The sequence below is a fragment of the Lutjanus erythropterus genome, chromosome 3, assembly GCF_056507025.1.
Source record: "Lutjanus erythropterus isolate fLutEry1 chromosome 3, fLutEry1.hap2, whole genome shotgun sequence".
Taxonomy (NCBI): Eukaryota; Metazoa; Chordata; class Actinopteri; order Lutjaniformes; family Lutjanidae; genus Lutjanus; species Lutjanus erythropterus.
This window is the reverse complement of record NC_139319.1, coordinates 19,103,823-19,248,001: the sequence shown is the minus strand read 5'-3', so window position 1 is coordinate 19,248,001 and position 144,179 is coordinate 19,103,823. Positions and strand designations below refer to the sequence as shown.

The 144,179-nt window shown below is 38.2% G+C and overlaps 4 protein-coding genes across 6 annotated transcripts; 1 reads left to right on the top strand and 3 right to left on the bottom strand.

The window, feature by feature from the left end:
• Positions 1-46,583: 46,583 nt before the first annotated feature.
• On the bottom strand, positions 46,584-78,015 carry suclg1 (succinate-CoA ligase GDP/ADP-forming subunit alph). Its single transcript, XM_084715314.1, has 9 exons — positions 77,869-78,015; positions 74,406-74,506; positions 70,655-70,771; positions 70,264-70,476; positions 68,352-68,409; positions 67,673-67,756; positions 62,521-62,672; positions 56,546-56,734; positions 46,584-47,021 (listed from the first exon to the last, which is right to left on the bottom strand). Exons 1-9 carry the CDS (start codon positions 77,900-77,902, stop codon positions 46,995-46,997), a joined length of 975 nt encoding a protein of 324 aa, XP_084571440.1. The 5' UTR covers positions 77,903-78,015; the 3' UTR covers positions 46,584-46,994.
• A 2,457-nt stretch (positions 78,016-80,472) lies between these two features.
• On the top strand, positions 80,473-84,943 carry cisd2 (CDGSH iron sulfur domain 2). Its single transcript, XM_084715313.1, has 3 exons — positions 80,473-80,777; positions 84,129-84,343; positions 84,757-84,943. The coding sequence occupies exons 1-3, from the start codon at positions 80,675-80,677 to the stop codon at positions 84,844-84,846; spliced, it is 408 nt and encodes a 135-aa protein (XP_084571439.1). The 5' UTR covers positions 80,473-80,674; the 3' UTR covers positions 84,847-84,943.
• Positions 84,944-87,876: 2,933 nt separating this feature from the next.
• On the bottom strand, positions 87,877-105,677 carry LOC146329932 (sodium/hydrogen exchanger 9B2). 2 transcript variants are annotated; one of them, XM_084715311.1, is made up of 12 exons: positions 104,328-105,677; positions 102,214-102,415; positions 101,510-101,680; positions 99,404-99,546; positions 98,419-98,546; positions 95,422-95,597; positions 94,919-95,025; positions 93,286-93,435; positions 92,928-93,036; positions 90,096-90,232; positions 89,569-89,791; positions 87,877-88,943 (listed from the first exon to the last, which is right to left on the bottom strand). In XM_084715311.1, exons 1-12 carry the CDS (start codon positions 104,478-104,480, stop codon positions 88,882-88,884), a joined length of 1,761 nt encoding a protein of 586 aa, XP_084571437.1. In that variant the 5' UTR covers positions 104,481-105,677; the 3' UTR covers positions 87,877-88,881. The 2 variants fall into 2 exon arrangements, with proteins under 2 accessions (XP_084571437.1, XP_084571438.1); XM_084715312.1 differs by having other exon boundaries at positions 89,608-89,791.
• A 649-nt stretch (positions 105,678-106,326) lies between these two features.
• Positions 106,327-117,699, bottom strand: bdh2 (3-hydroxybutyrate dehydrogenase, type 2). Of its 2 annotated transcripts, none has more exons than XM_084715310.1 (10): positions 117,635-117,699; positions 113,435-113,522; positions 112,355-112,433; positions 110,094-110,190; positions 109,389-109,497; positions 108,981-109,041; positions 108,676-108,789; positions 107,831-107,889; positions 107,552-107,644; positions 106,327-106,471 (listed from the first exon to the last, which is right to left on the bottom strand). In XM_084715310.1, exons 2-10 carry the CDS (start codon positions 113,504-113,506, stop codon positions 106,418-106,420), a joined length of 738 nt encoding a protein of 245 aa, XP_084571436.1. In that variant the 5' UTR covers positions 113,507-113,522; positions 117,635-117,699; the 3' UTR covers positions 106,327-106,417. The 2 variants fall into 2 exon arrangements, with proteins under 2 accessions (XP_084571436.1, XP_084571435.1); XM_084715309.1 differs by having other exon boundaries at positions 113,435-113,525; positions 117,635-117,694.
• Positions 117,700-144,179: the final 26,480 nt, after the last annotated feature.

Below are 144,179 nucleotides of genomic sequence, written 5' to 3'. Positions count from 1 at the left end.
GGCGTTGTTTCTGTACCTCCACAGACATGTCTGGAAAGAACATGACTTGGTGCTCCCGATACATCACTTTTCCTTTTTTACGAGCTGCTCTCATAACCCGGACTTTGTCTTGATAGTTGAGGAATTTCATGATGAGAGTGCGCGGGGGTCCGTTCGGATCTTGTCGGCCGGGCAGCCGGTGGGCACGTTCAATAACAATGGGGTCCGGAAACGTGTTCGATCCGAAGATTTCGGGCAGCCAGGTTTGAAGAAATGCGATCGCATCTCCCCCTTCAGTTTTTTCGGGCAAGCCAACCAGCCGTAGGTTCGATCTTCGGTGCCTGTTTTCGAGATCGTCAAGTTTTAGTGTAAGTTCTTGTACTTTCCTTTGAAGGGACTTTTCCTTGCCAGTTAGCTCTGAGATGTCGTCTTCAGCTTTGCTAATGCGGGATTCTGCTGCGATTAGCCTCTCTAAGAAAGTACCAATTGTTTCTTTTATCTCTTGGTTAGAAGAGACGACTTCGCGCAGTTGAGTAGAAAAGTCAGCTCTCATTAGACGAATGGCAGCTAAAATATTAGCACCGTCGTCTTGAGCCCCATTAGCTTCCTCCAAATCCACCTCGTCGTCCACGGAGGCTTGGTCCATGCTAGCGTCGTCGTCAACGTCGCCGTCCGTTGCCGTTTTAGTCTGGTTAATTAGTTTCTTTCTTGGCATTTTTTTGCTCAAAATGTCAACCAAAAGCTACCTGGGTTAGTTAAGGGTCGATTTTGCAAAATGGAAGTGCAAAAAAGGCACACGGGATCGGAGCTCAGAAACCTGCTACTGCTCAGGCAGATGTCATAACCGAAGTCCCAACACACTATAATATTAGTAATTAAACCAGATATGAGAAACTCTAAATTAACGCTATTCAGAACTGGGTGCACGCGTGTGCACCATCCCAGTCAAAAACATCTGGACATGCTCTGACTCTGGGGTTGACTTTCACAGTGTTGGCAAACACTGAAATTGTGGAATGTCACCAGATGGATGTATTGAGCACATTCTCCACGATCTAATCTTTCTTTTCTCTTTTTTGAAGTAAAGTTATTTGAATATACACATATGAATACGCATACTTAAAACCAAAATAATAATTACATTACAGGGAATGCTATGAGCAAAAGAGCAGACCCACAAATTCTTAGAGTTCTCACTCCGGCTAACATTTGTTCATATTACATTTATTTTTTAAAGTGTGCAGGAAAGGTGCTGCAATATTTGAGAATCACTCGAGCAGCAAAGTCATATTTTGATACATTTCTCAATTCTTTTTGGTCCCCATTAGGCATAGTCCTTATGACCAAATCTGTCTTCAAACCAATATTTCAATACCATCTCGTCCACCTTGGAGAGACCTTTAGCTGCGGAAGTGTAGTGAGAGCAACTGACTACCAGACAGCATTATAGAAAAGTAAACTACAGAGAACACTGGCCTATGTAATTTGAAAAGACTTTTCACTTTCCTAGTTTGTAAGTAGAGACATGTTTTTAAATGCTAACTGGTTCATGGCTAGACCAGCTGTTGTTTTATTGTTTTATTGTTTATTGTTTATTGTTTATTGTGTTCAGCTGTGTAATAATGTTTCTGCCCAATTCTCTGGCAGCTCATCAGAATGAAATGTAACCAACATGCACAAGGAATTGCAAAGTGGTTTTGATTTTTGGTAATGCAAAAATACTTTCACAAGTTACTTTTCTCAGTCGCAGTAATCTTTTAATATAAAAAGTTACTTTTAAATGTAATGCCTAACACTGGTCTTTACTAAAGCATTTACTTAAAGGTCTGCTTTGTTCTCTTATAAACAAACATGTTATGTTTAAATTCAGTGTTCCTCCCAAAATTAAATGTGTCAAATGCATTTCCTTTCTCAAAAAAACAAAACAAAACAAAACATTTGCAAAGCCAATTTTAAAAAATAACTTAAATAATTCATAGTTTATATTCATCCAGCAGTCTTCTTCTTCTCTACCTTTGTTGGAGCATTTCTATGTTTCTGCCAACTGTGATCAGTGCAATTATGTGAAACTGGTTGTCAAAAAGTCCACAGAGCACCTTTAACACCCACAAATCTTGTTTGTGCCAACCTCCATTGGTTTAACTTCTCACCTTGCTGCAATTACATAAAAGTGTGAGTGAGTCAGTATGCTGTGACATCACTGCGGGGTGTGCGAACGACCAGAGCTGAAACAGACAAACCCAACGTTCAACAAGAGAGAGCAGTGAAATTAGTTTTTAACCTCGTTACTCATGGTAACCAGGATCTAGTCTGCATGGGAGGCAAAACTTTTAACAGGTCCCCAATTTTGTGGTAAGTAGGTGGTAATTAGCAAGTAACTTATTTGAAATTTCTAACTTCTGCCAACCAGTAAAATATTTATTTAGTTAATATAGTATTTAGCTAATATTTTTAAATAAATATTTTAGCTAATATTTTAGCAAATTACCAACTACTTACCATGGAACTGAGGAGCTGCATGGGAATAGACTAGATACATATTTATATACTGTATATACCCATTTTTATATATCAGTAACAACAAACTTTCTCCCATCACTTCTAGGTATTTACTGCGTGATACAAATACAACTAGAGACTTTGTTTGATTGAAATATCATTAAAAATCATTAAAGCGAGGCAGATCACCCTCCAGTAAGCAAGTGTATCAGGTTCACCCCTCATTGTCACTGAGATGTAGCAGCGTGGTTTTTATGTTTTCATGCCTTTCGTTTCATAATTATTTAAAAGGACTGGCAACTTCAAAGGCCCCGTTGTCGGAAGACGTTGCGTCTCCCTACTGTTGTGTCTCCTGCCCAAACACTTCTTCAACACAAATAGAATCAAATTAATTGCTAAAGAGACTGGCAGCTGGCAGGAAGTGGCTCAGGCAAGAAATGACTCCCATTAATATGGAACAGATCGTTTACACAAGAGAATTGACTATAGAGAGAGAAGTTATCAGGTAACTCAACTGCTTTACTCTAGAATTTATTGGGTTCATTTGAAAAAAAGAGTTTTCTGTGCTTTTTTTTTTTTTTTTTCTAAATCATGTTTTTTGTACACTCTAAGGAATATCTGTTAAACAGGTGTTTGGTTGTTTTGCTAAGTTATCTAAATTTTATAATGTTCATAAATCAGGTTGTTTGCAAATAAACTCCTTATGTATTCTTGTATATATGCATACATATTTCCTGGATATATGTGCTTATATATCTTCTCAGATATACACAGAATCACAAGCTTTTGAAGAGAGCTTACTTTTGCATTCAAGAAAACTTTTGTCAAGTCAGTGGGAGGGCATTCAAACTCAAAGTCTTAGGTCTTATTGAGATTTTGTGTCACACATGCCAAACAGAGTACGTAGACACACAAGAGGATGGTCCCTAAGAGGCAGAGCTGATACAGTTCAAAACATTTAATGAACAAAAGCAGAATACAAACGGCTTACGGATGGTCAGACAGGCACGGATCAAAATCAGCAAATCAGTCTGGCAAAAGCAAATGAGGAGCAGGCAAAATCCAAAGTCCATAAAACTCAAAGCAAACATACAACAAAGAATAAGCCCAGAAATAACTCAGAAACACTGGGACAAGGGCTGGAACACTTGACTATCAGACAAATAAGAACTGGCATTAAAATAGAGGAACCGACAGACTGAATATACTAAGGAGGGGAAGTTTAACAAGACCCAGGTGAAACTAGTAAGGGTGGAGCAGACAGTCAAACTGTCAAGAGAGACACAAAGACAGAAACAAGTGGAGAGGTTAGAACTTCAAAATAAAGCAGGAACTAATTAAACTAAAACCCCTAATCATGACAATTCTAATCAACACACTGTGTACAGTCCACTGTGTACTCCTGTAAGTAAGTCCTGTGTCTGTTGCTTTGACTTGATACATACATTCACACTTTCTACATTTGTCCTTTGCTTCTGACATTATCTCCCCCTACACTGCAACCTCATACACATGTACACTTTTCACACCAACATGAGGCAAAACATGACGCTCACATGGTATCCTCCGGTGCAGGGGTTCTCAAAGTGCATCCCGTGGGCCACTGGTGGCCCTCAGAAACATTTTGTTGTCCCATTCTATTTGTTTGTCCATTTCAATACTTTCACTTTCAGTAGCCTACATTCACACAGTGCTACACTAGGGCTAGGCATATTTATAGCCATATCACAAATCTCTACAGACCAAACCAAGGGCCGTTCAGCAACTTTTCATTCTTAAATAAAGAAATATGCAAAAGTTAATAACCGGTGTGGTCATGCTCACACATGTGTGCACAGTGCCTGGCATGGGGTAAATGCACTGTGCTTTTTATTCCCTTCATTTCTAATGTTGATAGACATTTAATCTGTAACTCTAGAACCAATACACAGCAGCACACATGTATATTATTGGCCTAAAAGTTATTCTGTTTAGAAATATTAACACTATGATTGTGATGATAACAAGGTCATTTAACAAGCGAACACATGGTTAACAGGCACAGGCTGAATGCATTCCACTTCGTGTTGTGGCTGCACTGTGGATATTATTACAGTATTCTTATTTCTGATGTTATTATAACCTTTTCGTCCAAAGCATTACTACCAATGTCTTGTTATTATGCATATGGGATAAATGCACTTCTTGTTGCTGCATTTTAGATGAATGGTGTTGCTATTAACTGTGGTTGCATGGGTGCTGTCCAGCACTGAAGTCTTTAACCTTTTCATGAAAGATGTTTTTGTCATTGCCTTGTGGTCACTAATATTAGGTCTATAACTATTTTGTTAAAAAAACATTTGGTAAAAAATTAATTAAAAAACCCCCAAAACATTTATACTGAATGTGGTGTTTGCTCTGCCTGACTTTTGCAAAAATGAGAACTTCCTAATTAAGTAAGTCTCTCAATGTTCTTAGCATATTGGTCAAGCCACTGCTTAGCACTGGTTGAGAAAAATCCTGGTACCGGCATGCTCATTTTTTAATACACTCCTCATTTACTGTATCAGGCTGTCCTGGCCTAACAAGCGCCTCTCAGGTTAGGAATTACAATTAAGCTAGTGGTTGCATGGCAAACAGGTGAATTTGGTACTCAAAGAACTTCATGTTAAAAGCCATTATGAGACCAAATACTACAACAAGTTCATGGTTTTCCTGCATGGCCCTCAATCATGTGCTACCTCCCTAAATTAGTCATCAAAACTGAATACCAATTTGCTCAAAGTTTTGATGATATGTGCATCACATGCTTTTGTGTGATAGTGGGCTGTTAGAATGCATGACCATCTCTGTAATTTAGCTAAATTTAACTTTAATTAAAAGGTGGGCTTGTTTTCATGCATGCATGACTCAGTCTGACTGCTGGTAATATGCACTTAGGATTCTGTTAGCATCAAATCAGATGCTCTACCCTGACCAGCAGCCATGTACCTCTGATTTGTTTTTCATGTTTCAAGTGTCTGCTGTTTTATACTCTCTGCTTGCTTGAATTAAATAGTTCCATTAACAACTCCTTGTTAATGTTATTTTGTCATTAAGTGTCAGTTGCATACACATTGTCAGAGGTTATTCACTTACATAAAATATCAGAGATTAACAATATTTTTTTTTAACTATTTTGAATCTTTTAAAGGAGCAATAAGTAAAAATGTAAAATGAGAACTGAGATCCAAATAGCAGGTTGGAGCCAAAGACAATATATTAAATAGGTTAAAATTCAGTTTAAAAGAAAAAAAGGTTGTTTTCCTCAACCCCCTCCTCCCCAGACTAAAGGAGGCTCAAGCAGGTGGCAGGAACATTGCACAAGTGCAAGATGAGAACAATATCATAATTTGAAAATAACAAGCAACCACAAGTCCTACACTGTAATTTGATCAGCTGTTTATAACTGCCATTAACATATTTCTTAATTTAACTGTTATAAACATCTGCTCTTTCTAAAAGATTATTGATTTCTTACGCCTCATAAACAGACACTTACCCATTTGGCCAACATTTGGCATTAATTAGACTTATAATTAACATGAAACAGACAAACTATAATACAAGTTATGGCCCAGAATAGAAATTTCAAAGGAGGATGCTGCGACTGTAGAGAATTCAGTCAGAAAAAAATATTTTACAATATTTTTTACTTTGTACAATAACAATATTTTAACTTAGCACGTTTCCTTAATCTCTGATTATGGTCAGTTTATGATTTATTACAGTAAATATATCACATATTTCTTTAAATATACAGCATAATGCATTACTTCTTCAGGCATCACAGACACTCCCCAAAATTTTCTTTACTCTCATATTTGATGTTAGAGTAGATAAATTCTCTTGCGATGTTGCACCACAACAAAACGATCACTGAGAGGATAAAAATAACCAGTGGCAGACAAAGTACTCAAACCCAGTCCTTGAGTCATAGTATAGATACTCCTGGTCAAATATTACTCAACTACAAGTGAAAGTTGCTCAGTCAAAATTTCACTTGAGTTAAAGTACTAGAGTACCTGGTTTTAAAAATACTTGAGTATTCAAATGTACATGTTCTTAAAAATACTTAAGTATTCAAAAGTACAAATCACAAAGTACATTTTCTAATATCAATACACACTGTATTGTTTTCATGATGCATTTACTGAACCTTGTAACTCTCTGAAACCATCTAATGATGCACTGATGCTTGTAGAACCACTCTGCTACACAAAGCCTATAGAAACACCTGTAAAAACTTCAGCATAGAAATACAATCAAAAACAAAAAGGACAGCTGTTGTCATTTTCTGATGTAACTGTATTAAAATCACATCATAAAAGCAGATTGAAGCCAAGTGAGTTCTCCAAGTCTGTTAAATAACTGAGATTTCTTTCTGTCTTCAGGGGCAGTATATACATGAATTATGCTGTATTTTTCACCCCGATAAAAACAATCCAACTTTAAAAGCTACCTGGAATAATGAATAATTATAATAACATCTTGAGTCTTAATTTTGTCTTTCTCCTGCCGTCACCATTACCGCTTTTTGTTTGAATGAAAGAGGGAGAGCTTGCTTGTGCTTGTTAGTGCGCCTGGACGTATTTCTGCTTTTACATCAGTCCCACTTGAGAGGAGCTACTGTGATTGGTTTCCTTCTGTGAGGAACACAACGTGTGACCAACTGCATTTTAGAAAAGAAAAAACAGCAACAGCTGACTTCAACGATGTGCTCAGTCAAAAAGTAACAACAACCTTCCTAGAAATGTAGTGGAGTCAAAAGTACAATATTTGTCTTTGAAATGTAGTGGAGTGAAAGTCAGAAGTTTCCAGAAAAACAAATACTCAAGTAAAGTACAGATACTCAAAAAATGTACTTAAGTACAGTATTCAAGTATATGTACTTTGTTACTGTCCACCACTAAAAGTAACATTGCAGTATAATGGAGGACAATACCACCTGTACATCTTCCTTTACTTTAACTGCAGTACTGTACAAGTACATGCAGACTGTTTCTTGCCTCAGTGTGACATAATGTCTGGACAAATGTTACATAACAACCAGCGGTCATTACATCATGTCACAGAGGTGATTTGAACATAAAACTACAGAAATTTCAATCATCGCTCTCCCTCTCTCATTCTCTCTCAGTCCGAGGAAAATTAGACTCATGGTTTTGGTCGGTCAGAGGTAAATTTGGCCAAAGTCAGAGACAAGGGCAGAGTTTAAAGTCTTTTTCTATTGTGAAAGTACCACACTCATAATCCTACAGTTCTACAAATTATTCATTATCTAAATCCGTAGTTATTTTGCCTTCATTATATTTGCTTCATTTCAGTTTATCACACTATCACATTTGGCATGGTAGTGCTATGAATTTGTGATTAATTATCTTTACCCCCTTTGCAAACTGTTAACACATTTTCACCACTCTTTACTCATTTTACTGTCACAACACGTCATGCTGATAATCCTTATATCAGCTGTCCACCCACCCACTACCACCACAGATAAATCCCTTCTTGCAAAATGCTGTTTATCTCTTCTTCTGTGGTGTTCGAAAAATACAGAAGAACTAAGATGATCACTGCTCACATATGCCTGAATCTTCTTTTTAAAAAAAAACATCCTCATAAGTGAAAACTTGTAATTAATGTCTAATTAATTTACCAGCAAAAATAAAGAAAAAATATTCGATGTGATTACAGTTTACTTAATGTTCAATACTGTTTTTTTTTAATGTGTCCACACAAATTGTTACAGTGAAACTACTGTCAGAGGAACTCTGGAGTAAAACATCACTTCATTAACTAAATTTGCTCTCCTGTCGCACATTAAATAAGAACTTAAAAGAAAGATAATATGATGCAGCAGGTGAAATGTCTCTTCAGTTTAATTATGTGGGTGAAAGTTAAGTCTAGCAATATTATGTAATTTCTTTATATTCCAAAAATAGCAGAACCAACACTGAATTTATCTCACTAACAATTATTGTCAATGTAGCTAAAAACTCAGTGTTGGGCAAGTTACTCAGGAAGTGTAATAAGTTACTTTTTACGTATTCTCTCTCAAAAATAATGATATTATTTTACTTATTGCTTGGCATCAATAATAATTCACTGATCCAGTGAACTGTGAACACCCAGAAAGATTTGTTGTTAGCTGTCCAGATGTTGGCCGTGGTGGAAACACAGTCAGCTTTTCCTGATGTTACTGCAGATTCTCTCTTGAGGAGCCACACAAACTCAAAATAATGACAGTACTTCCAGCTGTGTAAAGTACGCCTCTCTCCCTCGTCCTCCATCCTTTATGTAGCTTTTTGGCTGCAGCTGACATGGTCTGCTCTGACCTGTCATCATATACATCATCCTAATATAGTTTACCTTGGTCAAAACAGAACTCAGTACTGCCTGACACTGCCAAAGACTGATACAGCTAAACCATAAGCGTCTTCAAACTCTGTTTTGTCCAAAAAAATTATACATCAGTGGGTTGCAGGGGTAGTTGCAGGTATTTTTTTCTCAAGCCTGTAATATTACTCATACTTTAGTGTGCCTTTCACCCATACAGAGTCTGCTCACAGACTTCTGCAGATTTTCAGCAGATGCTGCTTGTGCTATCAAGCATATCACCTGTTATTTATTCATGCATCTGTTTGTATGTGTGTCGAACTGGTCATTTATGGGAGATGAATCATTCATGGTTAATGGTTGCACAAATTAATTTTGCCTGTCTCTGCTCCACTTTGAACCGTGCATTTTGGTGGCCATGACAACACATTGTGTCCCACATGTTATACCGGTCCAACAGATGTTCCCATTTTGATTTGATCACTACTGAAGTCAAAAACTTTCATCTCAATTTGGGAGGCAATAAGGCTATCCGACTGCAAACAGGCTAATGACATAGATGAAAAACAAAACAAAACAAAACAAACAAACAAACAAACAAACAACAAGAAAAGAAAACAAAAATGCTGCAGCATGCACGGGGTTGGAGAGGTAATCAGGACCACTGAGCAAAACACAGCAGGAGTTAGGAGTAATTTAGACTGATAATTTGGACCAACAAAAATTGCTTTTGATTTAACGAGTGCTATTGATAATACATTAAACAAAAATGGTGAAAAAGCAACTAGTTTTTGAGAAGAATACTTTGTCCTTTTACTTACTGTTATTTCATGACAAGTAGTTTTACAAAAAGCTGGGTAATATTTCAGTAACTTCTACTTGAGTACAGATTTCAGTTCCACTCAAGGAAGGAACATGTCACCCTGTGCTCACCAGTGGTGAGCACAGGGTGACATGTTCCTTCATTATAGTGCACAGAGACGCTGTACTTTAGTTGAGTCAATCCCACAAACACTGTTCTGCACGCAAAATATGTATTAATGTACAGATGAAAATGATCTCCAATAACTGTAGTATTTTTTACGCAGCATTATTTGTGAACGCCAAAATTTTTCATTCCCAGATCTTTAAGGAAATTACTGAGCCTCTTTGAAGCTACAGTTTATAACATTTCCACATTAAAATGTCTAAAAAAATACTTAGACCTGTATATTTTTTTGAGCTGTATACTTACATTATCTCATATTTTCCCAGCAATGGTCAAAACCAGAGAAATCTGTAATTTATTCATAGTAATGGTGTGTTTCTAGCCAGTAGTTGCTATTTGACTTCCAGAAAAACATGGGAGATGTTGCTCAAATACGCTAATAATTTAATACATTACCTCATCTGTGAAGACGATTTCTGCCACTTTAGATTTTCATGGTTATGTAACAATGAAAAAAACAACTCCCATGATCCCACGCTACTTCACAACATTATCAAAGTTGTTTTAATGTGAAATTCTATATTTGTGACTTGTTTTTAAATATTTACTGTATGGTAATGTTGCATCATTTTAAGTGAGAGGCATAAAAAGCTCTTTACCAAGAACTAAAGACTCATTAAAGACTAAAGACTTATCAGTGTGGTTTTTAAAGACCTCGGAGAGGACATCTGACAGATTGTTTTTTCTATTGTTGACCAACCATGTTCAGCTTCAGATCCGTATCCCCTGTCACTTGCAGGGGCAAATAAAACAACACAAGTGGAGACAGGATGCAGAAAGATCAAGTGGTCAGCATCACCAAAGCTGAGTCTGCTGCAAATCATAAATAAATCACCAGTTTAGTTTGCAGCGAGTCAAGTCAAATCAAATCAAGTTTAAGTATAGCCCTTGAACACATCCTCAGAGATCTTCACTGAGCCAGAATTTTAAATTGATAAATGAAGACAAACAACAAACCACCAATATTACATCATAAAAAGCACAACAACAAAAAAAAAACTAATTAGGAAACAAACATGGAAGAAAGTGCAGAAAATGTCTTACAGAGAGGGAGCCATCTTCCAGGACAGTCAGGCGTGGAGCGGGCTTAGAGAGGGGGTAAATGGAGATTAAATGCAACAGAACAACTCTGAATATATTAACAACAAACACAACAAATGGAGGAACACTGGAGTGAACATGTTGATGATTTGGGAGGCAAAAATCTGCATCACTGTCATTTTGCTGTTGGATTTTAGGATATGCTTCATCAAAATGACTTAACTGCAGTTATTAAATGACAACCCGTTGTTGGCTGCCCCTTCAACCCCACCATCATCAAGTTATTATGCTATGTCACTGGCCATTGCCGAAGTCATGCAAGCATTTTACACATTTCTCTGACTGCAAAGAGGAATTCCTTTTCCATCAGCCATTATCAGCCATATTTTGTTGGTGTCCTCAGCCTTGGATGAACCACAATAGATGCACTGATGATGTGAGGAAGGTGAAAAAGGCTGAGCAGTGACGGGTGGTGCATTAGATGCCACAGAGACATGTCTACTTGTGTCACCTAAGCAATTACAGGACTGTTCTCTGAGGACTTACTCACCTTTGATGCCCTTATATGGAAGTTCAGCATTTTTCCTCTGCTCCTCAAAGACTCTGTTAGACAACATACCGTGTAATGACACTGTTTCCTGCTCGGATGTCTCTAGGGGGTCACATTCTTGGAGACTGACTGAAGAAAGTGAAGAAAAACACAGTGAAAAACCTGCTGAAAACAAGGTTGATGAGATTGTTGAGACTGAACCAAAAGAGTAAAGAAGCCATAAAACCGAAACAATGAGCTGAAAGAGGCTAAAACATACAGAGGTTAGGGTTCAAACTCCAAAAGGAATCAGTCCACTGAAGCATTTTGAGCATGACCCATAGGAGGCACTACAAATGTTACAAATTTGCACCTGAAAACCTGAGTTCACCATGTTTGGTATGAATGCTCTGGAAACAGGTTTTAAACAAAATCTGGAAACATTCTCGTCCCAAGGTAACCTTTAGTGCCTGCATGAGATGCTGCCAGAAAGTCTTTTTAATCTATGGTTAACACTGTGAAACAATTGTAGGTTGTTTAGGTTTAGCTACAAAAACTTCTTGGTTAGGTTTAGGATGAGACCATGTTTGGAGTTTTATTAAACATGTTATATTATGTTCTTCACATGACATCAGTCAAGCGATTTGTAAGATGAATGTCACCTGACACGTGTAAAATTAGGCACATTTAAATGTATAATAACTTGGTTTGCTGAGTGAAAGTCTGGTATCCATCTGCCCCGTATACTCCTGCTCCAGACACAGACTTCTCCCTTTTTATTCTATGTCATTAGCCCAGTCTCCAACAGCTGGGGATGGGTTTACACTGGAGTCATGTGGAAACATGCATGTCTGTATGAATCGTAGAGGGGCGGTGACAAAACATTTGTGTTTGACAAGTTAGAAATGAGAGCAGGCTGGAAGTGCCATGTTGATTGACATATACACAGAGTTTCATTCAGATCCAATAAAGGGCGGCAAATGGCTTAGCATTGAGTGCGCAATTACTGAAACACTGCAGGCAACACACTGAAGTGAATTTGCTCGGTTTTGTGAAGCCAGAAACCCACTAGTTAGTGGTCACAGCCAATTGAGCTGCTTCCTTCTGTTGAACGCAAAAAGGCTCAACCCCCCCAATAGCTGCTTGTGGCTATAATCCTCTATGGCTAAACCTTTCACATTAAACAATTATCTTAACCATTGTTAACAGAAAACTACTGATTGGTAAATCCTTAAATTTTCATGTGACTTTCACACATATTTGCATCAAATCAACATTATATATGTTTTTTTAGTGTTAGCCCACATGAATCAGGATTTTACTTCACTGTACCTATGAGCAAAAAGGGTAAATTAAACGTATTTTAAGAGAGATTTACAGGTGTTCCACCATTGTTTGGAGATCCTTCAGGGTTTTCCTGACTGTGCTACGTCTTATATTATAACATGTCAAAATTCTCATGTCAAAAATCTCCATAAAATGGCTCCAGGTTACTTGTTATCCCAGATGACATCACTGGTGGGTACTGTGAATAAATCAACTGGATATCATCTGTTTGGATTGTTGTATTGGCAAGAGCTTGTCTGTCTGGAGTCCGTGTGTTCTACTCTTTGTTCTGTCTATTTTGCAAATTCCTAGTGCATTGTCACATGGTTAACCTTTTTGTGGACGCCAGGAAGAAAAGATGCGGATGCAGCCGTGCTGTAGCTTATCAGGATCCTAATAAATTAAGCTCAGTTTAACAATGGCTGACAGCCAGTTTTGGGACAGAATGCTCCAAGGAATGACAATCAACTGGATGATAAATTTTGTAGTACTTAATTATATAATTAGCAACACTTAGTAATGCAAACAATAATGCCTGTGGCACAGATTTGAGGTTTTACTGGATTTTAACACTTATAACAGGATTTTTTTTTTTTAACCTTTTTTGCATTTCACCATAATGTCATGTAATGACAGTTATCTGGTATGACATTTCATCTAATAATTATTTAACTTTGTAATACCCTCAATGCACTTTCATATCATTGGATTAACATAAATCAATAGGTGCAGAAAATGACTTTTTAAAAAGTATTTTGTCCTTATTTTTACTTCAAACACCAATCTACACCTGTAGATTGATGGGTGTGTAAGAGAAGACCACAGGTCGACAATACAGAACAGAAAGTCTCCCACACTGTCTTCTTCACTTGCACTCAGGGATATTTAATTAATAGCAATGATTTGGTACAATGCCCTTCATCAGGTTGTTTTACAAGAAACTTGATGAGGGTCATTGTTATTCATTAAATATCCTTGATTGCAAGTGAAGAAGAGTGTGAGTCCTTCTGTTCTGTATTTTTAATTCATGAAGGGACATCAACATTGCATGTCATGTCATCGGGTCCTTTGCAGACAGAGAAGAGGTAGGATATGAAGGACGGGTACAACATTCCTGTAGCTGACAAGACTACAGGTGCACCCAAACACAATCTTCGCACTGCTTCCTTTGGCTATACCTTAATTGTAGCCACAGCAGCCGATACATCAGTCTTCTTCAGTCCTCCATCTGTCTCACAGAGCTGAAAAACACCTCAAGGCCCCAAAAGAAAGGAGTGGTCTTTCACCCTTCAACTTCAATCAAAGGTTGATGAGCCTGTGGAGCGTGAGAAGAACTTTTGAAGTATTTTTCTGAGAGCGCAACAGCAAAGAATTGACCACAGAACACCTGTCACAGTAAATCATCGGGCGTGTAGATCACATATTCCAGCCAGTGAAGTTTACCTTTCCCCCGAGGATGCTACAGTCTGGTACAGTTAGTGTATTTCAAGATGACATCCTCCAGTCTAATCCCAAGGAACTGTTGAGGGCTCTGAATATAAAAGCCCCCCTGGTGTATAATGTCAGAACAATAGTGTTAGTGCAGTGAAGTCCAGAAACTTTCTGCTGCTCAATATGTTCATCTTATTTTAGTCTACTTTGCACATGCATTGGTCTCCAGCATATTAGATTATTGAAATAACGCTTCTCTCTGGTCTCCTCCCAGTAGACTCTAACCTGAATCGCTGAGCACATCACTCCTGTGCTTAGACCTTTACATTGGCTCCCTTTAAGCCTCCTGAATTTACTTTAAGATTGCACTACTGCAGCATAAAGCACCGAATGACCTGACTCCACAATACATTTCTCCCTTGCTCACTGTTTATCAGCTGCAGACCTCTTTGATCATCTGGTAGGGGAACTTTTCGTTGTTCCAAGAATGGAATCAAAATCTGGCGAAGCTGCTTTTACTCACTCTGCCCCGAAACCGTGGAACAGGCTGCCAGATGACCTGAGATGTGCCCCTAATCTTATCAATTTAAAGAGTAGGCTCAAAACATTTCTCTTCTGCCAGACTGTTTATTAGTTTTTATCCAAAGCCCTTGTGTAAGTGTGTGTATGTGTGTGTGTGTGTGTGTGTGTGTGTGTGTGTGTGTGTTTAACGGCTGGGAGGAGGGTATTTTAATCTTGTGTCATGCATTTTGGACTTTTTTTTTTTTTTTTTTTTTTACATTGGTAGCATTGTTTTCCCTGTGAATCATGCTGAATCTGCCTTTGTATGAATGCGTGAGGGGTGGACAAAATAACAGGAACAACTAAGATTTGACTGTAAGCAAAATCTAGTGCCCTTGAATTAATACATGAATGGTAAAGAATTGGTTTCACATTTTGGCTTTTTTGTATTTATTTTAGTTTTCACAAAAGGGGTCCTTTTTCACAAAGATATACTTTATCTGAAGTCTGACTAAACCATAGTCAGACATCTAAATTCATCCACTGCACAAAGCAGTTTATTTCTTGACTGTCTTAAGTAGGACTATGGCACAATGAATTCTGGGTAAAGTAAGAGCTTTTTTCAAAACTTAAAAAAAATCCAACCAAGTGGCTGCATTCAACAGCTCAGCTCAAAATATGTGTCTTTTGGAGGAATTCGGCAGTTACAAAGACATTTTACTTGGAAAGTTTAGCAAATAGTGTAAGAATACAAAAAACATCTGATGTAGGGAAAAAAATCACAGTGACAGTAAAGTGTGTTAATCCCACCATTGAGAGGAATGTGAATGAGAAGATGTTCATGATATGTTACAAAATCATGTCAAAAATATGGTACAACACATAAAGAAATCAGTGCTCTCTCCATAGCAAAGGTAGCAAACCACATATCATGAGCCATGTTCATATATATATATATATATATATATGTATGTATATATATATATATATATATATATATATATATATATATATATATATATATATATATATATATATATTTTTTTTTTTTTTTTTTTTTTGGCTTACAGTTAGTCTCTATTTTTGTGAAATGGTCCAACTTGCAATAGACTAAACTATGAGCAAAATTAAGACTGGTCTAACACAACAGACTACCGTAATTTCCGGACTATAAGCCGCGACTTTTGTCACACGCTTTCAACCCTGCGGCTTATGCAATGATGCGGCTAATTTATGCATTTTTTCTAACGGCCGCCAGGGGCGCTCGAGCAGAAAAGGTAAGAGTGAGACAGGTGGAATATATGTGTCGAGGAAGACGCAAGTTTAATGTAACTTCGCGCTTTGTGCATGAATAAAATTAGCATGAACAGACCCTCATCATGGAAAATGCAAGAAGAAATGCATATGACGCAGCTTTCAAGTTAAAAGCAATCGAGCTGGCCGATAAAGAAGGAAACAGAGCTGCTGCACGTAAACTTGGCATAAATGAATCGATGGTGAGGTATGTTTTTTTAACCAGCCCTGTTAGTGCTGTGTTACTACCATATTGCTGCTGTGTTACTGCCGCGTCTTTGAAAAACTTTGAAAACTCTTTCTGTGTACCGTCTTTCTTTGTAAATATCTCATGTTTCAATGTGGGCACATGCGGCTTATAGACAGGTGCGGCTTATGTATGTACAAAATGGTTTTTCCTTTAAAAATGTACTGGGTGAGGCTTATAATCAGGTGCGCTCTATAGTCCGGAAATTACGGTAGTCTAAAATATCTTTGTGATTCCGGCCCAGGGTCACACATTTGTTAGCCTGAACAGTTTGTGGATCAAATAAGACCATGTGACAAACATTGCCCTGTTGCATTGTCATGTTTTGTGTCCCGTTCAAGTAAAATTAAATTTAAACTCCACTCTCTCCCAGTTGTCCAAACACGGTTGCATTGCTTTTATTTCAATTTATAACAAAAATGTCCCTCATCTTGAAACCAGCTCATGCAAGTCCAAGACCCGAGACAGGTAACTTTCAGATGCCTCAGGGTCTCAAATGTCTTGGTCTCTCCTCTTTCCTTTGTTGTTAACAATGAATGTGGTTGGATATCGAAATGCACACCTGCTGCCCTTGTTTTTATATTTTGTCTTAACATCATCAGAACGGTGCTGCTGCTTCTTGCCAAGAGTTAGATGAGTGTGTATCGCTCACGTATCTGGCCCTTAAGTATGACTAGTTCCTTATTTGTTGATTTTTAACATGAGAGATGGTCCAGTGGGGGCTCTCCCCTGATCCCTCACCACCAACCAACACACACACACATCATTTACACCTCCCAAAGGACATTGTTACAGGATGCCTCAACCATCAACACTGACAAAAGGTGCATTACAAATCAAATCTGTCTGCTTCTCCAGCACCACGGACAGAGCCATGGATTCATCAGTACACAGCACAGTGAGACTACTGATATTTCAGAGCCATGGTCGGGGCCATAGATTCTGACATGCACAAACCTCAGTCAGAAAAAGGATCAATGAGTCAGGCAGACTAGACTAATATATTAAACTAAATGACCCCTCAGCCTCTGAACTCTCTATGCTACTATAAAATGGAGAGGCATAAAAATGTATGAAACTGGGAGCAGGTGAAACAGCAAAGATTAAGAAATACCCCACCCAGTACCTCCAAAGTCACTCATCAACATGTTATATCTTCTTTGTGAGTCTTTTTCTTTTAAACAAGATTCTATATTTCTTCTTGGGTAAAGAATCTGTGTACTGTTCCCCCTCTGGATAGGCTCAATTGCATTTCACTTTTTTCAAACTTACTTCAGAAGGTGACAGCTGTCAAATGTCTCGTGGTCTAACATGTCATTTGACCACACTTATACATGTTCCATAGCCACAGTACAAAAACCTGCCATTACAGAGAGCGGTGAAAAGTGATGAGTCATACAAACAGAGGACTTTGAGACAGCCTCTCTCACCTCAGAGGTATTCATGGCCACCTCTGCACACTTGACTAATCACTGCATGAAGTGGGTATAGCTGTTTGGCAGCTTCTGACAAAGGTATTGTTAGATGATCTGAAAAGTACCATTTAGATTATGTTATTGTTGTTTTCATTGACACTGCATTGACGCAGCTCTACCACCTCTGTCTTTAAAGCCATTATTTTTGCTATTTTTGCAGCTGCAGGTTTGAAACTGCACAGGAATTATAAAGTTGTTATTCTCCACTTTTAGAAACACAGTCAGCCACAGGAGCTTTGTCGCTGTGAGCGCAGATAAATCCATATGCATGGGTGCACACACACACACACACACACACACACAAACACACACACACACACACACACATGCCATATGGCCATTTAGACTGTAAACAGCAACATGGGCACTAAACTTTGTCTTGCCACCATACAACTAATTTAATTTTTGACAGCTCAGGTTGTAAACAGTCAACGCTATTTATGTTCAGCAATAAGGAAAGTGAAGGGCTCACAGAGAGCGTCTCATTGAGAAGATGTTTTCCTATTTATGATTCAAAAAAAAGGAACACTTTTGAAATGTTGTTTAATGACCAAGAGCAGGTTTTTAGTCATTAAACTGTGAGAGACATTGGTTAGAGACATTAATTTCTGAGCCCAGCAAGTAAAATCAGAAAAGAACAAGCAGTCCAGTACAAAGTGTTCAGTGTCGCTTTACTACTGCAGAGGTAAGTGCACGCACTATAAGGGATAATTCAGATTTTGAAGTGGGGTTGTATGAGGTGCTTATTCATAGACACTGTGATACCTACTCTAGATGGTGGTCAACATGCCTGCAGTGTGAGGAAACAGAAGGAGTACAGCTATAGGAAACTAAGCGATGTACTGCTGTGGACAGGGTCAGAAGCAAAATGTGTTTTAGCCACTTTAAAACAGGCCCACCTAAAAAAAAACTATATTAGTGTACTTTACACCTCAGGTATTTTACCACTTTACCTTGTTACCAGATAGCCCTTTTCAATAAGAAACTGCTTATATAAGCCAAATAACTGAGACTCCATTGCTGAAATCAGAATTTTACCTCACAGAGCACAGGGGCGCTGGTCTACAGCTGCCATGACTGGTTAGTTTGTGATATTGTGTAAACTTTGGTGTTTTAAAAGGTTCGCTTGGATAATAACACAAACAAAGGACCCATCAAGGCAGTGGTAGGCCAGTGCCTGAGAGGTAAAATGACTGATTTTGCCAGTGGAGTCTGTTTGGTTTGGAGAGAGCAATATTTGGCGTGTATAACTGTGGTTTCCTGTCAGAAAACCTGTCAGACAGCAAAGTAAAGTGATAAAAACATAATAAATATAGTGTACCCTAAAACTGATAGTGATCTATCTCAGGTTGGCTTTTTTAAGTGGCTAAAATATGTGTCGACAGGCATCTACTGTAGGTAACACACGGTCTATGGATAAATAACTCATACAACCCCCCTTCAAAAAATCCAAACTATCCCTTTAAACAGAGAAACACCTGATTATTCATGTTATTCAGCTGATGCTGGAAGACTGACGGATGATAAGGATGGCAGGGCCAAAATGAAGACGAAAACATTTTGGAAACATCTGCTGGGTCATGATTGATTCCCAGGATCAGCATCACCATAATGAGATCCCTTCCATCTCCTATCTGATTGATTTAAACAACACTGTCAAACGCTTCCTTCCTGGCCAGTGCTAATTTAAAACAGATGGCATCACCCCTTTTTGGCAGGGACCTTGGAACAAGAGGAGCCATTAAACGAGCGAAACTATGTATACATTATAATGGTCTACTGGGATTGTTTTTGTCCTCACAAGGACCCATTGATTACTTGTCAAATGACAGCAGAGGATGTACAGTAGATGTCTGGAGGTCATCTGATCTGAGAGAGCTCATCAACTGAAGCACTGATCGTTCCTGGAAACTTAAAGCACAACCGAGTGATTACTCGGATTTATTCTTTTTCAAATAGCATCAGTCAAAATACTTAAAGGTGATTAGACCATGTTTGGACAAACTGCCAGGTGTTCCAAAAAATCAAAGAAGAACCATACAACATGATTCAAAGACTATACCTATTAATGACAGAGCTAAAGGATGCCAAAAGTTTCAAATACAAAGCCGTTTCACAGAAGTAGAATCAATGTTGTGAAGTTTTCAGTCACAGCAAACCTAAAAGAATAACTGAAGAGTCAGGACAAGTTTGAAAACATTCACTTCTGTGGCGTAATTATCACTAATTAAGTCATGAGGGAAAGAAAATCACTTTGAACATTATCTCTTTTTTAACATAAAAGTCTGTGCAAGCACTATGCCATTAGGAAATGCACAGATAAAGGCACTTGAGCAGTCAGCAAGACGCCTTACAGAGTCTGCCAGTATCTCCCTCTGGGTGCAAGCTATCTTGTAGTGCTGCAGCCAAAGCAGTGTGATTGAGCAGGGCAGCTCAATGAATGCAGATATATTTACTCAGAGTGTTGCTCTGGGAAACATCAATCCAATAGGCGTCGTTCCTCCAAAGTTGGGGGATCATTGATCCACAAAACGTGCTAAATGATTTAAGAGTAAGCATTTCTCCAGCAGCACTTATGTACCAGCCAAAGGGCAAAGCTTGTACGGGAGAAGAAACTAAGTTTATGTATATTTGCAAAGAAAAAAAGAGGACACGCTCCACCAGCCACAGGACAGAAACAGAATACAAATTCGTGCTAAAGATCATCACACTGTCTCACAGCTACATGACAAACTTAGCCTCAAATAACCCTGCTGAAATCACACAGCCATGCTTTGCTCCTTAACAGTCTCAGATGATCCAGTCTGACCCCTAGTGAAAATTATTTAGTATTAGCTCAACATAATAATGAATATATTCTTATGCAAAGGAGCTGCTTTAAGCTGAATTAAAGTATTTGCAACTGTGCTACATTCATGAACAGGGGATGGAAAATTGATAACTCAGTGTTACAAACTGTTCGCAGTTGTATTTCCTGTGCTATTGAAGGCACTTAAACTGATTACTTGCTATATTAAAATGGCCTGTGACAGGACAGGTGAAGACATTTCAGGAACCGTCCTACATGCATGAGTTGTTGTGTTGCAGCCGGCTGATTTATACATTTTGTTCCAGTGTTTCAGGTGAGTAGTTTACTGTCTGGCAGCAGGTATTCTGTATCCAAGTGATTTAAATTGGCCCAGCAGGAAACATATGGTCTCTGTGCCGTCTGACTCACTGGAACACTTGTTGTTAAGCTGATGTGTTGTGCTGCTGTTCATTTATACAAACCTCATTCTGTAAGTTAGAGGTTTTGCCTCAGTACACAACTGACCATTTACTGTATATGAATGCTGTGAAATGTGCAGTGTCAATTACATTAATGCACATGTATGTCGAGGTCATGTAATTCAGTTTATCCAGTGGCACTTCAGAGAGATTATTTGATTGACTAACCAACAGGTTGTATTGGTTGATACTGGTTGGTTGTTGAAGCACAAAATCACTGCACTCCAATCTGCAGTGGAGTGTAGCAACTGCACTAATGTACACATGTGAGGTATTTGTACTTTACTTGAGCATTTCAAATAAAACAGTTTCAGTCGATGAAATTTAAATGGGCTTGTTACCTTTTTTCTTACCTAAAAATAGTGGATAACTTGCAGAGGATAGCAGACAGATGCAGCCTATTTCCTGGATTTTCTAGTTTAAGATACAACACTGACTCCTCATCTCTCACTCCTGCAGTGGTACAAGACAGTTCAGGCACTTTAAGTTTGGTTTTCATCACTGTAATGTTTCTAAGTGGCATCATACAATATGTAATATCTACTGTAGCAACACTTGGTCAACAGGCATCCAGCATCCTGTGAGTCCTCTTCTACTTAATCCTACTGTCTAACCCGAGGCAATAAAAGTGTAGTTTAACAGTGAGTATTTGCTGCCTAATATTTATTTAGTTTTGTATGCAGTAATTATTAAAATAATTCAATTAGTTTTGAGAGAATTAACTTTTAACTGTAACTAATTGCTAAATTTCAGCAACTTACTTACATGTATCTTCAGATTTGTGGAATTTGACTTTTTCTGATGAACTAAAGGATGAAGCGCTCCTTTGAGAAGATTTTACCTTTCAAAAACCCTCTTGACTTAGCTGAAAAATAAGGCATTGTCACAAAGCTGAAATCAGGGTTTTTTGAGCTCATGAAAGACTCTGAGAGCTGGTTCTCACAGGACAGCAACTGACAGCACTGACACCGACAGCAAAATGTGACAGGGACCATTTCTCTACAGAATGAGTCCTTTCACTCAGAGCTGCCGACATGGGGGGAAAGTTATCCCGGGCCATGGGTCTACTACTACTCGAATCATTTGTCAAATAACTACTTGTGATTCTTTTCATAGTATTTGTGAGCCATATAAAAGTGTGTTATTTTGTAATCTTCCAATTTTTACCTGGGAGCAATTTTACCCTCTCTCACTGTGACGCAAAAACCTTACAGTGTCACGCCACTGTAATGTCGAAAGTTTAACCTCTACCCTCGCCCCCTCCAATAAACTTTCAAAAGTTGTCGAAAGTCAGGTTCTCAGAAAAGAAGGCCGAAAGAAAAAGAGGAAATGACAGCAGAGGTGCAGAAGAGTTTGTGGGACGGTATTTGAATATTGAAGAGGAAGCTGGAGCTGTAATAAGTACCTCCCCACCTGTGATCGGGGTGGAGGGTATTAATTAAGAGCAAAGTGAGACATCTATTCCGTAAACATTAGTTTAAACATCTGACAAAAACAGCCAATATTAGCCACCATCTAGCTTTAACTTTAATGTCCACTGATTAGCTTGTATAAAAGCCTAACAATGCAGCCATCCTCTGACAGAAACAGCTGCGTCCGGAGATGGAAGTAGCTGAGACGAGAGACGGAGAGGAGGAGAGACCCAGCCTGCAGAGAGCGATGGGGTGGAGAGGTGAACTGTGCCAGAGAGGGAGAGGGAGGGAGACACAGTGAAGGCCAGAGCAGCGGGTGGATAGTTAGTAGTTAACCTATATTTGAATGAAATGATGTGTGTGAGAGGAGAGCACTTTTGCTGTGTACAAATGGATCACGACATTGACAGAAAACCCTGATGATGTGATCGGGGTTGTCTTGGCGTGGGCTCAGAGACCATAAATCTCTAACAGAAAGCTGCTGGAAACTTGAAAGATGTGGTCATTTATCGAGCGGGGAATGTCCAATGAAAGAGCAGCATATCAAGTTTTTAAAGCTGGACTTATTTCTCTCTCTCTCTTTTTTTAAAATTTATTTATGTTTAAATGAAATTGGAAAAGTACTGATTTCAAACACATTTTTCAATCATTTAAAATGATAATTTACTTGATTAACATTACTTATATTATTAATATTATTTTTTATTCATTGTCATATTTCACCCATGCATGTACTTTGTTCACTGTGCTCCAAACCTATATTATTGTGCAGCATCAATCATAGGAAACAAGGGACATACTGTCACATAGGTATCATATATAGGTCAGATAGCATTTTTTTAAGTGAGAAAAAAAGGAAAACAACCCCAAAACAAACAAACAAAAATGTAGCCACACAGACAATAGAGGAAAAAAAACAACAGAAATTTGACAGTTTTAAAATGAAACAGTAAGACATTTCAACAAATTGGAGGGAGGAAATCAAATAAGTCAGAGCAGACCTGGGCAAAGTGGAGAGATCACTGAAGCAGAAGACAAAGAGACACGCCTGACGAAGGTTTGGACACATATGTTACTAACACAAAGATAAATAAACAAGAAATGTGAGGATCTTCAAGGCCAAAGCCGCAGAGAAAACATAAGAATCCATGGGATCAAACAGGGTATCAAAGGTGAAAATCCCATGAGATTCATTGGGAATTTAATAAAAAGTAGCTGCACATCATAGAGGACTTGCAAATTGTCCAAGCACACCGCCCTTTGGCTCAGAAAGAAAAGGTGGGTATGAGACAGAGTTCTTTCATATTCACTGCAACACACGCCAGCGGGGCCTTAAAGCAGCATGGGTGAAGAAAGAGATCTACATGGACACTATTCAATTATTAAAGAGAACTAGGAGTTATGTTAAATCACAGCAGCAACACGTCAGCATAGATGTCACCTCTGTGAGATGAAATATCTGATGGAGTTGACAGCTCACAGAGTGGCATTTTTTCATTTCACAACAAAGTGATAGTGAGTATCCATTGAATTTTTTTAGGTTGCCAAGAGGTCTTTAATGTTAATCAAAATGATCAAAATAATCAAAATTATTATGTTTGAGACACATCTGGTCACATATTATCTAATGCATTTGTTGAAAAATAGAGGGCTTACCAGTGCTTGAGCAGTATTCCCACCTGTTTTGAAACCAGGAAGTGAGACAGGGGTCCTTAGGGTATAGTTAACTCTTTTTGTGCCTGATTAAATCATGTGTGTTTTTTTGCTTCTTGGCAGGCAGAAAACCCTGATGATGATGTCATCAGGTTTGTCTTGGCGTGGGCTCCAAGACTATAAATATATAACAGAAAACTGCTGGAAACTTGAAAGATGTGGTCATTTATCAAGCAGGGAATGTCCAATCAAAGAACAGCATATCAAGTTTTTGGAGCTTCCCCCATATTTTTGCTTGTGCTGCTTTGATTTTGCACTCTTTTTAAAAAAGATCCGCCTCTTATGAGTTCCCAAACTTTATGGAAGAGCTTTACTAAATCACTGGAGTATCTCTGTGAGAACATTGAGTTCTTACACTTCATTAAAACAACTTCAGAAAATGTTTCCAGTTTCTTTCCTGGCTGAACTGGCAGGAATCTAAATGGATTTACTAGGGACACAGTCCTAAGATGCTGTGGATGTCAGCCTCAAACTTTTCTGTGATATACTGCATGTAGTATTTTAGATACTGTCAGGAGCCACGGACCAAACTGAACCACCACAGCATTAGAGTACACAGGTTTATTCTTCTCAGAGTCAATGCCCTTGAGGAGTTGAAATGCAGTAATGAATGGACACATATAACATCATGAAAAGAAGTCACCAGCTCCTGTTATTTATAAATATACGCTGACATTAACTAGCAGAGACACACACATACTACACTGCTGAGCACATTCCAATGTGTTGTACTTTTCCCCCTCATGCCAAGTTCACTCTACAGGCTCCTAGCCTATAAATTGTACATTAAATAATGGACGTAGCCTGCACGTTCTACCTAGAACCATTTTCTCCTTAAGAACCCTTTTTGGAAGAAAGGGCTTGTCAAGGGTTGTTTGTAGCTTTCCATCAAGGACCATTTTCATGTAGAGTGGAAGAATTCTCTCACAGAGGTTTTTTTTTTTTTACTATAAAAAATAGTTATTATAAAGGGTTCTATGTAGAACCCCTTGAGAGTGTTCTAGATAAAACCACTAGAATATAAAAGCTTTCTTGGTAGAATCCCTTTTGTGGGTTCTAGATAAAAACCATGGAATATAAAATGGTTCTCTCTCTAGAATCTCCAGGGTTGGTTCTAGATAAAACCTTGAAATGTAGAAGGGTTACTGGTATAACTCCTTGAATGGGTTCTAGATAAAAGACTTAGAATATCAAAGCATTTTTGGTAGAGCCCCTGGGTGGGTTCTTGTTAGCACCTTTAGGAGGCGGAAAGATTCTGGGTACAACACCCAAAAGTGGGTTCTGTATGGACCCATTTCAGCATAGAAGGGTTCACTTTTAGAACCTCTCATACAGGGTTCTGGGTGAAACCTTTCATGGATGGTTCTTTGTAGAATACTGTGAAAGGGCTCCAAGTGGAACCTTTATAAAAGGTTCTACCAGGAAGCAAAAATAGTTCTCTTATGAGGTCAAGCAGAATAACCCTATATGGTTCTAGTCAGCCCCTTTATTTCTAAGAGGGTAGGTCTAAAATTGAAGCCAATACCAAAGTGCCTTAAACCCGCATTCATTCTAATGGCCTGCAGGGGGCGACTCCACTGGTTTCAAAAAGAAGTCCGACTGTATGTACTCTTATGGCAAAATGATCCTATTTCTCACTTGATTTATTACCTCAGTCACCTCAGTTTCTAATGAGCTTATGATCTCATTTGCTAATTTCAAGTCCTCTTCAATACAGTATGATCATCATTTTGTAAATTATGGTCCAGTTCAGAGTAAAACAGATGAAAAAGCAGGGTATGCTTCAGGTTGGGGCTAAATTGGGATTGAAAAGTCATTGGCACAAATAGGGATCATCAGATCATACTGTCTAACTAGATAGTATTGATCAAGTATGGATCGATATTCTGTTACCACATTGCCTATTTCTTACCTAAATTGTTTTCACAAACATCATGGTGCTTCAACAGTAACATGCTGTACACTGATGCTTCAGTATTAATAATCTAATGTCACTTCTAGCATGTGTTTTCATGACAAAACATAGTTTGGAGACCAAACAGACGTGTCTGGGATTTCTGAGGTGAAAGATATTGTGCAAACCACAACAACTTTAAGATTCTCAATTACAAGACAGAAGGTTGTGCAGTGTGACCACAACATAACATGATTTTATAACACTGCTGTTGTACTTGCATCAAAAGAACAGTTTTGTTGTGACAGAATTAAAACTAAAGAGATCACAGTGCATCTGTGTTTTAATCTCTGCTTTAAGTTTTCTTTTACAACAAAAATGAACAGCGCGCGGGAACAATAGTTCCCCTTTAATGGTTAATTAGCTGGATGATAAAGTCTGTATGAAGTGACACTTCAACACTTCACTCAGCGGTTCTCCTGCATCACTCCTCTGTTCCTCAGGCTGCTGCTGCTGAGAACAGGTAATCTGTTAAATCAGTTTAACTAATTAGCCTCATGAAGATCTGTGAGCCAGCCTAAAAAAAGAATAGAATACCAGAGATTTAAAATGCTGCTATCTTTAGAGGATGGAAGCTACCCATAACAACAATCAATAATTTATGAATAACCTTAATGTGTAAACCATTACCATGGTGAGAAGTTCTCGTCCTTTTAATGTGAACAAGAAGACAAGATGTCTTCAAAAAAAAAAAAACACCCTGTGCAAGCCTTTCACTTTCAGTGAGCCGGATTTCTCTCTCAGCTATGTTGTTATGCAAGTGTTCAGCTCAGACACTTGCTCATTCACAATTCATGCTCATTGCTTGTACACCCACACACCAAAACCTCTCTGCTTCCTCCCTTTTTTTCCCTTCCCCTACTCCCCCAAACTGTAATTTTGAGTCCCACAACACAAAATATGTCTTCATCATTCCATTCTGCACTCTGCTAATGGTTTGTGCCTCCTGGTATGTGTGCGACTCCATGTCACTTCCAGGGCTGCCTGTCATTTATGCAGCTGAAGACACTGTGTGTGTTCTCTTTGTAACATTCTTCTTCTGCTCTTGTTATCCTCTCCACCGCAGGAACAAGAGGACGCCTGTGAGCTGCCAGCTGTTCTAATCCTTGTCCACATTTTAAAGTACTCTGAGAAATACAGGTGCTACAGCTGGAACCATAAAGGGTTCTTCTACTTGTCCCCTCAGGAAAATAATTTTTGGTTCTTGATAGAAGCATTTAAGGTTCCACTCAGAATTCTGTTAGACAGTGTGACCTAGAACCTAACATAAAAGGTTATACATAGAACCATCTGTAAAAGGGTCCAGAACCCCCTTTGAGAGGCTCTAAAAAAGAGCCAGCAGAACCCTCACACCCTCTAAGGGTGCTAACAAGAATCCACCGAGGAGTTTCTACCACAAACTCCATTTGATATTCCAATGGTTTTTATCTAGAACCTACCCAGGGTGTTCTACTACAAACACTTGTACATTCTAATGATTTCATCTAGAATCCTACAAACCCTCTTAAAATTCAGTGGTTTCATCAAGAACCCAGCCAGGAGTTCCTACCAAGAACCCATTTATATTCCAAGGATTACCGAGATCCTTTTTATATTATGGTACAAGGATTTCAGCAAAACTCTTTTTTCCATTTGGGTTCTTCGCATGAAGAGGGTTCATAATGGAAGCGTTAGTCATACAAAGAACGCTTGACGAAGTGTTTCTTTAAGAAAAGGATCTTCGGATGCAAATGGTTCTGGCTTGAACCCCAGGAGCCTTTTGGAACCCTTATTTTTAAGAGTGTTGGGTGAGTGGAACAAATGTTGAGTTAGAGTCCAGCGTTGCTCAGCCAATCTTGTATAATGCTGGTAGTTATCTAATCAGAGCACTGCTCTCTAGTCACTGTCTGATTGCCATCAAATTGCTTTAGTCTCCAGCAGAGTGTCGTGCAGAACGCAGTATGTACAATTTGAATGCCATTATTTAGATGCGAGCGCCCAGGGTAGCAGAAGTGATATCCTTATTAATGTCCCTATCCATTGTCAGCATTTTAGTCTGTTCCCACACATTGGCAGCCAACAAACTGTAAAGTGAAACAGAACCTCCGTACTGTGAGAAACAAATTAAAACGCAGTAGGAGTGGTAGCCAGCCATCTTAATTAGCCCATTTTGTTTAACACGCCTGAAAACGATGCTCGCTTTTTCCTTTTGTGGTGTAAATGCAACATTTCAGAAAGGGAGAAAATCCAGAAAAAATTCAACACCTGGTGAGTCACGCAGGGTCAACGCTACTGTTCCACCACAGGAGGGAAGTTTGTTGTCTCTCAGGAAACGACGGGAAAACACACAAAAAAGAGAAGCTTTGAGACCAAGAGAGGCACCTCGTGGGAATAGGAGTCGTCTTTTGATGTTAGTGTTAAGAGGTGCAGAGATAATAATCCACTTTGGGACTCGGGAGCAGCTAAACATTTTCTCCAACATCATTATGATATTATAAGTGCCAGGTGATGGGCAGAGCAGGAGCTGAAAAAAACATTGTGTATACAGAAGATAATATAAACAGGAAAGACCGTGAAAAAAAGTGTTACATTTTGCCATGAATGCAAAGTTATGTGTATAGGAGCCTTTTTCTCCTAAGAAAATAAATAAAAATCATGAAAAGCTCTGCATGCTAACAACATAAATATTCACAGTAACTTGTCAAAATGAGATACAAAGCAAAAATGTGAACTGGGATACCGCTGGCCACCCCTGAAATCTGACTACCCACCCCAAGTGACACCCCATGATCCTTAAGTATGATTGGCTATCTGCCCAATAAGAGGTGGGATCTTAGATAGAACCACATATTTGGTGAGTATTTTTAAATGTGCATTGTGCCTGTTTGTATAGCCTACTTTAATTTTTCACAAGATTAATTTAAAACTTGTTAATTTAAAACCAAACTGATCAGGAAAATGAACACTGGAACAAACACAAGCACGACTGAGCTGATGAAATAATCTATAGTAATGAGCTAATTCATGCCAACTTCTTCGGCTGTTTAAAAATACTGTTTCAAAACGACTCATTTTGAAAAGGGAACCTTGTGAAGCTGAAGCTGCATGCCCAGACAAAACCAGCAGTGTCACTAGTTGATGGTCCCTGTAAAAGACATGAGCATAAAGGAGAAGTGTGCATTGCATTGCAGGGTAGAGCTTGTTAGTCTTACCTTTATTGTAGGAGAAGAAAAAATGTTAGATCAGACTGCTCTTTTGTAGATGCTTAGAATACTAGAGACACGCTTGGAAAAGCAGCGAAGGTTCGATTGAGGACTGTGAGCAACTATGAATGAGGAATCTGGCAAATGCAACCCAATCTCAGAAAGAGATAGATTCTATACTAACATGTTATTTAGTATGTTTAAACAGTGTGAGATTTTTTAGTATGTCTGGAACCCTAGTATGAATCCAGTAGTACTTCTGTTGAAATATTACAGTATGTGAGCACTGGACACTATGGCGGTACAAATACACCACTATGCAATACAGTAATAACAACAACATAACAGAGAGGTGGATAGCGAGCAAGACAGCTCTGGCATGATGCCAGTAATGCTTCAACAAGTGTAAGCGTATGGTTTCACTTTTCTCGGTGTAATATATTGTTAAAATTAGTTCATCATTGGCATATACCCAAAATGTTTTTGAGTATGTGGTCAGACCAAAAATGTTAAAAATGATAATAATAAAATGATTCAGTAGGTTTTTATTTCCCTGACTACAATAATTAAAAAAACAGCAATAGCTCTGCAAGTTTTTTTTTTTTTTAAATATAATATAATATAATATAATAAATTATATTATAATATAATAATATAAAAATAAATCAGTGATAACAGAACAGAAAAACACTCTACCGTCTCTCTGGACTCTCCCATACCCCTCTTCACCAACTCCCATCCTGTTTACAACTCTAATGAACTTGAGATTTATCGTGTGTACTAGACTTGACTAGACTCTACTAGACAATACAAGACAGTACTAGACAGTACTAGACAATGCTGGAGAGTACTAGACAACAGTAGTGGCTTTTCTAAATAAAGAAAGTACACAAAAAACACAAATAAATACATCTGTTAAGCTACATACACATTCACTGGAAATTGTACAGCGCATTCATGAACAAAATATATATTTTATGAGCATTTTTACATGAGCTGCAAAATTAATTTTCTCATTATAAAATAATGAACTCACTCTAGGGTGCAAACTGAGTGCAAAGACACACACCTGGACCTCAGCACGGCTTTTTAGCTTAGTTCTGTTCATATGTGTACTTTATGCCACTTATGCCATCCTGCTGTTCAGTCTCTCCCTCAGCGTGGTGATCTCACACAATCAAAATGTTTTACCAATCTACTGCAGCTGGCAAGAACGCAAAATCATCACGCGTCATCTTAGTCTGACAGCTTCATTATACTCTCATCTGCTGGCGCCGGGAATCATTTCCGTGTTTTATCAATATTTATGGGGTATTTTACTGAACATGAACAAAAATACACACCTCAGCAGTCGCTCGTTTTCCCCGATACAGCTGCTTCCGTGTCTCTAGTGTCTTAATGAGCACTCAGCACTTTCACGCGATCTGAACCTGCACTGCTCTAGAAGTGGCAGCGTTCTTCAGCAACAGGAATGTGCTGCTCTTAATGTGACCGTGTTATTTAACAGAAAGAAGCATCTTTTGATGGAATAATTTCACAGAGGATCATACAACTCTATATAAACTGTTTAGAAACACTGTACTCCTTGTTCACCTGGCTACAGTTATGTGGATGATCGAATCTCCTTGCTAAGCATTACTACTGCAGGTAGCAAGCTAGTTAGCTGCACACAGCTTACGTTAGATCAGACATGACTATTTTTACTTTCTTCATGCACAACTCTTTACGCTTATGTTTCTGTTTTCCTGGCAGTAATGGGTGCCCATAGATTTGAAATAATAACCATTATCTGTTTTCTAATTTCAGCGTTTTTAACACACACACACACACACATTGCAAGCACCTGGATGATTCACACTGCTCTGCTTGATCCTTACGTATTAATTTAATTTGTCCAGAGATGTCCCAAGGCTGCTGTGGCCCTATTGACTGATCCCCCGGCTGCGACCTTTAAGTCAGACCTGCAGCACTAATTAATCTTCACAGAGTGATACATTCACAGGTTTAACCAGCACGTAACAAAGGGAGCCCCTCCTCTCGTGCTCCTGGCAGACAAATGTGAATATTTCTCACCAGGAGCGAAGCACAGAAACCCTGTGTACACATTCCAACAGCAAATGTATGAAAGCAATAGTCCCTGAGCTAAGAGTTTTAAGGAGAGGTTGAACTGATAATAAAGATTTAAATAAATGTCGAGGAGAACCTGTGCTCTATCTTGGGGATGTAATATCTCTGGGAACAGTTGGAAGAGAAATTCATGAGACAAATATTTGCACCAAAAGATAAAAGTAAAGAGCCGGGGATTTGAGTCCTACACCTCGCTGAGCACTGCTGGTTTGGTATTCATTTCCCAGCTGGATGAAAGCAGAATTTAGTGGACACATAGATTATTCATCTGTGACTCCAGCGCAACCACTTACAGCCCTATATCTCAACAACACACCAGAATGTAAAACTGACTACAACTAGCCTGCTGATTGATGGTGAGCGTGAGATATTTATGAGGCAAAAGCACCGTCCTAAAAGTTGACGGCATGTCATCTTCAAACCAGAACATGTATTTTATCCTCTAACTGCTATTGATAAACACAGACTGGCATGGAAGACAAGGCCATCCTTTCAGACAGGGAGAAGTCAGACATGCTATTGGAATGAATTATTTTTGACAGCGCAGCTTGATTTTTTATTTTTTTCTTATTTATAGTGCAGGATTGGCAGAAAAAATAACATTCACCCAATTCCATTTTTGATGTGATCTGGGGATTCTTAAGTGAATATGAGTGATGGACTTAAAACACAGATGAATAACTGATGGCTGGAAAACAGATGAAAATGAAATGAAAAGCTCTGAGCCTGTCTCCGTCTCCCCCCCTTCCCGGTCTCCTCCCGCTCTCGCTCGTTGTCCACTCTGTTTCGAATGCAGCAAAGCATTTTCAATGAGTTACCATAGAGATGATTATTGCAGTTGCTGTTGTGAAAAATTTGGCTCAAAACCTCAGGGACAGAGCCAGTGTGTCAGATATGCAGAGCAAAGGAAAAGAGATAAATAAACCGACATGCTTGAGAGCGAATACGCAGAGGTTTTCTCGGGTCAAGAACATCAAGAACAGCCAGCCTACCCTCCGCAAGAATTAAAAATTATATTAATATTAATTTTGCTTTTAATTTCAAGACCATGTTTTTTTGGAACACTCATTCCCTCAAGTATTTAAGTATATTTATTTTACAAGAAGCTACATCACATAAAAGCAACCAGGCGAGGGTCACGGCAGGCCATGGAGAGCTTGTTACCACTTTTGTCCAGGTGCCCTTGAGTAAGACACTTAAAATGGCTGCTCCACCGGAGCCGCTCTGTGGTCAACAGCTGAGGACTGCGGCTGTGCTGAGCTGCTCCCAGGCGTAAATGTGTGCAACTGTAGCATGAATGTTAAGCAGGGCATAGCTGGAAAAGAGTGGGCTGCTCAGCCGACTTTCCAAAAGATAAATGAAAGTAAAAAAAAAGCGGTGTATTTTAATGCTGTGCCATTTTCAGCACAGTAAGCTGTGAGTCAAAGGTCATGACCTACAAAACCAATCTGAATATAGAGAGAAAGTTGTCATCGGCCAGATAAAAAAAACAAAAAAGAAATCAAAAGGTCTTGACTTAAGCTGGTGAGATCAGAACTTTGCAAATAAAAAGCAATGTCACCTTTGTCTGTTGTTTGATTGCAGTGCTGACACATTGGCCTCATGATATAAAGAAGTGTGCAGCTGTGGAGGAATTCAAAGTGATGCAAAGCCAAATGTGGCTGCAGCAAGTAGGTGTCTACAACAAGACCGAGGTGTCACATTAACAGCTGTGTTATAGCCATGGCTCCTGGGGGCCCTGGGGCAAAAGTGAGCCGCTGGGCCAAGGGTAGCTTTACAATTAGTCAACCTGGACATATTTGTTCCCATGTTTTTGTGTCTAAAGGAGACAACATTTTTTTTAAAATTGGGAATTGAGACTGCTGCAGCTGGCAGTCAGCAAGACATACTGCATTGTCATTCTTATTGGCAGTTGTGAATTATTAGGCTCAGATTGTTGTGTCTGGCAACATTATGGAAAGGATAACTACAGAGAAACCTTTTTTGTTAAAGAACGAGACTATGTTTAACCCGAAACAGCTGATGTGTCCATTTACAGAAACAGTAATACAGTCGACGTCATCGTCATCTTCATTCAAATTCGACAGAAGCAAAATAAAACTCACCAAAACTATCTTAGCTTTTCTTTCTACTGTTGCAGCAATCACCAAATCTGGTTTGGTCACAATAAACAGTTTATTCACTGTGTTAGAACAATTGGAAATGCCAGAATAGGAGTGACAGGCAGGCTGGACATCAGGGAAGCAGTGGGGTGAAACTAGGGTTCAGGTGGCAAAATACTGAAGTAAGCCCTTTATTGTTGGTCCAGAAGTTCATTGTTGCCCCAGGCTCCCAACATCCAAAGGCTATAATGAATTCAATTTTGAATATTTACCACATAAAAGAAAAATATGAGCTAAAATAATGAAGAAATAGTTTAGCTAAGGTAGGGAAGTACCTTTGTTTGGTTTTCTGATAGTTAGGTGAGAAGCTTGATACCACTTTTGCGTCTGTTTGTTAAGTATGGAGGCGGTGAATAGTGCTAAAATATATTGACAAGATGGACTAAATGGACTTATAAGGCTTACAAACATTAAAAAAACGTATCTTATATTGTGTGTGTATATTATTCAGTTGCCTAATTTTCCAAACTTTAGAGATAAATTTAACCTATATTTTGCCACTCTGCCCCACTTTTTGTTTTGGTGAAATGTTCATGGAGCTCACCAAAGCATGCACTACTGTTTTTTGGGATTCCCATTTAGAAAGAGGTCATCTAGCACTTTGTCCTTCAGGATTTTGCTGTAAAATCACTCAGATTTTTACCTTTTCATTTTGGTAAGCTAGAAGTATTTAATTCTGTAGTTAACACTGTAGATAGCTATCTAAATACCTACATGAAAAAAGAGACAGGTGGAGACTGGGCAAGGTTTTCCCTGCTTTACAGAAACATTTTTACCTGCATATAGATATTATATGTTGTTGTTTATGTATATATTCACATATGCATCTATTTTTTACCCTCCTGTTTAAACATAATAGTGACATGTTTGCTGACTTTGTCCAGCGTTGTTGTCCTTGTTTCAGCTGTTTTGGATGTCGTTATATCCTGAACATTGTTTTGGATCTGTGTAGAAGTACATTAGGTTGAATTTTGTATGTGCATGAACATACTTGGACTATAAAGCTGATTCTGATTCTACTTCCTTATACTAAAGTACTTGCCTCATTCACTTCATACTCACTTTTAGCATGGTATCAATCTTCATCTAACTCTCTCCAGGAAAGCAAATAGACTAAATGGATTTTCCCAAATTGTCAAAGTAGACTAAATATGACACAGCTGCATTACCATGGTAAAATAGCGGGGCACATTTTAAGTAGGTGATGATGATAAATGTGTAGGTGTGCAGTAAGAAAATTACCACCACTCAACATGAAAGTGTTTGACACACACCTACAAGTTGATTATCCCGCTCATACCGGGGTCATTTGCCAACAATATGAAATAAAAATATTCACAGATCAGAGCTTACAGAGCTTACTGTTGTCAAGACAAGGAATAATTCTAAATGGCTAGCAGCTTGCCACAGTTGATATCGAGTAATACTGCTTCCTAACAAGAAGCGACGTGAGCAAAGAGCTGTCCACATATAAGGGTGATGTTGTGGCAACGCACTGAGATTCCTCCTTCTGTCGATGAGTAAATTAGGTGTCTGAATTATTTATTTCTAAATAGTGAGAAGAAAGTGTACTTGGAACTCCCAAAAGTTATTTTTTTTCCATCAAACCTCGTCCTTTTTGAGGATATTCCCATAAAATGACTCATATAAATGGTGCCACTTCTTCTCAAACCATGCTAATTAGTCTCTCATCCTCCCTTTTGACTGCTTTGATGAGGGGACACAGAAACGTCAAGGATGTATCATCAATTTTAAAATATTTTGGAGGTGCTTGAAACTTCTTCAAAATAGAGCCAGCGCTGTGATTTTTCAAGCAAGCGACACGCTGCTCAGCCTGCTCACTGACTCATGGAACAGGTTAGGACGTCCTCATTTAAGAAAACCGAAGCAATCAGCTGTTCGCTCGCTCGTTAGCATCTCCTCCAGTTAGGAAGTGGTGTGAGCTTCGACAGCTGTGCTCTTTCATGTTGCTATGGTTTCAAGTTGGGTAGCTGATGAATTTTGAACGGCGATTAAACTTGAGGCAAACTATGAATGCGGTAATCAGTTTTAATGAACACCTGCCGACCAATCAGAAAAGAGCATTCACCCAGACCATGACACAAGTCCAGTTTAGTATTATTGTGTTACCAGATCAAATTACCACAAACTAACTGCCTCACAGTGAGTTACAGCAAAATGGAAAGAAAATAAGAGACCAGAATGCAAGGGAGACGAGTCGTCTTTGTGTAACTATTTGAATTTTACAAGCAACATGCTGCCAAATACAGTATAGAATTTTTCCCCATTTTACCCTGAGCGACACACACATTTTGGAACAAACCCCATTTCAGCAGACTGCTGCGTCAGTTATTGCTCAGGTATCCTTCCCCAGGTAGCCGGGGTGTTATAAGACTCCCTGTAGGGTTTAAGGCCAATGAAATTCTCCCATTTTATTCCTTTTGTTGGCATCAAACCTGTGACCTTTAAATCACTGGAGATTCTTTCTCAGCCTTTTTCCAAAGTGTTGTTATACAGGAGCCGTTTCCTCCTCGGATTTTTGTCTACCTATCAACCTGACCGTGGAGACCCCCGACCGTGCCTGCACTGGCACTAAATTTAATAAAGGCACAACACAGAGAAAAGCTTAAATTGTGTTAAGTCTAACATTACTGGATGTGTTGTGTTCACTCGGGGCGTGATGGATAGGTAGCGGTGAGGAGCTGCTCCACAGTAGTCTGCTATAGGGGACTGAATGAGCTGCAGGAGGAGATCACTGCCTTTCTGATGAGACTCTGGGCTGTTAGGAAGCCATTATGCGGCAAAATGTAATGTTCTTCAAACCTCTTCTTATCAAAAGTGCAGGTAAGCTTACCTCTGTGCTCTGAGGAACTCATGGCCTGGATCAATACATCAATCAAGAGAAGTTTGCGGCTTGATGCAGCTCTTACTAGCAATCATCCTCTTCAGTCATCCTTTAGTCAGCTAGATGTTACAATATCTTTATCATCAATGGGACTTCAGAGGGCTCTGAAGAGGACAGCAGCTGTAATGGCAGAGCTCAACTGTAAATGTCCACAAAACAGCAACAAGTGGGACAATAAAAGCATAACATATGATTTATGATGTGCCTCATGTTTTACAGTATCTCATGTCCTAGGGCATCACCCAGAGCTGCTAATCATGACATGTACAGCTTTACATTCATCCTGAGGCTGCAGACAGAAAACAGGCGAGTAAACTGAAATATACATAACTGTTAAATTATAAGAGGAATTTACATCCATTACACATCCCTCTGCAACCTCAGTTTAATGCATGCAACTATAGCAAGCCATTTTAACACCGGAAATGACATTTCAACTTGTAAAAATGTCATGTGGATGAGATAAACTGTTGATTTAGCATCTGTAAAACAATGCTGATGTATTACAAATATAGTTCAGCATAGAAATTACATTTTGACAAGTCACAGCTGAATTACAGATAGGCTTTGTTTTAAAAGCCTTAAGCCTTACAGATCTGCCAGCAACTACTTTTAACCATCTTCAAAATCTGGTTTTCTTTTCAACAGAGACTCCAGCACATACAGGGAACAGAAAAGGAGAAATTGACGCCATTTTGGATATGTGAGAGACAAACCGCAAAGCCGGTGGTTGACCTCTAAAGGCTATGTCTACCTCATGAATATTCAGAAAAGCTATGCCTTCGACTTGTCGGCATTAATTGTTTGATATCTAGAATTTAATTCTGACCAGTTATAAAAGGCATGGTAGATATCTCAAATTAGTACTACAGATATCATTTGTATTTCAGATATCTGAAATACACTTACAATTCCAAGCTGACATATCAATTTCTGACTCAGAGTTGAGTTTCAGATACCTACAATTCCATTTATAGTTGCAAGAAAAATTGTAGATATCTTCAATAAACATTTCAACTATAGATAAGTTGACTTGTAGTTATAGCATGTAAAAATTGAATTACTTTACTTTATTTGACAGAAGTCAGTGGTAAAAGTTTATTACAGTAGTTGTATTAAAATTATCCACAATTAACATTTCCACTAGTAATAAAGTATTTGTTGATATCAAGAATGAGCATTTTGACTACTGAGTCACAATTACATTATGGATATGATGGCTTGGAATTCTAACTAGGCAAAGACCAAATGTTGACACCTATTTCTGATGCTATTTCTGCAGCTGATAAATATTAAAAGAGCTTACCATACTGCAAGCCTCTGTAGAATATCTTGAACAGTGGGGGCACTTCTGTGTAGCCAGCCTCATGCTTTTGTGCTTTTGCACAACTGAAGGAAAAAATGGATACATGTTGGCATGAATAAAGATGATGGGACGGCGTAATGTTGGGTGCAGATTGTTCATGAAATGATATCGAGGCACAGATGATAGAAACTACAATGATCCTGTCAATGCCTGGTTCTGCTTTTTAGATTGCACGTTCTTGTCCGGCCTGTTCCTATTTCTGCAAACACCATTTGTGGCTGACAAGCGAACTAAAGCCCACCCATGTTCACATCACAAAATATAGCCCTGCACATCAAAACCCATCTCTCCTTGGGATTAGCCCGCGCCGTCGTCCTTCCCACTGGGAGGAATCCTGATGAGGAGCTGCTGCACCGACTGGTTGGACATGATAACCCAGCAAGGGGGCTCACCATTACAGTCATTATATGGCCACCAGCGGAGGTGCATGTAAACTCATTCCTCCTTTCTTCACAACTTTTCTCTTCTGTGGAGTAAAAACACAGTGCTTCTTTATAATAAGACATGCTTTATGATATACCTAATGCCTTCACCCTTTTACTAATGCTTCATAAATGACTTATAAGCCATTAATAAGCCATTAGCAAACTAATTGGCATAATAAGGCAATTTGAAGTTCTTTATATAACACATAAAAAGGCATTAAGACAGGACACGACAGAGACCAAGTCAGCATAAAAAGACATATTCGGTTGTAAAAATGCCTTTCCTCCCACTTTTCTCACTTATAAAAAGTAACAGGGTTCATATGAGCCATCAGGAGACGTTATGTGCAATTATGAATACTGATAAGTCATTAATTATGTTATTGGGCTATCAATCAAGTCTGGAGTGATAAATGTTAATAAGATGTTAATAAATGGATATTGATGCTCAGCAGCCTTTTTCCAGACATTAAAGGCTCTAAAACCCTGTTTCAGCTTCTTACCACATGCAGTGGGGTCCGTGACATAAAGACACTATTTTCTGTCAGAGTTATAACAGTTTTTGTGATTTGACATAAGTGATTTCTGTGATCTTCTGCGTTCTGTTTACAGGTTTAAAGTGGGCAAATATGACCACTGAGGATGACACTTTGCGCCTTGTTTGGTTTGAGTAATGAGTATATGAACATGTTTTCAGGGTCTTTAAGGGAAATCTACAGTCTTTTACATTTTGGGTTTTATATTTGTAGCTTCAGCATAATTTCTGTCAGATATCAGATATCATAACGCTGCACCTGAGTACTGATGAGATCTCAGCGCCCGGTTCAGCAGGGAAACTAACAGGAATAGTAAGTGCTGTATGTAAACAAGCCGACAGTTTTGCCAGATTAGCTACCATTTCATTTGAAGGTACGATCAAAAGTGTTTACAGGCCGACTTACTCAGGGACACAGTAGGACTGATTTTCATCCCGGGAATTTCATGCCTCACGTAAGTCCACTTTAGTTCACTGCCTATTATACTGGACATACATGTGTTTTGTAGGCAAAATAATATGTTACCTTTTTGTTTTGTTAGGATCATAGCTTAATCAAGCCTATCTGTCTCCTTGTGACCATCAGCTTCAGGGGTTCATTCTATACCTTCAGTCTCAAGCTGCAAGCTTGTTTTTTTTCTCGTAAAAGGTTTCTAAGTTTGGCACATTTGGCTCCATCAGCTTGTGAAGCTTTTTTTTTTCTACACCTTACAATGACGTAATTCAAAACTGACAATATAACAAAACTGTGTAATAAGTAGGAGATAATATACATGAGCACTTTATTTTGACAAAATAAACCTGGCAGGGTGAAGCTTGAACCAGCCTGAAGGGATTTATTTTATTGTCATAATCTCATTACATTACCCGGCTTATTACATTACCCCCCAAAAATCAATGACTGAAAATATTAATTAAAATGAATTTAATAAAAAATAATTTTATGGATTTTAAAATGATTTTATTGCTCCTTCAGAGCCTATGATCAAAACCATCAAACAATCAGAATTGAGTATTACACAAAACCATGCAATGACAATTTTTAATAATGTCACAGCGTTCTAAGAGCTAGAAAATTACTTTGGTGGATACAAAATTATCATAACAATGACAAAAAGCATGCACTTGCTATTATTTTGGCTAGAAAAAGTTAAACTTTAGAGAAGCTGCTAGGCATTTTCCTAAAAACCTAGAACTAGACTTGCTGTTTCCCCTGTTTCCAGTCTTTGTGGTAAGCTAAGCTAACCAGCTGCTGGCTGTAGCCTTACATGCAATGGACAGATACGACAAAGGCATCAAGCTTCTCACCAAATCTCCCTGAAAAATTAGACTCAGGGTTTATTGCCAAGTAGGTTTTCACATACAGTGACTCTGCTTTGCAGCAAGTCAGTACGCTTAAATAGAAAATAGAGGAGCATTTGTTACAACTTGGAATCTCAATGGTGCCTTATTAGAAAGGAACATAAATCTCAAACAAAAGATTACTTTTATAAATCACTGTAGAACACTAAGGTGCTCTATTTGCTCTCATTGAATAGATGCCAATAATCTGGTTGAATTTATCAAAATGTCAATTATGACAAAGCAGCAGCTCACTGTTTGTATGAAGCAATTTCTCAAGTCTTTCTATCATCACAAGCCAGACAAATAAAACCTTTCCTGTCTGAAGAAGAAACCAATCCACAGCTGACTGGGAAAAAGAAAGAAAGAAAGAAAGAAAGAAAGAAAGAACGGGGCTCTGTTCCAAGATCTCTATACATCCGCTCCTCTGTCCTCATCCTTGCCCTCAATTCCCAAAGCAATCTAAAGTCAGCGCTTCTATTAAAACAATACTGCCTCATGCAAATTGCTACTGTCAAGCCCCTTGGTTTTATTTCTCATCCTTACCGCTGCTCTCCAACGCTTTAATGGAGATTGTGCCAACCAGACTCCACAGCATCAGGTAGGATCAATGGTATCAATGGAACAATCTGACAATGATCGCTGGCACTTTCGGGCTAAAAAGAGCAATATGTGACACTGAATGGATGAGCACTTCATTGAGGGCTGCTGCCAACAAACCAGGTAATTACAAAGAGGGGCCACGGATCTAACCTGCACCTGTGTGGCTTCCAGATCGCACAACTTTCAGATACAGCGGCATAATTATCCTAATTGGCAGGTGCAGCCCGTGCTATTGTTACATTTCAATGATAATGTTAATGACCTGCAGAACACAGCATGTTAGCTCCTGCTCATCCCTGAACACAGTGTGGAGATAAAAAAGACCCTCACCTCTTAACATAAGATTTATCTTGTCTGTTTCATTAGAAACCATTTAATGATTTACATGCTGGGCACTTTGGCACTCTTCAACTTCTCCTCACATACATTAGTCATACGGTGTTGCAGTGTGCGCGAGGGCACTTGCAGAGTACCCTGTTGAGTTCATTAAGACTGCCGGCTGCTCAGAGGAATATCCCTGTTTCTTCAGCTCAGACGATTGACTCGGCTGAAGTCTGCAGTCGCTCTGTAATGAGGCCTTTGCTGTGGGTCTGTGGGTGTGTCTCAGGCAGCCATTCATGGGTTTATGAATAACGTTAACTCTTTGGTCTGAAAGGAGAAGTTGTCTGCTCAAGGTCTGCAGTTCTTCTGGTCAAAAAGGATTAAATCAAATTCAACAAACGTGTGATGAGCAGTGATTGTTTCATGAGGCCAAAGGTTGAAGAATTTCGCATCAGAAAACAACTTTCATTAATGTGAATGTGAATGAATGTGAACAGAGATCTTAAAAATTAAAATTTTAATTTTGTACAGTGTTAAAAACAAACTATTCAAACTATTCTGTTTTTAGGATGGATGCAATACGCTGTAGCCTAGTGGTTCCACATTTAATCCAAGTTTTTGAATAATGACCCTGATCCCACATGACCCCACGTTCATATCATAACTGAGATGCTATGATTACTCATTTCAAACTTGTAAACAGCGTTTGTCATCCAGGGCAAAGTTTTGACTGGCAAGCAAAACCAATATTGTTTCAGTTCAGATGTCTTAAAGTAGCTCAGAAATGTTTACCTTTGTTTTATTCATCATCATCTTCAGCCTCTTAATAGCCATGGAAAAATTCAAAAGGGCAGAAAGTGGTAGTTGAGTAGGCGTAGTAGACAGTATGTATTATAAGATAGTTTTCATGGTATACTGTTTTTGCAGTTGGTATACAAGACGTCAAAATACTTTTCAATTTGTATTGTGTTTTTAAGCTATTTTGTGAGAGGTGTTCCTGAAGATGTTTCACCACCATCCACATGTTTTTTTTTTTTAATTTGCTGATGTGAGTAGCTCCTCCATTACCTTTTGGCATTGCACTGTGGGACGGCAGTCAAAATCAAAATCAAAGTCAAAATCAAGCAGATTTAGAACGCATGTTGACTTTTTTGGAGAACACTTAATTTAGTCACTTTTACGGTGTATACACACTATCACCAGCTGCTTCATGGTTTTATTAAGGGTTGAATGGGCTCTGCATTTATGTAGTTCTGTCTATTCATCATATACTGTAGGATATTTCCATATAAAGTGCTGTATTATTGCAAATGTTAACATCCATCAGAAGCGTTTTCATTGTTTTATGTATCACTTCGTGTGGGATGCATTAAGGCAGTGATTTGATCAACAATAACATAATAATTCACGGTTTTGATGTCAAACATTAAAGGACCAGTGTGGTGATGTGGTGGCTCAGTTTGTGGAGTTCGCTTAATGTGCTGCGGCTGCGGGTTCGACTCCCGCCGGTGGCTCTCTGTTCTTACCCTGCTCTTCCTGTCATACCTTTAGCTGTCCTTTCAAATAAAGGCATAAAAGCCAAAATAAAAATTAAGGGACCAGTGTTTAGTGGCATGTAGTAGTGAACTTGCAGATTGCAAATACCTTGTCTCACTCTCCCCTTACAAATACGTTGTACAGCCCTGTCTTGTTTTCTGTGCCTCATGGTTGAAGTTTTAACTTTTGTGGCTGGCTTCACATGGTGCATCTTCAACATCATGTTTACGGACCATCACAGCCAACTGCAACTATTTATCCTTTTAAATTTTTCAGGACAAGTTTGGTGACAAAGTTAAAGTTTCTTTTTGAACCTGCAGTTAATTGCAATTAAGTTATATAAAGGCAGGAACGGCAGCTGAACAGCACCAGAAGGCAAACTTCATCATATATCTTCTATATGAGTCAAACCAAAGCAGCGTACAGCTTGGCAACTTCAGTGCGAGAAGGAACTTCTGAGCCTCTAAACAAATAAGCTTTCTGTTCCACTGTCAGTCATTATGTTAATTCGCTAATGCAGATTAAAAAGTAATTGTTAACAATGTGTACACAGAATAATCTGCCTTGGCCGACTGCTGTGCGGCAGATAAGAATAGGCTGTAGAGATGTCCAGTGTAGGGCATTATACGCTTCATTACACACTTTTGTTCCTTGTGTGTTTATTTAAAAAGATTCAGCAGGAGCAGAACCGACCGTAACCTTATCTTCCCCTTTCATTTTCCCTCCACTCAGTCGAATTTCACCTCGTGTGCAGTAATGAGGTGTTAATTTAACCTATAGCTTTTACATGGAACTTGGTGGTTTGTCTTAATTAGAGGCTGGTCTGAAACTCTGCTCTGAATTCTCTCACAAGCTGCTTGTTTACAACGTGAGACATCAGTGGTGATTTTAGCCTACATGATTATTTTAGTTTTCTCTTCTACGTGTGAAATTTACATCGAGTGTTATAACAGTACCCACACTGTGCCGGAGAGGTTAGCTGTGGGTTGAGGCTTGATATAATGAACAAAATGAATCATGAAAAATAATATCATATTGTGGAATTAGTGGGAGTTGGAGAAATGAAGTGAATTGTAGCACTGCAACTAATTTGCAATCATTATCAGCCAATATTTTCTTATAGAAGTCATGAGGGTGGACAGTTTTGTTTTTTAAATTTTGCAGTTAAAGGATAAATTTGAACACTCAGTAATAGTGCCAGGCAGTATTTTTCTTATGGCTGGTCCTAATATCTCACTCTATCCAGATTAACTGATATGTCTCTAAAATGTTAGAAAATATTGAAAAAGGCTTGTCACAATTTCCCAGAGCTAAAATGACTCTTCAAATTACTTTTTATGTCCAGAATAGTCCAAAGACATTCAGTTCATGATCACAGAAGACTAACAGTAAATCATCTTCACATTTAAGAAACTGAAACACCAACCAGCAAAATTCCTACGTGTCTTTGAAGAATATGTAATTCCTGAAGCGTAATGGTGAACTACGGTAACTAGTGAGCTTACCACCAACACGCCAGCGCTGAGAGCGAATCAGCGCTCTGTCACAATAAGCTGGCCGAGCTTCATTGTGTTTTTTTCTGTAGCAGGCTGGTTACACCTTCATTAATATAGAGTTATCAGTTTTGACTTGTGTGTCATACAATAACGGCAAACTGTTCCTCTTCTGTGGAGCTGTTTATACTTCAACAGGGGGCGTTAAGTAAAAAAAAGCTAATAAGCTACAATAGCAGCCTCCGTTTTGTACTCAAAGGTCACCACCAACAAGGTTAGTCAAAGAAGCATTAATTTACTGGTCAGTGGTCACCAAAGTGTAATTAATTTCTATGGCATATTTGCAAAACGTCGCCATTTTAAATGCCCTTGTGACCATGACTGCTTAAACTTGTTGCCAGCTAATCTTTTGATAATCTAATGGCTAATCAATGGATAATAATTAGTCTTTTATTTCTGCTCTTTGTTAATGTTTTAACAGCACAGAGCAGTGATATTCAACTCAAGGCCCACAGGCCAAATGTGGCCTACAGTAGGGTGCTGGGTGGTCCTCCAAACCATTTTCTAATTCACAACGAAAATGAATTGATTCACTCTGGGACAGATTTTTTTTTGTTTGTTTATGCCAATTAGTAAATGTTCAATAATGTCCTTTTGTTGTTGCTTGAGAAGATGCACATCAGTCTACAAACACTGAAGGAGCTTAAATAAAGCAATTAGCGTTCATATTTTTATGAAAGAGGCTCCAGCTATAAATTTTATCTCATATAAACTTTTTCAAACGTTACCAAAGCATTTACAACTAAAATACAGTCGCAGCTATTAAATGCGGTAAAATGCTGTCATATACTCAAAATTCATTTAGTTAAGTTTATAAATTAGTTACTTTGAACATAAAGAAATTCAAAGAAGGTTGAGTTCTGGGCCTTTTAATGTTCATTAATTTAATCTTATAAATACTGTAATTCTTAATGTTTCTTTATTAACTGGCCCCTGACCTCCTGGTATTTGGCAAAAGTGGCCCTAAGGCAAAGAGAGTCGAGTATCCCTGGTTTAGAGGCATGACTTTCACTAAATGCTGTGATTTTAAATGTCGACCAACGAAACTCTTAACATTAAATGGGTAGTTTGGGTTTTTTCAAGTGGAGTTGTGTGAGACAGGCCAGTGATTTTCAAACAAGGGTCCAGGGACCGACAGCAGTCCTTGAGTGGGTTGAAGAGGGTCCCCAGAAAAAGGAAGAGCAGAATATTTTAGCTTCTTTCACATTTTCTGAAGCTGGAAAAAAACAGGGAAGAGATAGGATTGGCCGTTTTGATTGATCGAAATTTATAGTGATGCTAGCTTGATTACTGATTGACTATGAAGACTTGGGGGTTCTTAGAGACAAAATCCTCTCAGACTGGGGACCTGTAGTCTAATATCTTTTGTGTGGGTCCTTGACATGAAAAAGCTTGAGAACCTCTGAGGAAGGCTACTTATCCACAGCCGTTGTATTACAGTAGATGTCAGTTGGCATGGCTCCAGTTTGAAACAACTGGAACCATTTCAGTTTAAGTGTACGCTATATTTAGAATATTTTCACCACTTTACCTTGGCGTCAGACAGCCTGTTCCAGGGGGAAACTGCTGTTATGTAAGACATTATAGTGCTCTCTCCACAGCTAGCAGAGTCCTTGGACAACAACACTAATTCTACCTTGCAGAAAGCTGGGAGTTACTGGGAGGGTGGAACCAGTTGGTGTTATCACAGATATATCAGTCTATATTGGTAACGGCACATATGCTGTCCGATATGCGCCTATATGAACACTTTTTTTTCAGATCATCATGCAGATTGTTTTATTTTACTTCGAAATTTTTAAACTTTACACACAGCATTTTGTGAATATTTGATTCTCTTTGTTAATTCAGGTCTATATTTTTCTCAGTTTGTGTTTTTATATTTAGAGTTATTTATAATTATTGAAAATATCAGTGAAGGTTTACTGTTCTAATGTCTTCATGTCATTTTGGACAATAGCATCAATTGTTAAATTGTAAAATATTCTGCTTTCATTACATATCTGTCCAAAGTGCTAATCGCTTTGGAGGGATCATTGCCAAACATGGGTTTATGTATGTATTCTATATTCTTTATATTATGTTCTGTATAGAGAAGAGGGCTGATATATCAATAGATTTTTTTAAGTCCCTCGCATTGGTATCATCATCTGCCACAACTGTGTTTTAAAGGGTTAGTTTTGATTCACTGATAAGTAGAAGTACCTCATTCAACCCTGCTTCAAAAAACTCTGACCATACCTTTAAGATCTATAGCATGAAACCCCCTTCATCTAAAGCCCTCCCGTGATAATTGATTCTGTACATACAACATGTAACTGGCACAGGCTGCGTCGAAAAGCTTGTAAACATCATACCTGCTCAACACTTTTTGTATCCCCGTCTGTTCTCTCACATATGTCAAGTTTTATGCTCATTTTACTTCAAAACAGCAGAAACCTTAAAAACAGACGAGCTCACATCTGTTTGATGAACGTGCAGAATGTGAAAATACGCAAACAACACAGCAAGAAAATGATATGAGAAATATTTCTTATTCAGGTGGACAGCCAGTTAGATGAGTGATGGAATACGCATTACAGCAGGAGTATAACAGAATGAAACAGATCACCAAGGTTACCATGGCATCCCTTCCTTCAGCTGTCGACATTGTGCGGAGGAAGAAAAAAACATCTATAAAGCTTTTACACTGTGTACAATGAGTTCTTTAGGATACCATTAAGACACTATGCTTTATTCTCGTTCATTATGTGCAAGGTACAAGTTCATGGCAGATATTACATATAAACACTGGATGTGCGCTTCTTTGTGGTGGTTGAAATAATCAGGTTTTACAGACACTGTAGGGCATATCCACCTCCAGAATCAGGCTGCTCATCTCAATTTCGGGACAGGGGGTAAAAGGTCGGGCGCCTTCTTGCACAATTTACAGCATCTTCCTCTTCTCGAACTCCTACAGACACGGACAACAGAGAGGAAGAAGAGGAGATGCAACATGAAATGAAGTGCGATAGACAGAAATGAATGATTTATTCATGCAGAATTCACACGGCTCTGTTTTGATCCCGTGTATCAGATCTGCTGTTGAGGCGGGGGAAACAGAGGCGGCTGGAGCCTTTGGAGAGCCTGTTGTTTTTCCTGGAGAGTGCAAATCATGTAGCGCTCCGTACGTGTCACTAAGTTCCAGTTGTCAACATTAAAACAGCTCACTTTCCTGTGATTGATGGGGGCTACACATCTGCAAAAGGAAAAAAACTGATTTATGTGAGGTTACAGTGGCTGTGTTTATCAGCACAGTCCAACCATGTGACTACAAATGAGAGAGCATTATGATCACCATTAAAAAGGATGTAGCTATTTACATATTCAATTTGGGGAATATCACACAAACTGTGGGATGATAGAATACGTCGTTCCCAGAGAATTTTCCATTCCACAGGGGGAAAGTAACTTAATGCAAATGTCATTTATCAGGTCTACAGAACACACAAGTACTCATGCACATGTTCCTCTGGTGGCTTGTGGATACCTGAAGGTCTACTGCCACCTAGAGGAGGAAGTATGTGCATGTTTCTGAAATGCTTAGGAGGCAACCACGGCCTCTCTAACCTCGACTTTCTGGGTGGGATGAATTTAAAGTGTGGGTGGAGGGGTAGATTGAGGGTGGTGGCTTTATTCTCTAGTTTTTTTTTTTTGCTTTAGAAGAGGGGTAAAAAAAAGGGAGAGCCACAGGGTTCAGTAATTAGGGCTATAGAGGAAATGAGGCCCAAAAAAAAAAAGATAATGGGAAGTGACAAAGCAAAAGGAGGAGGAGGACGTTCGTGACATAAGCAGACAGATGCTTTGTTGGCTCAAGGCTGCAGACAGAAACTCAAGGGTAAAATACAGGAATCATAACAAAAGGTAAAGCAGAGCTGTTTGTGACAGAGAGGTGAAAAAAGAGGAGGATTTTTTTTGTGTGAGACACACTCCCGACGCTTGACAAGACGAGTCAAGAGCAAGAGAAGGGGGAGTAAAATGAGGAAAGTAGAGGTTGCCACTCAAAAAAAGGACGGGTGAAAATACATCTGGATCGAAACTGAGGAGAACATGACGTGAAAAGAAAAGCAAGATATTTACAAGCCAGCAGTGACAACGGCTTTGACACACCTGAGGGCACGGCAGGTGTACGAGGAGTGTGTTAATACCGTCCGTGTGCTGCCTTAAACTTCTGAATTTATTATACAAACACAAACTTGAGATTAAATGTGTTTGCCTGCACACGTCTGCATACATGTGCATGCAGACCTCACCCTGAATACTGAGTGGGAGAGGATAATACTGTCTCTGTTGTTTATGATTATGAGCTCCAAATATTTTGTAAACAAGTAAAAGGTCATAATTATTCCACCGTGCATATGAATTGAGTCCTTCTCAGATAAACATCCTGAAGTTTTCTGATATCTTGTCCTTGCACCAGTGGCACTGAGAATTCTTTTGGTTATCACTGCAAGCACTGCATATTTAATTTTTGAAAATACTGTACGCCGTTTTTAATTGTTAAAGGCCCTGAAATCATATTTTTTCAATACATATCTTACTATGCACAACGTGTCTGTGTTGCATGAATAAAATTAGAACAGTTTTGGTTAGAAAATGATCACTATGGTTTTTGTCAGGGCAAACACAATGCAGATTATTAGCAATCAAGGACACGATAGCTGATGTTTGGAACTAGGAGTGTGACATGTTGTATTATTCATAATGTAAGAAAAATTCATAGCGTGGTAATAGAAATATCACAATATTCTACATTTATATCATGAAAATGGCAATATTATGGAGTTTGTTCCAAAAAGGGAAGCAACTTCAGCAGTGTGGAAGTGGTTTGGTTTTTTGGAATAACCATTTTCTGCTCTTTATACTTTTACTTATGGAGGTATAATTGGAATAATTTTGGAGGTATATACTGTAGCTTTTGCTCCAGGCTACATATATTTGATAACGCTCATTACTTTCCAAATCCAATACAGTACAAAATATAAAACAGCTATTGTGAAAAATTGCATTATTATTTCTTTTATTGTTATTCTTGTATGTTAAGCTACCGAGCAGCATGTAGCAGTAACCTAGTGCTACAGTCAGATAGTGCTGGGGGCGGGACATTAATACCTCAGAGTAGGGATATGTATTGGTAAAAATATGGCATTATGATACATATCATGATATGGGACTACAATTCATTATACTGTGATATATTGCAAATCTGTAAGCAAGGTGATATGTTACTATTTTTTTTTAATCTAATTTAGGAAAACTGTCTATTGATTGTATAAAGAACCATGCGCATAACATTTGAATTAAAAAAAACTTTCCTTCCTTTTTATGGAATCAGAACAGTGACGATAGATAACAACACTGCTATCTAGTGGTTGGCAGTTTAAACACAGCACAAAATTAACCACGGCCACAATTCTTTGCATGTATCAGAATATCACTATAGAGTGCCATTGATACAGCATCACAAAACACAATATCGCAATACTCCATATTTTCTACTTCAGAGTGAAGACCTGAAGTAGGGGTACTGATACTTGAGTCGTGGTACATGACAAAACAGAAACCTTATGCTTCCAATAAATTCAGTGCTGACAGCCAAAACAACTTGCTTTGAATGATTTAATTTTCCTATAAATCCGTCTACCAGGGGTGCGTTTGACACTGTTTAGATTTGAGAGAAAGAGGAATTATCGTTTATCAAATATCATTTGGGCAGCAAAATTTTGCCTTCGTCCAAGTGGTAGCAGGTTTTAGATGAGACTAAAACTGAGTTGGCAGCGTGTGTCTGTAATTATTATGATGAATAGTGTGCAAGGAATTGTAACAAAAGCATCTTTAGCTGCGTTTGTTCAATTCAGTGATTTACCACACAGAAGTCAGAACCATATTACCATCCAGCATTAGACATTTAATGAAAACTTCCTTAAAACTACAACACACATCTTACTGAGTCGAAATATACTGAACTGCACTAAAATGTACCCTACTGTGTATATGTGTATTTCTTTTTTTATTCTATATATACTTACAGCTAATCTTCACTCTAATGTGCAATTATCTTGTGCAATACACTGTAAATTTATTATCTTCACTGTGAAATTATCCCGCATCATCATACTGTAAAACCATCCTGTAAATTTCTTCTGTGAATTTTCTACGGCTGTATCCTGCAATACAAATTTCTGTGCAATTTATCTTTTTTTTTTTATCCTGCACAATTTCCCATATATGTGTATGTGTGTGTGTGTGTGTGTGTGTGTGTGTGTGTGTGTGTGTGTGTGTGTTTTCTACCTGTACTTTCTATCTTTGAGGTGCTGTAATGTGGGATCAATAAAGTTTATCTTTTCTTATACATTTGATGATGTATGAACTTGCTGTTTTTTTTGCTGGTAAATATGCAGTCCAGAGAAAGAGGTCAATTTGTTCAGCTTACTATGTTTCCAACCAAAAACCACCCAACTGTAGCTGAATGTATAATTCCTAAACTTTGAATTAAATATGACAACGCATGTACTCACTTTTTGCACACACAGGTTTTTACCACTTGTGTTGAGGCTCCTGTAGGTCAGTGACAGCAGACATGCTCTCCACCTCCCGGAGCATCAGAGACCGGGGTCTTCGTCACAGTTTCATACCCAAAGCATCATGTCTATTTGCTTCTCTTACTCGTTATTACTTCGATTACGGCAGGCAATGAAATTAACAGAGATGTATGAACACCATGTGCGGCAAAATGAGCAACCACGTCGTACGTTTTTCATCATTAGACACAATGATTATGAATTAAACTTTGGGTGGAAAAAAAAGGTGTGTAAATCTATATCGGCGTGCAGTAGTGCCAGCAGTGGTAATGAAAGAATAAGATGATGAATGGCTGTAATACATGCTTTCACTTTTTATACATCTTGTTAACAGTGCTTCCCTAGAGATAAATTGAAATAAAGGGGCAATGGCGCCAACTCAGCCACTGTCAACACGCGTTTATTAATTTCTGCCCTTGTCTTCTGCCTTTCTTTACGGCATATTAAAAGTTCAATCTCAGCTCGCTACTCCTGCGATTCCTGTTCCCAGAAAACCTTTTAACTGGTTGATGATGAAAGATGGCGCTACAAGTGACCGGCATCACAAGATACTTTATTCTGAAGCTGTCATTACAGTGTTGTGTTACAGTATGATTATATTACCTGCTAATTGGCTATGCTGAATGTCAGCTCTAATTGGATTGCTCATTCATCTGTATAATGGAGATGTGACCTTAGTATTTATTTAGTTTATTTGTATTTAGCTATTATATCAATTTCAGTAGTACTGAGCAAAACAACAGAGCACAGACATTAAGATTTGGCTCTTTGTAACTGAGTGAATTTTTTTTTGTGTGGTTTTATATTTCTCAAGCTGACATTGTGGTATATTTTAATTTGCCAGATAAAGACTGAAAGCAGGGTAAATAGAGATGCAAGTCAGACAGAGATAAGATGAGATTGATGGAGTAGGACAAAAACAACAACAACAACAAGGGCACCCGAGTTTAATATATTTGAGATGCTGTTTTTATGGCGAGTAAAACATTATTTGGAGAATGCTACTGTGTGGATAAGCATTTTTAAAGTGTGAATGCAAAATGTGAGTAAGTGAGTTCTTGGTAAATAAAAGCACTTTTCAGACATGTGTAACATTGCTGACTTCATCCACATGCTAGTAAAGGTAAGTAATCGCATGTTATTGTTCAGACATAGACGTCTACAACATAAATGCATACTTGCCGACCCCTCTTATTTTACCAGGAGGAGGAGGAGATCGTCCTCTCAGTATTTTCTCCTAGGCTCACAATTCTCCTGCACTTCTCCCAATTTTAGCCAAATTTACTTTTTCCTTTTAATTATCACAACTTGTTTCTCACACTGTATGTATATGACTCCACTGTTTCCACTTGAACAACAACAGACACCAAGCTTCCTTCCTAAGAAGGAGGAATTCCTGTTTCCCAAAAGGAATAAAAGGTTATGCCATTTTGTAAAATCTTTCTCATCAATTATCTTTTTTAGGGGCAGGACAAACAATTAATGACAGAAAACTGATGAATATTGGTTTATGCCAGGGATTTATGCAAGTTCATGCTAGAGAGATGGATTACTCTGTGTTCTTTCCTGAGAACTAAAAGTAGAAGAAGAGCTACAAGGATCAATCAATTATGAATCGATTATGAAATCAGTCACCAACTATTCTGATCATCAGTTAATTGGGTTGAGTATTTTTTTAAGAGGAAAAAGTCAGAATTCTCTTCTTACATGTGAACATTTTCTGGTTTCTTTATTCTTCTGACAAACTGAATATATTTGATCAATATTTTTAATCATTTTTAGACATTTTATGGTCCAAACAACTAATCAGTTAATCAAGAAAATGATCAACAGATTGATCAATACAGAAAATAATTGTTATTCTTCAAGTGACAAGATTATTCATTCATTCATTTTCTGTAACAGCTCATTCCGTAAGGGTCGCGGGCTGCTGGAGCCTATCCCAGCTGAGGCGAGAGGCGGGGTTCACCCTGGACAAGTCGCCAGTTCATCGCAGGGCTGACACACATAGACAGACAACCACTCACACTCACATTCACACCTACGGGCAATTTAGAGTCACCAATTAACCTAGCATGCATGTCTTTGGACTGTGGGAGGAAGCCGGAGAACCCAGAGAGAACCCACGCAGACACGGGGAGAACATGCAAACTCCACACAGAAAGGCCCTGACCCAGCCGGGGAGCTGGGGGATCAAACTCAGGACCTTCTTGCTGTGAGGCGGCAGTGCTAACCACTGCGGTGTATTATGAAAATGTTACAAGGTATTGGCTAAGACTCCAGACCATACAGATTTAAATTTATTTAGGGTGTGGCTGGTGACGGCACAAAAAGATGTTATTACTGTTACTACTGGAGAAATGTACAGACACCAACTGCCCAACAATGGAGGGAAAGGTTAAAAAGTGTATGTTTGGTGGAGAACATAACAGCTAAGCTCCAACTAAGGACTCACATTAAGTGAACACAGGTGACACCACAGCTGCCAAGTCCGATTAAGAGCACAACTTTTTCATAATCTCAGCGGAGGGGAGGAGTTTGACTGGAGAAGTCTACATGTAATTGGAATCGTGACTGTGTAAGTGCATGTACAATGATGGTACAGTGACAAACTAATTGAGATTTTTCTAGAACCCATCTTCTTTCATCTCCAGTGCGATGGTTAAACATGTGGGTGATTACATATTGGTTTAAATGTGGTTAATTGGGTGCCTACATCTGCGAAGCCTCTTTTAATAAGACCTGAATAAGACGAGTCAAATCGATGCTTTTATTTGTTATGTGTCTTATGCTTTGGGGATGGGCAACTGGACATACAGTGTGTCACAAAAGTGAGCACACCCCTCACGTTTCAGCAACCATTTTATTATATCTTCACAAGGGACAATACTATAGAAATGAAACTTGAATATACTTTAAAGTAGTCAGTGTACAGCTTGTATAGATTTTCTATCCACTGAAAATTACTCAACACACAGCCATTATTGTCTAAATAGCTGGCAACACAAGTGAGCACACCCTTAGTGATACCTGTACATGTTGTTCAAACATGCTATTCATCATCTTCATGCTTTTGCCTGCTTGACTGGACCATACAAATTTGTGTGTCATGGATTAGAGCTGTTAAATTTGGTGCTTTGGGTACAATTCTCTCATATTGGCCACTGGATGTTCAACATGGCACCTCATGGCAAAAAAACTCTCTGAGGATGCGAGAAATAGAACTGTTGCTCTCCACAAAGACGGCCTAGGCTATAAGAAGATTGGTAACACCCTGAAACTGAGCTACAGCACGGTGGCCGAGGTCATAAAGTGGTTTTCCAAGACAGGTTCCAGGACAGAACAGGCCTCGCCAGCGTCAACCACAGAAGTTAAGTCCTCGTGCTCTGCGTCATAACCAGAAGTTGACTTCAAAAACAGATGCATGAGCGCTGCATGCATTGCTGCTGAGGGTGAAGAAGCTCTGGTGAACTCCATGTCCAAGAGGATTTAAGGCAGTGCTAGATAACAATGGTGCTCACACAAAGTATTGACACTTTGGGCACAATTTGGACAAGTTCACTGTGAGGTGTGCTTACTTGTGTTGCCAGCTATTTAGACAATAATGGCTGTGTGTTCAATTATTTCCAGTAAATCTATACTGCTATACAAGCTGTACACTGATTACTCTAAGTTATATCCAAGTTTCATTTCTATAGTATTGTCCCTTGAGAAGATATAATAAAATGGTTGCTGAAACGTGAGGGGTGTACTCACTTTTGTGACATACTGTATATAGCGCCTATCAATGATGCGCTGAATCCATTGCTGGTTGATTTTTGGGGCAATATTTGTGATTTTATTTTGCATATGTAATGGTCTGCAGAGTGACAGGCACTGCTCTGCAATGCGCTCATCCAGCTGCACACACACCCACGCAGCTGGACCTCGAGTGTCTGAGTTGGGTGAGGCGTGATAAGTAAACAGCCTGCACTCTTTCCATGCAGTGAATTAAGGATTTAATTCGACCAAACCAGAGTTGCTGATTGTTGGAAGAGTGGACAGACTAACAATGACAGTTTTGGTGAGTTTTAAATATTTTTATGTCGAGTTTGAATGTAGAGTGTTTTACAAGGAGTTACTGAGCCAGTTAAGGTTGCCTTAGTTTGGTAAAAGAGAACAACTTGAATTCAGAAGGTGATTGGTGTATTTCTCTGTTTAAGAAGGAAAATGGGTGTGAAAATATTTAATTTCTTGACACTTTGTGTGTATATACTGTTTATTGGACAGAGGGAACATATGCAGCATATGTAATGTAGTGAATTCGCCCCTTGCACACATCTCTTCGCTTGAGAGGATGGGAGGAGTTGGGGACAAATCTATCACCAATTGCTGGTTGATGGACTGACTATGGCTGTTTGGAAAATTTTAACATAATGTAAAACCCTATTGTGCATCACGTTTAATATTGCCATTGCCATTATCATGATATTAATTTTCTATTAATGAAAAAAAATTATAACAGTATATTGTGAATGATACGACATGGCACACTCCTATACTAAAAAATAATGAGGTACATGTCTGAAAAAAGGACTTATGTGTGGAGATTTACTATTAAAATAACACATTTCCTGGTAAACCTTTAAGAAATTTTAAAACTTTAAACTTGAAAATACTGCTCTCGCAACCCAAAATAAATAGTAAATTATCACATTCTAATGATCCGAAGTGGAAGTAATACTCATATCTTCAGCATAAGCAAAATTAACTCCATTAGAAATAAAAGCCCTGTATAAAAAATGTTGCTTAAGTATGCTAAAGGGATAGTTCACCCAAAAATGAAACTTCAGTCATTATCTATTCACCCTCATGCTGACTGAAGGTCAGGTTTGTTTTATTTAGTCCACAAATCTGTTGGAGTTTCACAGTGTTGCAAAATCTTTTAAACAATTTAGTGAATGGTGACCAGTTTTCTACCAGAAAAAAATACTGCTCATCTGGAGTATTCCAAGGTCCTAGAGCCCCGACACGCCAAGTTGACTTGACAGATGTTATTTACACCATTTCTTTTAGCCTAAATCTTCACTGCAGATCCTTAGCTTGGAGTCATGTTCTCCTTGCACGTGTGCGCCATGTGTGAACTGTGTGAAGTGTGTGAAGTGTGTGAAGTGTGTGTGTGGTGTGATGGTGTGCGCACACAAAGGAACAGTATTTCGGAGCTTTAGGAGACTTGTATTACACCAGACGAGCAGTATGGAGGCATTTTATGTTTTGTTCTTTTTTCGGTTGTTTTCAATGTTTGAAAACTGCTCACTACTCACTTAAATTGCTTAGGAGATTCTACAACATTGTTTTCCTTTGAAAGCAGTGTTTTGCAGACAAACAAAACTGAACTCGACCTTCAGTTGGCTTGAGGGTGAGAAGATAATGACTGAATTTACATTTTTGGGTGAACTATCCCCGCCATATTATAAGCAGAACTTACTTGAACATGCAGTGTGGAACTTTCACATATAAAAGAAAGTTTGTTAAATCCGGTGCCTGTGGTGACAATCCCAGGCTGACAAACCAGTTGGCATGATGTGTTATATGTCAACCAGCACTGATTTGTTTGCCAAAGCTAAAGAGAAGAGGAACTGTAGTGACAGACGAGGCTACAGCGTGGCAGGGCCTATGGTGGTAAACTGTAGGCATTTGTCATAAGCACACGTCAACAGTGTTTGTGTAATTACTTTCACTGCCAGAAGGATGAGATCAAAGTTCCACACTGCAGATTTAACGTATCAAGAGTAAATGTACTCATTAGGCATCATTACTGCTCTCAAAGTGTTATATGATTATGTATAATAATATCTTGCTGGAACAAATGACTCACCTTGAAAATAGTGCTGCCCAGCTGGGCAGGGGACATGCTGACTACAACTCCAGCTGACTGGAGGGCTGCAATCTTCTCTTTGGCTCCGCCCTTTCCACCAGCAATGATGGCACCGGCGTGGCCCATCCTACGGCCGGGAGGAGCAGTTAGCCCTGCGATGAAGGACACCACGGGCTTTGAATTAGCACCCTGGACATAGACGAGGGAGAAAAAGAAAAACATGAGTATAAAATGAGGTGAAATTGGACAACAGAGGAAAGGATGCTCGAGGGAAGGTGTGAGGATGTGCGTACAGTGAGTGGATAAGAAGTAGGAAGGAAAGGAGCAAAAACATGGAGAGGGGGGCAGTGAAATAGAGAAAATTAGTTTTCTGCACCTGCATTTCATTCATTCATTAGAAATTAAACACCCCATGTCCTCCCATTACAGAGCCCCCATGGTAACAGGCTTGTCTAACCAGCCATCTCTGTCTGAGCCTGCATTATTAAAACAAAGGGTCAATCAAGTCATTTAATTGCATGGGTTGGTGTATGACCAGATAGGGGCTCAGGCTCCTGCCATTTCATATCATCTCATTTCTGAGATGGTAATTAGTCATGCAGGCACTGATTAGCTCAGCGCCTGTCTATGCTGCTTGCTCATTGATGGATGTTACGTTCAACAGTTAAGATCATTTCCAAGGTGAAGAGAGCTAATATTTCATCTTCAGCAATAACATCATAACCAGCAAGAGAGACGGAGTGTGTGTTTCTGTGTGTGCGCTTGTACAGCGGCTAATATTTCACACTTATGAATAACAACATAATTGTAGAGGACGGCTATATGCGCACGCACACACACACACACACACACACACAGAAACACACACACACACTTTCAACAAAGGCTGTGGCTCATCTGGCAGACTGCTTTCAAAGAGTGAATGTGACATGTTCAACAGCCAAAGCAATACAGCGAGGTCCTTCAAAGACACCCACTTCTCCTGCCATCGCAGCTCCAAAGTCAGACCTGACACTGGCAGGAACAAGATGGCAGCCACTAATATAAACTGGAGATGGCTTTCAATAATTAAGACTAGCAGGGACGTATATCAGCCAGGGAAATGTTGAGGACCTTGGCTAGAAATGCACTGCTAATGAGACATTAATACTTGCACGGTTAGCAGGGAAATGAAGAGGGAGGGAATATCATTTAAGTGCCCTAAATATGTTACAAGCATCTGTTCTGTGCGTTGAGATATATAAGCACAAAACAAATTAGCGGCAAACCTCTGCTTGGCAATCAGAAGTCAAATCACGTCCTGAATAAACAAACCACCCTCATGTGAATCAAGTCTTAAATCTACCTCAAACGAAAGGGGTTTAATTACTCTATTAATCCCTGCCTCCCTGGATACTAACTACTAACAATGCATACAGGGAGGAGAGTCATACTATCATTCACTTCACCCATCTTTTGTCTTCCACTGTGAACAGTTCAGATATATTACCTTAATTATGAAACCAATAGGTTAGTTCCCCCACCTCTGTGAGCCAACCTGACTGCAGAAGGCCTTTGTTCTATTAACACAAAACAGCCTGCTTCTACACTGATTTACTGTAGTCACAAGTTGAAAAAGCCAAACTGAGACACTTACATGCCCCTGTAAACACTACAGTTGGAGGGAAAAAAAAACAATTCTTAGACGCAATACAATCCTCTCTTGAAAGATGATGAATCGATGCTGAAAAGTAAATAATCATAAGTGGAAAAACTTTACAATAACCATCATTAATAAATGGCAAATTGATAATTAATCAAACTTCAGTTAATAGTATCTCACCGTTAAACAATTAAATAATTAAACTCACTAATAATTAGTGATGCTATAATTTATTTTATCATTTTATGCAACATAAAGTAATCTGTTTTTAAATTATATGTGGTATCATAGCTGATAAAAGACAATTCTACATTCTGGTTAAATTATTAAACAGTTTGTTATTGCACACATTAGAGTTGGGTGATGTTTACCATACTGTCCACAGTGAAACATCATGATGATTAAGAACAATGATATTGACAGTGATATTGCTGCTGGCTTCAAAAGGCTCATTGTCTCCACACCACACATCCATAACTTATTTGTGTTTAATAAGAAAATAATAAACCAAACATGATGACTTATTAGCTTATTTTAGTTTTCTCTCTCATGTCAAAAGCAGAACTTGGTCGACGACTCCATGGCAACTCTAAGGAGACAAAATACCCCAAATGTAGAGGGCGTTTAAATCACAATATTGCAATGGTAGACAGCTCAGTGGTGGATGACTGTCAAACCTCACGATGGACATAGCATCCTCCATCGGCCCAACCTCAGCACACGCACACACACCAGAGAAATAGCCGATTGTTGAGTCTCATGCCCAGGACATAAAATACTAACATTTTGGGTAAGTAAAGCCTCCTGAGCACGGCAAAATAATGAGAAAATAACAAAATACAGGCAGAGGGCAGAGCCTCTGCAGATACAGTGTCTTTATATTTCTTTTACGCAACTGTTTGATATTAGGCCTTTAAATATTTGTAAGTATTTGTTAATAATTACCAGATAATTTGTAAATCTTAAAGAGAAAGTGGACTAGATATTTTTAAAACTTTGTTAATTCTCAATAATTAATCTGTAAAACATTTATAAACATTATTTGGATGGCTATTATAAAGTTGCACTGATGATTATAATACCTTTCTGTCTAAAAATGGAACTTATGTATATCATGTTATGTATATGAAGTGATGCAAGTAATGTACTTATTTTAACCCCAAACCATGATCTTTTCCTTAACCTACCAAGTAGACTTGTTGCCCATAATGTACCCAATCGTCTTTGCATCTTTATTTTGGAAGTCTACCTGGATGTTGCATATTTGTACTTGCTAAATCCACCTTCACCCCTTAAAAACACAGCTAGTCACACACTGAGAAAAAAGAAATCATGCATAGAAATTAAAACAAAACAAAACTGATGCATCAAGATGCTTCCGTAATTGCTTTATAAACGCATTGTAGCCCTCTAAATCGAAGGTACCAAGAAATTCCTCCAGACTACAACCTGTACTGGTTTTCAGTGTTGTTTCCACAGCATTACAAGGGGTTTAGCTAAGCTCAGTGGAGACGGGCTTGGCTAAAATAGAAAAAAAAAATCAGTACACTTCCACGGCAGCTTAGGTGCCAAATACTCCGACCTACTTGATATGCATGAAGCAAATTGTAATATGGTTATTCTGTGTAAAACCTATTCCTGACTTCAGACAGCCTGTGAAACCCAGGCGATGACAGGCAGACCTTTGATACAGGTGACTTTTAAGACCATATTATGCTGGCAGACACTGATGAAGACTGAGCCTTGAAAAATGTCCTGCATCATAAAATCTGACAGCAGAGCTGAGAGGGAAGTATCAGGTTGTTTTCTTGCATTTTACAGAATTAAGGCGTCAGTAGATAAACAGTCTGCAGTAAGTCAAGTGCAACACTGATGAATACTGAAATCAATACTGCTCCACCTTTTGGTATAATGTGTGTTTCTCTAATAGGAGTTCAATATATTTAATGTTGCATGACACAAATCAATCACGACACTGGACCTTTAATTTCACTGAGCAGTCCAAACTTAATGTGTCCGGTGTGGCAGCATTTGTCAAGTTAATGTGAAGTGCAGCATCTTACAAAACTGGTTTCCTCAATTAACTTTTTGCTATGAGTGATGGCGTCATACATGAACACAGTTTTCTGCTGAAGCGCAGTTTATTCACACGAGATATTTCTGTCTCTGCTGTAAGTGTCTGAGCTCTTCTCATTGGTCTGAGGGACCCGGGCTCAGTTAGAGAAAGATGATGTAAGATACTTCTGAGCAAAAATCAGGACATAATAATATTTTAACCTGAATCTGATAAATGTTGGTAGCCTGATAACCAAGGTTCACATTTTTGTTCCACTGTATACATTTGATCTGGTTATTTCTTTTTGTTTTTTACATTACAATTATGCAAGTGCACTAAAGGACTATCCATGACATACTTACCTCCTGTTGTCATCAGCCATGTGAGAGGCATCTCTGTATACCTAAAACTGAATCAGTTTGTAGACAGGCATGCATCTGACATCGGCATATTTTAAATTCAGGTCCTCTATGTCTCATCCTCTTAGAAAACAACTGAATTCTGAGTTTTTTTCCCCAATTGACTCTTTATAAAGTTATCAGTCAGACCAAACATCAATTAAACATTTGGTGTCTTCCTTTCCCCATGTGTTACTGTGACTCATTTTGATTATCAAAGTCCATCGCATCCCAAAAAAAATCATCTGAACCATAGCTGAATATAACCACATTTTCTCTCTGTATCACTCTGTATTTTGTTATCCCACCCACAGAGCTCTGATTGGCCAATTGTTCCTCTTGCTAGTGGAAATGAACTTCAATGGGCACAATAATAGACATATTTAAAAACTGCTGAGCAAATCTGAGATGTAGGTGGTGATTCCGAGGTCTGGAACCAGCTAGTTATTGGGCACCAAATCTACATAGTCCTAATGAGGCAGAGTAGCTGATTTTTCAGAGTTAAACTCTTAACTCTCTTAAATAAATAAATTCTCCCTACGTTTTAACTTGGACTGCTGTATATTTGGTCTACTTGAGAATTTGTTATTGCAAAAGCCGAGTTTTTTTTTTCTGTTTACATTTGTCCTCTAAAGTCCTCTAAAAGTTTTCTATCAAGCATGAGTAAGCAACACTGCAGCCAGTTCAAGGCTACAAATTCACAGACATAGATATAGTAAGGTTTCTCTTTACAACAAATCAATGTACCAAAGATCTCATAAAGAAGCTCACAAACTAGATAAATCTTGTTCTTCATCAGAGAGCAGAAAAAAATCTATCATCAGGTTTAGATCTTCACTCCTTTGCAGTATTTATTTATTATTTGGCTGAGCACCTGCTGCGCCGTTCCAGCAAGACTGAGCTTCACATTAACACAAAATTCACATATGGGAGCTGCCCTAGGTTAGTGTATCGGTGACGTGAATTCAAATGTATTCAAATCAAGAAAAGTTAAGTTTGCTGCAAAAGTACAAAAAAAACCCCCATTTGTTTCCTGACTTCTTTGTGTTTTTCTCTACCGTTAAAAATAAGGTCCAAATATACCAGTTTACGGACGATGTTCTACACAACTGACTTTCCACAGGAGATCTGCAGCTTACTCCCACGCTCTGCTGGGCTTTTTCATGCATGTGTTTCATTTGAACTGTCCCTCGATGTCAACACTCCGGCTGATTGGGTGGGTGGGAGGTGGTGTTTGTACTTTATTTGTTGAGTGAGAGAAGTTATTCTCCTGAGACGCCAGCAGGAGATTTGCATGCATTAGAGTAGCCGAGGGCAAATCAAGTCCATTTCTCAGCTTGACAGCACCATAAACGCGCGCACACACACGCACAGAAACAAACACGAGCACAATGAAAAATTAAAAGTCATCTGCAAGGAGCAAAATGCCAAGCACAGGCCTGCTGAAGTTAAAAATGTCAATTACAAGTTCTCAGCCACTTGGCTACATCATCATCATCACCTTTATCACATGTGGGCAGAAAAGGTTCGCTGCTCATCATCACGGCAGATTCCTAGAACATGCCCTGTGAATCATTCCCTCATCCCATCTGTCACTCTTTGTCTTTATCATACGGACACAGAAACTACGAGAGAAAGCCTGAGGCTGTGACCAGAAAGAAAGGACACTTTCATATAATTCCACTTTGTTCTCAACTTATGATGGTTTCCAGTGCTCACTACGGCTGATAGATTTGAAAGGGCATGACTAAGAGCTAATTCAGAAAAGGATGAATTTTTTATATGAACAGATTTATCTGCAGAGGTGAAACGCTGTAGCAGAGATATTACAAAGAAAGTGAAGTGAAAATAATGGGCATCCAGAGTGTTATTCCCTTACAGAGTTGTGTTGTTTGAGGTACTCTGCTGCATTCTCCTCAGCGTTGCCTCCGATCTCTCCAATAAGGATGATGCCCTCTGTCTTGGGATCCTGCAGGAACACCTCCAGACAGTCTATGAAGTTTGTGCCGTTGAATGGATCACCGCCAATACCTTGCAGGAGACAAAGCAAACACTGGTTGTATACTCTAGACTCTCAAAGGATAATGCCTGTGAATATTTGAGGATCACGTCGTTGTGGAGAGGAATAAGAAGCAGCTTTATGCCAGACTTGGTCTGATCATTACAACAGTACCATTGTTGTTCACTGGGGTTGTCCGAAACAGTAACGTACTTTCTGAGCAGCCCAGTCTCATGACAAAGCATGTAAGAGACCCATGTTCTGTGATGTGAGACGTACACACACACGTATGAAGGTGCAGTAACCACAGAGGTCATGATTAACTTTAATCCACTTAGGGATGTCCCAAATAGCATATTTGGGGCTTGTTACAGCCTCTGACTTGTGGGGCCACATTCATGCTGATGGAGCAGAAATGCTTCCTCGTGAGGATGTTTTTCAGCTCACGGATCCTATTCTGTGTGGTGTGGTAGCATGTGCACATACAGTACCTGGCTTTTATGTGTGAGGACTCTGAGACTGACTAAATGTCGCAGAGTACCTCATTTTTCTCTCTCTTTTTTTTTTTGTGCAGCTGAGGTAACGTCTCCTTCTTCTCTTAAAAATGAACAGCCCAATCATTTGAATTCTGATTTGTGTTGGTTACCATGGCAATGGTAGCTTCAAAGCACTCAGGTGAGCCCTAAATCCATTTAAACTGCAGTAAATTATTATTTTGGGCACAAGGTTTACAAGCAGTAAACACTGACATACTGTCTCCTCTCAAAATGATATGGTGAAGTAGTTAGTAAACTCTGATAATTTACTCATCCAACCAATATGGAGAAACAATATCATTAATTTGGAGTCATGTTTCTAGCAACTTGGCGAATGACAGTTCAACATTTCTCATCGTTTAGCTCTATATTTGGTCTCCACCGGCTCATGAGGGAAATATCTGGCTATTTAGCTGATAAATGTTCACCAGCTGACTGTGTCTGATGGCTGTGTGGTACTGAGAAGGGAGTGTACATTGGGTTTTTAGAGCTTTTGTCTATGACAGTGGTAAAAATGAATCCAAGTAAAGCTGGCGTGAAACCAAAACAATATGCTGAAAGCTGCTAAAACCCTGAGAACAACTGCAGACAACAGTAGTCATGTGATCCATGTTAATATAAAAATATTGATTATAGCTGCTAAATTAAATCTGTAACACAATATGTTATGCAAAATGTCAAGAGGTCTTACCAATGCCTCTGTAGATGAGCAATTTTTATTTTCAGAAACAATATTAAGCAGGACTGAGGTTACCCAGTATGAAAAGCATTTCTCAATTTTAATTCAAAGTTTGTTTAATAACTGCCCCAATCCCCCGTTATCTCTGCATGGTAGTTTAATTATGCCTTTCCTCTCATATCCAAGCAACATGACTTATGAATTTTTTTTAAACCACAAGGGACCAATAATCATTTTTAAAAATAATTCCCACAGAAAATGACACCAGGATCTATAAAGTTATGGGCAAACCTCCACAAGACAAATCTTCACAGACAAAATGTCACCTTAATTTATATTCATACCATTCAAAAAAACCTGGCAATGCAGAGAAAAAAAAACATGAATAATAATCAAAAGGAACCACATTACCAGCAAAAAAGACGACAGTGATTTTAAATATTGTATTAAATGTAATTTGCTGTAGCCCCTAGGTCATGCTCAGACTTAAGAAGTCGCTAGCAGAGCCACCAATAAACCCCTTTAATGAACTCTACAACATTTAATACTGTTGCTTCGCTGGCTTTATGAAGTCTGGCTAGAGGACACGCCATAATTAAAATGTCTAAATAATAATGAAGCCAAGTTGTTTTTCAGTTAATTCTGGTGTCCGGCCCTTTATTTATGGATTTTCTGGTGGCAGACAAGTTGGCCAAAGTAATTTGTTTTTCTAAAATAGTTCATCTTATATTTGTGTTGCCAAGAAGTAATAGAGCTGGGTATAATGCTAACATGTCCAGATGGTGTGGTGGAATTAATACAGCTGATATTCTCAGTATGCATAGCCGCATCAAAAGAACAGGGAACAGACACGTAGGGGCTCTCAACTGATCATTTCACTCAGAATGACAACAAGGAGCAAAACGAGATCGATAAATTAATGTTACTGTTGTTTTTAAGCTGTTTTTTACTGTAACCCACTTGACTCAAGCGGGATAATTGGACTGATGGAAAGTATCAGTACAACGGTGGTGTGGACCTGCAGGTGGGCCTTGAGAGGGCATGAAAAATAAGTAAAACTTTGTAAGTTTCAATTCTTTAAGTTTGAAATTACCATAAAATATTTGATTATTTTAAAAAATGTAATCCAAACTAATACAATAGAGTCATGGTATTTAAACTGCGTGTTATTCTTCATTTACCAGACATAGTTTAATGGGTGTTACAGTGTATTTGGTGACATTAACACCAGAAAATATTTTAGATCTTGTCATTGCTATGATTAGTCTTGTGTTGTGATTAAAGGTTTGGGTGGTCTGCAGAAGACTTTGATACCTAAAATTGGGGTATGGCTTTTTTAAGTTTGGGAATGGCTGCTGTGCAAAAAATACAAATAACTGTAAAAATTCTTTAAGTATTGAAGTTTTGTATCGTATGACAAAGCCTTTTTCAATACTTGATGGCACTGAAGCAATTTGATTGGTACCATGAAAGTATCAAAGTTTAGTCTGCAACTCTAAGTAAGTAAGAAAGACTTCCATACAATGTCCCAGCCTTAGGTTGAGTCCGAAAGTGTTGTTAATCAACAGTAGAAAGCAGGAAATTACAGAAAGACTGAAAAATTGTGCAGAAAGAAAGGTAAGGTAATAACAGGATGGGCAGATAATGGTTCCACATCTTTCATACAGAACCTGGTATGTTAGGGCTGTCCCAAATAGCATATTCGGGGCTTGTTACAGCCCCAGACTTGTGGGGCCACATTCATGCTGACCATCAGGTTTGAAAGCATTTAAAAATAAGCTCTACTCCTCAGTGTGGCCAGAACAAGCAGCCTCTGGAAAAAAACAGAAGCATGAATGGGAAAACAACAGGCAGCTTAAAAGCACCTGCGAAATTAATGCATTGTTATATGAGTGGCACGGCCTATTAAATATATTCATAGAATATTTTATAGCGAGGTCTCTCCATTTTGAACCTCTTTGTTTCAAAGATGTGATATAGATCCGAAGGTTTTGCATAAAAAAGAACATTTTTCTGGTCAGAGATGAAACACACTTTCAAGATTTCCAGCACAAGAAATCTGAAAGAAGACAAAGTTTCCATTTACATCTGAGCCACTTGATCGGTCTATCCAATCTCAGAAGAGGAATAGTCTGAGGAAGGATCAGAGGTTGGGTAAGTGCTTATTGCATTACAAAGTATCTGTGCTGTTCACTGGAACACATCAGGAAGTTTTAGGGTAGAGTGACCTTAGTAGATCACCTTCCGGTTTTTACTAAGTTCAGTAAGATATTTACCTGATTTTTTATCTACTTTAGTGTAATTTTTTGAGACGAAAGTATGCAAATATTTAGAGTTGCCCCGTCTGTCGACTGAGATTCAAGTTGAGCAGCCTTTCTTTTTTTTTTTTTTTTTTTGTTTTTGCATGACAGTGTGCAGTGCACTTTTGGGGACAACTCGGTCAAAAAAAGTAGCTGCAGAATGAGCGCTCCTTGCTTTCACGCTGCTCTCTGATGGGTACCGGCAGCTGCAAACCTGCTGCTGACTTGCTTTTGTTTGATATCTAGCCTCAGCAAAAATGTTGTTGCACATATCCAATCTGTCATAAGCATAGTTAGCACACATTAGTTTGGAGGGCTAATTTGGTTTGTTTACTATATTATGTAAACATTGCTGTGACCCTGAACGTCTCCCAAACCCTGTTAAAAAATCTGGCAGTTCAATAAAGATTTAGATGAAAAAAGGGAACAAATAGTACAATCTTCATACTGAACAGTCAAATCTGATTTGACTGACAAAATTCTGAGTCAGGTACTACCCTACAGCTTATAACAAAGCAGGAAAAATATCTATGTATGTATATATGTATGTATACACACACACACACACACACACACACACATATACACACAAGAAGACTGTCATCATATGATGTCTTTTATGTAATGTATCTATAATTATGTGTTTTTGCGGACATGTAAATAATTAATATGTTATATTTCTTAAAGGAAGTTTGATTTCTATGGAAGCATGTTATTATTAGTTATTATTTTAGAAAGTTTCTGATTATAATAACTTACATAGTCTTTTTCCATCATATTGGCAGAAATGGCTTCCATACAATTCAAACTCTAATACTGTAAGTTGACGTTTTGTCACCACTGCAGAAACACTACGTAACTGCTAAAGTATGATAAGTATAAAGTCTGATACTGACTGTGGTTAGTTATTTGGTTTGATTTATGGTTTACAGTCTAATAATGTGTGTTTTCATTAATTTCTGACAGTGGGTGATCTGGATAATTACCAGATAATAGTATTAAAACTATTTTGTCTTCATACTGTATAATTATCACTAACTGTTATTGCACCATTGGTTTTTGGCCTTGGTGCCATTTGGGCTGTGATGCCCCAATAAATTTGTAGATATCAAAGGCCAAAGTTTCTTTGCCCTCAAAATGACTTAATTCCAGGCCTGTTACAGCAGCTGCCTTTTTGCATATTGGCCCATTTTATGTCTTATAAATCAGGTCTTCAGGCTTGCCAACACCGACAATGATGCATAAGTTAAATATAGACGTGATGTTGAGGTGATGTGTGGTTTAAGGTGACCATCCTGTCTTCAAGCCAAATGCAACACATACTTTCTCTGTTTCTCTCTATGAAATGTCTCCCGTGTCTTCTTCAAGGGAGCCATGAAGCAATAAACTGTTCTCAGGATCTGTTTGTTCTTTTAGTCCCAGCTGCTTGTTTTAACATCGTCTGGATACGAAACTAAAAGCTGTGTTACCGTGTGCTAAAATTAAATTCAATATGCCACAGGTCATTGCTGACTTACCAACGCAAAGCGACTGGCCCAGGCCGACTTGTGTAGTTTGGTGTACAGCTTCGTATGTCAGGGTTCCCGATCTAGACACAATGCCTGAAAGGAAGATTTTATTATGTTACTTATTTACTTTGTAAAATCACAAGCAGAACACGGCTCCAATCAAGGGTGATAAGATGACATAAAATGCAGCTGTCTCTCCGTCCAACTTTGGCTAAATTGTTTCATCACAACAGCAAAAACAAATAAGATTACTCTCACAGTGCAGCTCTGAAACAGCTGTTCTGTCTATGCTCTGGGAATGATGGCAGTCGAATTACTATAAAAACAGCCTTCCTGTAAAGGTTCACTGGTCAACAGCAGCACATACTGCTTATCAAGCTGTCAACAGCAGAAGCTCAGTCTGGGATTTAAGTACAGTGCTGTAAAAACGTTAAATTTGACATGAAAGGTATTAGTATGAAAAAAAAAATTATGTTCCAGTCAGTTACTGCTGTCAGTCAGCAGGTAGATCTCTGTTCACAGACACGAACATGTGAGCTGTCACTCAGCAAACATTACATAAAATAACCTTTAGCATTTAAAGAGGCAACTTACATTTTCATGTATAAATTGAATGCTTAAAAGATCCAAACAAAATATTCAAACTCTTTGATTTCATGAATTTCACGGAGAAATCAGTAAATCTCACCAATTCTCCCTTTCTTGTGAATGTGGCCTGGCATGATCCCGATCTTGCATTCACCAGGCTGCAAAAAGATACATTTCAAATTTTAATTAATATAAAGACGATCAACTATGAAAAACTAGGAAGTACACACATATAAATGTATTTTCTAACTTTACTACTGTGGGTCAACTGGAAATACTGTATAATTTGTTATAATAATTCAATGTTGAACTCAGCCTCCAGTTAAAACAAAAACTAATTTAACTAATTCTAACTAATCTTACTAATTTATTATTTCTATTTTTTTCTTTCTCAAACTCACTTTAAATAAAACAGAACAAATTCAATGGTTATTTAGTGCAAAAACATGAGTACTGATCATTTCTTAAAGTTTTCCTTCCTGCTCTCTGAGAAACTGGGTTGAACATTTTTCACCATTTTCTGATATTTTGTAGATGTTGCAGCTCTAGATTAAACATCAAAATGAACTTTAGTGTTTGTTGATTGGGGCAAGTAAAAACTGACTCTGGGTAAGTGAAAAAAAAACAACCTATTGATGCTGAACCCTGAAGTGTGGTCATATTTGGGTTTTTATGAAAGTGTTGTAGGAAGTCTGATTGAAGATGTCTGCAGGGTATGCAGGGCAGAAAAAAGGGCCCCTGCGAGTCATCTTCATGACCTCCACACACTACTTTATAGTGAAAGAAAAGTTAACTTTTAGCTCAATGCATAATGCATAACTAGGGAAAATGTCTTGGTTTGTCTATACAACTTGCTAACAGCTTTTCAATAATGTAAACTGAAGCTTTAAGCATTTCCTACTCTTGTAAAACACAACATGTTGTTCTGCTGCTGTGCGGTTATGCGTTGTGTGTCTGCTGTAGACTCTACACCCACAGCACAGCACATGGTAACATGTTATCAACCAACATATTTAGTTCATTTAAAACCTGGCAGTCATAAAATTAGCTGTAAAAGTGGTCCATGGGAAAAAACACTACAGATTTACAAGATTCCTGCCATTTATTGGTGGGGCTGACTGAAATAACTCTTTCTGTCTTCTTACAACTCCTTTGTTTTTAAGTAAATAGTGCATGGGGTTATTGGACATAGACCTACTCCAGGGGTCAGCAACCTTTACAAAAGAGCCATTTTGGCAGGAAAAAAACAAGAAAAAAAATCTGTTTGGAGCTGCTTCTCTATTTTTCTAGGAGACTTTTGCTTTTTGGATTTGGCATCCACTGGTAGCTTAGGGAGAATCACTGGCAAAGCACTAAGCTGTAGACGTAGGCTATGACGCACATTTCAGTTGATGAAATATTACAACATTTGGTGTATAGGCTACACATTTTTAAAATTATTGATTGTAAGAATAACTTTAGGGCAGCAAGAGCGAAAAATGAAATGATTTGGTGTTTGTCAAATCTACAGGGAGCCAGTGGAGAAGGGCACAAGGACTGTATGCGGCTCTGGAGCCGCAGGTTACTGACCCCTGCCTACTCAAATGCAACACAAAAGATACCCCTTTTATGTGTTTATGTGTATATGTGTATGTGTGTGTGTTGTCCAGTGGCTAGGTTATAATTATAATTTTTATGCAAACAGAATGTGCACGGTCCTGCTAACTGAATTTCTGGTTTTCAATATAAAATTTGCTCAAATTGCATCAATATCAGCACTTTCTGATCATTCTCAGTAGATTTTTAAAATACTGTGATTGTAATAACTGCAATTTTGGTCACTATCGTTATGATATGAAAATTTTATTCTGTTTCATCACTAGTAACAGAATATTAATGCATTAAATCTGAATTATGCCTGGATCCTGGAGAGTGACTTAGTACTTTTAGCTCACTCTCAGAAAAAAGTCACAGTGCGTCAGCATGTGCATGTGTGTGTCTGTGTGTGTCTGTGTGTGTGTGTATGAGCTTACATTGATGACTCCTGGGCAGTTGGGGCCTATGAGGCGGGTGGTGCCCTGGCGCAGGAGCTTATGTTTGACTCTCACCATGTCCTGCTGGGGGATGCCCTCAGTGATGCACACCACCAGAGGAATCTCTGCGTCGATGGCCTCAATGATGGCCGCCGCCGCGAAGGGAGGAGGTACATAAATCACAGTGGCATCTGCCCCTGTGCCCTCCTTTGCCTGAGGCGAGGAATAAAGGTATGGGTGGTGTGTTAAAAATGGAGACTCTAAAGTTATGAAACAGTGCCACCTAATGTTTCTTGATCTAAATCACCTGTGAAGCTTCAACAGATCCATACCAAATATTTCAGCGTTTGTTTTCAACATATAAAGTAAAAGATTTTAGATTCATACACACCTCCTTCACTGAGTTGAAGACAGGCAGGCCAAGGTGTGTCTTGCCACCCTTGCCGGGGGAAACACCTCCAACTAACTGGGAGCCATAGTCCAGGGCCTGCTGACTGTGAAACGTTCCCTACAAGGCAAGAGGAGTCAGTGTGTGTATGAGTGTGTAATGAAGTGGGGTACAGCCACTTCTGTAGCGTCAACCTTGAGATATCATTAGAGACAGAGAGGAAGGAGGAAATATGCTGCCATCCAGGATTAATCACCTGAGCTGCAGAGTAAAGGGAACGATACAGAAGAGAGGCTGGGCTCTTCTAGGGGAGATTCAGCTACTGGTAAATATATATCCAATGACAGATAAATAATGATGGAAGCTAGGTTTAATCTGCTTGCAGAACATCTGAAAAACAAATCAACAGAAGCTTTTGGATGTTCTCAAACACTGCCTGTAAAAAATATCTCCCACGAAAGGTATTACACATACTGTCACTCTGATGTAGGCTACCTGTTATAGCTGAAAGATTTTATTTATGATATTCATGAAGTCAACTCATTTGCCTCAAACCAAAAAGAAACATATAAATCATAATTTCACAATTCTTCTTTATCTAATCATCAGAAGTTTCTTGTACACATGACGTCAATTTTTGGTTCTCTGGTTTTAAAAATACATCCGTTGGGTGTACGCTGTACTTTTTAGGAGGTACAGACCTTGAGAATTTGGTGATGCAACACGGAAGAAATCAAGCAATCATGCTTGTAAAAGTGCAGGAGAGGTGCTGTGTAGTGCACAGATTTCTCTTTACTATACATCACTATAACCCGACCAATAGTGGATTTGTGAGATCGATACCAATATTGACAGTTTAAAAAAAACGACATATTATTCAAAAACAAACACATAACATAAACAAACACTCCTGATGCCAAGATTTTAGGGCTGCACCGAATGTTTTTTTTTTTTTTTTTAATTAAAAGCTCCCATTGAGATTTTAGAATAAAGCTTTGAATATCTGTAATCATATTTTGTTGGTCTTTTTTTATTAGAGGTGAAATGGATTTTTTATTGTTTTATATATATAAAACTTATAGTGCAGTTACATTGCTGCTAGACTTAATAAGTTGCATGCCTCCCCATGTGTGCAACAAGCAGGAGAGCAATGAAAATGTTTTTTTCAAAGGCTAAACACCAACAAATACAAACTGAAGATTAATATTTAATTTGATAAAAACATGCTGTGAATTTTGGAAATGATTACATCTACCTGCAGCAATAAAACAACATGGACTTGAATGTTTGTTATTGGCCTGAAAGGGAAAACCTGGACAATTTTTTGTCAAAATGTAGTTCAGGGTTTGATTAGTTAAACATCATATAACTTGGCAAAAAAGCTGACTACATGATATATCCTATACATGATGTGTATTTATTAAGAGGGAGTGGAATTGGATGATTTTTTTTCCAACCTTAAAGCAATTTAAGGGGGACAAGATGAAAACTGGAAATTAAGAGGTTAATATGTGTGGGATACTGGTGTTGGTAATCTCTGTTATGACTTTCTGTTCGTAGTGTTGTTCTGTGTTCGGTACAAATATCACCACCAGGCCTCATTTGAAATGAAAAACAAGATAGAGCTGCAATAACACTAAAGGGAGCAGAATGCATTTTGGGAGGTAAAATCTGAGAGTGAATCTCAGTTGTACTTTCCCAGAAAATTGGTGCATCAAAGCGGTGTAAATTGATTTTCTGCTGAACAAATCCTATCAGACTGTAGTCAGTTAATTATTACTGAAGATGCTGAAACAATGTAGATAAAGCAGCCAAGGGTCATAACTACAAGTGCAAATAAATGACCTTCGTGTAAAAATTATTACTAGCCTATTAAGAGGAATTAGAAGCTATGAATCAGCATTTTCCCCCCAAATTGTAATATACTCCTTCACCCTGCTAACTTTGCTGTTTTTGCCAGTCATTATTATCGCAAATGTTGGGATAATAAATTTGAAAAATTGCTTGCTTATCAAGCCAGAAAGACATTGCAATGTGCACTCAATAGCACTTGCTTCATTTCTCATCCTTTTCTAATTACCCGGAGTGTTCACTGGAACTATATTTAACAACCTTTTATTATGTTGAAGAGAAAATGGAGGATGAAAAATGGAATGTGTGTTAAGGACAGAGGGGGGATATAAATCTGTAAAGTCCACGTTTCTGGCTTGTTGAACACACTTGCCAAGATTTTTATTCTCCTTGACTGGACAAGGTTCAAAGTGAATCACCTGAGCTTTTTTCATGCTGGTGAAAAATAACACAAACTTATTATTATTGACTAAGACAATGTCTAAGGGTAGTCAAGGGCAAAAACCGAAGTCAAAGTAAAAATGAAATTCTACAAAACAAACTGAAATGAAACAGGAACAAACCTAATTTACAGGCCTTTATGGCAAATAAACAACTCTTGCAACAACTGAAAAGAACCCAGCAGTGCACAACAAAACAATAGTATCAACAAAGATCCAAGGACAGGTTTCAGCATTTTATACAAATCATGACTAATACTACCACTGCCTGAATGCTGTCTGCAAATCTTTTAACCATACAAGACATTTACTTGATTCCCAAAATCGTGTATTTATTTTTACCAAGTACTGATATTTTGTGTTTCTCTATTGTAATTCTGTGAATGCTTCATCTGTCTACTCCGTCTATACAACCATTACATGTCTGTCTGCCCTGAGAGAGGGAGAGAGGAAGACAAAGTCCCTCAGGACTTCAGTTGTGAAGAATTCCTGCTGGACTTTTTGCTGCTTGTCTAGAGGCAACATAAAATTGTAGTCCCTGCAGGAAGTTGCAATTGCAACAATTAATGCAGCTTTTTTTTTACTGCAACTTTTCTGCAAATTTGACCAATCATTACAGCTTCCTGCAAGTTCCACCAATCCTTGCAGTCCCTCACACAAATGCCATACATGTGTGTCTCAATAAACCCACACAAAGATTTATTATCTACTATGTTTTGTATTTTTATGTTTTTATTTGGCCACAGACACTGAAAAGAACACAATGTTTCTCTTTGCTATTAACATTTAATAATGCTCTGTGCACTTTTATATTTCTGTAATATTTCTTGCTGTATTGACAGAGTTTTGAGTTTGGGCTGCTGGAATAACCCCCAGATGCACTTCTTCATTGACAAATAAAGCATATTTTGTTAGAATTTTTGACTTAGAACACTAAGAACAGAGTTCATATTTCTTCTCCCTGGAACAAGTTACCTTACATTGCAATATGCATAACACACACATACACATTATATACATATATATATGTGTGTGTGTGTGTGTGTGTGTGTGTGTGTGTGTGTGTGTGTGTGTGTGAAATCAGGCATTTCAGTCTGCAACAATTTATAGATTTTAAAATCTTTGAGAAACTTGTGATTTTGGGCTGTATAACTAGAATTTACTTATTAAACATAATTTATGGTACTAAGTAAATACCTGGACAACAGGTATACCAAGGTGGAGACAAATTGTGAAAATATTAACATGTGATGGAAATGAACTTTTCTATCTTCTGTAGTGATTCTACTCATTCTGAAAGACTTTAGACACATAAAGAAAGAGGAATTGTGTTGGTTAGAGAGAGAGTGTGAGTGGTAAGGAAAAACTGAGATTTCACAACAACATTCCAGTAACCTAAGCCACTGTGAAGCAATAATAAAAAAAAAGAAATGAGTTGATGGTCAGATGTCGCCAGTACAAACCTGCTTCCCTGTGAAACCTTGGCAGATGACCTTAGTGTTCTTGTTGATGTACAGGTTCTGTCTTGTTCCCGTATAACAGTGCCTGACTCCACTCTGCTGCACTGAATAGAGAAAGAGAAAGGGAGTCAACACAGTATTTTAGGTGACAGATATCAATTCACAGGTCAATACTAATCTTACAAAATGAAATCTTCTCGTCTCCTAAAAACGACAATAACTGTGCTGTTACATGACAGTAAGATAAAATGTTGTTTAAAAATGGGTTTGAGGTGAAGAAAACTCAACAATATCTGTTGTTCTTTTCACTGTGAATAGTAAAAGGTGAAAATAAAAAAGAACCATCTATCCATTTTTTTTTCCAAAGAACTCAGTGTTTTAGCAATAACTGTCTCTACAATCATCCTTTATTGTTGCTGAGTAACAATTTAAGTTTTTCTTCAGACTTGACAGTTGACATTTGCAGTTCCTGTGACCACAAACATTCTTAGTTTTCTAAGATGCACTATGAATATTTTTAAATTAGAGATGGTTGTTTATGCTACATAAGTGTTTTATTGTCAACTACTGAAGAAAATGTGACAAGTGGAAAACAAATTTTGTCTAATTACACTGACTGAATGGAAGTGTTGCACTATAATTTACCTCCTGAGCACAATTATGCCATAAATTTCAAATAAGGATATTACCAGCACATGGTGTGCACCGTGAGCTAAAATTAAATATTCTTTAATCCAAGCTGCATTCATTTGTATTTTTATACACCGACATTGTAAAAGATGACTACATGATACTAGAATTTCTCATACAATACCTTGAAAAATATCGATATTTGATACCAATTGCAATATCATGGGGAACCTTCGACACAAAGTTGAGAGCATGAAATTTTAGATTTTTATGAGCAGAAAAAGGCTACAACATGAAAACAACCAAAGCCAATGAAACATCAGTGTGAGTAAATGAGAGGTGTGCTCTACAGCGCTGTCTCAATTTGCTGTCAGAAAAAAGAGAGAGCAAGAAAGTGAAGCTGGTCCTAGAGTATCAATACTGTGAAAAAATTGTTTTGAAAGCATTTCAATATTCAGTATCAATAATTATCAATATTTCTATATTTTGACAACACTACCACATGTAATATGACAGAGTCGTAGGGACAGACCTGCAGAGAACCATCAACCAGCTCTGCAATTTTCAGACTGTTTTACCTCCATGATAATCTCCAGCCTACATGTTTGCTGTATGTTACTAGAGCTGCAACAATTAATTGATTATTAAATCAACATCTATTTTGATAATTGATTAATTGTTTTGAGTCACATTTTCAATTTAAAAATGTCAAAATTCTCTGATTTCAGCTTCTTAAATGTGAATATTTTCTTGTTTCTTTCCACCACATTAAGACTTAAAAGCTCACAACCACACCAAGATCGAAAGAACAACTTTCCAACTCCTCCAAGGAGCATGCAAATGAAACACAACTAGCAAGACACATTTAGGTCAAAGTGCAATTGAGGAGGCTCTGTTCAGTTATACATCTACTGTGAGACAAGTGATAATAAAAAATACTGCAGGTGTTACAAAACAACCTTATGTTACCAGTAAAACTACAGCATACTGCACAATGTACAAAATCTCTATGAGCTACCGCAGACGTAGCAACTGGATGTTTCAAATGAACTCCAATATAGTTACGTAGATATTAAATCACAGCAAATCACTTTTACAAGGACAAATACAGGCATTTACATATGCATGTATCTTATACTGTTCACATTCAATTGAGGGGGAAAACTGTCATAACATGGCCAAGTTATTTATTTTTTTACTTTAGCTATCACACAGCTCAACATAAATTTATAGTACACAGTTTCATTGTATATAAAGCTGAAATAATCATCTTAAAGGCTTGAATGTAAAAAATGACTATAATTATTTCTTTAGTGCTGAAAGGATCAGCTGATTGATCAATTTGAAAACTGACAGAAAATCAGTAAATTAAAATTTAGATTCCCAATCAATGACTTAAGCACCCTATTGAACAAAAGTGTCAAACATTTGCTGATTGTAGTGCTGCAACTAACGATCATTTTCATTAATCTGTTGATTATTTTCTTGATTAATGGATTTGTTGTTTGGTCTATATAAGGTCAGAAACTGGGAAAAATCAGTGCTTCCCAATCTTATCCCAGTCTGAGATAACATCCTAAAATCTCTCCAACCAAAAGATACCGAGTTTACTGTCACAGCAGGGTAAAGAATCCAGAAAGCAATCTTATTGAAGAAGCAGGAAAAAGTTTTTAAAATTTCATCCAGGGTGCTGGGGACTTATGATGCCATTTTGAGACTGTTTCTGGACATTTTGTAAAGCACTTCACTGACAAATAGGTGAAGCAAAAACTCCAATGACTCCAGACATTCAGATAATGACACTTTGACCTCCATGAATCAAAGGAGACACTGAATGCTACACTGTCAACTGCTTGCCACTCTTCAGTGCACTAGTCTGACACACAAATGTTCTGAAGCCTTAAGTCAATTTATTTAATTGATTCAAACAGGCTATCAAATGACAGTAGGTTCAGTCCAGCAAGAAAGGGAATCATACAGAAGTTAGCTGCTACTACAAAAATAAAGAAAAAACTCTGTATGGTCTTGAGGGTATGTAACCTAATTTGTTATAGAAGACTCGACTTTAGTCAAAGTTTTGACATAATAATCCATTTTGTTTTTACATGTGGACAATCAAAACAGTAACCTTAGACTAGAGTAACGTAAACCAGCAACTTTCACCCCAAATGAACTTTGTTCTTCTGTCAGAGCCTCAATCAAAGACAACTTAAAACACTGTACAAAGTTCAGTCGCTGACCTGAGCTCCATGTGACTCACTAACAAACTAACAGCTACCAAACCACGGTGAAATGTTGATAATTCAGCAAATACACTCTTGTCAATGCATTCACAAAGGAAACTTCGTCGTCGGATCTCTCAAAAGTTAAGAGCTGCAGGAATGCAGTGTGTTTAGTTGCTGCCACTACAGGGTGAAAGCTAACGTTAAACATGATCTTCTCTATCAAAACAACTTCTGCAGAGTGAATGGACACGCTACCGTTAGTGAAGAGGACACACAAGGTCGAAGATCAACACTTGCTCTGGTCTGGGAGCAGGCTGACAGGGGGTTACACGTAGATTTCGGCTGGACGTTAGCGAAAAGCTAGCCAGTTAGCTGGCTAACTGTCATTGAGCTACAATAACATAGAGACAGTAGGCATGCTAATGTGGCTAACTAGCCTGAAAGCTAACTGACAGCCAACCCAGGGGAGTTATGCTAGCCAGTGACAGACTGTAGGAGCCTCCAAAGCTCGGCTAATGTACCGCACAGAACCAATGAATATATTTCTATGACTGGAACTAAACTACCAAACATTTCAGGTGATTAAAACAATAATTTAGTACATTACTTACAAAGCAGCCTGGCAAACAACCTGCTGTGAGACATCTTCGGTCATTCACCAATGACACCGGAGGCTGAGGACCTGACACACGGAGCTTAGCTGACTACAAATATTCCCCCCCAAAATCTGTCATTTTAATTGAGCTTGAAAATATTTCTTGTTTCATATTGAATTCTGAATTTTCGTTAATATTTAACCGCCGATCCTACAAAAAAGATTCGGGCATTAATGTGATTACAGGCAACATAGTGGATGCCTTTAATTTACAATGAATTCTGGGTGGTGTAGTTCTCTACAGGGTATATTAAAGAAACCGTGCTAGCACTAGAGGGCGCATCAACCACATAGATACATTTCAATAAACGTCATTTGACGTTGGAAATTTTTTGGAAATTGGTAGTTTAAAAAACCTATGGAAGATTACAAGAGTCACAGAAATAGTAATAAAGAAAATCACCAATTAAAAATTAATTGCAATTAGTAATTCATTAAAATGACATAAAAAGTAATTAATTATTTGATGTTTTAATCAGCAATAACATGAGGAATTATAAAAATAATTTATAATTTATAATGAAATGTAGATCTATCAATAAATAGTTCAAATTTAAAATGAGTTACTGCATGAATATTAATATTAATTATAGGTAGGTCTATACTGGCATTTCCAGCTCAGTGGCATACTGTTTTTTTAATGAAATATATTTTAGTTACTTAATCAATTGTCCCTTTCTGTTAATTTTAAGATATTCCTTTTTAAAGATTCTGTAAAGGACTACTTGCAAAAGACAGTTGGGATGAGTTCAAACAATTTAACTCGGCCATAGTTGTTATAATCTGTGATTTGTCTTGCTAAATTAAAATAATACTCAATTTAGCTCAAAACACAGTGAAAAAGATTTTTTTTTTCCCAAGATGGCTGACAGTAATCACAAAGTTTTTATAGGAAAAAACACATGCATTTTTATCTTTAAGATGTAGTGGAACATTTTAGGAGGCCTACTTCGATACATTAATCTCAGAATCAGATTATGGTTTTATTGTCAAATAGATTAAGGAAATGGCTTTGGCATATTGGTCCATAATATCAACAGGTACTGCAAGTTGAGAAGCCTAAATAGAAAAGAGAGTTTACAAAAAAAACAAAACATAACAATGCACACCAACACACCTAGGCAGCTGTCTGTGGCATAAAAGACTGGCTCTTTGGTTAGTGTATGTGGGGAACATTAACTGAAGAGTCGCTGTTTCTTTTTATGTTTACACCTCTTGCAAGCAGGTTATGACATGTGATCATTTTACAAGCAAACAGGATTCTCTGGAGTTTGCCAGGAATTTAGCTGCCCATGTATAGTGTATGTACAAGTATTATGTAAATGTTAACGCTGGATGGCGGCTAAATACATTTACTATAAATTTTTAGGTAGGCCCACTAGAGCCTTGCTTGAGTACTTCACTAAATCTATCAGAAAGTAACTTGTATGTGACAGAATATCAATATAGCCACGTAAGTTTATGTATATGATGAATGTGCCTTGGTGATTTTGGTACATGTCAATACATAATAAGTAGAAAAATAGAAAGAAAGTTAAACAGCGAGTACTGCAAGTCAAGCAGCACAATAATATTTCATTTATTGTAAAATTATGTATATTTTATTTAAATTGAAAGGTCTGTACAATTTTGTGCTGGAATGTACAAAATGTTCATAGAGGAATGTGCAAAAGTAGGCAGTATAAGAATATTTGAAATGTGCAAATTGATTAAACTTTTACCAATACTTCTAACATATGCATTGAGTATTTTTCTTTTGGGATACTGCAAATATGAAGTATCTGAGAAGCCTGCTTCACTGCTCAAAAGAGAAAGAATTAATATTTTACTCGAAGTCTGTTAAATTCATGGCGTCCCAGATTTTGGTCCTTGAGAACTGAGCTTGGGTTGTTTTCTATATCAGCACATCCTCTGCATTTATCTGCTGTCACCTTGTTCCTGGAGTGTTGCAGACTTACTCAAATCACCCACCAGTAACCACCTTCCATAACTGCATATAATTAGTGGGCTCAAATAAATGAAGCAACCTTCTTAAGACTGTTATTTTAAAGACAGGTATTTCAAGTTTCAAACTGATTGCTGCAAGTTGCAACTGCACAAAAATAAATGGGGGAAATGTTTGTCTGTAGGATATCCAGGTGGTGGAAATCTTCACAGTATGTTCTTACATTGTGCAGGGAAGGACCACTCATGTTACATTTTTGATTGACTTGCTTTATTTTGGTGTCATGCACACAGAGTGCCCAGTCCTCATGGGTTTACCAAATGTACGGTTGCAGTGTTCAAACATTTCATTACATTTCCTTTCATCACAAAATTAGATTATTTTATTTTATTTTATTTTACATATATATTGTATTGAAATACAACGTTTTAAAATAATTTGGAATTCGGTATATAATTTATATGTTTATGTATTTCTTTAGTTTACCTTATTTATTTACCTTTATTTCTAAAATCGAAATTTACGAGGAGCACCTAAAGTAGACAGACACCACCTTCTTCACACTGGATTTAAGTTGTCCAATCAGGAGCCACCAACTCCTCCGACGTTGATTGGTCACGCTCTCTTCCGTCACAGGTCGTTGTTGCTTATATTCACGAACACATTAACGCACTTTCTTCGGTCGTTTCCAGGTTGAAACACGGTGAAAGTTTACGTACCGGCGATACGCTGCGCTCAGAAATGAACGCAATGACATGAACGAAGCCCAGGAACTATCCAAGTCAAACACAAAACCTGCCACATTGAGCAATTCAAGATGGTTTTAGAAACAATTTCGCGGATAATAAAAGTCCAACTTCCAGCCTACCTCAAGAGGCTTCCGTTGCCGGAGACTATCGGCGGATTCGCGAGGTTAACAGGTAACAAACTGCAGCTGTGGTGCACTTATGACTGTCCTGTGAAGATGACTCCTGAACTCATCGGGGACACTTTGCAGCACATAGCTCCTCTTTACCTTTAGCTAGCCTGCAAACCAAAACTCCGTGGAAGTCATGTTGTGAGTGGTGGTGTCTTACAACACGTATGTCATGTCCTTAAGTGGTGTTTACCTCCCACAAAACTCTTTACCATCGCTTGAGTATGTTGTTTTTAACAGCATCATCAATTCAATAACGACCTTAAATTAAAACTCTCCACGGTGAAGTTTGCCTGTGTGTTTGAATGTCGATACAACTTTGACCTTAGCTGTAAAATGTCTACAGAATTTGCAGCCTGTCCTCTGCAGTGTAACTGATATCCTGTTAGGTCCAACAACTGGAAATGTGATGCTGTACTTGTTTCCAGCACAATATGTAACCGGCTTAGCCAGGTAGCATGAAATGATGCACTGGCATGACAGTCATACATACAGTCTCAAAACACTGACCTCTTCAAGATCCGTGTTTCACAAACTTCTCTGGTCTGTAACTTAATGCTTAGTCCTAAAATTTGATGGTTTATCATGGTTTCAGCTCCTAAAATGTGAGATTTGATACTTTTTTCTTATTTTATGTTATACTGTAGAATTGTCACGATACCAGACTTTCAGACTTTGATACAATAACAAAGAAAAAGAAACAGGATACTTTTCCTTTTCCTTGAATGAACGGCCTGCTCACAGTGATGGTACAGAAAAGGTGACTGAACACAGTCTTGTTTAGTGGCAAGCCAAATTTCATGTAGGACAATATAGACTGAACTGAACTGAGGTCTTGAATGGGCATTTAGATCATTTGAAGAGCTTCAGTCATTTAGATATCCTTAGAGCCACAAGAATGAACCATTTCAGTAATTTTTCAAGTAAAATTGTCAAACATTTTCCAGTTCCAGCTTCATAAATGTGGGAATTTGTTGTTTTTCCTTGTCATTTATGATAGCAAATGAAGAGTCTTGGATTGTTTGTTGGGAAAAGGAAACAATTTGAAGATGTCACTTTGCACTTGGAGCAATTCCAGCTTCTCAAATGTGGATTTTTTTCTGTTTCTTACCTTACATTCTAAAGGAAATTGTGATGGACATTTTCTCTGTTTTCTGGTGTTTCTCAGACCTAATTTTTAATCGCTAAATTAATGGATAATAAAATTAATTGTTAGTTGTTCTCTTGAAGTAACGCATGGGAAACTCATATTTTTTCAGCAGCAATGTTGGAGCTTTAGCAGGACTATTTTGAATACATTAAACAAACATCAATGCATCAGTGTCTACGCCTCTTATCTGACAATCTGATACTGTAGATTGGTATCTGTGGCAGTACTGACCTAATTGAGTGGATCAGGTAACAGCCAAGATCCACATTAAATACAATATGTGCAGGTGTCAATATAAAATTGCGAGTTTCTGCTGCAGAAGTGTTGAGTTTTAATGACACAACAAACCTTTCCTTTGGATAAATAAAGTTCTATCTTATATTGTCATCTCAAATAAGCCTTTCCTGTATTGCCTCATGAACACAAAAGCTGATTCATTAACTTATTTGCAACTTCTCAGGAACAGGACTCAACCATACACCGGAAAAAAAGTCCTCACAGCTTCTAGTTCAGTGTGAGTGCACAATTTAAATAAAGGAAAGTGAGCTAAACACAGTGGTGGTTTAGCGAACCAGTGAAAGTCCAATTCAACTTGACCTTTTGGTCAACTTAGATCTTTGGAAAGTATCAGATGTAACCTAAAAATAGCCCAAAAAGTAGAAATGCTGAGCTAGCTCTGCATCACTGAAATGCTTTTGTGACAATTGACGTGCAACTATTTGAGTGAACCGTCTCTGTGAAGCCTGTGAGATCAAAAACATTGATGGAAGGTTTTAGTGATTGTGTTGCTTACTTCTAATCAATAAGGCTTGTGAAAGTCTTGACCATTGTTGGCTCTTGAGTTAGATGTTGTCAAATGTAGACTGAAGTTAGAAATCTTTTGTCTTCTAATCTGCACTGACAGTCTAAATTATTCACTTATCACAGAAAACACAACTTCAGACAGTTTTTAAGTGTGCGTGAAATGTCATTACTTAAAAAGATTGAGGATTAGCAGTGTCCGATTAGATATCAAAATCCTTTTATTGAAAGTATTTTAATTGCCATAAGAGTGTTATGAGATGTTCCATGGTATAACTCATCGCTAATAGTAAAATTACATAACTGTTGTTAATCCCCCTCACTCTCACTGTGCTCCACTCATCTGTCCTCTCTCTGTGTATGGTGGACTGAACGATGGGGTTTCCCAAAGCACTTTTCTGGGCTCAGCGTGGCGTTCCCCCTCATAGCTGCTTGTGTGAGACGATACTCCTCAATGATCAATCACATTCATAGAGTAGAAATGCAGATAAGAGGTGAGCTGGTTCGGCAGCCACCTCACCAGGATGAGGAGGAGAGTAGGAGTAGATGTGGAGGTTAGACTCACCTAAATCTGTTTATATAATCATGTATTTTCAAAATGGAATTTAACTGTATTTGACACATTGAGATACTGTAACTTAAATGTCTTGGCTTTGAAGGGGTATTTTGTGTTTTTTGTTAAGTGTGGTTGTATGAGGCCCACCTAGAATATTAATCAGTAACAGTTTAAGTCTGTGCTATATTTAGAATATTTTCACTGCTTTACGGTGTCATCAGAGAACCTTTTCTGACAGGAAGCTCCAAAGGCAGTAATTTCAAAAACCTGAGAGTTGCTGGTCTACCGCTGCCTCGATCTGTTAGTTTGTTATTGTGGGACTTAAGTGTTTTAAAGGGTTAGTTTGGATTCACTGAACTGGGGGTTCAAGATTAAGTATTTTTCGCCTGTTTATCTCACTTCAGTCATGTTTATTGAAGCATCAAGAGAATATTGCTATGCAAAAAATTCACAGCACTGTTATTTCAGTTTTTCCCCATTCCTGTTGTTAAGTTCAGCCAACAGTTCAAAACCTAAAGATATTGAATTTACTTTAATACATGACAAAGATAAACAGCAAATCCTCACATTAGAGAAGCTTGATTCTGCTTGGAGAAAGACTCAAATGACTAAACGGTAATTAAAAAATTGCAGATTAATTTCTCTCAGTTGAGACATTGATTCATTAACTAATTGTTTGAGCTCTAAACCGAAGTGTCAGATTTAGATCTTCTAGTGATGCACATGAAACCCTATCTCTTCATAATACACTCATTTTCAACTTACAGCCAACGGTATTCTAGTTACACAACCAGTGTTCACGGTTATTCTCTGTTTGTGTAACATGCATGTGACGTGTGTCTCCGCAGTGTCCGAGTGGCTCCGGTTGCTGCCTCTCCTGGGTATCCTGGCTCTGCTGGGCTATCTGACCATTCGGCCGTTCCTGCCTAAGAAGAAGAAGCAGAGAGACAGCCTGATCAACCTGAAGATCCAGAAGGAGAACCCAAAAGTGGTCAATGAGATAGACATTGAGGACCTGAACAGCACAAATGTGTGTTACTGTCGCTGCTGGCGCTCCAAAACTGTGAGTTCAGTGGTTATTTTCTGACTGCAGATATCACTATCAGTGTGAAATGCATGGGAACTAAAGTGTAGTGGCGTAGTTATTTTTATATGTCACATTGACTGCTGAATAAAGTTTACTTACGTGCATTAGTAAGTAATGCACGTAAGTATTACTGAAGCCAATAATTTATGAGTTTACGAGTTACCTTTGATTTTTAATGAATTATACAAACAAAAACTTGTTTTTGCAATTTTTACTTGCCAACGCAATTTTATTGCAAAATTGCCTATAACATTGCAACATGCATAACTAGATATATGTATATGTATAGGGAGAGGGGGGGGTATTTTTTTTTCACTTGAGGATAAGTGGGAGTTTGTTGTTCCTGTATCTTGCTGATCAGCTAATATCGAGTTGTTTCCTGTTTTTAGTTTCCTGTTTGTGACAAGTCACACTTAAAGCACAATGAGCTAACTGGAGACAACGTGGGACCGCTCATACTCAAGAAGAAGATACTGTAATCGACCATTGATGGGAGTTTTCCTTTCACCTCCTCAGCCTTTAGTTTTCATTTCTTAACAGTTTGTAGTATCTCTACTTTTTCTCCTTTTTCTTTTTCTTTCTTTCTTTTTCTTTTTTTTTTTTTTTTACCAGAATCTTGGTCTCTCCTTGGTGTCATGCTAAAATACAAATTTCCACAGTCTGATGGTGTGAAAACTGTAGTTAAGGTTTTGCTTTTCTTTTTTTTCTAGCCCAGTCTTCATTGTTCTTTTTTGTTGGGTAGCAGAACAGCCTTTTTATATGACTCTTAATTCAGTTTTAGTCACGTCTCACTATTATTCACCATTGGGACCACTTTGAGGGGAGAACTTGAAACCGGACTGCAGTGACTTTATTTTGACTTTCAATAATTTGAATCCATCAGGGGAAAAGTCCCCACAATGGTTGTTTAAATGAGATACTTAATTACTCGTCCAACCAACATTTTGTACTGTATGTCTTCATTTTGGACAATTCTTTGGTATTATTTAACAGTCTGCCTTTGTTAGCGTTCTTCCTCCTGTTTCAGATTGTCTGACTGTGTGCCAAATATTAACATGTCCACACTATGGATGTGAAATATTCTCCTATAAGTTATTGTGTGCCTGGGACGCTACTTATTGTTAAGTTGTATTTTGTTCGTACCCTTTAAACATGACTTTACATTTTGTACTCAACTCTGTTGCCTACAGACATTTCAAACCACTGCACCGTTGACACCCAGTTATATACAATTTTAACCTCACTGCCCTGTTGAGGTCTGAGAACATAACTTCTGCAGCACCGTACCATTTTTTTCTGGCCTCTGTACTGTCATAATGGCTGTATATAGTTGACTTCCTGCTGGAGTGCTTCCTCTTTAGCAGCAGTGTTTTATACATAAATGGCCTTTTTTGTGAGATCTGTATTTTCGTGATGATGTCTATGAATGTTTGTGTGTTTATGAACCTTTGTCAGAAATGGCTGGAATTTATTCACTTTGCATATCAAATGTAAAACTGATGTTTAACTCAACAGTTTTGGCAAACAGAACTGCCGCTTCATTCCCTTCTTTAACGGTTATGTTTGGGTAAAAAACTCATGCAACCTTGAGTTGAAATCATTTTAAAGTAACGACAAGGTTACTGAGGACATCACTTTCTAATCATCTGCTACTTATTTTTTGTAGATAAAACTTGCATTCAGGGTCATATTTCTACAAGAGTGCATTGTTTAGAGGGACAATTCAACCCAAAATCAAAAGTACGTATTTTTCCTTTTACCTGTAGTGTTATTTATCCATCTAGACTGTTTTGTATGAGTTGCCAAGTTTCCAAGGTAATGTCTGTAGAGGTGTCTGCCTTCTCTTATATATAATGGAACTAGATGGCACCTGGCCTGTGGTGCTCCAAGCGCCCGAAAAATACATTTGAAAAACTCAACAGTGATGTCTCTTTCCAGAAATCATGCCCTGGATACTCAAGTTAATCTACAGACTTTGTTGTAAGCAAGGTCTGTAGATTAACTCAGCACCTCAGACCAAAACAGTTTGGATGGATAAGTAGCACTACAAGTAAGAAGAAAAATATTTTGGTTTTGGGGTTAACTGTCTATTTAAGGCATTGTTGTCAATAAAGACTGAAAAGGATGGCATCAACTGCATCAGATTTTCTCTTACTGGTCTGCTTTGTAAAATGAAAATACTAAGAACTAGGGTTGCAAATTTTGTGCACATTTCCTGAACTGATAGTTGAAAACAATTCATGAATTGATTAATCAGTTAATAATCAGCAAGGTATAAAACACTTTTTTCCCCTCTATTTTTTCTCATTTTTTTTTTTAAAAGATTATTTTTTGAGCTTTTTTAGCCTTTATTTGATAGCACAGCTTTAGACAGACAGGAAATGGGGGAGAGAGAAGGGGGAAGACATGCAGCAAAGGGCCACTACCAGACAAAATAAAACAGTTAATGCTATTTATAAATTATTGAGTAATTATCTATTAATACATTTAAATAATTGGTTAAATTCTTAATGGTGATTAATTGATTAATGATCAATCCTTAAGAACAAGACTATGCTCTAGCTGTTTGCAGCTCTGTACCTGTTTGTACTGCAGGGCAGCAGTGCTACGAGCTAAGTGCTAACTTCAGTATGCTAAAGCAGGTATAATGTTGAACATGGCCACCAACTTGGTTTAATGTATCAGGATGCTAACATTTGCTAATTAACACCTAACAAAGTTTGTAGGTGTTTGGTCACAAACAACAATTAAAAAAAAAAAAAAGACTTGATAATAGTGCTAGAGGAAAAGTCAGGGGACAAGTCTGAGTCTGAGGTAAAGTCTGAGGAGGACATGACTGTTGGTACCAAATTTCTGAAGCTCATGATGGCACCAAAGTCAGGAGGATTCATCCTCTGGGAACCATTAATGTCTGTACAAAATTGTGTCCCAGTCCATCCAGTAGATGTTGAGATATTTCACTGGATAAATGAAACATTAACATCTGCTGAGGGCACTAGAAAATGTTCATTAGACTTCCTCCTCTGGAGACCACGAGTATCTGTTCCAGACTCTGTGACCTTGCATCCAGTGGTTGTTGAGATATTTCAGTTTGGACCAAAGTGGTGGACAGACAGACAGACTGACTGACTAACATCCTCTGAGCCACGACGCTAAGTGTGGCTAAACAGCAAACAGTTCTGCAGCTGTAAGTTAAAGGAATAGTCACCTGAAATAAAGATATTATAAAACATACGTCAAGTCAAATAGACCACAGCTTCACTTTGACATGAAATAGTAAACAGGTGTTACTAATGATACTAATTAACTAACAGACTCAGTGTGTTAATATTGTGCATGTTGCCTCACTGAAAAAGCTCTGATATATTAAATTGATGTATCAGGTATTGGTATGACTGTTAACACCTTTGTTTACTATGTCATATCAATATGCCTACCGTGAAAAAGCTCTGTTGTAAAAGCTAATTGTTCATTCTATTAACCACTAACTACACCAAAGACAGAGGGAATTCTTGGTATATTATTTATTGTCAAAGTATATGTGGAGAAAAAAAAAACAATCATGTAAATCTATCATAAATAATTACTAAAAAATACACAAGAGCCTTTGAAATGTAAATAAATCAAAAAACATCTTAAGTTACACTGCATACCTCTGTAATAAAAAATAATCAAATATATAACAAACATGAAAAATCTACTCTCCATAATCAAACTATAAAATGTGGATTTACATGAATGTTTTGACAATTCATGATCTTGGAAGCAGACAAACCATAGTGAGTGTAGTGGTTGATAGGAGTCTTAGCAGCACTGTGTCTATATGAAGGTAACTGTGTATTGTGGATATATTTAGATTTTCTCTTGAGTCCTTTGCAAACTACTCAAAACCTTCTCATCATCACCAAGACATACAGCTAATACATATTTTATTTAAACATACGGTATGCAAAAATACACAAACACAAAGTGATAAAAATGCAGAGCATCTTCAGCTGTGTAATCTAAAGTAAAACAATGAAATAAAACTGTCAGCACATTCAGTTGCGTAGACCTCCAATGGAGACAGCTTGTAATAAAATATAGCATTACCACATTGAAATGTAGTCATAAAAAACGGGCAAGTAGTGGATTCAGTGAATATGACAGGCAGGAACATTATCCACCTTTACAAAAACGTAAACCAGATTCACGTCTCACACTAATAGCTGATGAGACATTCATTTAGGAGCAGAAACAAAACCGCACCATATTTACCAGTCATACAGCATGAGTGTGCAGACACTGGGATGTTGCTCATTTGTTTGGTGCCCGAGGCCTGGAAAACCCTTGAGGCTATAAATACAGAGTGATTCATGTGTTCCTGCAGCATGGCAAACATCAGGAGCTGACCGGCAGATAGAGAGACAAAGAGAGCCACTCGGTGGCTAAAGGGAAGCTCAAGTGTCTGAGGTGTGAAAGCACACAAAGAGTCTCTTAAATTGTCTTCGCTCAGCGGATGAAGACAGGTGAGGTCAGAGTGTACTCTCATAGGTGACAGGAGTCTCATTGTCATCTTCACCTCCTGCTGCAGTGCCTACAGGGACGACAGAGGAGACAGACAGAGAGAGGAAAAGACATTAGTAAAAACATTGGCGAAAGACTGATCACCTGCTATTCAAATTCTACAGTCCAGCTGAAGTCAATTGAAAGAAAACCAAAAAAGTTGGGACGCAATTTAAAACATAAAAACAGAATGTAATGTGTGAAAACTTCTTGACCTATATTCAGTTGAGTACAAAGACAAAATATTTAATGTTCAAACGGGTTAACTATTGTTTTTTTTTTGTAAATATACACTTATTCTGAATTTGACATCATCTTAGGCTTTGGGAAACCGATGAACAGTTTTCATCATTTTCATTTTCACTTTCAAGTAAACAAACAAACAAAAAAAACTGAAGACAACCATGAGTTGCACTTTTGCACTGTGGTTACCTGCCACAATGCCACTGTTGTGTGGATGTAAAAGATGTGAAGGTATGAGTAACAGGGTAAACAGAGGCACACTAAAGCTATGCAAATCCTTGCATCTATCACAAAGGCGAAACAGAGTAAAGCTTTAGAGGAAAGAATATTCACTACTCACACTACTAGGAGGCAAGGTTTGACGGGGGTGTGTTGAACTGAGTTTGAATTGTTGAATGTAGGACGTTACCTACCTAAGAAAAAAGCTGATAAAGTGGGTTTGACTCGCTCACCACAGACAGAATTCTTTGGTTTCTGGAGCAGGCGAGGTCCAGCGAGCCCTATGACAAGAGCTCCTACAGGAGCTGTGAGGAGGATGGACAGCACGGCCACCGTCAGCACGTCCATTCCATACTTCTGCAGCTGCTGGTCGTTTCTCATCCTGGCCATGTCTAAAGCTCTGGAGCCTATGGCTGCCTGATGAAGACAATACATCAGTTTTTCCTTTTTATTATCACCACAAGAGAACTCTTGAAATAATAAAAAAAACACAAGTATCTTCACTTTTAATGTTTTATGGTTAAAATAAAAATATTTGCAAATATGTATTACGAGAAAAAGACTTGCTGAAGAAATAGCCTAAACTGAGCACAATGTTAAACCTTTTTGACTGTTTTTTTTATGTTTTCTTACTTTTAGAATAGTTGACTAGCCTAAAATTTTAAATTTCCATTTAATCAACAGGGAATCTAGTCTTTAAGAACATCCCTGGATCACATACCTGCACTGTGGCTTTGGGCATCCATGCCAGGGCTATGAATATTTTTTCCCGCATGTTAAAGCCCGCACACAACACACAGACAAAGGTGAACAGGACTCGAACCAGCAGGGCAATGAGCAGCGAGGCTATACCCAAGCCTAAACAGACAAGAGTCACACAGAGATGTTATACCACATTAATAAAGAGATACACACTCCTATAAAAAATACAACAACAACAAAATAACATATTATCAGTATTTCCTCTCAACAGCTGTGGGCAAGGAGGGGCTCAGTCATAGAAGACTGAAAACCACAGAGGCTGCCTGAGTGATTATCAGCAGGTTATGTACAATAACCTACCGAGAGATATCTTGTAACTGTGCTGCATGTACTCATATGCCTGTATCATCCACTTACATCTTGAAAGTAATTTTATAGTGTAAAATACAAGAAAAAAAAGCTAAAAAACTATTTCCTGAGGATTACATTTATACATTTTATGTATGGCATTTGCTTTATAAACAAAACTTAGACAAAAAAAATTTTAAAGGGATTATCTATAATAAAAACTACGTATTTAATGAACACTTTTTCAGTACAAAAATCTATTGTATTCAGTGTGGGGCAAACAAAAACTATCAAACTGTAGTCTACAAAACTACTAGCTACTTCACAATGAAAAGTGGGTAAACTACATCTAAACTACTCTTAAAATTATTAGCCTGTCAAACTAAAACCACTTTCAAAAAATAGTTAAACTACATCCAAACTACATTAGAGGAACTTATCACAGTTTGGAATCTCATATTGTTACATGGAGATATGACTGAACTAACACTGAGTTAAGTGTAAGTGTGTTTGATTTAGAGAGAATGGGGCAGTCCAGTCCTCACTGAGGCAGCCCAAGGATGTGTTTTAAGGAGAGGATAGGGAGCATTCGTTGCGGTGGAATCAGGAAAATGCTTTATTTCTTGGGAAATTCATAGTATTTGATGGCAGTCATCTTGGAAACAAACCACAGGTGATTTTAATCAAATAGCTGGTGACAACCATGGCCAATGAGCTGTGGCACTGTGCCATATTTTATGGTAAAAAATGTATACCGTGACTGTGTAGTTTATAATTAACAACTACTAATTAACAACTAATAAAATAAAAAAAAAAACAAACTGAAATTTGAATGTATCCTACCTACTGCAAAATGTAGCTAAACTAGTTATTAGAGATGCACCGATTTCAATTTTCTTGGCCAATTCCGATTTTCAGTCTTTCTAAGAACTGTAACTGACAGCATTCACAAACATTTTTGCAGTTTTTCTTGTAAAAATGAAATGGGATGTTCATAATAAGACACTGACTATTAAATATTCATTAAATACTATTTAAATTTTCTCCAAAGTCCTCCAGGTTACAGCCAGACCTTATTATAGTTTTATATTAAGATTATGAAACGGGTGAACATGATTTCGCAAGACTGACGCGGTGCAACAGTTTGCTGCAGTAAAACTTTGCCATGAGAAAATCAGATGCGGAAGTTAAAAGAGTCTGGATGAGAAAATGTTTGAGGAGACGCATCAACACAGGTTTTTTTATTCTCCAGCCAGAACAGGAGGTGAGATTTTAACTGTCCCTCTGTGAACAGCAGTCTGCTGCTGGCTAACATTAGCCTGAAGAGCTAGAGAGTTTACAGCTGTTTTGTGACATTGTCAGCTGCTCTGTCTTATTGTAGATTGTCTGTCTTCTCTTTATCCTGTTCTTGGAATTTGTTGCTAACACCAACTTCAAGCAAGCATGTGTCTGAGTGTGTGTAGCTGTGATCAGCGCTGTGGTGATATCACGGTCAGTTTATCTGCTGCGCACATGACGTGACCATCGTGCAGAACACGTGTGACAATGACCGGCACAGAATCGGATATGTGACGCTGACCGGCCCAATTCTGAGCACTGCCGCTTTATCAGTGCAAATCTACTAGTTATTGAAGTACATGCAGTTATGTACAGTAACAACACCCCAACACTGATTATATCTCTGTGTCAGAACACTAAAGGCCACACAGTAGAACAACATTAAAGTACAGGGTCAGTGGGTTTGTTTTTGAACTGAAGTGCATGTGCAACACTAGCATAGCATGCAGCACCTGCAAAAAGAACTGAAACCATATGAATAAATTTTCAAAAGGATGAACAGCCTGCATTCTAGCGGGTAGAGCTTGAGGTTTTAATAATGCTCAGCCACATCTGCTCTTCTCATATCTTTTAAAAGCAACACAGTTAATGAGCTTTTAATGAGCTAAGAAGACAGTTCAGGTGGATTTTTTCCCAAAGCACACATTTAGTGTACAACCTTTCAAATATATACAGTATATCAACACTACAAATGTGTTCCTAGAGAAGATGATGCTCTGAAGTCATGTCACAGTCAAGTCAAGTCTAATTTTATTTGTATAGCCCCAATATCACAAGTCACAATTTGCCTCAGGGGGCTTTACAATCTGTACAGCTACAACCCAGATAACAAAGTGTTATGCTACAATTACAGCTACGTGCAGGACACCAAAATACGTTATTTTTGCCATTTGTTCTGACATGAATAAGATTACTTTTTGGGAGAAATCTAAGATCTGTTTCCCAAGGAACACTCATACAGGAATGTGGAATTAATGAAGGCAAACACAGACTCAGGTTTTGATATTTACTGGACACAGACAGAGAGATACAACTCTCCAGGGGCTTCTTTTTTGGCTATGCAAATATATTTACATCCATACAGATGCATTTGAATCTCTCACAGTGATAGCGGGCATGCGTGCATGTGTGCATGTGTGGGTGGGGCCTGGGGGGTTCGTCTCACCAACTGTGTGTCCCTCCAGCTCAGAGACTCGAATCTCTGCTCCTATGAGTCCAAAGAGTAGAGGCTGAAACACGTCCCACGCCCACCCGACCACTTCCTCCACACGCGCCTGTGGACAAAGACAGAAATGTTTATCTTTGACATGCAGCAGTGTGAACACAATTACTAATGTTCGGATGAAAGTCCTACTGCGCAAACTAGTAACATGGTAAATAGTATTATTCAATAATCCATTATGAAATATATTTTCCTGTCAAGTTAACCTTGTGAAAGCTCCGCTCTAAAGATGGATAATTGTGAATACAGACCTGAAAAAAATACTATATGTGTTACAGATATGGCAGATGCTTGTTATTACCTTTTCTGTCCCCCAGCCGAGGCCTGCCAGGAAGGCCAACACCAGGGTGCAGAGACCTCCAGAACCAGGAAACCCTGCCACACCGCTGCCGAACACGGCGAAGACAGACAGACCCAGCACCAAGAAGGATCGCTTCATTATGATGTGTTTCTAAAAGAAAAAGACAGATAATGAAAGTGAATGATTGAATATAAAATATTTTATCATAATGAAATCTATAAACAACGTGCTCCATACATACATACAGTAACATATGAGATATTAGGTAGCAAATATTAAGTAGCTGATGATGAGGCTGCAACTAAGTATTATGAGTTTAATTCTGACTCTTTGAGGGGCCGGATCAAAACATGTCACATCCTTATCTCACTTTAACTGAAATAACTAATTAACTATTTTGATAATTAGCATTTTTCTTGAAAAAATACTTCAAGGTTCCAGCTTAAATATTTTATGAGTTTCCTTTTAATTACTTATCTGCTAATACTGATAGTATACTGATGCCAGAGCTCTCTTTTCTTTATTGTTAATTATTATTATTATTATCATTAGTAGTAGTAGCAAGATTACATGAGGCTGAAGATGAACTTCAGTTTAGTGGTGACAAGTTCTGTGTCAGTTGATGTTGATAGACTGTGTTTATTTTCACATGTAGTCACAGTGTTCACCATCTGGGAAACTTGTTTAGTGTTCAACCATTGTGGAGCGCCGTAGGATTCTGGCTTGTGGAGTTCACACGTGCTGCAGATACTAATAGGCTCGTTCGAGATGAACTGCTTCTCGCCTGGAAAGCAGACGAGATCAGGCGGTCGCAGCACGAGGTGGAGACAAAAAGCTGCAGTCAAGTCAGACAGTTTCCAGCAGACTTCGGGCAACATACAGGAAATGACACTAACATCCTAGATCAGCTGTCAGCTACCTGAAGGACACAAATTTAACCAGCATTCATTGCGTGGCAATCACCAGTGATCAGTTCTGCGCAGACCTGGCTCATCTCGAACACATCTAATGTTGAGAGAGAGCCCATTTGCATAATTCCCATAATGCATTGCTGAGAATTTAAGTTCCAAACTGCAAGTGTTATGTTTTGCTGGTGTTTTTAATGTACAGTAACAACTGTACATTCATGTCATTTTTGTGCTGTTTTAAAGATTTTTGCGTGAGGGGTCTAATACATTTCACCACTCCAGCTGGACTAAAAGAAATAAAACATGGTCACTAACCTCAGCAAACTCTGTGTGCTTTAAACCAAAAGCTGTACAACACCTGGGAAGTCTTTGTATTAGTATATACCATATTATAGCAGCACACTCAATTGAAGTGGTATGTGACGCAAACATCAGCGCAAGTGAAAACAGCATAAGAATAGATGTTTCAGGTTCTTAACGATTCCTAAAGAACCTGTATTGTGGAACTAGTATCCAACGCTATCCATCACTTTCCTGTATACTGCGTGTGTACATGTTCTTGTCTTAAGTACTCAGACGTCATCATCACAAGTGAAAGACTTAGTTGACTTCTTTCACAAGCATTTGTTCGTTCTGTCATACATAGGCTGTGGTGTCAACTGGTGTAAGGATGACTAAGCAATAGTAAAACTAATAGCATGGTAATACAGTAAGAGCATGCTTACCTGGTCAACACTAGGAAAGTACTGGATGAGGAAGCCAAGAAGAATCCCAGCAACCATCCCACCAGCCACCTCCAGTATGCCTCTCAGCAGGTTGTACCAGGTGGAGCCTAGAAGGATCAGCAGAGGAAATATACAATTAATATAATAAAACTTTCATGAACCAACTGCCCTAAAATGTGCAAACAACAAACATTTATGACAGTAGCTTGGTAAACATTGATAGTATTATTTAGTGTTTTAAATGCAGTTTAGTGCAACCTTACAAAGGCTCTATTCTGTGGTGTACTGGAATCATAAAACACAAAATTCACTGTCAGTGATATGAGTACACAGTACACTGACACCCTCTGCTGAGCTCCTGACAAACTACAGATAAAAATCATTTATATCACATGCTTCTCAGTGTTGACCTTACAGAACCTGCGGCCACTCCCCTGTAGATAAAGGTGGTGAATTCAAGAAAACACATGAAAAAAACAAACACACGCACTTCCACAGATTACCTGTGGCGAATGCCATGCCCAAGCATGTGGTAAACCCTGTGATGGCAAGAATGTCGTCAAAGCTGCCTGCAGCCATCAGCAGGGTAGGGATGCCCTGCTCCACGCCATAACCATCCTTCTGCAGCAGCAGCATGGAGGGAACCACCACCGCTGGAGACACAGCGCCCAGCACAAAGCTACAATGTAGAGGAGACAGATTGTTTAGAAATCCTACAGAAACAAATAAAGACTTTGGAAAACTTAAGAAAGCCTTTATATTTCATTGTTTCCCCTAGGTTAACTAGGGGAGTAGATTGGCTGTGGGGAACTGAACAGAACAGAACATAATACAGAACCCTGAACCTGAACAACCAAACAAAGAAGTCTTCAAGCATTTTATTTTATTTCACAGTGATCCAATCAGAACTATTTTGTTGCTCTGGTCAGGACTAGCTTCCGTCCCACCAGCAGCAGGGCTTCTAGCATCTTCTCCACTGTCTCTTGATTCAGGTTGCATGCATTTAAAAAACACAGATATTTGAAAGGAATGTCAGATGCTTTATGGGGGGTGGGGGCTCATAGTAGTTGGAAACGCTAGATTTGAAGAGAGGTAAAAGCATGACATATAGCAGGGCTATTCATTTGAAAGTGGGACAAATAGAAAAATCACTGGGGTTTGAGTGCAACACAGAATACTTTGTAAATTAATGGCTACAAATAACTCTTACAGTATAATGTTGATAGATAAATTCCTCTGCCCTCAGGAAAACTTACAAAAAACTAGACATGATTTGACTTATAGCACGTCTTCATTTTGTATTCTTTCACCACAGGAATGCATTGGTTGCACAATAAACACATTGGTATATAGCTTGTTGTGGCTGACAAATTAAATTAATACTCATCAGTTCATTTACTCTCTAATTAGTGACTTTCAAAATCAAATTTATGTGTCTCAGTTTCAGACATTTGAAGGGGATGGCAAGTGTTGAGAAGGTGTAATCCTACTGCAGCCAATCACAACACAAAGGTGCTTTAAAAAGACATAACCAATATCAAATTGGTTCAGATCGTACAGTCTTGTTCAGATGTCTCAAAGTAGCTCATTTAAATGGGCTGTAACTGGCCTGCTGGCCACTAGTTTAATAGCCCTGATGTATAGTTTATACTGGAGCTGTATGTGGCTCTTTTGCCCCTCTCCAGAGGCTTTGACAAAAAAAATTAAATGAAAATGAATAACAGTTTTTATTTTAAAATTTAATGTTCACTTATTGTTGTTGGTCTAAACTGATTCTTATATTCTCCAATTGTAAAAATATGTAGTCTATACACTGACTGTTTTTTTAATATTCTGCCAACTGAAATGTGCGTCACAGACGCTGTCTATGGCTCAGCGCCTTTTCCACTTTGAGAAAAATGGAGAATTTAATATTTGTGGCTCCAGACAGATTTGTTTTTCTTTTTCAGCCAAAAATGGCTCTTTTGATAGTAAAGGTTACAGAACCCTGGTATAAACTGTAACTGAGACGTGATACCGGACCTAAAATTTGATACACTGATTTTGATTCTCTAATTATTTTACAAAGACTTAAAAAAAAGGACTAAACAGAAAATTCCCATGCTGTTTTATGCTGACAATTATCTTCACCCTCAAAAACTGACATTTGTTTTGGGCAGTACAAAAATATTTGTATTGGCCCCCATCCACCCTTTACCAGCTGATAAGCTGTGTGTGTGTGTGGGGAAGGGGGAGGGGGGGGCAAACAGTGGAGAAGGCTGATATCTCAAGCTTCATTTAAACTACTGACAAATTATGACGAGGCAGAAATATAAAGGCTTTGAAGTTTATTTTTGAGTGTTACGCCAGCAAAAAAACTCAAAACAAAGCAACACTCATCAACCAAAGATCCATCTTGATGGAAATAGTTGTATTTTTTCCTATTGCTCAACCCTATCAGACATCAGACAAGAGGTTGTAATGTGATCTAGTGACTCTGGGAATGTTGTGTTTTCCATTCTCTTCTTCGTGGGAACATGTTCCATGTAGGTACAGTGCGTTGTACTGTGTTAGTCTAACTTATCTTTGTCATCAAAGTTCAACCTTCTAGGTTTTATTTCTTCTAATACTTGACATTGTCACTCTGCTGCTGCTTCAGAGGAGTAAAATGCTGCTGAGAGCTAAACTGTCTGCTCATACACCAAATAATGGAAGTTGTGAAAAAATAATTCACTGTCTTTCTGTACGGCTGATTCTACAGGTCTTTCTTATAAGTCAATGTGTATTGGAACAACAGGATAAAACAGACAGGAGCTTACAATTATAGACAGAAAGAACAGTTCAATTAAGAATTATAAATAAGTAATAAGGGAATAAATATTTTTTTATATGAGCTGGTGTACTTATTAAAAAAAATCTATGACAACATGTGTTGGCGGTGAAGGTGAAATCTGAGGTGGAGTGGTTGCTAAACAAGTTTCGACTCTTGTTTTTTAGCTGCATCATTACAGAGCAATGTAACATCATGGCAGTTGGTGAAATTTACAAACTGAGTCTCAAAATCACCTCAAGCAACAAAACTAACTGTGATTGAAGCGGAGAGGGGTTATAGAAACAGAGGGCAGCGCAGTCTGGCAGGAGACACCCTCCATGTTTAGCTGGGATTTTATACGTGAACTATGAGCAGTATGCACACAGTGAACTGAAAAAATAGGAACAAATGAATCTTCAAACATACAACATTCTGGAGTAAGTACAGGCCCAGAAATTTATCAGAAATATTACAGAACAAACTGACCCTGTTGAGTCTAAATCACTCTGTGCTTTGCAGGACTTTCAACCTAACTTGTCTCTTATATTTGATTCCTACTGGTTATGAAACAAAGAATGCTCAGAGGAGCTGTGCCTGCCTGCCTGCCTGCCTGTCTGTCCTAAACTTACTGTAAAGATAATACACAGTTTTACACAGTATAGAATGGAGAGTGGAGATAGAGAGGCAGAGTAAACAGTGTTGTATTTACCCAAGGATGAAGCCCCACACCCAGGGCAGGCCCATGAGGAAGTGAGAGATCAGAGCTGTGGTGCAAGCCTCTATGATGCAGGGCCCGCAGGCAACACGTACACACACTGCCTTTAGCTTCTTTAGAGCCTGACAACAAAAACACATGCATCATAAACTTGTATCAGTAATCAATTAACTTCACTGACTTGACTGACAGAGATTAAAAGAGGATTAACAAGTGCAAGTGATGTTTGGTCGTACTGAATGATCTGTTGATTGATTGATTGAAACTTGCTTTTCCTCATATCATATCACTGGGAATTTACTACTTTGGATTTTTCGACAGCTGGTTACGTAAGTTAAGCAATTGAAAGACATAATTTTGGGTTCTGGTAAGCTCTGATTATTAGATATATGAGATTTTGTAATTATACATTTACTTTTGAGAATATGTAAAATTAATGACAGGGATCATACTGTTTTTTAAGGGTAAAACTCAAGTACTTTCAAAGTACCTAATCTAAAAATTTTCAGACTCTGAAAACATTTATCAACACATCAATTGTTACTATAAATCCAATTGCAAAATGAAATGAAATTTGCAGAATTCATTCATACCTGCAGTAATAAATTTATATTGTCACTTTTTTTTATTTTACCATCTATTAACTCTGAATGTATGTTTTGATCATGATTATTTAATGTTTGCAAATTTCAATGAGAGACAAACAAATCTGACTACATGACTGCTTCATTTCAAATAGTAGATGTTTCATTTACATGAGTGATGACACCCGACCAGAAACCAGACTGTTGAATATCAAGCATTTTTCCAGGAGTATATTCAAATCCAAGCATATTTCTAACTTTAACTGTTAACATTAAGCATTGTCAAGACTTTAAAGATGAGAGTCATAAGCACAGAGATGAGACTAGCATATCATTATTATATGTCTCTCTAAACATTTCTGTGTGCAGATATGAAAGTGGAGTGTGTGTCATACCGTGGGATCCAACCCCAGACCTGCTCGGGCCAGAATGACAGCCAGAGCGATGTTCCTCAGTGATGCAGACCACCTGTAGTCAATGGAAATCCCTTGTGATACAACTGGAATGTTTCTCAGCAGGAACCCCATCAGCAGCATACCTGCAACACAGCAGAGGGTGTAAGAGAGGAAAGACAGAAAGATGATCCTTAAAGACTGACTCTCACACAAATCAGAGCCAGAATGAGCACCGCCTGTTGCTTTTTGAACTTACAGTGGTTATCATGGACACCTGAGACGCTAAGACCTGCTGTGAGCACGTCTTATAGCACTAATAAATCAAGTTTCAACAAGATCCAAACCTTTACAAACTCACAAGTCACCTGCCAGTTCTCATGACTGAGAATTCTACATTACAATGATACACCAGATCATTAAGAATCATGAAAATTACATTAAACTTAAGTTCTTTATAATTACAGCTTTAAATTTTGTAGAAGCCAAAGTCAATTGTTTATTAATATTATTTAATACATGTTCATATTTACTTATATGTGTTTCTACTTAGTTATATTTCATTCATTTGGTGCTGCAGGAAATACACACACTTGCTGTTAGGAACAGACTGCAAAAACTTGAGGGCACTTTGGGGCAGCTAGTAGTCCCTGAGCAGAGCGGTGCTACACAGTTTTCCAACCGTACTGTGAATGTGTTTAGAGTGCGCCACTAAAAATGTTGGCAAATTTTGACCAAATGCTTTGTTCTTACCAACTTTATTATGACGCAGGAACATGTATCAATAAAACCTTTTGCTTTCATCTACTTGACGTGTGGGTGTGAGGTGTGTACACAGGATAAGAAACACGTGTCGACTCAAGGTTTACACACCGTACCAAGTTTTGGATCCTACAGATGTGTTATCAATATTTTTAATCAACTGCAAAAAGGGGAAAAATACATAAAGAGCAAATATTAAAAACTGTGGGGAAAGGGTACTTCACATTTAAAATTCAAATTCACTAAACTCTTCTACCATTGTAATTTTAGTGTTTTATCATCACACAACTCTCCTCTTATCAAAAATATATTTCAAATTACAGACACTGAAGTGGTAAACAAGAGTACTCTCTTGAGGAAGACCACAGGAAAATAAAGTTTATGGAGAAATCAACTCCACTCTATCTTACTTGAACTTCAATCTACTTCATGATGTTATTTGCAAATAAGGAGCGGCTCCCGCTTCCTTGATTTTTTATCTTGTTAGGGGTGCAGCTCTGGGCTTATGATTTCCATTTCTAGATTCATAACGCCAGGAACCACTGCATTTCATTATCCCCTAACCAATTTTGCACCAGCAGTTTATGTGGAAATGACTAAGAACGGAACAAGTGAGTAACATGATTGTACAGTTTATCATTAACTCCCTTCTGACCCCATGCCTTTCTTTAATATCAATGACAAAAAAATGAATTAGTCACTAGATTCCTTTGTTATATGCCCCCAAATGAATATATGCATGTCTTAAAGATATATAATACTCCCAATACTTACAGTTAATCAATTACAACATATTTGACAAAATCATGTAAATCAAAAATCTTTGAAATATATTTGAGTTTAGTTTTAGATTATTTTAAGCGCATCTAATGTGATGCAGAAAACTTGGACAGATCTTGCTCTAATACTGAGTTTAATTACCTATTGCAAACACAATTCTTTGTACTGTACATACAGAATACAGCTGAAGTAGCCTGTCAGCTAATGCTTGCCTCCTAAGTGAATAATTGTGTGGAAGACATCACACAAGAAGTGAGAGATCATTGTCATGACAACACTGTGTGCTGATCACCAACTCAACCCGCCATTCTCTAACCTTTAAGAAATACTTCCTGCTTCATGCTGATATCTGTGACTGATTTGAACTATGGTGGTAAATGAGGGTTTCACAGTCAAACCTTTATGTAATCTGTCTAATTTCCCTTTTCAAATAAGCAGCTTTAACACTGACACTGGAAGATGACATATTGTGTTACTAAATATCACCTTGGTGGAGGCACCTGTGTAACTGAATGCTTATATAAATACACCACGGCATAACCACTAAATCCTCGGCCTTAGCCTTACCAAGGAGTGGGGGGAACGGTGGAAGTTTGGGCAGACGGACGAGAGCCACCAATTTGCCACCGATGAGTGCACAGATGAAGAGGATTGTGATGCCAAACAGGTTTCCTCCTGGAAGACATTCATCCTCTGTGATGGACCACACAACTCCAAAGAGCACAGCTGCCAACAGGACTGGACGGGACACAAGAGGCGGACATTAGATTATTATATCACTGATTAGCAATAATGCATGCATGATTTTATTGGCTTTTCAAATGAGTGGGGTGATGAACATTTTATTGCCTCCGCCAAGGAGGGTTTGTTTGTTATTTTGTCTGTTTCTCAGGAGAATTTCGGGAAAATGACTTTTCATGGAACTTTATGGATGTCCAAGTGCCAACCTGCATGTGACCTTCAGGTAGTTTTGTTGTGCTATAATTGTCAACCAGTCAAAGTTCTTCCAAAGTAAGCAATTTAATAACAGGGCTACTAAAAGCTTATTATTGATTAGCTACTTATCTCTGTGAATACAATTTCTGATGTGAACATAACTTTATCAGTGGTAGTATGAGTATATGTGTATATATAGGTGTGTGTTTATTCACCAACAACATTGCTGATAGTTCAAGGTATACATCTGCATTTTTTCCACAGTCTTGTATGAAAGAGCAAATTGACATGCAACTCATTTCCTGTGTAAGAACTCGAGCTCCCACATTGCTTACGTTTAGTGATGAGAGAGGCTAGAAGGCCTCTTGGCGGACATGGACAAAATCTGCGGAGCAAGGGGCAGCAGACCACTGGTGGGTCTGTGTTGGTTCCAGCATCCACCACAGGGTTTCGAGGAATAAAATAGGTGGTTTCCTCTGTGACATTTGGAGTGGAACAGCGTCGTACCACCACCTGGATCTGGTTCACATTTAGATGCTGGGGAAGGATCAGAATATGCACAAGAAACAGTCGGTGATCGCATTTATCTGGTGGACAAAATATTCTGTTAGATGCCTTCAAGGGTAATTCAAGAATTTTTAAACTTGGGCCATACTGTTTTCCTACATAATTTGAGGTCTAAGTGACTAACAGGTATAAAATATATCGGTTTGTTTGTGTCTGTTATTGTATGACTTTGGTGTTTTAGAACATTTAACTAACTGATCGAGCCAGAACAACTCCCAAATACTGCAAGTAAAATCACTGCTTTTGGTAAGGGGCATATTTGACACCAAGGACCTCACTACCACCTGAGACAGTCTACTGGACCAGTCCCAAAGCTTTTTGTACCCATTTGTCATTTAGACCCCTTTAACACTGAAGCAATGCATGATAAAATAAGTATTTTTCCCTCACAAGCTCTATTTTTTACATGTTGGAATATCTTGCTTTTAAAAACAGACCTGATTTCCTTTACCTACTACATAAATATGCAGATTAGTGTAAAAATCAAAAAGTTTTTGTGCCTAAAAATCACCATTGACAGCAATATACAACATATTACTGATATCTGGCCTTAAAGAAGTGGCTGAACATCATACACCAGTAGTTCTCAAACTTCAGAAGCTTAAAACACTCTACATCTCTTTTTCTTTCAAATCAGTCATTAACAATATTTGGGGAAGCAACTAATAAAAAGGACCCAAGTTGAATTTTAGTGAAATAAAGGTCAGCACAATAGCACCAGCAAACTCTTTTTGATTTTCCCTACATGAATCACATTAATTCAACTTAGTTTCACTCCTTATTTTCCCTCTGGTCATCCACACCCCACCTGCAGTAGCTCTGTGCACCACCAGTGGGGCCAACCCCCAGTTTGAGAACCCCTGCTTACACAGAACACCAGAGCCAAGGTGTCACACTGACACAAAGATGAATACACTGGTCATGTTAAGATAAAAAAAAAATTAAAAAAACTAGATGTCCCTGTGGCAGCAATTAAAGAGGTTACAGGGACAAAAGTGTTGTGCCCTATCACTGTTATTGACACAGAGGTATGTCATTCCAGCAGAGAACAAGATACAGTTTCTTGGCAAATAATAGAATGGAGATATGAACTCTTTGTCATACTGCTCAGGCTACATTGGCTCACAATTTTGACTTTGCCTCGGGTGGCATTTGAATTAAGTTTCACCTTAGATTTACTTATAGCAACAAATGATTAACAAACTATCTATGTTGTACGATTAATTTTACAAGACTAGAGAACAGTAATTTAAAACAGTAGGCTATTAAAGTAACACAGCGGCCTCATGCAAGAGACAAAGATGCAAGGCCACATGACAGCAACAACATAATTTTTGTATCTTAAAATATCTTAGTTAGTGAATATAAAAATCTTAAAAAATCTTTTTGCCTACCAAAAACAAGACTTACTGTCAGTCTCATTAATACACTTTTCAGTCTTGTCATGGGAATAAAAACTGAATATAATTAGGTTAAAGGGCTGTAACAAACAATTATTTTCACTATCAATTAATCTGTCAGTAATTCTTTTGATTCGTTGTTTCGTCTATGAAATGGGTGAAAAATGTTGATTGGTGTGTACTAAAGCCCAAGATGACCAGCTCAAATTTCTTATTTTGTCCCCAACACAAATATATTCATTTTATTGTCATACAGAACCTAAAGAACTAAAGACACCAGAAAATATTCACTTTTAGGAAAGCTGAAATCAGAGAATTTAACTTTTTTTTTTTACTACTAAAAGTTTTCTTAAATATGACTGAAACCCATCAATCTATTATCAAAATAACTAACGATTTATTGAATAGCTGACAACTAAGGAATTAATCGTTGCAGCTCTACCAGGTTAAAAGAAAATATTATTATTAGTAAAATACTATACCTCCACATGATTTGCTGCAGGTAAAGCAATCCTGTCCAGCAGTGGGCTGGGTGCTGGACTGGGTGCTGGACTAGGCGCCGGACTGGGTGCCGGGCTCGGCTCCGGGGTAATAAGTTTGGGCTGGGCATCAGGTTTGGGCTGGGTGTCCTCCATGGTAATGGGCTACAGTATTTCTGGTCCACTCTGCTCTGTAATCACAGTACATCAAGCTGAGGGGTGGGGTTGGCCATTGATGGGCAGTTCCTTCACTTCGGCTTCTATATGTCCAGCTCTGACCAGAGGCTCCTATTCATACAACACAGGTTTATCAAAAGGGAAACAAATTATTATTTACTTAATAACAGAGAACAGTGGTATTGGCACAGGTGTGGAAATGGCATGGAATGATAAGGTTAATCTCACACACACACAGACCTGTTTTGTTTAGTTTAACAGATGCTGTACTGAGAGGGAAAAGAACATTAACCAGGCTTCAAGCCACATGGTTCCTGTCTGCATGAGGATATGAGGCTACTATGTAGCCACATGCTGGCTGCTGTACTTGTACCTCTGTTAACTTAAACATGGTGCAGTACTATTAAGTAGTGGAGGTGTGACTTATTACAATGGGCAAATACTATACTCTGCCATGGTTTGAATAGCTTTACTTCGAGGTATGTTACACACAAGCGTTGACAAGTTATATAGCTACATTAAACTAACGCTACTACAATGTTTTGACAGTTGCTTGTGGCAACAGACGCTTGGTAATCCAATTGTGAACAGACCACACTAATCAATGCTTACAGCTCGACCATATGGCACTAGCTAGCGTTAGCTCAAGTACATTAACGCTACTGCAGATGCAAAGGCAAGTAGGTTAGAGTTAACTAGCAACTGACAACGGAACGGTAGCCACGTAGCTAACCAGCGAAGCACAGCAAACACATGAAGTTGGGCTGCGCTGCCGTTAGGTGCAGTCAGTGTACACACGTGCAGTACGGGGGACGGAGACAACTGGAACCACGGCTACAGTAATTAGCTCGTGAAGAGCCAAATCCACGCCTAACGATAAACCTAACCATGAACCTATTATCGGACAAGACCGTGCTGTCTCAGTAGCGGCAACTAACCACATATTTCCTCATATTAGATAAAGTACTGTACTGGGAATAGACCTACAAAATGAACATTGAGCTGGTGATAACGTCATAGCCAGCCAGAGCGTTTAACGAGTCACTACTTTACGTAGACCTACGTCAACGGTGACTCGAGCGCCATGGACTAACGTTAGACTGTTTAGGCGCTATATTAACCCGGACATCTTCAACGTCTGATTTTGGTAAATACAACAAATCTCAGTTAAACTCTCAACTCGGCGTATAAAAATCTAATTTTCGCGTAGAAATGTGAGCGTTGCTGTCCGATATTGGATTCATCGCTAGTAGCTGTGTGTGCGCTTCCTACCAACAGCTGTCAGTGAACTCACCACGGTAGCTTGCTACTAGAAACCGCGCATGACCTCCTCTATCGGCGTTTCCTAACTATGTAAGTAACGAAAGAAAAAGCAGCTCACCTCAAATCCTAAACATTGTCATCGCATGTCAGTGGCAGCGTTTCTGGCACCCATGTGGCAATAGACCAGCTGGGAAATGGGTATCAGGCGGATTAGTGATGGCCAAGTATGTACCGCGCACAAGAGCGCTGTTTGGTTGAGGGGGGTGGTTAGGTTAAATGGAGAAGTCACTCAAAGGTATTAGTCAAGTCGTTTTAATAGATAGAAATGATTAATATTTCACAATATATCAAATTCAAAATCTGACGAATTGATTTGTAAAACATTTAACCAGGGATATTTATTAAAGGTTGAGCTCCTAGCTGTGATAAAGTCAATTTATTAGTGTCATTACATACAGTAATAATTTACCATTGCACAGCATAGATTTAAGTTGCAGGATATGTTAAATGTCTCCCACAGAGTCAGTTAAATTAATTTACAGAATCCAAAAGAATGATTAAGTCAAATTTTGTTCACTTTATTTGGGGTTCAAATGAGAATCGAAGTAGCTGGCTCATCCGCTGTGAGGATGAGCCTCAGGGCTACAGTTTTCTCAGAGACTCCATCCTCCATCGATGACTTGCTCTGTCCCAGTCACGTAGGCCGACTGTGAAGGAGCCAAGAAACATCAGATCACTGGAAAATGATTTTGCTACAAACCAATCAAAAACAGCTTTGTCTGTGTTTATGCACCAGGGAATATTTACCATTCACACAAGGGTTAAGCAAACATACAATCAGGACAGCCAGTATTTTAGACATACTGAGGACATGAGTTCAAGTAGTTTACGCCTCTCAAAAATACTTTTATCAAACACAAAAGTATGTAAAATCTTTTCATTATCTGAGATTGTGAAAACTTGATTAAAACTGCTCAGTTTTACGCTAAATTTTATTTTCCACCCTGACAATCTAACGCATTTACATTTTGTTTCAAAACCTCTCTGCACTGTCAGAATAACTGGTGAATCCTTCATTTATTTTTAAGTTATTGGCCTAAGGTAAGGTATATTGAGTCTAAACGTATACTGCAATCAGACTTTAAACAAGGTTTCTGTGGGTCCTAAAAAGTCTAAAATCCAATCCTCCTGAATTTCAGGCCTTAAAATGTCAATACAGTGCAATTCTGACAAGTCTTGAAAACTAATTGGATTACGAAAAGTACATTACTTTTATTTGCTGCACTAAAGGCTTAATATGCAACATTTTCCAGGAAAAACAATGTGTAGAATCATATAAACATAATCTCCTTAAATCATCAAGTATGACCCATTAAAAGTGCATGGTGGTGACTGTACCTGCAGAGACCCTGCCATCTGTCTGCATTTCCTTTTATTTTACTGTGCTCAGGAGGATGCTTTACCAACCCAAAATGTTGGTAATGAGAGATAACAGTCAACTGTCTTTTTGGCGTGTTTACGAACAGTTTGGATAAATCCTACTGAGTAGCTTGTATTAAATTACATTTATAGTGGTCAAAAGGTACTTCAAAGTCAAAATCTTGTTGAAACTTGCATAAACTAACTTTTTTAAAATATTCACGACCATCCAGTTTTTAATGTCAACCCATACTAGGTTGTAAAGCCTCTCAAATTTCTAGAATACAAAGTACCAGGACCTCTGTATCTGACTGTGGATATACTGCGCCACACACATGCATGACTCGGATCTATCTGTAAGCACTCACCTCATCTGAAGCCAGGTATACACAGAGATGTGCCACCTCTTCAGCTGTGCACATTCTGCCAGTTTTCTGTCTTGCCATGAAATCCTTGTAAGCCTGAGAGGTTACACAGAGAGGGGCGGAGGGGAGTTACAGTTGTAGCATTAATTATCTTCAATAATACTCCAGCTTTAGGGATTTCTTCTTGCGGAAACAAAGATAAGATGTACCTCTGAAATGACTCATGCAGGTATTACTGTCAGATTAAGAATGGAGAAAATGACAGAATAGAGGCTCCCATACCTGTTCTGGGTTCGGTTGTGCCTGGATTCTGCCCCTCAGTGACGGAGTATCAACAGTACCTGAGAAAATATATTTTGAAAATATTTTGATTTATGATTGGATTCAGTTAAGATCAGAGTTATTATACTTTTGTCGTTTCATTAGTTTTTATTTTTATTTCATTTTGTTTTCAGTTTAGTTTAGTTTCAAGTATTTTATTTTCAATTGTTTAAAAGTGTTTAGTTTTAGTTTATTTTTTTAATAGTTTCAGTGTTAGTTTTAGTTTTTCCTTATTATAATATGGGGGTATTTGTTAGGGGCAAGACATAAGAAGTTTAGTAAAGATATTACAATACAAACAAAACAATTAACTCACAGTCATATAGACATCCCAGTCTCAGCAAACAGATGCACTAATCCCTCCTCATGTTTGTGTTGACAAATTTGACCACATTGACAGACTAAAACTAGATACTTTCTTCCTGTATATTTTTTTATTTCATTTTAGTTAGTCTTGTATGCACAGAATATAATACCATTTAAGTTCATTTCTATGTTTTATTCCATTTCACAGTTCACATTTTAGTGTAGTTTTAGTTAATTACCTTGGTTTGGGTCTGCTACAAATAAAAGTCTGGTGTGTCTGCATAGCAGTTATTTGGCCTGGCTTTGAAAGGACAAGCTCAAGGCTTGTGTATCTTTGAAAACACGAAAAGTCCTTCAAGTTGTCTAAAAACATCTGTTTAATTTGTTTTCAATGACAGGTTTAGTCTATAGTTATCTATTAGTAACCTTGAGTGATACTTGAGGAAGAACAAAAAGGACACAGTAACATTCTTTTATTTTGAAGGGCGTTATAAACTTACCCGGACAAACACAATTACAGCGAATGCCTTTTTCAATGAAATCAGCTGCTATAGATTTGGTGAGCCCGATCACTGCAGCCTTGGAGGTACTGTAGACACACCGGTTCACAACACCTGTCGAGGAAACACACACGTCACTCACGTAGACTCACACGTGCACTCTCACGTGCACGCAGAGCAATTATCTGAGATAAGAGGATTACACTGAACATGGTCATACTTCAATGACTTAATGTCACATTAATTGGGTGTAATATTTATTTTACAACTATCTACAGTGAAAAGATCTGTGGAATTTCATTTACCTTTTATGCTTGATGCAACAGATGCCATGTTAATAATGTTCCCCGACTTCTTTGCCAGCATCTAGAATGAGAAAAGAAATAAAAGGTGGCATTTTAACAGAATATAATTGGTAAAGATGTAGAGTAAAATTATGTAACCGTCTTAGGTCTTCATTTTATGTAACAAATAAATGACAAATGGGCTGAGATCCAAGCTAAAATTCCTTCTTGAGACAGTTTGGTTAGTTTGCAGCTAAAGCTGGATTAGCGATTGGGCACTCACCGCCCATCATGTCACAGGCTCAGAGTAATCCCAGCAGACAAAGGATGAGAACAAAATAAAAGCATATGTCGCTCAATCTACAGCAGCACCTATTTCATTCTCTCAACAACAGGATAAACCGTGTTAGTAAAGTGGGCAAAGGTCACCTTTGGCAGGAAAGCCTTGCACATGAGGTACATGCTGCGGACATTCACGTTCATTGTGAAGTCCCAGTCGGCCTCTTCGCAGTCCAAGATGGAGCCGTGGTGCACAAACCTGTAGATGGTGGATGACGTGTTAAGTCAGAAAGTTAAAAAAAAAGCCACATAAACATATAGCTTTAGCTAAGAGGTGAAATATGTCAATCAGAATCAAAACAAAGAGCATAAAAGTTCAGTGAGGTATAGATTATTAAATTAAAAATAAACACTGGGTGAAATGTTGCATCGACCCCCTCAACATTTGACTGAGCCCTCAAAGTGTCAATTTAGAGACCTTTGTTAAGGAGATTTACGAAAGGTCAAGTCGAGGTTAAACCTTGAGGTCCAGGGATTTTGGAAATGTAGTTAAGCAGGAGATGGATAAACGTGCTTAATGTGAAGGCAGCATATTGACAATACAAGCAGAACTGTTATATACTAATTGTATGCCAAAGGATAAGGCTGACACACATGTATGTATGAGGTGTTTTTCTTTTTAAGGGTAGGTAATTTTCTAAAATAGCTAGGCACTATGATGTTCAGCAAATATTAGTCAGGAGTAAATAGTAAATGTAAATAGCTTTAGAACAGTGTGGCTCATTGATTCTTGAAATTTTCTGGGCATAAAAAATGGAATATAGTCACACAATGCAGGAAAAAGGGAAAACGTACCCAGCAACGTTGAACAGCACATCTACATGGTCATGTTCCTTGGCCAGGGCTTCGACTTGGTCTTTCTTAGTTACATCCACAACCTTGGTCTTGATCCCTGTTGGTGAAGAAAAAAAAGAGTTGTTCAAGAAGCAGTTGTTCTGGAGAAAAAGACCCAATGATTTTAACAGCAACTGCACAGATTTAGAAAAACAAAAAACAAAAAAACAAACAAACAAACAAACAAAAAAAAACAAATTGCAAGGCTCAGCACTAACTTTTAAAAGTGGTTGCCACAATTGAAAATGTGGTTGCCATTTTTAGTCACCTTATACCTTGAGTCATTAAGTTGCTACACAGCATAATGTGACATTAAATCATGTGGAAAAGTTTTATTACAGCAACACATGGTTCTGTAGGATGTGCTACCTTGACCTAGTGAACTTGAGGTGTCATTTATCGAGGTGTATTTTGTACATGCTTTGAAGTAATACTCTGTTCAGATGCTGGGATACTTCATCTGCTGAGACCTCACAAATTTCCTTTGTTTTTTGTTCAGAATCCTCTGGTTCTTTGTCAGTGAATCAATTTTCAAATTGTGGAGAGATTATTTGAACTTTTTACCCCACAGTCAAACAACTTAATTTGATTCACCATTGATATCTGTGTGTATGTGAGTAAATGCACAAACACACATGCAGCTTTGTATGATTTCAGTTCCAACTGCAACAGCAATATTTAAATATCACTAATGCAACGAATATTACTTGCACTGAATTGGTTGCCAGTCTCTCAAAATAGCAGCCAATGGAAAGCTGTTGAGTCCTGAATTTATTATTAAACATTTTATTGCAGGAGGTACTAGTTTAACATGAGGACGACACCGCCCTGTGTCACATCTGCACGATTACACACATTCACACTTGGCTGCTGCCTTGAACAACATCTATCTTTTCCTGCTGGCCACTCAGCAGCTCTACAGAAAGCAGTAAGAGGTGAAGTGCTTTGCCTGTGAGCTCCCTGAAAGAAGGTGTTGGGAGAGGGAAGAGTGTTGATCACCTCCTGTTTATTCAGACATGGTCCAGCAGAGCAATTTTCTGCAGCAAGCCTGCTTCTTGAATTTATCGTTGACTGGTAACAAATACAGCATTTTATTTATTATGAGTGTATTTGTCTGCAACATTAGTTGTTGTGTAGACATTTTAGAATTATCACAATGAAAGGCTAAAACAAAGCTATAAAATCAGCTAAATTAAAAACAACTAAAAAGCTTGTTTATATGATGAAAGACACTACTAAAACAAATAAAACAAGAAGATTCCATTACATACAGTGTATTATATTGTTATAATATATTATGGAAATTTGATTGGACAACGTCTAATCTTTAAACACTATACTGACTATCTCACAAAGAAATTCAAACTCACAATGGGCTTTCTGTTCAGGCTAAAGTTTTTTCCATGTTGTCTAGAAAATGCTTAGTTGCTTGTCTTTTTCTGGCCCAAACTGATTTTGGTGGTACAGGTTTGACTCTCTGTCCACCTTGTTCATACTTGACCATCTGTATCAGCCTTGAGGTATGTCACTAATTCGAGCTTTAGGACCCATCACTGCAACTTACGCAGCATGGTACGATAGCTCACTTTGGTTACAGCACTAGTGCATTTTAGTCTACAAGATCATAAAACATAAAACAGAAGTGTTCACTGTTGGAAAAACAGTCATAACTTTAGGTCACACAAATGGCTGCACTCTGAAACTTCCTTTTATCAGTGCAGAGACTGTCTTTTGCTTATATTGTCTTTTAAATGCAATTGAGTTGATGTTTTAACTATTTATCTGATTGTTTTGCATTTTGATTTTATGGTCTTTTAAATGCAGTCTTTTGAATTCCCTGAATGCGGCTAAATAAATAAACTTGCCTTACTTTGTTGTTGCAGTTGTGACCTCATGTAATTGTGACTTCCTAGTTAAATAAAGGTGATAGGCTATATAAAACATAACATCTGAAGATAGCCATTTTTCATTGTTTTCTGACATTTCATAGACTGTACAATTATCTGATTACTAGAGAAAACATTGGGCAGATTAAAAATGAAAATAATCATTAGATTCAATCTTTAGTGCCTAGCATGAGCTATGGAAATGTGTTCAATTTACTGGTAGAAGCTACTATGTTAGAGAGGTTAGTATATGATGACTAAAGGGGGGGAAACATGGCTGAATGACAGTGGTTATCCAGCAGATGGCAGCCTCAGACCAACAGAAATGAATGTTACCTTGAATGCCATCCAGCTCTTTCAGCTTCTCTCCATTGATGTCTGTTGCTGTGACTTGAGCTCCCTCCTTTGCAAATGCCTACAGATGAAAAAAAAAACTCGAGTCAGTTCCTAACACAATATCTGCACGCTATTGTATAAAACCTGTAGGTCAGTATTCCCTTGCAGAAAAGGTTTTATTTCTAAGATTATATATTATAGCTGTTTTGTTAAATAAGCTTTGGGTTATGAAAACACTAAAGGTTGGGAACAGCGAGAGGCAGCTATAGACTGAGCGTCAATTTCTAAACCTCCATCTCTGGTCAGGTGTTAGTCAGTGGAGTGACTGCATCATTAACCACAGAGCAGCAAACATCAGCAAAACACACAAGTCTAAATGGCAAATGCTCAATAGACCCCCCACACCATATGCCACCTTTAATACTGTGTGAACTGAACCTAATGACCCGAGACGTAAATAGATGCCTCTGTATTTGAAATCCTCCACACTGCACGAGCCCCTGTAATACAAGGCTCAGTTTTACACACTTAAACACATCACTTGAGGGTAATAGATGTGATGGTGACCCAGTCTTTACAAAGACATTTGTGTGCGTGAGATTTTCATGTGTTTCGCTATCCGTCTTTGGCGAGGACACCAGAGGATGGTCCTGAACCTGTGTTTGCATCATTTCAAGAATCGTCATCTACAGCATTGATATTTACAGCACATGCATGTAGGCTGATGTTTCTATTAAACAATGGATTGATTATTTTTTACAACAACAGTTTGTACTAGATTTTTTGGTATTAGGATGAGGTGAGTACCACTACATGTATGCACATATTATATGTTTCTGCAGTGCAGTAATTTGGAAGAAAATGTGTTTTGGAGCGCCAGTATTGTTGGTGCTGTTATGGAAGATGTAATAGAGTGACAGCAACATTAAAGTCATTATACAAAAACTGGCTGAAATATGTAATGAAGTCCAAGCATACATTACTTTGAGTCTGCACACCGCAGGCTATTAAATGAACAATTTCCTCTGTGATTTGGTGGGAAATACATCAGTGAGAAGAAGTTCATATAAAAGCTCATACTATTGCTGTGGCACGTCCAATCCCCTGCGCGGCAGCTGACAACACAATCACTTTCCCATCCAGGCGGCCCATACTGCACGTCTCACTGCTGCTGCGATCAAAACAAACAAACAAAATTAAGAGTGTTGAACAGTAACACAAGGTTCATTTCCATGATAAAAAAAAAATATAGCATTAGATATTTACAATTGTGTTTATGAAAGATCATTTCAGCTGAGAGTTTCCAGTAAAGAATGATAAGTTTTCGCAAATTTCATTTAATTTATTGATTCAAATACAGGAGATTCTGTGTAAAAAATAAGATGCCAGTGCTGAAACATACCCAGTACAAAAATGAGAAGAACTAGCCACTTGTATACAAACCCCAAATCCACAAATCATTGTGATGCTGTGTAGAACATAAATAAAAACACACAGATTGATTTGCAAATCCTTTTCAACTACATTCCATTGAATAAACATACAAAACTCAATTTTCAAACTGATAAACATTATTGTCTTTTGGAAATATACTCTGATCTGAATTTAATGCCTGCAACACGTTCCACCATCACCTTTCCTTTCTTTTCTTTTTTCTCAGTGAGTGTTTGGGAACAAAGGACACTAGTTGTTGAAGTTATGAAAGCAAAATTCTTTCCCACTGATATATGACTTCAGAGATTCAGCCATCAGGGGTCTCTGTTGTCCCATTTTGTGCTTCATAATGGAATACACATTTTCAATGGGAAACAGGTCTGGATTGCAGACCGTTCTGTCTAGTAAGTCTAGTAAGTCTACTCTTTTACTACAAAAGTGTTGTCACACATGCAGAATGTGTCTTGGCATTATTGTGCTGAAATAAACAGGGACACTGTCAGGACGGAAGCACATGCTGCTCCAAAACTCGTATGGACCTATCAGCATTAACGTTGCCTTCACAAATGTGCAAGTTACCCATGCCATTGTTACTAACACAACACAGACCACAGCACACTTCTCCACATTCTGTCAGTCTGTCAGACAGAAGAGGAGACTGCAGTATTTTTGGATGTTGTTGATCTTTGGCTTTCACTTTGCATGGTAGAGTCTTAACTTACATTTTATAAATGCAGCAACAAAGTGTTTATAATGACAAGTTTCTGAGGGGTTCCCAAGCATATTTAGTAATATCCTTCATACAGCTGTGGGTTTTTAATGCAGTGCTGCATGAGAGGCCAAATGTCCCGGGCATACGGGTATTCAATTTTGGTTTTCGTCCTTGACCCGTGCATGCACAGATTTCAGAGGGTTGTCTGAATCTTCTGATGATATTATGGGTTGTGAAGAGTCAAATCCATACATTTCCTCAAACTGTGTGTTGAAAACGGGACGGGAACGGGAAGGTGTATTTTTTTTTAGCATTCCAGAACTTTCCTTACTTTTCCTTACCTTTTGTTGCCCATGTCCTTTTTTTCAAACGTGCTGCATGCATCAAATTCAGAATGAATGTTTATTCAGAAATACAAAAAAAGTTTATTAGTTTGAAAATTAAATGTCTTTCATCAACTACTTTTGAGCAAGTAAATTCGTACTATAAGATAGGTACCATTCCAGTCCGTGTAACTAAAAGACCTTGTATACTGTTTTTAAAATCTCCCTCAGTCTCTTTGATCTAAGCTAAGCAGAACAAACACTGATGAGAAAAAGCTTTCTGTGATGGTCCTGTTAGATCTCAGTGCTGTCTTTGACATGGAGGATCATGGAAATTTGTTGGATAGAGTTGAACACTAGGTTGGTCTCTCCGGGACGGTTCTTAAGTGGCTCAGGTATTACTGAACTGTCCGACAATTCTATGTGGCCATGGATGACCAGTACTCGGATAAAACTGTCCTGCAGGGCTCTGTCTTAGCACCAGTTCTTTTCAGCCCATGCATGTTACCAACTGGCAATATCATTAGAAATCACAACATCAATTTCTATGATAATGCGGATGGCATCCAGTTATATATCCCTGTAAATCACAATACCTACAGTTCTGTCAGTAATTTGATTGCATGTATGTCTGACATAAGTCACTGGATGAATCAGAACTTCCTGCAATTAAATCAAAATAAAACTGAAATCCTGGTTATTGGAGCAAATGCAGAAAGAGAGAAACTGACTGACCACCTAAAACTGTCTGCAATGAACACAAAGGAAGAGGTCAAAAACCTTGGTGTTATCATTGATCCGGATTTAAACTCTGAATATCACATTAAGAATGTAACTAGGGTGCCATTCTATTCCATGAGGAATATTGCAAAGGTCAGATAGTTTCTCTCCCTGGCAGACACAGAAAAGCTAATTCATGCTTTTATCTCCAGTTGACTGGAACTCTTTAACGCTCTTCTTTCTGGTGTGTCAAAGAAAGCCACTGGTCAGTTACAGCTGAAGACCAAAAGACCAAACAGAGAGCCCACATTACTCCAGTCTTAAAAACGTTACATTGGTTATCCGTTTGCCACAAAATTAATTTTAAATCACTACAACTTTTAAATCACTACATGGCCTTGCCCCATCTTATCTGTCTGACATGGACAAGATAGATGTGTCTGCCGGGTCCCTAATATCCTCTGACTCAAACCTCCTGATTGTTAAAAGTTCCCCAGATTCTCCAATTGTTCACCAGAAGTTAGAACTAAAAGGCACAGAGAGATATTTAGCCATGATAAACCTTACAGATGTCTTCTTTTACTCCTCTAATTTATCAGCTTCAGGAAATCAAGGTCACAATGAACACAGCAGAGCTACCATGGAAACTACTTCAATATTTCAGCATAAAGTGTTCAAATGTAGGGCCATCGTGACACATCAAACTAACAGCAGGTCAGGCACCACTGGGCTGTGTGTGTGTGTGTGTGTGTGTGTGTGTGTGTGTGTGTGTGTGTGTGTGTGTGTGTGTCCTTTCTGAAGCTTGTCTGGCATAGTTTTACTATCTATCTATCTAGCAGCTATTTGGTTCAATTTCATCCATATAATGGAGTTTCTTCCACTTCTGCTTTATCGTTTCTCCTTCAAGCAAAAGAGAGAAGGCTTACAACATCACACAGTGCAAAGTAAAGTGAAACAAACAAAAACATATTTTCAGTGTCAGGTGCCTTTTCTCTCAACAGACAATTTCCCCAATTTACTGGCATGAAAATTGTTTTATTTGAGACAAAGCGGTTTGACACATTTTGTCATTTTGTTCTGTTTCTCTGCAATGCTCTTTTGAGTCAAAACAAAGAGTATAACACAGACTACAATGATATAAAAATAATTGCTTCTCATGCAGGTGGAGACACTTCAAACACTGTAACTGATCTCTGACCTCTGACATGCATGTGTGTTCAAATGCAGCTAAGAATGGCAGACATGATGCAATGTACTTGGTGTGTCAGCAGTGTCCACCCCTTATTTTTTTTCCTCTTAAATAATGCAAAGGCCTATTAACACCCATAAATGCTTATGTAATAGGTTAAATAATCTCTCACATACCTTATGCATGCCATACATGCCAGTGTGGGACAATATTAACGTGTTAAGGTAAACTTTGAGTCAGGATTAGGCTTTAATGGTGCACATGACTGACTGCTGCAGTAAACTGCAGTGTAATATTACACTGACAGCCTCAGTGGCACATGAGGACATTACATCATGTGACTCAAAAGCAAATATGAACAGAAATGAAATGGCTTTGTAAACTTTATTTTGAAATCCCGATGCACTCTACATCATCTCTTTTATCCACAGCTATTACAGAATGAGGGCGCACTTTTTAGGGTTGTCTTCACTGAAAATGACTACTGCTTTAATCACAGTAGTATTTTCACAGGGGCTGTTGTGTTGTGCACGTATCTGTTGCAGTTGCATTGAACTTCTTTTGTTGTTTGTCCAAATAAATTTGCGCACACGTCTTCAGCATAAAAGTCGATCTACTTCTGTAAAAGTCTAAGTCTAATTATAGCTATATTGAACGATACTGTACTTTGTCCACATGCCTGCACTCAGTCTGGATGAATGAACTGATTTCTGGCTCTGATCGTTACATAATACGCGTCTTCACCAACTCTGCAGTTTATTGCTGCAGCACGCGAAAATGCAGGTTGTACGTCATTACAGTTAATCAAACGGAGACGACCTGCACAATGGCGTCTGTATATTCATTATCCATATGTTGCAAATTCAAGTGCAAGTCCAGAAAAACTAACTTCGGAAACTCACCTCTGCTCAGCAGATCCGACACATGAAAGAAGTCAATGGTCAGAGCGGCACCACGTGACCTCGTGCTCGTATCGCTATTAGTTCCAGACCAGGAAGTGTGCGTGACCACATTTTGTAATTTGAGAAGGTGAAAGCAAGAAAGTGCAGCGTCTTCTCTGCCCAGCAGGGGCACGTTTAGGTATTTGCATGTTTTCCTGTTGCTGGTCGATCAGTGTGTGATTGCGTGCGTGAATGGGTGAATGTGGTTAGTAGTTTAAAAGAGCTTTGAGTGGTCCATTTACCACCGTCTGTCAACATGTGATAGCCATAATTAAAAGCTCCACAATAGTTACTTAATGGACCCTTAGATGAGACTATTTTGTCAACTGCTGTTTCCGAGGTTGGGAATGAAGCTTGTCTTTATCTTTCTCTGTTTTCTTTCCAAGCCAAGTGAGACAAATGACTCATAAATCAAAACGTCAGCATGGCTTCTGCTATTTCTGTATCTCAGTAAATTGTTTTCCACTGCTGCCCTGAACTGTTCGTTTTTGATTTTTGAAAAGCTGTGGTCGACCTGATATACCACTGTGGCTGTGACCTTTCCATGATATGTCAGTTTTTGGTCACCATAATGACAAATTAAATATGAATGATTTTCCATTTGCTGGTGGCTTGATCAGTTGAGCAGCTGTTCTTCAGTGGATCACAGGGCAGAGGGGACGTCCCCACAGGGCAGAGGAGACGCCATCATTTTCCTCATTACTGCTCGTAAGTAGACTTGGAGCTGCTGCACACCAAAGGGTTCAATGAGTTGACACATCATTATTAGTCTCTGCAACTCACTTGTTGATTCTTCTCTGACCTAAAACTGTGAAAAGACAAGATAATAAGATTTAATAGACTTTAATATCTCTGTAGGGAAATTTGTTCTGGATTCTGCCTCACAGTCCCACTGAATATAAAATGACATATAGTGCAAAGTAAAATAAAAGACACCAGCATCTGAACAACACACAGCTTCCATGCAACAGTTTCCATTTTCACATGCACACCTTCTGACAATAGCAACACATTGCACAATCACTATGACCAACAACATACATGTTAGTGTTGAGAGTCTTAATGGACATATGGAGGAATTAATAACAGTTCAGACTGCTCTGCAGGACCACCTTAAGTTTCAAACTTAAGTTTGCCCCTCAGCAAAATATTTCCCTAAGCTAAGAGGTCTACTTAGGAGTGCTGCATGAAGGCTTTTAGGTTGCCCTCTTGCCCAAGTATTAAGGGTTTCTCTTCAGTTACTGTCATATATTCTGCATTTAAGTAGAACTTCTGAACTTCTTATTATGAAATGGAAGTCATGGATAGAATGTTGCGAGCGAACTCGGAGCTAACAGAAAACTTCCATTTCATGATGCTGTGAGCATAAAATGAAGGGGGCGTTCAAATGGGTTCATGTCATAAACACACAAACATGACCCCATTTGAACGCATCAATAACACACCACATGAGAATCCCAGTTGCCATGGTTACGCTTCACTCAGCATTCTTTAACTTGTACCAGACAACATTATTGTCAGTTGTCAAGCTAGCTCAGCTAACCTGCTAAGTTAGCCTGTGATCGCGTGCTTCTGCCAAATGAACAACAAAGAGAAACAAAGGGAAAAACAAGATGACAGTATGAGAACATAATCCAAAGTAAATTTAACCCAGCAGCCATAATGAATACACACGAGCAGAAGATGTGGCACGAGTCGCATGTCATTCATTAAGTCCAGTGGGTTTTCCCTGTTCCAAAAAATGTGTCTTTGTGTCTCCATCTCCTCTGCAATCATCATAAATTCAGCAATTGTCTGGTGTTTCACAAATTATTTCACTTCAAAGAGACTGTCTTAGGTCAGAGGAAAATGGTTGCTAAGGGCCTTCTAGCAACACATAAGGAAATGCATAGGTTGATTTTGTGCAGTTTTTTGTGCATTTTTTCCAAAGGCAACCTTAGATGAAAATTTAAGGGAAACCTTAGTCTAAGTGCTTTCATAAAACCAAGCACTGAATCTGAATAACTCAACCTCTGGGTGGAGGACGCGAGCTCAGTCCGATACTATTTTCTGTGCCTGTCTGACAATAGCTTGCTCAAAGAGTGTTTGGAGGGACGAGTCATTTTTAAACCCCACAATTTTCATAGCAGTGTGGACCAGACGAGCAGTCTGTGACTTCAAATGTACAGACAAGTTACCATAACAGGTTGTTATCCCATATCTTAGAAGGCCGTGGTTTTCAAGGTCTGAGACTGTGGGTCTCCTCTCTTCTACGCCCCCCTGTTTACTTGCTTTGTTCTGCTCAATTCCTGGATGTTGTCATGATATATTGTTTTTATGATCTCACAGACACTCAAGATTTGAGTCGAGATGGCCTAATATTGTGTCGACTACATCAAATACATTATTTATTATTGGTTTCAGAATTTGGGAAAGTGGGAAAAACAGTATAATTCCTCTAAATGACTGTGTCCCTTGCCTAATCATACACATTTAGGCTATTCTATGTCATCTTCCTTTGATAACTAATGTAATATATGTATTTTTTTACTTCCATGCACTGAGCCTCCCCTGAAGCTGGGTGGAGGCTCCATGGGGAGGCTCTGAAAAGCCCCCCCACCATGTGCACTCTTATTGAAAGGACCAGTCTGTGTAGGGTTTAGTAGCATTTAGCAGTGAGCTTGCAGGTCATAAACACCTCATCACTCCTTCCCATTCCAAGCTTGTAGGAGAACCTGTGGTGACTGCGAAACTTGCAAAAACACTAAAGGTCATATCTAGAATCAGTGTTTGGCTTGTCCTTTCTGGCAGACTCCAGAGGAGAGGACCCGTGCCCTCCTTAGATATAAACGGCTCATTCTATGGTAATAAAACGCACAACAATTCTTATTTCAAGGTGATTAGACACTAATGAAATCATACTTGAATATACATACATGAATATTATATTTCATGTCTGCCATATTCCACCAATAAGCCCATGTTAATCTTACATACTGAACTTTTAAGCAAAGGATATAAATACTTCCTCCATCACTGATAATATTAATGCATGTATTTCATTTAAGCATATACTGTATATCATAAGTTTAAGAGAGATGATTATCATCAGTATTAATTGCTTCTTAACATGCTTCTTAACAGATTCATAAAGTCTGCACTCAAGCAGTAAGACACCAGTTGAAGAAGATGAAAATGATGAAAATGTTTCTATTAATTTATTAGAAAGGATGAAACAAATAAGTAAAGCTATTTCTTATTAAGCATTTGTGCCTCCCTTTTCTCTCTTTCTGGCTGATTTGTAGCCTGTAGGAAGGCCTGCCCGCATTTTCCCTCTTCAAAGCACTTGCAAGGTCCTTTTGACTTTGGAGTCTTTGTCTTTCCAGAGCGCCCCTTTCTGCAAGAGTTATCCAAGGTCTTCCAGGCCTTTTGAAAAACTCATGCATTTCTTCAAAGCAAATTATACTGACTGCCTCAAATTACCACTGCTATAGTTATCACACATTCTACTGAGTCGACTAGGAGGTGGAGGAGAGCCCTACTGACCCATGTCTATGGTTCCAATAGCAACAAGTGATAATGGCAGGTTAATAAGGATAACAGTGGAAGTAGGCATGTTGTCTTACACTTGTTCTGCTGACTTACAAAGACATATATACAATTCATGCATCAGTATAGTGTATGATAAATCCTTTATATAATTTTTGGGAACTTTTACACATGAAGGTCAGTTAAATGATGGCTCAGTCTGTGGAAAGCGGTTAGATTTTGTTTTCCGTGGTCCTGGAGGAGATTTATCAGTGACAGGATAAATGCAGGCATGAAACAAACTAGTTTGTATAAAGGTTCGTCCAAACAACGTCTAAAGGCAAAATTGTTCATACCTGTTCCAAATGGCCAAACTCAAAAACAAGATGAAAGCTTATTGTCAACTGGTGGAAAGGGACTAGATGTGTAAAAATAGGGGGTGACAGCACACATTTTGTCACAGTCACTCAAAGGCATTTGGACTCAAAGGAATTCATGGTGTTTGACTCACTTTTACTATTTACAATTCCCTGTGTTTTTTTCTTGACTGCCTTGTACAATTGCTGTATAAAGAGGCCTTGACTGTCAAATTGCTGGTTTTCAGAAAGTTTTAAAAGTTGTTTGAAAGTAGAAGATGCAGGATTTGTCAGTAGCTGTTTATATACACCAGATTGTTGAGCCACATTCCCAGGATGGCAAATACAGATGTTTGGGGCTGGTAAAGCATCCAGAACACAGCAAAATAATGAGAAAATAAGACGGCAGAGGGCCTCTGCCGATGCAGGTGCTACCACACACCTCTGGAGGGTCGTGAATGATGATTTAGAGGGAATATTTTTGGACGAGTGTATGCACTGAGGTTAATGATATAGAACAGTTTGGAAACTGCTAAGATAACACACATCCTTCGTAACAATCTGTGGGAACGGATTATCAGGCGTGGATGGTGTAACAAAAAGGTACTTTAAAAGTCTTGACTCAAGGTTTACTCACCAGGTTTTTAATTAGCTTTTAAATACCCCTCACAGTGTCCACACTGTAGCAAATTTCTGTAGTTTTAACCATGATTACTGTAAAATGAAGACATGCTTCTGTATAGTATGTATACAGTAAGTTGCTGTATATAATTGGCAGGAGAATTTTACAATAAATAATCTTACTGTAAATCTCGATACAGTGATTTTTAGCAGGATTATTTTTCCAGCAGTCACATAATAATCTGCCTTTGCTGTTCACACATTTTGCATTGTTTAAAACACAAACGGTTTCTAATTTTGTTATCAAGTCAGCAGAAGAAGACCTGACTTTTAAAGGAGAAATGGGACTGGTGCATACAAAAATTAGCACACTTCGGTGGGTGGTGCCAATGTAGGTGGGGGCGCTTCCTCAGGTGGAGGGCACCTGCTTGTTGGGGGCTGCTGGCCATGGTGGGGACTTCCTTCCTTGGTGGGACCTGCCTACCTCAATGGGGGCTGCTTGTCGGCTTGCGGAGGTGGGTGACAAGCTCAGTGGGGCTGTGATAAGGTAGACTGAAAAGTTATTTGTCTTAGAATAAATTGCAGAAGACATTATAAATAAATAGTGGTATGATTTGCATAAAGGAAAATCATTTTTATTCTCTTTTGGCAAAACAGACTGAATAGAATTTTTATTATTTCACAGACAAATAAATTTTAATTTTAAGGGGTGATCCAAGACTGACTGTATGTGATAATAAGCTGCATTTTAAACAGTATTTGTGTTTGAAAAATCTCTGTTTAAAATTCATAAAAATGATGATGTGTATTTTCCTGAGGCCTGTTGGGTGCCTGACCTCACCACAATTATCACAGCTCAGCCAACACCTCCTCCACAAAGGTCAAAGTTCAAAAGTCAACTTCTCTGTGAGATAATAATGTTCAGCGCTGTTTCATCTCTTGTCAGTGGGGCTAGAATTTTTTTTTTTTGCCAACCACAGTGGACCATGGTGTGGTTTTAGAGGTTCAGTAAACACATATCATCAGCTTTGTCCACTAATTGCAGTAAGTGAGTGAGAAAAGTTGCTTGTCTTATAATTGCAGAATACATTATAAATAAGTGGTGGTGAGATTTGCATAAAGGAAAATCATTTTTATCCCCTTTTGGCAACACACTTTGAACACAGTGTGTATTATTTCCGAAGAGAAATAAATTGTAATTCTAAGGGTGATCCCAGATCAACTGTATGTGAAAGTAAGCTCCATTTTCCAACAGTGTCTGTGTCTGGAAAGACTCAGTTTGTGACACACATCTTCTTCTGCTCTGTGCTGTAAACAAACCAAATAGCCAACAGTTTGCAGGACTGAGGTAGAGATATGTGCACAAAAGAAAATCTCACCTTGGTGATTGGAGGGAGAAGCACATCTCTCAAACATTATTTTAAACATTTGATATCAACATGTTTTTGATATGCACAAATATCACAATGCTTTTAAATTCTGGAGATTAAAAGAGTGAAAGAAGGAGGCTGAGTTTGCACGCTAAAACATCTCCGACAATCCTTGAAACTCTGTATGACTCACAGACAGACACTTACTCATTCAGAGAACCTTCAGCATTAATTTGAACTCTGGTTAATGTGAAATGGGCAAAATAAAACACTTTAAAATGTTTTTCAGAATGTATTTAAGTATTTAAAAGTTAAATGATTGATAAAACAAATTAAATTTTTGTGATTAAAAATTGTTTTCATTTTGCAGTATGTAATTATTCTACAGTTATTAGTTTACACTGGTTGAATTAGTGTAGAAGTGGAAAAATAGATTATTCTGGGACATACGCGAGGCATTCCCTGTTTATTTTCTATCTTGTCAGGGGTTCATTGGCAGAAAAAAAAATGAATGCAGAATGCGAAACTAAATGACTGGAGCTCCATTTAAGAATCAATGAATGTGTGCAGAATTAGCATCAGAAGTGACCTGAAGCAATTCTTTATTGACTTATTGATCAAGTTATAGGAAACATTACAGTGTTTTCCTCCACAGGGCTATAAAGCCATTCAATGCAGAACAGTCTGTCAAGATGTTGTAGAGATTTACATGAGTTTAAACCAAATTAGTCAATACATGTGGAGCCATTACAGTACATAAACAGTGTTTAAACTGCAGTCTCTGTCTCAAGAGTGATCTTCAGTGCATTTATCTAAACACTGGATCAAAGGTGATTTGTTATTTTCCTGATCCACTTGTTCCTGAGAATAAAAAAGTAAGGAAGCGGGTCTGTAAACACTTGGAAAGATAAAATAGTTTTAAAAATAGCAGCTATAAAAAGACAGGATTTCTTTGGCTGCAAAAGGCAATGACATACATCTACATCTGCAGGTGTTACCTCCTGCTATTACCATTATGTCCTATAGGTGGTGCAAGCTGCCATGAGTAGAACAAGTCTGGCCAAACAGTCCCCCCTTGTGGACAATCTAAACTATTTTGCACCTGAATATCTTGCAGTATATATATATCTGCAATTATATATAAAGAGCTGTGGGGAAATGTTATGCATTCATAATTAATTTACCTTAGAGTGGAAGTGTGTGACTAAGTGATAGACTCAGGCTCCAAGTCCGTTAGGGAAAGGCTCAGATATTTCCCTCAGATGTAAATTTATAAATATTTTACACATACATTAAAATCCCCTTTTATCAAAGAGCGTTTGGCAGCAAAATACAGATACAGTTGTAAATGGGTTTAGTTTAGGAAGAACACACTATTATTTGGACTGGTAGGAGCTACAGTGGTAACAACCCATTCAAAATGGCCAATATTGACAGTTTATAAATAGGGAAAAAGTTCAGACTGGCTTTTGCCAAGTTTGAACTGTTGTCTGAAAGGTGCAGAGAGTGAATATACTGTACAGTAAATCAAGGGCACAGATCTCATTAAAACCTAGGGGTGAAATTCTCTCCCAGACTTATCTGCTGTCTCTCTTTGATTGCAGTTTGTGCTTTTTTTGGTAACCTTTTGTAACCCTTTACTACAAGAAATAGAAAACAGGTTGGTTTTAGCGCCAGTGTATTCATTACTTTATGTTGTTTACAAGGTTCATTAGGAAAAGGTAGGTCAGCTCAATTTATGTGAATTATTAATGTTAAAACACTCTCTGCTCCAGGCAATCTCTCCAGTGGACAGACTCTTAAACCAAACTCCAGTCTATAGGCAGATATTACATGTAGGGACATATTTTTTCATGGTAGAAACTTTAGTTCCACCATCACTCAGAGTCTTTTCTGATTCACTTCGATCTGCAAGCACAATTGGCACATGTAATTTAGTTTAACCTGTGATGAAGTGTTTGTCACAGACATAAATGTATTGATTGTTCTGATAATTCAGCTTGCTCAGGCAGCACATATGGTAAACTGGAATCAATACTTATGTTACTTATGTTTCTGCATTCGAGTAGCTCAGCCCATAAAGAATTGACTTTCAGAACAGAGGATGATCAGTTCAAGACCAGCTTGGAATGAAAAAGCTGGAGAGGCGCCAGCTCACCTGCTGCACGCTGCTGAGGTGCCCTTAAGCAAAGCACCTATCCCACAACTGTGGGATGCCTGCTTGTTGGCAGCATCCATCACTCTATCACCTTCCCACAAAAATTGTGTGTGTACCAGAATTAGTAATAATGAGTAACGCAGTGAAAAAAACCCTGAATTTCCCTCAAGTGGTATTTCTTCTTCAAGAGTAATCGTTTTTTTTTTTACCCTCAAAATAGTATTGTATGTAGTTATACCAGTAAGGTGGGACAAAAACAAACCTTCAAGAAGTGTTATGTTTATGGGTGAATTATTTAAGTGAAGTCTACTTCCATTAAACACATATTTTAAATTATATAATTTTTGAGAGGGACTTGTCCCTTCCATCCTCCCAGGATCTGCATCCAAGCAGTAAATACACACCACTATAAACATGCTCAGGGGCAGAGCTCATGTTTCTTGAGATACTTAAGCAGTATTATGTTAAACGATTATTTCCAAACTAGCCACACATGAAATTACTTTTAATGTTGCAGTTAGTGTGTCTCTATTATTTCACTGGTTGTCTGTCAGTGGTTTCAGATAACAAACACAAAGCAGACAGCATTATTTCCGTAGCAACATAGAGGGGAAATGAAAATGTATAGATAGAAAATAATATATATCATCATAATATAAAAGCTATGCAAAGTAAATGCAGAATATTTAAAATCTGTCGCTAGGCATATCAGATAACAAAAGATGTAGTTTGAGGTTGTGAAACTGCGTGGGATCATGTGAGTTGGTTTCCTCACTATTAAACAATCACCACTTCTGATAAAAATCAGTCTGACATGACTCAGGCATAAATGAAGTTCACAGAGGAGATGATGAATTAAAGTTCTTTTCATGTTACATTTAGTCACATTCACTGACTTCCTTCCTCACGTCTGTTTTTTTTCCAGAAGTTATAGACACTAGCATTACCTTGAATAAATTACAGATTTCTCTCGGTTTGACTTTTGTTTGAAAATCTGGCACAATGGGAGCACACAACTCAACAACATATATAACATTTCTTTTGTTTTTAGACACTTTTTAATGGGGACAATTTACATATTAAAAGTTCAGTCCAGATACATACACATGGATGAAACAGATCTCATGAGCGAATCCCCAGTCATCCACAAATTGTTAGAACTTTTTGCTGCACAATACACTGCATGTAAAAAGAGGAGACTTTGCAGAAAATTATCTCTCAGCATGCCCAGTCATGCTATGAAATGTCCTCGTAATTAAATTTTAATTTTCCTCTATGAGCCTGTTAACGCCTTAATATGATAAAGGGCCTCGCTGTCTATCAGCAAGGAGTAAAAAAAAATCCTGAAAGACAGGCTTATTAAGACTAAAGAAAGATAAAGAATTAATAATTGTCTTTGGCAGTATACTTCTCTGATGTTACAACTTAGGATATAGGCCTTGTTTCTAATTTCTGACCGTAATATACAAAATAAATTTGTCCTAAAGAATAATAGGTAACACTTTATTTGAAGAACTTTGAAGATTCTCAAAGACAAGAGACTACAATAAATTATTCATCCTGTCCTTTTTCTATAACACTATTTGAAGGGGTGTGCATAAAACTGTCATTACACTGTCATAACCTTGCTATGACACCTGTCACAACTTTCAATTATGTCATTTTTAATGCAAAGTTAACATTGTTTGAGATGTATTTGTATATATGTTTTTGAGCTGTATTATATGACAACTAGACATTAATCAAACCAGTAATGTCTTTGTTATGACAACTTGATATTATAGATCTTAAAGAAACGCTTCATGTTTTAACATTACAGATAATTCTATCATAAGGGTGTCATGAGTATTTTCCATGACCTCAAGTAAAGTGTTAAATTTTTGGACGTGTTTATTACACTGTCAAATGCCTTTGTAACGGTTAATGTAAAAACACATTTTAATGTCTTCTGCAGTGTTTTTTTTATTATAAGTCTTAATCAACAACATCCTGAGTTAAACACAGGTTGGAGATGGAATTACTTAAGCATCTTTCTTTCTTCTGAGGCACAGGTACAGAACTGATCTGCACCAGAGCATGTGAGCGCAGCAGGAGCGAGCGGGGAGGGTTGGGTGGAGCAGCTTATTTAAAAGAATGGAGCGCTGCCTTTTCTCCCTCTCTGTCCTGCTCCAGTTTCGCTCCGCTCACACCACGAGTCTGACGTATACCCAAGTGCCTGTTGCACAGACACCCACACTATTTTGAACTGTCCTGTTGATGAACTGTCCAGAGCTGTCTCTCCCTCTTCATGTCTTCGGGGTGTCAGTGTGCAGTTTGCTGTCTGCTGTGGTCTAAAACATCTTCACTGATGTAAACTGATTGAAACTGATGTAAATGATCCTGCTGCCTTAAAAACATGAATACAGCACACTGTTTAGTTGTTATATAGACTGAGCTGAAAAAAGGGGAGGATTTTTCCCCTCAGAGGACAATATGACAATTAAGAAATAAACTGCTGTTAACAATATTAATAGTAAATAAATAAAAAGCAAAGCTGAATTACAATGCAATGCATTCTAACTTATGTCTCCCAGTTTCCGTCACAATTTCACACCATTTTTTGTTCTGACAGAAGTTTTAAAGTAAAGCACATTTTTTCTAAGAGCTTAAAAAACACGTCTGTAAAATATGAATTTTTTGTATTATTGATATCAAATTTGAGATGATTATGTTTATATTATATATATATATATATATATATATATATATATATATATATATATATATATATATATATATATAGTGACTAATTGACTGAATGACACTTAAAGACAACAGTCGTAAAAATTCATCAAGACTCCCTCATTTTCATAAAAGGTGCCATGACATGTTGGTGAGAGTGTTAGCAAGGCAAGGCAAGTTTATTTGCACAGCTCATTTCAACAGCACGGCAATTCAAAGTGCATTACAGGAAACAGAAAAAGCATCAATAGAAAAAGACATTTCAAAACAACTAAAAGAGTTACATAGGAAATAAAAATAAGATCAGACAGTAAAGTAAAAAATCACAATACAGTTTGAGATATTAATCAAAAGAATCCAATTTAACAAAAGGCAGAGGCAAATGGAAAAGATTTCAGCTTTAATTTAAAAGAGCTGAGAGTTGCAGCAGACCTGCAGTTGTCTGGGAGTTTGTTCCAGATACGTGGTGCATAAAAATTGAATACTGCCTCCCCATGTTTCGTTTTGACTTTGGGGACAGAGAGTAAACCTGTACCAGACTGTTGCGTAGTACAGTGAGAGCTGGACCCTAAAGCGTGACTCAGACAGCTGTTCAGTTTAAGTTGATTTATTTTCAATAAAACAGTTCTGGGCTGATCCAGGGCTCTCAGGTGAAACAGGACAGGAAGGCTGAGCAGGGCTGGAAACAGGTTGGCAAGCTGAAGTGAGTGTGGATCTGAGAAAAAAAAATCCATGAGGAAAAAAGCAACAAGCAACAAGTAAGCCACAGTTAGTACTGCAAGGTAGACTGAACAATCTGGCAGAGACTGGACTGCAGAGCCGGGGGATTTGGTACTGCTGGAGCTGATTAGTGGATGACTTTCAGGTGAACCGGCAGCAGGACTGATGAAAACCACGGCCAGAAGACACACAGGCACAGAGAGAGAGAGACAACCAAGGAACCACAAGAAACACAGGGGAGGGGGAAAACAGACAAACTATGGCACAGACAACCTGAGAGGTCTGGATGGTTCAAAATGTAGCAGAAGATCAGAAATGCATTTTGGCCCTAAATTATTTAGTGCTTTATAAACCAACAGCAGGATTTTAAAATCAGCTGTGAAGACAAGAACAGCAGCATTTTGAATCAGCTGCAGCTGACTGGTTGATTTTTAGAGACACCTCTGAAGACAGAATTACAGTAGTCAAGTTGACTGTAGATACATTTTTCTAAATCCTGCTGAGACATAAGTCATTTAATTCTTGATATATTCTTTAGGGGACAGTAGACTAACTTGGTATTTATTTGAATGTGGCTGTTGAAATGCGTGTCTGAGTCCATCCAGTCCAGTCCATCCAGTAATGCAAATGGCAGTGTTGTGCACACTCCTTCAAATAAAGTGTTCCTAAATCATACTAGGAAGAATAATTTAATGTAGTTTCTTGTTTTAGATCATTGATTAATGGTCGGAATATGTGCTGTATGAACATCACACCAGGCTAGATTTGATCTGATTTCAGCTGTAAGCTTGGATCATATTTTGACCTCTGACAGGCGTTGCTGCTGTATTACTGATCCAGGTCAGGTCCCTGTGGAATACAAAACATTAAGATTTTATTACACATGAGGAGAATATTACGGAATTACACAAATCACTTCCAGCACAACACAGGGGTTTTATAAGAACAGAGACAATTTCCCTCGCAGTGAAATGCAATAACAATTACAGAGCTGAAATTGAACAGACATGATGAAGGTTCCACAGAGACCAACTTGCCTTCTCTCTTCAGCCAAGTGTAATTAGTCTTTTGGCAATATGACACTCAGTAAATCTGATCTGAAATATTTCTTATTATCATCAGTATTCCAACAGGAAAACCACGACAGAAACAATATCACAACAGGCTTCCACACGTTTTCATGGTTTTGTATGTGAGAAATACTTAATGAAACACACAGGAGCTGGTTTAAAGGCCTGGACTGAGGCCTGGGCTCCAAGCCACATGAGGATCCGTAATGTTTGGTTAAATTCCCACATTTATGAATCCCTGATGCGTGAGTTCTTTTATCTGATGTCAGGCGGGGGGAATGAAAAAGGTCACTGGAGCTTTTGAAATTGAATCTCTATCAGTTATTCAGTTAAGTTTCACGCATAGATGGGCAGGAGTAATGTGGGACTTAGATTGACTGGTACCAGAATGAATTTCAACTACATGATCAGACTGGCCTCTTCCTACACAGTCTCGTCTTATATTAGTGAAGTGTAGAGGTATTTATCTTAAACCTGTTGCTCGAGTCGAGTAACACATTGTACATGACACATTATCACCTGACTCATTGTTAGAGGTGCAATATGCAACATTCAGCCTCACTAGATGTCAGCAAACAAAGAATGATGTCAAACTCCATGTATGTATGTTGCTATCTAGCTAAATGCTACACTAAAATATTTTTCTGAAAACATCTTAGACAAGAAATGGGAAGATGACATTTTTCCTTCTGACTTAACTGAGTTAACAAAATGTGTATTTGTTTTGGTCTGAGGTGCTGGTGGTCTATCGTGATCTCTAGAGGAAGTGAAGGCCATGTATAGTGCTTTTAACATATAAAATAGTACACAGTTAAAGGTAAGTTAAAACTTTCTGCCAGAAAAGCTTTATAACAGGTGGCTGTGAAATGGGCTATTTTAACTCAAACCATGATATTTTCTGAAACCTAACCAAGCAGTTTTCTTGCCCAAACCTAACCAAACTGTGACTGAGACCTGGAATAATAAAAAAGAAAAATCAAAAATAGCCAAGTAAGTCTGAAAATAATAAGTCGATAACTGACTTTTGGTGTCACACAGGAAACAAAGCTCTCTCTTGTGGATGAAAGTGCAGCGTATAATCCATTTATCCATCACAACTGGCTCCTCGTATAGATTTTCTCGCTCTTAATAGTCCTTCAGCTGATTTCCTCAAGCCTTTCTGCCAGAAAGTCTTAGCCTCGCTTCTCAAAAGCCTTTGTGGTTGAGGGCTTTCTGTCAGAAATCCCTGAAATTTCTCGTAGTACCACAATAACACTGATTACACCAGCTTCAACTGTATTTTCACACACAGTATTTCAGCTGGAACGGTTACAGTATTATAATTTATCCAGCTGTTCACACAGGTTGTGTAACATGGTGAAAACCTATTACAAGCACAATTTAATATACTATGTTTGATTGTCATAGTGCTTGACTTGTAGGTCACTTTTGCTAATTGAACTATCAGACTATCCTTTTGCATGCTTAGACCTATAGTTTAATTCTAATTCATTCTGCTTCTCACTCCTCTCATGCATGCCCAATAATAATTTCCTTGCTGTCATTGTCTGGTGCTGTCAGTTGTGTTATCAGCTGTTCTCATCAGCTGGTCACATTTCATCGTTAGCCTTTCATTAGTCTTGCATAGCCAGATCTTTCTCCACAGCACTCAGTCTGGCTCCACACATACACATTCTGCTATAGGGGGAAAAAACTCCCCGCCTTGTTTGCACTTCTTTAAACCAATCACAAACTTCTTGGATGGCACTAAGCCCAGGATGCAGTGATGGTGCTGCTGCAAAATATTGTTGAGAGGGAACCTGTTATGGGGGAACATTTGAACATCAGGAGGCGAGTTCGGGTGTTAAAAGGATTACGTCACTGGTAACAGCTGTGAGCTATTTATGCTTGTACCACTGCCATTTTCAGGGTCTAGGTTTCAGCTCAGAGGTTTTTTTGTTGTTTCCTGGGGACTTATAAAATGTAGAAGCAGATGTGGCAAAGCCGCTTGGAGCGAGCTAGTAATGGCAGGACTTATACCAGCAGTGTTCATCTGGTAAGTCAGACTGGCCTGTCATCTCCCAGCAGTTTTTTGAAATATTATTTTCTCCTGCCTTTAGTCCCTTCATGCTGCCGTTAAGCACGTCTCTCCACCTCCCCACCACTTCCCAGTCTTCGCAGAAGTCATCAGCCTCCCACTCTTAACAGAGTCCTTAACAACCCCCCCAACCCCCAACACCAGTGTCATCAGCTCAGGGCAGATGCCACTCAATTACAAATCTCCCTATAGAGTCCAAACACCAAAGACTTTCTGTCAAGACTTTATTATCATCAAATCACCTGTTAGAGTAAACTTTCATTCACTTGTCTCTACTAATTGAATGTGTTGTGTGAAAAAGGATTTGGTCAAATTTAGGCAGTTAGTTTATAATGTCCATTACTGGACTAAATACATAATTGCTATTTCTCATTTCTCCATTTATGTATGTAACAATTAGCATTTTAAGTGTAATACATTATATTGTGCGCAATAAAATGCATGTCCACATGATTATTTTGAACTTTTACTATTTCTCTTTTACTCTGTTCCACTTATATAGACATCTTTCCATTTCAGATTACTTCAACTGTTAAAAAGGTTTAGAGAGAACAGGTTACGTAAGAAGCAACATGACTCAGTTTCTTGTCCCTGGATCCAGCAGCAGCAGCAGCCTTGAATGGAGGACTGATGCGGATTGCAATGGATTCTCTGGAAAATCCTATCAGCAGGTTCCAATCTGCCACAGTTGGATTCTTTCATTCCAGGAGTATGACAACACTGAGTAAAGACTGATTGTTTGTACTTCTCAAGTTACAGAAAAATTGCCACCCGAATGTCACATAGCTACTGTTTACATGAGGCTTATTTCAAGCATTGTCTGGCTACTTGGAACGTGAGAGATGTTGATTTTGATTCCAGCTTTGAAGATCTCACTTGCCCAAACACAACAAGATATCACCAGCTATAATAAATAATTTTGTCTGTTGTTCTTAGGCTTAATGTCTTTGCTATTTTCCTCACACCGCCATCTGACAAACTCTTCAACTAATAGTCATATTGGCTCCAGTATTATGAAAAGCAAGAGAAGAGGATTAGGAGCAGTGGCAGGCCTGGAGGTCACTGAAGCTGGCCTGTGACTATAAGAAGTGGTTAGTTGGAAAAAATAAATACATAACAAGTCTCTGCTGTTTTTTTTTTTTTTTTTTAAATGAGTGCTTTAACTGTGAAAAGGTTATGGTAATAGTTTGACACATTAATTGACTTTCATACCCAGAATGGAAGGGGGAAACAGGTTGTCTGACTCTGTCAAAGTTGAAAAATCACTAATTAACATGTTATATCTTTTTGTTTAATTCATAAAACCAAATTTCCCTCCCCATTCATCTTTGTGAGGTACAGGGCTAGATGAATTTGTTGTCAGTTGTGACCTGACCCTGCCATGCTGAATTCACACAATAGCTTCTTTAAGTGCAGGAATATTTTTTACAGGATAATGATGATTAAGTTTATAGTTTTATGGTTTATAGCCTGCTAGCCACGCTAGCCCATGAGTTTTCCACTGCTGCCTTCTCAGCGCTTTAGGAATATTCGCCAGGCAAATTGTCCGTCTGACTGTACTCTCTGACTGCAGCCTTACTTAAGTGACAAAGGCAGTTGTGTTGTAGTCAGCAGCACACAGTTGTGCTTATTAGGAACACCCCCTGCTGGAATACGAGGTGTGGCATGTTTCATGTGGTACACTGAGAATTTTCAATCAGAACAAATAATTATAGATCAAATAGTCAATTAATGGTAATTAAAATTTTGAATAAAAAGAGGTTGCTCTCCTCAGACTCTTGTAACCATGAGGTTGCCAGGCAACCAGCTGAGATGCTGCACTGCTGGAGAGAATAATGAACAGATGATATAACACACAGACATGAGAAATGACGTATCACTTGGTAAGTGAATGTTTTTATATGTCAGATGTAACTAACAAGCAAATGATCAATGCAGATTAGCTAGCTAGTTAGCTAGTGTTTCGCTAACATTAGAATAAGTCTGTTTTGCAGGTCCCCCTAGTAACTTCTTCAAAATTTGTTTTTGTGTTCAACACAGACAAGCCTAGCATATAGCAAATCAAAAGTGTAAATAACCTACAGGAAACAGGAACGAAAAAGGGGCAGGACTCAGGAAGGGCCAGTTGGGTATGAATACTACTATGGCTGGAGATCAGGTGGTGTTTCGGTGTGAATATATGTATCTGGCATGTAACTAATCTATGTAACTGAAGAAAATACCCTCCCATTTTCGTGGTACTTATAAGAGCACTGAGTTACTAACCACATTGCAGTACAAAGACCCATCATTCTTTTGCCAACTGCAAGCTGAACTTAAATTTCCTCTTTGAGCCATTTGGCTGCCTTGATCTCTATCTGTAACACTTCCTGGAGGGCTTTGGGGAAGAAGCCAAAACAGTCGAGGCAGCTCCAGATGGCCATGGCAGAGGAGAGGGTCTGACACTTGCAGAGTTGTGTCTCCTTTAACAATAACATTTGTGTTTGAATCACTCAAGCCTGACAAATTTAGACTTGAAGTGAAAGCAAAAAGCAGTTTTGCTCCAGTCTTGAAGGATGTGTGCACCTTGACTAAAACCACAAGAAATGGAAAATGTCCAGAACAGCGAGGATAACTTTTTCCCCCCGGCAGGTTCACTTTTTCACACGGAGCTGACAAACAAACATTCACATGAGATCTCTATGAAAAAAGCCAGTGTGCTCTACTCAGACATCCATCCATCATACTGATTGTAATAATTTAGTATACGTGCTGTGGTTTATTTATTCTTTTAAGTGTAAGAAATCAGACAAAGATCCCATGCATTATCTTTTATATTTTCTCAGCATATGTATCAAGAAGAACAAGAACCTTTACCGTGTATAAAAATCTATTTGTGCTTTCAGAACTGCATGAAGAACCATACAGTTATTATGATAAAGTTTCAGGCTTTAAAGCCACCTGTGGTAATTACGTCCAAATGAATATGAATCAGATCTTTCTGCCATGAAATTGTGGCTCACACATTTCACCATGGCATTAGAACAAAAACTCATGGCACCATAGTAACTCCTCATAATGTGCCAAAGAGTGACAGCAAATGGCAAAAAAAAAGAGCCATTTATTTTTTCCCTGAATCATAGACTAAATAAAGATGTAGAGCTGAAAACAAATGTGCAGCCTTACAATGTAGTTGATAGATTGCAACTTAAGAATCGCTGGCCTCGGAATATATTTCAGACTGTTTTTAATGCTGAGGGAGTGACCAATAGAAACCTGAAATTCCATACAGGAGGCTGGGAGACTCTGGCAGCCTCATTTTGTATTTCCCACAGACACTCCTTGTTTTGGATCTTAATAAACCAGATGAATCTCTGTTCAAAGACTGTGAACAGGTCAGAAGGAACTTAAAGGTACTACGCAGAATGTTCAGAAAAATCCTTGTCATTGATGAAACTAGTGGCCGTTAAGTAAACTGCAGTCACCATTCTGTCGCTCATGCTTGTGGTTGCTTTCCTCGGTGCGAGCAAGCATCCATCAGACATCGGCCAAAACGGCGACATGACACACAAGAGACTGAACATAACTGACCTGCATCATGTAAGTAGCAGATATACTTGCGCCCATCTGTGCACCCATGGGTGTGTTGGTCTTAAAATGAGGTGTGCTCAGGTGCATGACTGCTTTCTTGTGGCAGCAGAAAGCAATTGCACTTTTGACCAACAAAACCTGGTTTAAGGTCAATGGCCCAGTTTTTTCCTGCTATTTAAAGGGCGCATTATTCAGACAGTGTCTGTTCATTATTACAGTTTTTGTACTGCTGATTAAATAGTAATGATATTTGTTGCAATGACATTATTGCGCACATGGAAATGAAACTGAAAATAGTCTCTCTGATCATTAAACCATTGTTTAAACTGATGGCGGTAGTTTTTAAGGTCAAGGTCTCTTTGTTGTACTGTCTTTAACAATTTAGTTAAATTATTAGAGAGGCTGCTGTCAGTGATTAACCTACTGTAGTAATGTTTATATGAGCACTGTAATATTAGCCTTTTGTCTGCCTTTTGTGCCTTGGATCGTTCTTAACACACACACACACACAGGACATGGGGAGATGCTCCACCTGCAGCCCATCCACTGTTAATCATAATGTTGACTTTTATGATCCTTACGTTACGTTATTGCAGTCTGGGTATCTTAAATATTCACAGAGGAAGCAAAAGATTTGTCCTGCATCTTAAAAGTGATAAAAGATGCAGTTAACCCTGAGGCAGCGGTATAGAAATAATGGAATAAAAGGATGGATTATTGCTGTTAAAGATTAATAGATAATAAAATATTATAAAAGTAACAATATAACTTTTCTTAAATAATTAATGTAAAGGAAATATGTAAAATTGTGATCTCTTTGTTCTTGAATTAAACAATACAATTAAATTTTTTCCCCAATTCCTGTGCAGAACCTGAACTGAAGATCTTTGTGAAACAGCAGTCCTGACTTTACAGGCTTTTTATTTCATGTTGCTTATTGTCATTCAATTGAGTTACCGTGTCATCTCCTCTCTTTTAAGCTGGGAGACAGATGACTGACAGGATGAAAACCCAAGCAGCCCTTTGATCTGGCCGTGGCCAAACAAAATCTGATGGAGGGAGATGGAGGCTGTCTCATATCCTGAACATTCACTCTAAGTATATGATGATTGTTATCCACAAAACGGACCCTCGGTGGAAATACAGCCAGAAGACACTTTATATAAAACTAGAATGGCCATGCAAATACTGCTTATGTCATAAAAAACAATAACTGAAATGGAATGGAGGAAGAGATCAAACAAAGTAAAAAAATAAAATAAGATTAAACAATATTAAAACAAATAAATTTGCAAGCTACAGAAATGGTGAAGGGGAGTGTCAAACTCGCTAATGGTGATATTGTTGTTACTGAGTTTCTTTTCGTTTTCATTTTTCACATTCTTGGTTGGAGAGTGATATTGATTATGTTAAGAAGAGGATGAGCATATGGTTTAGTTGGGGATGTGGTGGAGAGTGAATGTATGTGATTGATTGAGTATTGATTTAGTGTAGAACAGGGTTAAGACTAGACAAGACTATTGCTTCTTCCTACTCCGTGGTGGACATGAAATGTTGCTTACTGAAAGTTAGGTAACACATTTTAAGAAGTGTGTATGAGGCACTGTTATAACCATGTCATTAACATGTAGGAGTCTTTATGAATGTTTATGACTGCTGTCATTGAGTGTTGTTCGGTCAGTTATGCCATTTACAATGCCAAGTTGACATTGTTTGAGACGTCCTTGTTGACATTAACAAAGACAACATAAGAGAACCTGTTAGTTGTGAGAGAAACTGTTTGGCTGTTAAACTGATTAGGACACTTAATGACAACAGTCATAAATATTCCAAGTCTCCTTCACATTCATGACAGGTGTCATGTCATGGTTATGACAGTGTAATGACATATTCAGTCATTACACATATTCAGTCATTTATATTGTGTCATATTCACAATCCTTCAAATAAAGTGTTAAGGTCTGTACTAGTTCATGGTTATTTAGCTGTTTTTTTCATATTTGTATACATTTTATTTGATAAAACAAGTTTGTGATAAATCAAATCAAGTGTGTAAGATTTACAGTGTTTTTGGAAGAAAATGAATCTAATATTCAAAAGTACATTTTCATTAGTGTATAATCACCTGAAAATAAGAAAAATGTTTTTGTTACCTTTGAATGAGCCATTTTCACAGGGCGGGGTTCCTCTTCCATATGGAGGCTGCCATGTTTTGCCTTCATATTTCTACAGTAGCCCAGAACAGACAAACCAAACTTTGGCTCTAGATTTGGGCTTTTTCATTTTCCACCACCACCGCAGGTTCTTCTGCCTCTAAATCTTACACACTGGTCCTTTACAGTTCAGCATTGTTTAGTATAGGAGACATACACTGGTGTAAAGCAGGGCTCTATATTAAAAAATATAATTTAACTCAGGCTTCATCATTTTGCATTGTTTCACCAGTGTAGAGCTCTGCACAGCTGTGCTGTTCTCTGAAACTCTGCACACCTGCAGTCAAGCAGAATTGTATTAATTATTAACTGTCCTGTAAGTTGAGGGGTGCACACTAAACAGTGATTTATGGCAAAATGGCAGTAATGTTCATTTTTCCCTGGTAATTTTAACTGAGCAAGCAGTGTTGGAATCACTAGGGAGCCAGAGAGGAAGGGACTGTGCTCTCCCAGAACAGAGCAGTTTCCCTCTAAATCTATAACATTTTGAATTTGAGGGAGTATTAAAAACTGATATATAACCATGAGCATTTCTATTGCTGTAATGAATGATATACTATATGTAATACATAAAATGAAACTCAAATCTTATTTCTTGTCATAAGTAATTTTCAAATAAGAGTGCAACTCTGCTGGATCAGCAGAGCTGACTTCTATCTTCTGTCAGACATGACTGATCTGGACATGAAGGGTGTTCTTTAATGTATCTCAGCTCATGGGCTCATCAGATCACTGAGTCTTAATGATAAGCCCATGGCGTCGGCTACAGGAGCTCACCTCCTGACGGGCATTAAGTGTAGCAGCGTATTCCCTCTGTCCATCAGCGCGCAGTGAAGACTTCACTGCCCTTACTGATCAAGAATCTAGTTTCTGCAGCCACATAAACAAGATTTCAGAATGGTTAGTGATTCTTCCACTTATCCGCACAATAGTGACATTTAAGCATTTAAGCCACACTTTCGAGTTCCCGCCCTCAGTGACAAGCAGAGCTCAGCTGTTAATCATGGCATGCAGCCCCCTTTTAAAGCATTAAATAACTAATTAAACCCAAACTGATCCGATATCACTTGAACAAACATCAGCGTGACAAGAACTACCTAAAATGCAGCAAAATATCTTTGAGAAAAATGTATTTGATACTTTGGTGTTTGTCCCATGGCCTACCCATGAATACTGGGGAGGCAGCGTTTGTAACCTATACTGTGCATGCTAACATACAGTATTTACACTTTATTATTAACAGAAAATATGTTCAAAGGACACTTTACTAATCAACACTCGTGTGTGGAGAAAAGACTTAACATAAATGAATGTGTTTTGTGACTGTAGAGATGTGTGACACCAAAACACGCTATGCTATCTTGTGCAGACAGGCTGACTGCACCACAGACTTTGCGCCTTAACCAGATTTTAGCCGGTTTAGCTGCAGATGGTTTTAACTCCAATGCGCCAAGTGGTAAATAGCAATTATAGCCCATGGCCACACAGATGAGCTAGTTCATTTGCTATCTTGCAGACGTGGCAGAAATGGTGACTGCACTGGTGTAAGATAGCAAATCCACCTGCACCACCTGCGTAACAGCTTTGTACAAGGTTTAAGGTAGGCCCTTAATGTTTGAGACTGACAGAGAAATAAAAGCTGCAAGTCCAACGGGCCTTTTAGTGTTAAACTATTATCATTATACACCTTTGCAGCTGTCTTTCACTTCAGTGGAAAATATCACTATTTTCACATGTAAGCCATGAGCTCCACAAAATTCCAATTATGACCCTGCATCCTGCAGTAAATTGTTATTTATGAAGCCCATTTAGCAATGAGGTTTTGTATTGAATCCTGGCTAAAATGCGCACTGCTTTTCAATATGAAAAGCATATTGATGTTTAAAAGTGCTATTTCGCCATTTAATATTCCAGTCACTACAGACAAACAGGCCTCTCCTAAGAGGAACAAATTCTCCCTGTACTGCCAACACTTACATTACAATATAAGCTGCAATAATTCAAGCCTAACTAGCTAATAAGTGAAGTAGACAACAAGTCTTTAAAGGCAGCAATCAGGGAGGAATAGCAGTCCATTCTTGGCAACCCTCCTGCATATAGATGCAGAGCTGACAGACTAACCAGTCCCTTTAGTTCTCAGAACATGAGATGAAAAAACTGAACAGTCAGAAAACTGACACAGTTATTGCAAGGCTTCTGACACAGCTAGCACCAGTTTCATGAATAATGCATGTCTTAATAATAATAATAGTGATAATAAAACAGTAATATGTCCCATAGCTTCTGAAAAATGTGTATTATACTTCATTATGGGGCCAGTTGACCATGGCATATGGCTCTGTTCAAAACAGTTTTCCCAACTCATCAAAATACCATTTCATGTTTGGCAAAGCAAAGATAACTACCTCTAATGGGACATAAGTAAAATGACACATAAATAACACAGTGCTCAGTGTTTACAGTGCATGCATGGCAAGGGTTGGAAACAATTCACATTTGAACATATGCCAATAACATCATTTATTTAAAATATTTTGTTGTTATTCAGATCATTTTACACACATTTTACTTCAATACCTGTGTCAACAACTTGCAGCCTGTCAGCCTGTCACCAGGGCATTTAACGCTGTCGGCTGGCAGAAATTAGGTAGAAATGGATCAAAATAGAAAGAAAAAAATTAAGACAACTATGGTTAAACAGGATAAGACTGAAACTGAAATGTGTTTGAGCTGTGACAAAATAAACAAAATGAACTCACAAAATGTCAGAAAGGGAAATATTCTCACACCTCTTTTTCTAGTTAAACAGAATAATGCAACCTTCTGAATTCAAGTTTCTTTCTTTTACTGAACTAATTGCTTTGGTACAAGAAGACAGAATAGTACAGAAACAAAATAAATCTCACCAGAATGCTAAGTCTCACCAAGGTTAAAACAATCACCAATCCTGTTTTTCAGGAAATAAATCCTCAATTCACTGTTAGATGTTAAAATAGTACACTGCCCTCTGGCAACAGCAAAGACCTACGTTGGAGTTGCATCTGTCACTCTGCAGACCAGTAAATTAGCAAAATAAAATGAAAAAAAAAAAACATAAAAAAGAAAAGCCAGCCTGCAATGGACTCAGCCAGTTTACAATATATTCATCCAATCACCCAAACGCAGAGCGATCATCCATCCATTGAGTGAGCATGTATAGGTTGGCCAGTTTGGTCCCACTGGTTACTGTGCACTTTTTCAAGTGACACTAGATGTCTTGTCAGAGACTGTATGTAGTCAAAAGAGCTTGTATTTTCTTCAGCTGCTGTTGAGAAACAAGCCACCAAAACTTGTTACCTAATATTTAGGGAAATGTTTTGTATGGTGGCTGACAAGGGCAAATGTGCGACATATACAAAAATGCACTGCAAATACAGAAGCTCGTTGCGTTTAGGAAAACGAATGCAAAAGGAAAACACCGCAAATACAGAAACAACCACTGTATGACTGGATATGCAGCATTTTCCTTTTGTATTTGTTTTCTTATATGTATCACGTTTCTGTATTTGCATCACGTTTCTGTATACTTTATTTATTTATTTAATCATGTAAGTCCCATTGAGACAGAGTCTCATTTCTAAGAGAGACCTGATCGTACCCCATTTGAAACATGATAAGAACAAATTTAAAACATTCCTGGAAAAATAATCTATAGACAGTTGCATTCAATTAAATAGCAGGTTATAATAAATAAATACAGCAAATAAAGTGTATTTAGGAATTTAGGCATAGGCCACATAAGACCACATAATATTGTTACATGAACATAAGTATTTAACAAGATTAAGACCATAGAAAATATACAGAAAAAAACATCAGTTAGAAACAGTTACCCTCTGCTTTGGGAGGGTTTTAAATAATATTTATATAATATCACTGGAAACTAACAAGACTGACAGTTTTTAAGGTACTCTGCAGCCTATTCCATGTGTCCAGTGCACAGAACTCAAAAGCGATTTTACCAAATTCTGAGCAGTCTTTGGGTACATGAAGTGTGAAACAATCATGAGATTGAGTTTGGTAAGTGCTGACTGACGGGACAAGGAGAGATGAGATATAAGGTGGTAATTTATCTATAAGGGCTTTATAAATGAATAGGTACCAATGTCTGTTTCGTCTCTGAGAGAGAAGACCAGCCATCCTTCTCATACAGGGTGCAATGGTGAGCACCATAAGCATCAGCAGTCATAAAGCGTAGAGCAGAGTGATAAACTGAATGTAAAGACTTAAGTGTAGAGGAGGCTGCATGCCTATAAATGAAATCTCCATAGTCTAAAACTGACAGAAATACTGACTCAGTAATTGTTTTTCTGCAAAGCAGGGGGAAGCTGGTTTTATTTCTAAAGAGGAAATTGAAATTGAAATCTTTATTTGTCATTACACAAGTGCAACGAAATGACAATCTTTTGCTGCAACTTAGAAACAAGAGAGTCAACATGATGTTTAAAATTGAGTTTTTCATCAAGCCACATGCCGAGATATTTATACTCTTGAACTCAATTCTTAGTTCGTCCAGAGTGGAGACATGAAGGTCATCGAGATCTATAGTACTGGCCTGAGAAAACAACATAAACTCTGTTTTATGAAAATAAAACTAATTTGATGTCAGCAAGCACACCTTGCAAAGCATTAAAGGAGGCTTGGAGACTGGGGGGGGGGGGGGGGGGGGGGGGGTTCTGCAAGACAATATAAAATAGTGTGTCAGGTGATGTCATTGACATAAATAGAAAATAAGATTGGACCCAGTATGGAGCCCTGTGACACACCTTTTGTAATTGGTAAAAACTCAGATTTACTTAGATTTGCCATAAAAAAAAGTTTTTTTTTACAAAAATTGTCAAGAGGATCTTCAGCATACAGTCATCAATGTACACAAAAAATAGACTGTCCCATCCAGTTGTATTCAAGATTAGCTCCTGTCAAGCTGCATCTTGCAAAATTAAGAACAATCAAGAACATACTGCAGATATTTACTCATTCAAGCAATAAAAGGAGTCATTTTGGCAACACTGCAAATAGCATGTGTATCGTGTCCCCTTTTTAAATGCCTTTGTCGATGACTGTGGAAGAAAATGGCATAAAATGGACAAAAGGAAATAACCTAGAATTAATTATTGCAGTGCGACAATCCAACTCATAATTATTCCTGCAAAATCTTTGACCTGCTGACAGCAGCCCACAAACACACCAATAAACTACGTCTGTGGCATCTTAGCAACCTGGGAAATACGTCAAAGGCCCTTTACCACTTATCACACTGCACCTTATTATATACAGCATGCCTTTGCTCTTGAGCACAAGCACATTGATTGCTTTTAACCCCCTGACAGCTGGTTAGTTTCTCATTTCAACGGTGACAAAGAGAGGTGTGTGAGACCTGAAATAGATGCCACAGGCAAAGAGCTGACTGCAGTCAGGCCTCCTGTAGAGATGAGAACTGAGGTAAAGTGATGAACGTACATATTGGAAAGCAGAGAGAGGACATCGCTTCTTATGAGTTACCTTGAATGGGTTCTACTCTGAATGGCGTACTAAAGAAGAAGTATGGGCACACATTACATTTCTCAGTTTTTGCAGTTTCATCCCTGTCAAGGAGAAAAAGTGATGGTAATCTTGCAGAACAAATGAGGTTTATGGCACTCGTCCAAAATGTCTTTCAAAACGCATTTACCTGGCTGCTGCCAGCGAGCGCCAGGAGCTGAAGACCTTTGTGGGATAATCCCTTAGACAGCTTTTGTTCTTTATGTCTATGGCTGTTCTTGTTCACTCTAAAAAAATCAATGAAAACAAAGTCTAAAAAACTTTAAAACAGTAACAGCACATCTTCAAAGTTTTAGGAGTTCTTCTTTTTTTTTTTTTTTTTTTTTTTCCAGAAATCTCTTTTAGAAATCCCTCAAGACACTGAATTGATTGCATGTGGAATTAACTTGGACTCCAAGAGTCAAGAGAGCCAGTCTGTTTTACATCAATTTCTTCAGCAATAAAAGAAGGATATTGTATTTGGAAGGAAGCTGATCTGTGCAAAATTGTGGTAACTGCAGCCTTCAAACCAGTAAACTCCACTGCTGTATTGTTGCGATATAA

Excerpts from the sequence above, each read along its gene's own strand:
- cisd2 (XM_084715313.1), top strand. The coding sequence starts at position 80,675 with ATGGTTTTAGAAACAATTTCGCGGATAATAAAAGTCCAACTTCCAGCC. Across the intron at positions 80,778-84,128 it reads CGGATTCGCGAGGTTAACAG|TGTCCGAGTGGCTCCGGTTG; the intron begins GTAACAAACTGC and ends GTGTCTCCGCAG. Across the intron at positions 84,344-84,756 it reads GCTGCTGGCGCTCCAAAACT|TTTCCTGTTTGTGACAAGTC; the intron begins GTGAGTTCAGTG and ends TCCTGTTTTTAG.
- bdh2 (XM_084715310.1), bottom strand. The coding sequence starts at position 113,506 with ATGGGCCGCCTGGATGGGAAAGTGATTGTGTTGTCAGCTGCCGCGCAG. Across the intron at positions 112,434-113,434 it reads TTGGACGTGCCACAGCAATA|GCATTTGCAAAGGAGGGAGC; the intron begins GTATGAGCTTTT and ends TTTCATCTGTAG. Across the intron at positions 110,191-112,354 it reads AGAGCTGGATGGCATTCAAG|GGATCAAGACCAAGGTTGTG; the intron begins GTAACATTCATT and ends CTTCACCAACAG.
- suclg1 (XM_084715314.1), bottom strand. The coding sequence starts at position 77,902 with ATGTCTCACAGCAGGTTGTTTGCCAGGCTGCTTT. Across the intron at positions 70,772-74,405 it reads AAGGTTTCACAGGGAAGCAG|GGAACGTTTCACAGTCAGCA; the intron begins GTTTGTACTGGC and ends CTTGCCTTGTAG. Across the intron at positions 70,477-70,654 it reads TCTTCAACTCAGTGAAGGAG|GCAAAGGAGGGCACAGGGGC; the intron begins GTGTGTATGAAT and ends TCCTCGCCTCAG.
- LOC146329932 (XM_084715311.1), bottom strand. The coding sequence starts at position 104,480 with ATGGAGGACACCCAGCCCAAACCTGATGCCCAGCCCAAACTTATTACC. Across the intron at positions 98,547-99,403 it reads GTCTGGGGTTGGATCCCACG|GCTCTAAAGAAGCTAAAGGC; the intron begins GTATGACACACA and ends TTTTGTTGTCAG. Across the intron at positions 95,026-95,421 it reads GGGCATGGCATTCGCCACAG|GCTCCACCTGGTACAACCTG; the intron begins GTAATCTGTGGA and ends TGATCCTTCTAG.